The sequence below is a fragment of the Dendropsophus ebraccatus genome, chromosome 4, assembly GCF_027789765.1.
Source record: "Dendropsophus ebraccatus isolate aDenEbr1 chromosome 4, aDenEbr1.pat, whole genome shotgun sequence".
Lineage (NCBI taxonomy): Eukaryota > Metazoa > Chordata > Amphibia > Anura > Hylidae > Dendropsophus > Dendropsophus ebraccatus.
In genome coordinates this window covers 29,608,092-29,752,270 of record NC_091457.1, presented here as the reverse complement: position 1 = coordinate 29,752,270, position 144,179 = coordinate 29,608,092, and the positions used below count along the sequence as shown (strand labels likewise).

Genomic DNA, 144,179 nt, shown 5'->3' with positions numbered 1-144,179 from the left:
ATCTTAATTAGTGAGATGACACATCAAGACGTTGAGTAATTCACATCTGAACAACAACAGAAAGGACGACCAGACTTGTGGCTGATTTCAGAACATGAACTCTGCTTTCTAGAAACTGTTTACCAGAGATTCCAGCCTTAAAGCACAGAGATTAATTAGAGATAAGGAGATCGGTGAATAACAAAGATGGAAAATGTAGATTATTAAATGGTCAAATGACAAATACAGCAGGAAAGGAATGAAGGGTTAGTATCGTGAAGGGGATGAGTCAGTACCCTCAGGGACAACAAAGACCTCAAGAAAAGCAAGAAGATAAATATTATTATTTTATGAAGTTGTTGACAAGTATCTTCTCACGACTCCCGACATCCATCCGAGGTAGAACACACCCAGGTGGATATATATGTAAACCAGTGCAAAAGATTCAACCTGACTGGCACCTGCTAAAATGGCTGTCAAGAAAACGGCATTTTCTTGTATGTAAATAGACTCAAGCCAAACTATAAAAGTTGGAAAGATAGGGGAGATTTATCAAACTGGTGTAAAGTAGAACTGGCTCAGTTGCCCCTAGCAACCTATCAGATTCCACCTTTCATTTTCTAAGCAGTCTGTGAGGAATGAAAGGTGGAATCTGATTGGTTGCTAGGGGCAACTGAGACAGTTTACACTTTACACCGGGTTTTTGTCCATTTTCCCTGTCGTTTTGTTGTTCCGACATATTTACTAAATTTGAAAAACCCATAATTTTTGTCCAAAAACCCACCAAGAGGGTGTGCTATGGGTATGTCATGGGCGTGTCCTTTAAAACCTGCCACAATCAACAGATTTAGGCTGAATTCACACTACGTATATTTCAGTCAGTATTGTGGTCCTCATATTGCAACCAAAACCAGGAGTGGATTAAAAACACAGAAAGGATCTGTTCACACAATGTTGAAATTGTCTTATTTAGTAGCCAGCCCTCCTCATAGTCTCCTATATAGTAGCCAGTCCTCCCCAATATCCTCTTATATAGTAGCCAGCCCTACCTAATATCCTCTTATATAGTAGCCAGCCGTCCCCAATAGTCTCATATAGTAGCCAGCCCTCCCCAGTAATCTCATATAATAGCCAGCCCTCCCCAATAGTCTCATATAGTAGCCAATCCTCCCCCATAGTCTCTTATATAGTAGCCAGCCCTTCCCCATAGTCTTTTATATAGTAGCCAGCCCTCCCCCATAGTCTCTTAAATAGTAGCTATGGCGGGCCAGATGTAATTCAAACTCTGAATTGCCTGGCGGGCCAAAAATATTGGGACCACGGGCCAGATTTGTCCCGCGGGCCAGAGTTTGACATGACTGTCCTAGAATTATTTTTCCAAACTGAAAGATCTTCCACCATACCTTGCAGGCAGTCTATAAAGGTCTCACAGACTTTTGGGTCCCTCCATGGTAAATGTGCCATGGAAACCACCAACCTTTGGAGACATACCATATACGAAGGATTGTGGCCACTCATTGACATGATCAAAAAATGTCATAGAGTCACCGGGTCATTGGTCTGCAGCTATACTCAGTATACCATAGTGTAATTTACCCATGTACCAAGTAAAAATAGATCTGTATTACTTGCTATTAAGAAAGGTAACTATTGCCCAGTGCAGAGTTTTACCCTAAATAGCTTCATGTGAATCAAGGCATACTAAATCACGATTTTTTCTGAACTAAGTGACACAGGAAAATATAGGACTTGAGGTCAGGAGAATGAATACACTCCATGGCAACTCCATGGCAAGATATGAGGGTCACAAGCTGCAAGGTTTTTATATGTCATTACAGAAATGGCCCATTTTATCCAGGGGAGGGGTATAAGGTTATCAGTGGTAAATAAACCCCTATATGTCTTTTTTATAGTCTGGGTGTTTGTGCCTGGGTGGATCTTCTGACCGACTTAGGGAATATAGTGCTATATAGTGGCTCATGTGTGCGTACATGCAGGATTGGCTCTATAAAAAGCACACACATATTGATCCAGTGAAAGAAAATGGATTACAGCACAAGTGGCTGCATATTATGTCACTTCTTGCCACAAGCTGAGAAATGTTCCATAAACCATTGACATTCATTGTTATGCCTCGGGAACATTATGACTGCCTGTATTTTTGTTGTGCAAGAAAAGTTACTATTGTGCTCGGCTTTTCTTGTGTATATGGAAATTACACTTGAAGAACCTCCCATTTAAAATTTTAAAGCTTGTATCAAAGCTATATATTTATAGTACAGGCGATTTTTAAGAAACTTTGTTATTGGATTTATTAGGCAAATATGCCATTATCTGCATTCAAAAAGACTTTCCCTAGGTCCCCCCTCCTCCTCCTCTCTCTCACTTACTGCTCATTATCAGGAAATCACAACTCTTTTACATCAGTTGGGCCCTGTCTGCTCTATGGAGGGAGGAGGGGGGGAGGAAGGAGGGAGGGAGATTAGTCGGCAGCAGAGAGCAGAGAACAAAGGATTACACAGCAGGAACTGTGTGAAAGCGTATTCAGAGGTCAGAGAGGTCAGTGCTGACTTCAGAGGAGATAGCCTAGTGATCTAGCTGTAAATTAATTCTTTGTTGTCCTTTTTGGGGCCTCATCTCCCTCCACCCCTCCCCTCTCCATAGAAAACAATGAAGACAGGGGGGGGGGGAAGCTTCAAACTGCTTTTTCATGATAATAATGCATTTTTCGGCTAATAAATCCAATTACAATGTTTCTTAAAATTGCCTGTACTATTGATTTAAATGACAGTGACACGTTAATACCTGTGTAAATAGGTTCTGAAGATGTTGTGGTTGAACATGATCTGGAGCAAGCCTTCTACTTTATCAGGACCTAAAAGATAAGTATACTTTAGAGGTTTTATTCCATACTGGGAAAAAGAACATGTCTCCCAGGAAAATATCACCAACCTTTCATCACACAGCTAGATAGAAGTCTTAAAACACAAAGAAAAACTAGTAAAAAAAATTCCAGAAGCTATTAGTACTGGAAGCTATTCTTTACCCAGTAATTTACTATGTCTGACATCACTCAAGCTCTACAGCCGTTCATACTGACAAAATAATCCATAATGAAAGACCCTAAAGTTTACACACAATAGGATAGAATGATATAGACAGGAATCACAATAGTTTGTGTCTCTGCCTCCTTCTTCTGATCCTTGCTGCAATGACACCTCTGGCCACTAGGGTGCTCTGGATTTACAGGGCCAGCCTGTCTTCACTTGCTGCTGTCTTCTGCCTATCAAATTCCACCTGCACCTATTTAAAATCTCTCTGCCCAGACCTCCTTGCCTGGGCATTGTTGAATTCCTCCATTCCAATGCAACCATTTCTACTATTCTGCTGACTCTCTGTGAATCCTGAAAAAGAGTCAGAGGAGCCTCAAAACACTGGATTAGCCAGATATTTCTTCAGGGACGGACTTAGCAGAGGTGGCTCTTGCAGGGAGACCACCAAAACCACCATATTAAGTGTCCCTTTAAGTCAATATGTAACTAAATTATGCGTCTAAGGATATGATAAAGGAAATACCAAAGCCGCTATCCATCCACAGACAGCTGTCTCTGTGAATCCTGACTCGTGCTTGTTCTTCAGATTACGCTTTCTGCCTGACCCCTGCCTGTACGGTCAGTGATTGGCTGAGCGGTCTGTCAGCTTAGATGGGCTGCTCCGAAGCTGCTGCTGCTCGCGGGACCGGGAGAAGGAGCGCAGGAGAAGACCTGCAGCCTGGATAGGTAAAGTATGATGTTTAAACAAGGTCTGCAAGGACATCGTTAATGATGTCCCTGCAGCACTCGCTAAACGATTATAATGTTTTTAACTCATTGGTTGCCCGACACGCACCGCTATGCCACATAGCGATGCGTGGTGGATGCCTGATGATTTTAGGTTTGCACCTAAATAAACGATCAGCTAATGACACGATCATCGGCTGATCGTTGTCTCTATTCCAGCGATAATCGGGCGAATCGGTCCGTGGAATAGGCCCCTTAGACTCTGCTTACTGGTGTGGCCCAAAGCCAAACTGGTTGAGGGGCACAGCAGGTCTACACTCACTGTCTGTTATATATATGATGCGTCTAAATAACAATGGGTTAAGTACATTACTTATGTTTTTAAGGTTTTCAGCAATTCTCCATATTCAGTGTTTTCCTGTTTATCTGCAACCAACTTTGACTCTTGGGTAACATCTGTATAAAAAAGGTATAGAAAGGTATACAAGAAAAGAAATATGGATAGCGTTCTCTGTGTTCAATGACAAGTCACACTCTTGCTTTGTAAGCTATGTTTGGTCTGGAAAATATAAATACTGCAAGAAAATAAGTAGAAAAATAGAAAACTTGTGTTTTTACACAAAAATGAGAACCGTCTTTCTGTAAGGATTTATTTTACAGGAAGAAGGGATTATCATAATGTGGGGAGGGGGGGAGGGTTTTTATTAAGACCGGCGGACCGGTAGGCCAGTCTTAAATTAGACCCCACCCCCTTTTCCCGGCTGAATTCACACAAGCCCTGTTAGTGAATCTGGCTGTCCTGGCGACAGCAGGTGTAGATTTGGATCATAAGCGGGCGTTAATCATGATAAATGGTTTACCTTGGCACAATCCCGAGCTCCGCCCACCCATCAGCAGACGTACACCAAGGAAAAGGGGCAAATCTACACCTGTGCAGGCATAAATTGTGATAAATATGGTGCTAGCAGAGGCCACTTTTTCTCCATGTGCGGCCATGGCCATCATCCTGCCCTCTTCTGTCCCCTTTTAAATAGTGCAAAATGGGGAATTGCACAAAAATGTCGCCCACTCCGATTGGCATGCAGCTTTATAATCCCTCTCACCCGCACCTCTGTATGTGCAAAGGGCCAAAACTACTATGTGGGCAATCCTGTTTAAGTTTCTGGTGCTAATTTCTCCACCTTTCTGGATAATCTGTTCAATATATTAATACTTTGGTTACCATGGCAACAATTACTGTATGTTATCATTGTCATAGAAACATAGAAGCATTCTGATCACAACACTGATGTCATTTTATATGACAGTTCTTATGATGTCATAATTTCCATGACAATCATGTCTTTACCATAGCAACAATTATGATGGAATCCCTCCATGATGAACACTGTATCAGTGCTGTCATATTGTGATCTTGAGCTGTTTCATGTCATTTACAGTGATGTCATCATGTCATAACATTTGTCCAATCCAACCGTTATGATGTCAGCATTTTGATTGTGATGTCACATTTTAATAATAAGCTCAAGTCTCATTGAAGTGGTTACAAGAGGAGCATTGTGATGGTCATCAGTCTAATGGTAAGGTTCTTTGCAATGTCATTGTTTCCATAGCAACATTATGATGTAATTATTGGCATGCCAACTGTTGTTATGCAGTGCTTTGTTCTATGACATCATTGTTACATTGACAGTTGCTATGATGTCATCATATCATAGTAACTATTATGATGTTAGGTACGTACTTCCCAATACTTGTATAGAATTACAAGAAGTGATCAGAAGGAAGAGTTAGTTATATGGTTTATCTTATTTTACATTTAGTGATATACCTTGAACTTACATAAACTCTGCCTTAGGGTATGTTCACACTGAGTAAATTAGGCGGAATTCCACTGTGGAATCCCGCCGCGGAATCTCGCCTGGCTCAGGGTGCCATAGCCCATCTATAGGAGAGTGCGCGCTCCTCCGCTGCTCTCCGCTCGAGGAAGTGACATGCTACCTTTTTGATAGGAAAGCGGCGGCAGCGGAGAGCGCGCGCCCTCCCATAGACGGGCTATGGCACACTGAGACAGGTGGGATTCTGTGGCGGAATTGTGCCTAATTTGCTCAGTGTTAACATACCCTTACTCTCATCCCTGGAGGAATATTTACTCATTATCTCTTGAGTGATATTTATTCATACATCAGTGTTACTTTGTTTTTTTTTTTATGAGTGTCTTTTGAACAGTGATAGGTGACCATTATTTAACTTTATTATGGCATCTTTCATCAGATTTCAGCTCTGCAGGTTCCAGCTTTAGTTTCCAGTTGTCCCTTAGCTAGTGGGTTGAAACTAGCCTCTATGGTGTCTCTAATACACCACACACACACACACACACACACACAAGAAACTGCTGTCTGCATTTCCCATGTGCGTCTATCCAGTCCCACTGACTACACTACACTGGACACTGACTAGGTGGGGACGTGGCAAAGCCAGGGCCCAGCTGGACTACAGAATGGACCTTCCTATCTTGCATCTTCTCTCCACCAAGACTTAGGTAAGACTCACTAAGGGTGGGCGGGTACTTCCTCTCCCCATGTGACAACTTCCTTCAGGAGGTGTAATGTCCCCTGTGAGTGGTGAAGAAAGTGCGAAGTAAAATGAACACAGAGATAGGTGAAGAGAAAAGAGGGCTCTCATTGGTGCGCAGATTATAACAAACAGTAACCCCTTAGTTACTACAGCTGTGCAATATACAAGTACAGTTACATACAGTAGCGACATCTAGTGGCAAAACTTAGGTACTACTTCATTACCACTTTTACTTGAAGTACAGACTTTTGCGAGGGGTGTAAAATACTAAAACCACCTATGGTGGGACACCACACAGCATGTAAACTGATCCCTCAGTGAGCTGCTAGTAAGTTTGGTAAAAACATCAAAGACCTGTACTGGTCAGAGTGACTGATACATGGCATGAAAAGAGCCTGATAAATGAAGGATGATGTTTCTGTAAAATATTTTACTTGAAGTACAGACTTTTGCGAGGGGTGTAAAATACTAAAACCACCTATGGTGGGACACCACACAGCATGTAAACTGATCCCTCAGTGAGCTGCTAGTAAGTTTGGTAAAAACATCAAAGACCTGTACTGGTCAGAGTGACTGATACATGGCATGAAAAGAGCCTGATAAATGAAGGATGATGTTTCTGTAAAATATTTTACAAAGTTTACGTGTACATTTGATAAATTAATAATTATGGGACCAACTGTCTTCCATTACTAGATATTTTGGATTTCAGCATTCTTTATTCTTTGTGATATAAGTTACCTCTGGCAGCAGCTTATCTCCCTCTCCCTCAGGAAATAGACATGTATGCCTAGCTAATGCTTATACTTGAGAGGGGAGATATAGCTAGAGGCCAAGTAGGCAATTAGAGGCTCAGACCTATGGAGCATTCATGGTAACCGATAAAGCCGTATTCTCACCACTGAGTGTCACAGTATCTCAAGCTAAAGCTAGCAATATACAGACACAACTGGAATTCGGATGGGTTCACTGGGTCAGGATTTACTCTAGGGAAATCTGCCATGGATTATGAAGATGTTTTTGAAGATGAAACTTGAGTTAGTGCCACATATTGGCATGCAGGTCCATACAAAGATTTGCGCCATTGTAGTTCATTGTAGCTATTTGGTACATAAATCATGCAAATACTGAGCTTGTTGTGGATTATGAAATTTGCAGCAGGTTTATCACTTACCTCAATAGGGGTAAATATAGTCATGGTGTCACAGTGTAGGAGAGGAACTAAAAGCGTCACTGTCACATGTCAAAAGTTTTTGTTGGTCTCGGTGTGGATTGTCAACCCTTATTAGCTAGAACTGCCCAGATGAAACACTGACCTGAGTGCTTCTCCCTTTCTTTCTAAACACTGACATAATCTACAGTACCTATGACCTAAACTCCATACACAGTGGTCAGGCCATGATGGGAGTTGCTTATCTGCAATTTGTAGCTATCTGCAAAACTACCCATCATGGTCTGGTAATTATAGTTATAATTTAAATAATTATATGTAATAATTATATAATATAATAATAGCCAACCACAGTTCCCCATAAAGAGCTGATAGAGAAGTTAGAGAAAATTGGACATAATCCCTGGATAGTTCAGTGAATTTGTGGTTGGCTGAAGGATAGATATCAGAGGGGTCGTTGTTAATGGTGTATATTCCGAGCAGAGACTGGTTAAAAGTGGTGGCCACAAAGGTCTGTCCTATTCTTTTTAATATGTTTGTAAGTGAAATAGGAGAAGGTTTGGTAGGTAAGGTTTGTCTGTTTGCTGATCACACAAAAGTGTGCAATAGGGTCAAGGGCGTAGCTAATGTCTCTTGGGCCCTGGTGCAAGAGGTCAACTTGCCCCCCCCCCTTCCTTGACAAAGTGATGCTATTGGTATACATATATATATAACAAATATAACCACCACATACTGACTAACACCACCGCTGCTACTGACTAATACCACCACATACTGACTAACACCGCCACATACTGACTAACACTGCGGCTGCTACTGAATAACATCAACTGTACACAGATCACTATCACCTCATATACTCATATAGCAGTCACCCCAGCTCTACACAGGTTCTGTACACCATATACATTACAGTGCAGATATATTTAGTGACTCACAGGGGGCGTCTTCTGTGATCAGAGTTCTTCCCTTTTCATTTTCTTCTCCATCTGCCCTGGGCCATTATGAGAACATCTCCGAGCCACGAATCCACAGAATCTGCCAGACAGACCTATTAGGTTCCTCACTTTGGCACCATCCTCATCTCTCTACAAACTGCACATCTGTATTGGCCCTTTTACACCCTCATTTAGTGGGCAGGCTTACTCTATGTGACCCCTTTATAGTATATGCCCCCCTCTGTGTGGTCCACTATAGTACATGCCCTATTGCATACACCCCCTGTGTAGTCCCCCTTATAGATGGCCCCTCAATGTTTCCCCTTTATAGATGCCCCCATGTTATCCCCTTATAAATGGCCCCCCAATGTTTCCCCCCTATAGATGCCCCCAGTGTTGTCCCCCTTATAGATGACCCCCCATGTTATCTCCCTTATAGATGGCCCCCCATCTTATCCCCCTTATGGATGGCCCCCATGTTATCCCCCTTATAGATGGCCCCCCATGTTATCCCCTTTATATATGGTCCTCAGTGTTGCCTCCCTTATAGATGGCCCCCCATGTTATCCACTTTATAGATGTCCCCCAGTGTTGCCTCCCTTATAGATGGCCCCCCTATTATCGTCCTTATAGATGGCCCCATGTTATCCCCCTTTATAGATGGCCCCCATGTATCCCCCTTATAATGGCCCCCATGTAATCCCCTTATAGATGCCCCCCGTGTTGTCCCCCTTATAGATGGCCCCCATGTATCCCTTTATAGATGTCCCCCATGTTATCCCCCCCTTATAGATGGCCCCCCATGTATCCCCCTTATAGATGGCCCCCATGTATCCCCCTTATAGATGACGCCCATGTATCCCCCTTATAGATGTCCCCCATGTTATCCCCCTTATACATGCCCCTCTGTATTATCCCCCTCATAGATGGCCCCCATGTATTCCCCCTTATAGATGCCCCCCTGTATTATCCCCCTCATAGATGGCCCCCATATACTCCCCCCTTATAGATGGCCCCCATATATTCTACCTTATATATGGCCCCCATGTATTACCCTTATAGATGCCCCCATGTCTGTACAAAAAAAAAACTCGCTCCCGCGCCGTGTCCTGTCTTCTCCTGCAGTCTCGGTCTTGTTGTCGGCTGACAACTCTGACTGGTCCCGTCCCCGGCAGCACAAGCATCAGTGAGCTCAGTATACGCTGGGGATGGGATCGGGCAGAGCCGGGGAGCCGCGCGTTGGCCGGGGGCCCGTCCCAGCCTCCCTCTTGTAATTGCAAAACACTTGCGGTCACAAGAGGTAGTTGGAGGGGGGTAGTGCAGTGGCAAGCGGGGGCCTCGCGAGCCCCCCCTTAGTAGCGGCCCAGTCGCAGCGGCGACCGCAGTAGCTGCGCCACTGAATGGGGTTGATATTCCTGGAGATGTCAGTAATATGGAAAATTATTTAGCTTTGCTAGATAAGTGGTCCAAACAATGGAAACTGCAGTTCAATGTTTCCAAATGTAAAATAATGCACTTGGGGAAGAGGAATCCTCTATCTGCGTATCATATCAGTAGTTCTGTGTTGACAAAGACTTCAGAAGAGAAGGATTTAGGGGTTGTTATTTCTGATAGCCTTAAAATGAGTCACCAGTGCAACCAGGCGGTGGGGAAAGCAAATTGTATACTGGGCTGCATAGCTAGAGGTATAACCAGCAGGAAGAGGGAGATTGTAAGCCAGTGTGCGGCATAAAACATATAAGGAAAGACTTAAGGATTTGAATCTGTATAGTCTAGAGCAGTGATTTTCAACCTTTTTTGAGCCGCGGCACACTTTTTATACTTAAAAAATCCCGGGGGACACCACCAACCAAAATGGCACAAAATGACACTAAAACAGTACATATTATACATATAGTTAATAATATAGATTCTAAATGTATTTATACTCACTCAGTGTGAAACCTGGGCCTGTTTTCTTCTCCCCCCTGTGCTTCTCTCCTGTGCTTCTCTCCACCATACTTCTCCCCCCTACTTCTCTCCTGTGCTTCTCTCCACCATACTTCTTCCCCCGCTTCTCTCCTGTGCTTCTCTCCAACATACTTTCTCCCCCCTGCTTCTCTTCTGTGCTTCTCTCCACCATACTTCTCCCCCCTGCTTCTCTCCTGTGCTTCTCTCTACCATACTTCTCTCCCCCCTGCTTCTCTCCTGTGCTTCTCTCCCCCATGTTTCTCTCCCCCGTGCTTCTCTCCTGTGCTTCTCTCCACCATACTTCTCTCCCCCCTGCTTCTCTCCACCAAACTTCTCTTCCCCCTGCTTCTCTCCGCTGTTTCTCTCCCCCATCCCCATGTTTCTCTCCCCCCTGCTTCTCTCCCCTGTTTCTCCCCCATCCCCAGGTTTCTCTCCCCCATTGTTTTCTCCTGTTTCACAGGGGCACCATAGTTTGGGGAACATTCCCCGCGGCACACCCAACCATGTGTCGCGGCACACTGGTTGAAAATCACTGGTCTAGAGGAAAGAAGGGAAAGGGGGGAAATGATCCAAACCTTTAAATATGTTAAAAAACTTAATAAGGTTTAGGAGGTAAATGTTTTTAGAAAAAAAAAAAACTGAATTCAAGAACAATGGGAGACAGTAAGAGGTTAGTTGGGGGAAAGATCAGAAGCAATGTGAGAAAATATAACTTTACTGAAGGAGTAGTAGATGCCTGGAACAAACTTCCAGCAGATGTGGTTGGTAAATCTACAACAACAGAATGTAAACCTGCCTGAGATAAACAAATATCTATCCTAAGATAATAAGACAGAAAATACTAAAAGGGCAGACTAGACGGACTAAGTGGTTTTTTCTGCCATGTTTCCATGTTTCTTTGTATTGCAACAGCTGAATATTTCACCACTGTCGCACCAGTCTATAGCAATGTAACCCAACGTGCAGCTCTCCTGCTGTTGCAAGTCTGCAACTCCTATGATGGGAGTTGTAGTTTTGCGACACCTGGAAAGATACAGGTTGGTGAACACCGGTCTATAGGGAACCGTACAAGGGTGTAGAGCACAGCAAATAGTATGTATTGTACTAGTGTGTGTTCTGAATGCAAGCATGAATAAATGTCAAATGCATGAGTGTATTTCTCTTGTATTAATGTGTGTTAATGTCAGATGTATGAGTGCACATGTTGCATGATAATAAAAGGCTTAATAACCAACTGTTGTAGAAGGAACATAATGAATGTCTTTACAATTGAGCCTATCTTACAGTATGTCATGTATATCGGTATAATTCACATTTGTTGTATTTATACATTTAATTAAATGGAACAAACGAGGGATTATTAGTGTATTGTATATGAATGAATATGACTATACAATATCTTGCACATACACGGCTCTGTTATCAAAATTTGATCAATATCAAATTGTTAGAGAAGCTCTGGAGTCATTTGATGCCGGACACTTTATTTATTTTTACCTTCTATACCCAGCAGTACATCAGTGGTTTTCTAGTCTCAAGAATTTTATTGGAAAGTTAAAAGGTTAACAGTTGGCTATATACTGGTAGACATATCCATAGAACTCCAGTATAATGCTCTTCATGACAGCGCTCTCCATTCCATCTCCAATATCTTTAGCAGCCATCGTTTCTGCCCAGCATGAATCAATTTATTTCAGTGAAGAAGACTGAGGCCCACTGGTCTCTTGTCCAGCGTAGAAGGAGACTGCTGTGCGTCAGCCACTGTTACCTTTGGTGGTGGTGGTGCTACAGTGTGGGCAGGTGTGTCTAGTGGTGGAACTACAGTGTGGGCAGGTGTGTCTAGTGGTGGAACTACAGTGTGGGCAGGTGTGTCTAGTGGTGGAACTACAGTGTGGGCAGGTGTGTCTAGTGGTGGAACTCCAGTGTGGGCAGGTGTGTCTAGTGGCGGAGGTGTTACAGTGTGGGTAGGTGACTCTAGTGGTGGTGGTGTTACAGTATGGGTAGGTGATTTTAGTGGTGGTGTTACAGTGTGGGCAGGTGTCTCTAGTGGTGGTGGTGTTAAAGTGTGGGTAGGTGTGTCTAGTGGTGGTGGTGTTACAGTGTGGGTAGGTGTCTCTAGTGGTATTGGTGTTACAGTGTGGGTAGGTGTGTCTAGTGGTGATGTTATAGTGTGGGCAGGTGTCTCTAGTGGTGTTCGTGTTACAGTGTGGGCAGGTGTCTCTAGTGGTGTTGGTGTTACAGTGTGGGTAGGTGTGTGTAGTGGTGGTGTTACAGTGTGGGCAGGTGTCTCTAGTGGTGGTGGTGTTACAGTGTGGGTAGGTGTGTCTAGTGGTGATGTTACAGTGTGGGCAGGTGTGTCTAGTGGTGGTGTTACAGTGTGGGTAGGTGTTTCTAGTGGTTGTGTTACAGTGTGGGCAGGTCTCTTTAGTGGTGTTGGTGTTACAGTGTGGGTAGGTGTTTCTAGTGGTGGACAGTGTGAATGTACAGTGACAAGCCCATACTACGTGAATACCATCATAAATCCAGTCATTGTTCCTCTGTATGAAACACAACCTTATTTCATCTTCATGGAGGACAATGCTCCAGCTTATCAAGGCCACATTATTAGGGAGCGGCTGCTGGAGACTGGGGGATCTGAAATGGAGTGGCCTGCACTTTCTCCAGACCTGAATCCCATAAAAAAATCTGTGGGATCGACTGAGTTACCGCAGAGATGCTAGTAACTCTGTACCCCACAACCATCCGGCCTTCAAGAAGAGTGAGATGCCATGCCTCAGCAGAAAACAAGTTGACAAGTGAACAGCATGAGACATCATTGTCAAGCTGTATTTGATGCTCAGGGGCACATGACAAGTTATAGAGACAGTGACATTATTTATTGGGGTATACCCACCACTGGTGTTGGCTTTTGTTTTAATAAATTATTTGAGATGAGGAAATCACCATTGCTGCTTCTACTTAAATGCCCTACTTTCATAATGAAATATCACTACAGCATTTTTCATGTATTTCACCTGCAAGCCAACTGTCTATAACTTTTGTAGTATGTGTATGCAGGGACCAGGAGAGATAGCTGTTGGTCAAACAAGTGTTCCTTTATCTGCTACTCTTAATGTAAAATCCGAAGGTGACAGGCTTTTAGAAAACCATCTATGGTGTCAGTACTAGGGATGAGCGAATTTACAGTAGCTGGCTTTGAAGTCAGTGCTGCTCCTCCCAGGGTGCCAGAAAAAGCTGGATCCAGTCCTGGGAAACTTCTCCCAGTAACCAGGACTGGATCCAGCTTTTTCTGGCACCTGGAGCGCAGCAGCATGGATTGTTACAGACTTCAAAGCCAGCAGCCTGATTTCTACTGTAAATTCACTCATCCCTAGTCAGTGCCAATATAGTAACTTTTGTCACAAAGCCTCACATAGGAAACCCCTCTTTCCTCCACAGGTAGATGGAGATTTTCATTGATACAGTATATATACTGTTTACTACATGTATAGCCCTATATGTACTATATGATCCCTATAACCACTGGAATTAGAGCTGCTTACTTTTCTGTCTGTTGACTATTATGTTAATGATGGAAACATAATAAAAGGGTTATCTCATGATTAAAAGTTATCCCCTATCCACAGAATAGGCAATAACTATCTCATCAATATGTAACTGACCACTGGGCCCTTCACTAGAATGAGAATGAGGGTCACATGTAAATTGGGTGGCAGCCCACATGCTTACCAATGTGTCATTCACTGTCTATTGGACTTCCATACGTAACAGAACTCAGCACTCATCATGTTTAAAACTTTGAAGACTGAATGAACTATAGTTGTTCATGCACATTACTGCTCAATTCCCTTGGAGCCCACTTGACCTTCAATCTTGTGATCAATGGCATCCCCAGTGGTCTGGCCTTCACCAATCAGCTAGTTATCCTCTATCCCATGGATTGAAGACAACTTTCAAATGTGGTATAACCCACTTAAAGGGGTTGTCTGGCGTTCAGCATTTTTTTTTTTATATATTGCTGCTGGTGCATATAAAACAATAAACATCCTATGCTTTCCTCTCCATGCTCCCCCATTGTTCTGTTGCTGGTGTATATATTGCTGCTGGTGCATATAAAGCAATAAACATGTCATGCTTACCTGTCTGCGCTCCCTCGCTGTCTTCCTCTGTTGTCGCTGGTGTCCTCGGTGACTGCAGAACTTCTACTTCCGAGATGAACTTGACAGGAGTGACAACCCGCTCAGCCAATCACTGGCCGCTCGGCTGTCCAGCCTTAGTCAGTGATTTGCTGAGCAGACTGTCACCCCCAACACAAGCTTATTTCATACGGCTCTGCAGTCAGCAACAACAGCAACAGGACAACGGGGAAGCTTAGGATGTTTACTGTTTTATATGCACCAGCAGCAATATGTTAGAAAATTATTGTTTTATGACCATCCCACATATACAGTATTTGGTATAGGTGTATACACCTAGAATGTGCAAAAGTGAACCGAATGCTGTTGCATAATCTGATGTATAGGTGTGTAACGGATAGTGGAGGCTGAGTTGGGTCTGGATGTATATTAGAAACCTGACTTAGAAGGTTGAATTCCAGTTTTTGGCAGCTATGCCATTGTGAGACGGGTCCCTATTCCTCTGTAGCACCAGACCATTTTCTTCTGTAGTACCAGACTAGAGATGAGCGAACCTCGAGCATGCTTGAGTCCATCCAAACCCGATCGTTCGGCATTTGATTAGCGGTGGCTGCTGAAGTTGGATAAAGCCCTAAGGCTATGTGGAAATCATGGATATAGTCATTGGCTGTATCCATGTTTTCCAGACAACTTTAGAGCTTTATCCAAGTTCAGCAGCCCCAGCTAATCAAATGCCGAACAATCGGGTTTGGATGGACTCGAACCCGAACCCGGTTTGCTCATCTCTATACCAGACCCTTTGATTTTTCCTCTGTAGTATGGAACCCTTTTCCTCTGTAGAACCGGACCCTTTTCCTCTGTAGCACCGGACCCTTTTCCTCTGTAGTATGGAACCCTTTTCCTCTGTAGAACCGGACCCTTTTCCTCTGTAGCACCGGACCCTTTTCCTCTGTAGTATGGAACCCTTTTCCTCTGTAGAACCGGACAATTTTCCTCTGTAGCACCGGACCCTTTTCCTCTGTAGTATGGAACCCTTTTCCTCTGTAGAACCGGACCCTTTTCCTCTGTAGCACCGGACCCTTTTCCTCTGTAGTATGGAACCCTTTTCCTCTGTAGAACCGGACCCTTTTCCTCTGTAGCACCGGACCCTTTTCCTCTGTAGTATGGAACCCTTTTTCTCTGTAGCACCGGACCCTTTTCCTCTGTAGCACCGGACCCTTTTCCTCTGTAGCACCGGACCCTTTTCCTCTGTAGTATGGAACCCTTTTCCTCTGTAGCACCGAACCCTTTTCCTCTGTAGCACCGAACCCTTTTCCTCTGTAGCACCGGACCCTTTTCCTCTGTAGCACTGGACCCTTTTCCTCTGTAGCACCAGACCCTTTTCTTCTGTAGTACCAGACCCTTTAATTTTGTTTTACCGAACCCTTTTCTTTTGCAGTACAAGACCCCTTTCCTCCGTAGTATGGGACCCTTTTTTTCGACATTCAGTAATATAGTATTTAGTGTATATTGATATGTATATGATTGCCTATAAATCTACATATGTTGCTTATGTTTTTCCTCCCTATTCATGACTCTGAGCTGTATACAATCTACCAGTAAATGAATATGGATTTGCTAAAATTTGCATGCATCCCCCTCACCCTGCTTTATTCACTCCCCTCCCTCCGTTCTGTCCCTCTGTCCCCTTGTCCCCAGCAGTGGACTACAATGCTGCCTAAATCTGTTGCTAAAAATAAGGTAGGTGACTCAGACTGGCAGGCAGTGACTCACCGACATGTGGAGAAGAGAGAGTGAAGGAGAGGGTGGGCTGTAGAGACACAGATAAAGACTGGGAGAGAATTGAGAAAAGCACAGAGTGTGCTAATAAAAAAATAGAACTGAAAAAAAGGACAAGAGGTCTGATAAACAGGGAGATAGTAGGAGACAGTAATGGGGAGAGATGGTGGACTATCTCAGGCTCAATCCTAAGCATCTCTAGTGTCATATCACTGCTGGAATCACCACGAACAATACTAAGTAATCCTGGGCACTAGAAGTTACCAATATTCCTCCAATTACAAGCACTTATAGCCATCTTTATATCATTCATACCATAACATGCTTCAGTAAGGAAGGCCTGATCACCAGTAAGACTTCTGCAAGGGGTTTAGCAACTTAAGATCAGTGAAAAGTGACCCCAACAGGATCACATATAGTCTACACTGCAACCTCTGTAACAATTCTAATGATCATATTATTCTCTGTTCTCTGTGGTATTATTATACTTACAGATATTACAAACCATTAAGGAACAACCATATAAAACAGCTAGAGAAAAGCCCTTCTTTAATGCATACAGAACTGCCTGCTCACATCGGTCCTTTTAACAATAAGGGTATACCTTGTGTTATATGCAACCAGACACAAGAAAGAGCAGGTAAATACATAAAGTATTTAGATATAGATTTCTATTATAATACATATGGATACTCACCCTAAGGTTCTCGGTGAAAAGGGAGCAAGAGATCTTAGCGACAGGTAAATGTAACAGCAATAAAAAAGGATCAAGATAAAATCCTTCATTGTAGCAAGGCTCTACATAAACATTTTATACAATTCTGGACATTGCCAGCATGATAGAACATCTTGTACTAAGTGCACCTTGTCTAGTCTTTTTGTGTCTCACATTGAATGCACACAGTAACAATGATGGATCAGGACCATGGAGAAGGGAGTGGAAAGGCTGTGATCAGCACCATGGACAGGGACTGGGTTCAGTACAATACAAGGATATGATGGCAGCAGTACAGGAATGGGATATAGGAAGAGATTTGTAAAGTAGATGATATAATAGGAAGATGAGAAGAGGGATAACATGCATATAGAGAAGAGTCTGGGAGAGAAAGGATTCTGCTGCAGTGAGCTATGTACTGCAACTGGCACACTGAGAGACAGAATGTAACAGGAGGGAGGGAGGGAGGATGAGGAGGGAGAGAGGGAGGGATGCAGGGGGGAGACGGAGGAGTTTTAATAATCAGTAAAAGCTCTATATTTAGCCCTGATGCTATTTTTAACATACAGGACTAATGTATAGTGAATATAAAAACAAGTGCATTGTATAATGTTATATATAGATAAATATATAGATATGTGTGTGCGTGTTATGTATAAATGATCATTCATATATATATATATATATATATATATATATATATATATATATATATATATGTAGATAATAACATTTCTATATATAGTTTTGCATAGACATATGTGTGGGTATAGATAATGTTAGACAGTGAAACATCTCCAAAAGGCCGCCACCTCTGTGGACCAGACTGACCATGATAGAGTTTTATTTCCACCACATATTATGGATAGTGACCCATTTCTATGAGACCATCCACCTACAAGACCACTTTTGAATTCATTTTTGGGTGGTCACCTCAAAAATGTTTCACTGTATACAGATACACATATACATATGTGTGCGTATAGACAGTATTATGCAGAATATAGATTTATAGAAAATAGTGAATATACATATGTGTGAGTATAGATAGTGCCATGTAGTTTATACATGTGCATTTAAACATATGTGCATATAGACAGTGCCATACAGTATATAAATGTGCATATACATATATGTGCATATAGACAGTATTGTGCAGAATATAGATGTGTATATACATATGTGTGAGTATGGATAGTGTCATGTAGTACATAGATGTGCATATGTGTGTGTGTATATAGATAGTATCGTGCAGAATACTGATGTGTATATACACATATGTGCATATAGACAGTGTCATGCAGCATATAGGTGTGCATTGCACATAGACAGTGTTATGCAGTACGTAGATGTTTATACATATGTGTATTTAGTATTTGATCTTTGATCTTACTGTGTATACTATACTAGTGAGGCTCACCATATACCATGCAATACAATCAGTACAATGTGATAAATAGGATGAGCTTTATACAAAGACTATGTATAGAGAGCTGTCTGGCACCTCTGATGACCATTACCCAACCAACCTGTTGAACAATCTTGTGTATGGTACCTAGCATAGTTGTGAGTGCTTTCAGTTTAACACATCCTACTCCATCTGTACAGTTCATACAGTTAGGTGTCTACCTTATTACTTGGGTAATGCCTTGGGAGATATATGGATGAGGTCTAGTTCCCTGGTTTATTGGATTATTTTGGATACCTTTTGATACTCATCCCAGTATATTCCATGTCTGTGACATCATTGTGACAGTGATATTTGGGGTGGATACTTCTGTATAGAAAAAGAAGAACACATTTATCTGCGTAGAAGAAGAAGTAGTAAATCTGACAGTGGGAAGTAGACACAATACTGAAGTACAGAGAGAGTATAACATTCATTGCAGCAATACACAATATCTTATGATTCCAGGCATGTGCCTGCTGACTCCTTTATAGAGTAATGGGCGACGTTCCTCTGTATTATGCACGGTAGCAGCACCAGCATATTCTGAAGCTGTATGAATATGAAGTCTTATCAACATTCCAACATATTAACTCTGCCGGGGCTAACACTGTCCCTGCCTGCCCTGGTCCAGCACTGTGTATGCCTTCAGTCTGTGACAGGCTCACTGTCAGTAGAGATATTTGTGGTAATATACATTTTGGTGTGTAGCAGTATTTGGAAGGGAAAGCTGGCATTGCCACTGCCAGTTATGCGTTGCTAGCAATAGGTTATAAATAGAAGAGCTAAAATAAGGAATTCATTATAAGGAGGGTGAATAGAGAGAGAGAGAGAGCGTGGGAGAGAATGCGTGGGCGAAAGGGAAGGAGGGAGAGCAAGGACAGGAGCTAGGCAAAAAAGAGAAAGAGAGATCCAGATTCATTGGAAATAGATGGAGGATGATGAATGGATAGAATGATAGATAAGATATAACTACATTGTAAAATACATAGTCACTGTGTAAATATATAAAAGCAATACATAAAACAGACAAATTAAATCATGTTCTTTCTGAAGAATTGAGAGAAAGAGAGAGAGAGAGAGAGAGAGAGAGAGAGAGAGAGAGAGAGAGAGAGAGAGAGAGAATATATGTGAGATGGTGGATAAATATAAGGTAATAATAGAAATTAATAGATATGAATAGATAGATAGATAGATAGATAGATAGATATGATAGGAGATAGATAGTAGATAGATAGATAGATAGATAGATAGATAGATAGATAGATATGATAGGCGATAGATAGATAGATAGATAGATAGATAGATAGATAGATAGACAGACAGGAGATAGATAGACAGATAATAGAAAGGGTCAAAGATGTGGTACCCTATAATTTTACATTGACAATATCCATGACTGTTTTAATCTTATGGACCTTTAGATATTACTATATGAGTCCTTTGTATGGATGGCATCATAAAACAGTAATAATTATATGGAATGCCAAGGTGACATTAGCACCATTTTGCCATACAGCATGTAGGGTCTCCGGCATGTGGCTCCCCAGCTGTTGGAAGCTATACATACTGGTCTTCACCAATGACATCAGGGATAACTTTCTAAATGGGCTGGGAGGTTATTCCTTGACACTAGGCTCTTTGGTCAGTACTATAACAAGTACCTGTCACTACAATCAGCCCCATGGCCCGCACCAAATGGAATTTACTTTTTCTTATTGGAATTTGATTATGTCCATTTGATAAACTGTTTGGTAAGGTTTTATGTGTCTTGACATGTCCTGCTCTATCTCCCAGGAACAAGATCTGGACCTCCACATTGGAGCCAAGAGAAGGATGAACAGTGCTGAAGTTAGTTTGTAGTTCATTTCTATTTATAGCCCCCTTTTCTCATCCATTTTGATGGAAGTTATCTTTCCATTTGCCTGGTATTATGTTACCATTTTTATCATCTCCTTTTCCTCGCTGTCATCCACCTTTCCCTCCCTGCCTTCTCTCTTGCTGCACAATTTTGACAATAAGCCATTTCCGTTTCATGTAGGATATATTTTCTTCCGCTTCCCACGCACACATTGTTGTTCTGACAGCATAACCACCGGCATTTAACCATAAACTGCGCCAGCGATACCAACCCTTTCACAACCGGCAAAGACTGTGCTGTACAATGGTGGATACTATTAGCCTTTCCAAGCAGCTTGGCCAGAAGTGTCCACATGTACCAGTCCACTTTGTATGCCCACACTGGGCTTTTCCATGGTCATATATAGTTTTTACAGGCTCATTTTCACTTATTTCTTTATATGACTTTAGTTGTCGGGACACCAGTTGTTGGACGGGACACGAGGATTGGTTTCCACTCTTTACCTATACAGAACATGTGCACGTCCCCTTCTAATACCATCATAAACTTTATTGCTATCATTGAATTTATGCAGTCCATGAACAAAATCGAATAGGTTAATCAACTTATAAGAAATAAGACTCTAGTGGGAAGTAACGCCAATGACCGCCATTGAGGATGCCTTCTGTGGGAGTTTACCCATGGCACTTTGATGGGACGTTCTGATGGGCGTAATATGGCCACATTATTGCATCTGTATTATGGCTGCAAGTTGCAGCCTTACCGTAGTCCTGATGACTTGAGCAGACAGCTGCCTGTATGGATCATCGGTCCCCCGTTCCGGCCAGATCTGGCTTCCATAACGCAGATGCTAAAATGTATCCAGTATTGGACTGCCCCACCGGAGGACCAGAAGATCCTCCAGTGGGCCCCCAACTCAGAACCTGCAGTAACACTGACTGACATGTTGATTCTCACTGGTTCTTTATCGGTGGGCCCCCAAGATCATTTCCTCTGGTGGGCTTCAGATACCCCAGGTATCCATATTACACTTCATGTACAACCGGCTAATAACTTTAGTATTCAGCGGATGTCACTCAACCAGCACAAATGTTCAGATGAATTCTTCTATATTTTATCCTTCTATAATATCGCCTATATTCTTATATCCTTTATAACAATATCATATTTGTATACACTTCTTCCTTTCTTTTTCTTTTCTTTCTTTTTCTTTCTTTTTCTCTAAACTCTTTTAACACGGTTTTCCTCCCACGCAGCCCTAGCAACAGGAACCTGTCTCCCAGCAACAGCATCTTACGTGAAAGGAGCGTAGGGAGGGAGCGAGAGATGGAGGGAGAAGGGAGGGAGGAGAGAGATGCGCCAGACGACAGCCTTATAAGGACTTTTTCTCGCTCCGAAAATAATACAATCAGGTTTTTTTTTCCCTCTCCTTCACCTCACCAGGGAAGGAAAGTTTCAGAAGAGGGAAATCCCTTTAAACTTTTTTTTAGTGTTGGCAAGGAACAGGGATAGGAAGGCTTTTTGCTCTGTGCTAGAATTTGGGATTTCTGATCTATGCAGATATGCAGGAAGATTTCGGATCTATGCAGATATGCAGGAAGACTCCAACGCATAGACCAGGGATGTTTTTATAGGGAATAATAATCATATTGTATTCTGTTGCTAGAACATCTTCCTATGGCTGACAGCTAAGGGGAAGTGGAACTGCTGTATGTCTACTAACTGCATGTATTGGCATGTCCTTTCCTCTGAATTGATAATATAACATTGGTTAATGTCAAATCAAGTTCCATTATTATTCACTGCATGGCTGCATGGTTACCAGAATAATCATATGGGGGACTCTCGGTTATGGGAGTGAATGGGTTAATAAAGTAAAGCAATCATGTTTTATGTGACAGCTAATAAATGGCAGCTCTGGAAGATGAACGGTTAAATGAAAAGGTAAAAACAATATATTAATAGAGAAGGTCAAGGATAGAAGAGAAGTGATTGCAGCTATTTTTATCAGGGACCAGAACAGGCGTATGTATAGAGATGTGAATAATAGATGGAAAAGGTTATAGGGAGTTGTAATAAAAAAGATACAATGTTTTCTTGGATTCACAGACCGGTTTACACAGTTTACATGTTTTTTTTAATGTTTTTTTTTATTATGGGGATAACTGCAGATGCCAGATGTTACTTGTGATTGAATGGGATGTATTACCCCTGAAATGTTTACATTGTCATCTCAATAGTTTCTCTTTGTGGAAAACATGCAGATCAGACGAAAAGGCAGATAAAAACTGTGATCTGGTTTTAGAGCCATAGTGTCAATACTAATTGATATGCCACACCCTACTGCATGATGTGAACTAAGCCAAGCTGAGAAGGGTATTCCCTTCTCAGCTTGTTATCCCCTATCCATGGGAGATAACAAGCTGATTTCTGGGGAAGAGTCCTGAACCCCCTTGATTGCAACAAGAGGGATGCAATCGTCCCCACAATGAATGAATTGATCAACATGTCTGAACTCCATTCAATCCCTATAGGGACACTAAATGTTTTGGAGTTCTGCACTCTGAAAGAATTGGTGGCCCCATAGAAAATGAATGGAGTGCAGGCTGCGGTGGCCATGCTGGTACAATGAGGGCTCTGTATAACACTACATTTCCCATTTAAATGTAAAGCTAATGGTAAGATCCCTAGCAAAATTAACCAAGGATGTAAGAAGCAACTTTAAAGGAGATGTCTGGCACTAGGCCAAAAAAAAAAATTTCAGGCTGGGAGTGGGGGAACATTAAAAAGAAGTCATATTCACCTGTCCCAGTGCCTTGCCTGGACCCCGCCAGCTGTCTTCTTAACTTCCCACCAGCTACATCATGACCCAGTTGGGTGGGACAGCAGTCACTAATTGGCTGAGCAGGCTAAATCCCACCCATCTGTGATGTTGAACCTAGAACACGTACCCGGCACCCAGGAGAAGACAACAACTGGCGGGATCCAGGAGCTCTGTGATGTAGCGAAGCAGCGGCTCGGGGAGCGCTAAGCATATCGGCTTTTTATTTTCCCTCGACCCCCTGTCCATAGTGATTCTTTGCCCTGCGATGGACTTCTCCTTTAAGAAAGATTCTAGCTGACATTGAGTTATGCAGTGAACATCCCAATAACTATACTGCTATACTGCTATAGTGCCTATAAACTTGCAGCCACACTGCCTTTATAATGCCTGTCATGCTGTCAGTACAACACCAATACCAGAAAAGCTTATTTTATGCCATTAGTTATTGTGTCCACAAGTGAGGCCAGCCATACTACTGGATAGCTCCGAGGTTGACAAGAAACATTTTTGACTTGTGGGATTTTAAACATAATATTCTAGTAAATAATAAAAATATTCAGCTTAATTTATATAGCGCCAACAGGGTCACAGGAGTCGCAGGGTTATAAAAGGGGAAGGTAAGACCTTAGAAGAAAGAGAGAAGACTAGACATGGTGGGAGGAAATGAAATCACTAAAAGGGTATTCGGGCAAGTAGAAGAGAGGAGCATCCTAGAGACTTCTTATATTGGGATGAAGGCTAATAGTCAAGAAGAGGAGTTGCGGGAGGGAAAGGGGGATCCGTACTACTTTAGCACTGGGAAAATTTTTTATTTTTTTTATGACATTAGATTTTTTTACTTTAAAATAAAACAAAGATGCTTGTCATGTGACCTATTGGAGATTAGGTAGAGCCACAGAGTTTCTAACAAATTTGGCATAGAGGGCTACACTAGGGAGCAGACTCTAAGGGCTTGTGAGTTATTCACCCTGAACCCTGAAAAGGAGGTCTGGACTTTCCCAAGCTGGAGAATAGATGGACAAAAGACTCCACTTGTGGTACCAGGTTAGCAGGCAGGAATTTTAGATGTTGGGTCAGGGTGAGTGGAGAATTCTTACAATGGTATATAGTCAGAAGGTCAGGGCAGCCATCAGATAGAGAGACATGATCAAAAAAATACTAAAGTATCCAGAACAGGCAACCACCATTGCACAGTATAGGAACCTAAAAGGACCTCATTGCTCAGAAACTGTGAAAAAGGATTGGCTTCAACAAGTTGTGAGTCAGTGTGCACACTGTCCTAGCAGGATTCTGGTGACAGCGAGTGGGATGGTAACCACACAGCACCCAAATTATAGAGCGATGGGAGGGAGTGGGGGCTGGTCATAGGTAAGAACAGGATGGCAGTGGAACAGACGTCTACAATGTATCATTGAGAATTTCCGTAAAAGAACATTAAGAAACAAGATGTTCATATAACTCTGTGTCACTTTGCTCTTTTTCTGAGAATTTCTGAGACGCTGAATAAATATTGGAGTGTTCTGAGTTTACAGAAATGAAATCTTTGCTACTTTTAGAGGTCTTCAGTATTCTCCTTGTATCTGCCCTCTAACATTGGGAAAGAATGTCCTGAACCTTTTCTTCATGTACCCGGTTTCTTCTTAGTCTGGCTGCCATATTTAATGTTGAACTGCCTATGTGATGGTTAGAAAGTAGATCTTTAGTTGATACGTAAGATCATATGTCAGTCTTCTTGGTTATAGATTGTGTCGTCCTCTGGGTAACCATTTAATTACAAGAAGGAGTAGCTCTGCAATTGCTGGTTAGTTCTGGTTACATAGTAGCCCAAGGCTGGGTTCACACTGTGTTTTTCCAATCCAATTTTAATTGGTTACTTTTAATGTACGGAAAAAACTGGTCAAATGCGTTTTATTGTGCACTCTAAAAAAAAACAAAAAAACGTGTTTCAATGCATTTTTTTAAATAATGTAAGTTAATGCATCCCACAAAACGAATCAGTTAAACGGACTGCAAAAACGCAAATGCTGAATTATGCTGCTATCTCTCAAAGGTCCTGGAGGTAAAGAAGAGCGAAGATAATCTTGATAAGGGTAGAAAAAGTCGGGCTAAAATAGTGAAGTCGGGATAGTTTAGCCTCAGCAATACTCCATATTTACAAGTGCCGTGAAACATGGCTGTGATAAAGTCTATCTAAAAAGTTGGCCAACTTTCTGATTTTTAAACCATAACTATAACTTTTTTTTTTACTGTTTAAAATATTATTATTAGATCAAAAGGCTGGTGATACTTTTATAGTTTGATATGCTAGAGTAGTTAAAGTGACATTACATATGTAAGTTTACAGTCCATAGAGAGAATAGTTAGGCTGCATTCACACATCCCATGTTTGCTTCATAAAGCACAGAAGGCATGGAGTCAAATGCTGAGTGTTTGGGTTTGGAGAATGTTGTCAAATTGTTCAGCAAGTCCACCCAACACTATTTTACTCAAGAAAATGGAATTGTGTAATGTAGATTTTAACATGGTGTAAACTTATTCTCATACTATGGACTCGTATTACATACTCTTCTTGTGTTCTCAAAAAGCAGTTCTCATGAAGAAGCACAAAGCTTGGTTACACAGTTCTGCTGCTGGTTTAAGTGATAAAACTAAAAGGGGAATGTATGAATGTTGTAGTCAAGGGTTTTTGAACAATAGTTGCTCAACCATTTGTGACTTTTGGTTCCAGGTCTGTGTCAAAAATGTGTGCGGGACAATGAAATCTTGTTTCTATGACTAGTCTTATAGGCAAATCTCATTCATTGTGTGTTAATTTTTTCATTTTTGTGCAATCTTTTCCTGCAAATGTACCGTATTATACATACGTAACACGTACAAAGATAAATTTCCTCATAAGTCTCTAACTCTGCTCCCTGGCAGCACAGCACAAAAGCCCTCACTCATTAGGCCCACTGGGAGAGGAACAACAGGGGAGCATGTGGGAGATGAGTTTGTTTTTTGATTTTGTTTTTATCTAGTCATCGTGGAGGCCATCTGCTATAGGAGGACTACTCAGAGGGGGCAACAGCACAGGAGGACATGTATTAAAAAGGCCTTAAGCAAAGGGGGACATCTACTATAGTGGACAGAAGCACTACTATGGGTGGACTACTCACAGGGGCCAAATACTATAGGGGGACCACTAATAGGGGTCATCTTCTATAGGGGGACCACTCACAGGGGGCCATTTATTATATAAGGTCTAGGGGGCTATCCAGTGTCGTAGCTACCAGGGTCGCAGAAGTCACAGCTGTGACCCGGCCCGCCAGCATTGTTTTGCTTGCAGTCACAAGAGGCCAAGCGTGCGCATCAGAAAGCTCCCTGTGCGCCTGTGGCTGTGAGTTTCGCAACAGGGAGTGCTTGTTACAGATGCTAAAGTCCCTGCCCCGGCGCGCAGGAAGCTCTCTGATGCGCGCGCTGCAGGGGATAGGACGGGACACCCCCGGCAGCCGCGCATCATTCGGGGACAGACCAGGAGGAGAGAAGTATATAAGAGGGTATAAGTATGGGGGGGAGGGGGCCATCTATAAGGGAGGGGGGGAGGGGGCCATCTATAAGGGAGGGGGGGAGGGGGCCATCTATAAGGGAGGGGGGAGGGGCCATCTATAAGGGAGGGGGGGAGGGGGCCATCTATAAGGGAGGAAGATGGTCCTCCAGAATAAGGGGGAGAGGGGGCCATCTATAAGGGGACAACATAGGGGAGAGGGGGCCTATAAGGGGACAACATAGTGGGAGAGGGGACCCATAAGGGGACAACATGGGAGGGGGGCCTATAAGGGGAAACATAGGGGGAGAGGGGGCCATCTATAAGGTTATATAAGGGGACAACATGGGGGGAGTGGGGGACATCTATAAGGGGACAATGTAGGGTTGGCCATCCATAAGGGGGCAACATAGAGAGCCATCTATAAGGGGACAACACAGGGGGGCCATCTATAAGGGGACAACATAGGGGTTCATCTATAATGGGACAATGTAGGGGGGCATCTATAAGGGGGACAACATAGGGAGCCATCTATAAGGGGACAACATGGGGGCATCTATAAGGGGACAACACAGGGGAGTCATCTATAAGGGGGACTACAGGGGGACATTTAAAATAGGGCATGCATAGAGGGGGCATCAGAGGGGCCATCTATAAGGTGGGGTTACAGAGAGGAGGGCCATATTCTATAGGGGATACACAGAAGGTGTCATCTACTATAGGGGGACTAAACAGAGGGGGGGCTCTCAAGTAGATGCACATGGGGCCATCTATATGGAAGACTGAACAAGGGGCCATCTATAAGGAGGCTACATAGAGGGGCGCATATACTATAAGGAGGTCACATAGAGTCAGCCTACCCACCAAATGAGGGCATAAAGGGGCTAATACAGATGTGCAGTTTGTAGAGAGATGAGGATGGTTCCAGAGTGAGGAGCCTAATATGTCTGTCTGGCAGATTCTGTGGATTCGTGGCTCAGAGAAGTTCTCATAATGGCCCAGGGCAAATGGAGAAGAAAATGAAAAGGAAAGGCGTCCCCTGTGAGTCACCTGATATAACTGCTATATATATATATATATATATATATATATATATACATACACTTACGTATATATGTATATATATATATATATGTATATGGTGTCCAGAGCCTGTGTAGAGCTGGGGCTACCTCTATATAACTGTATGAGGTGATAGTGATCTGTCTACAGTGGATTTATTCAGTAGCAGTGGTGGTATTAGTCAGAATGTGGTGGTATTATTTGTTACTTGTTATCTTGTACTGTGTTTTATTGGTCTTAGTATACTGGATTTGGTAATTAACAATATGGTGGTGATGGTATTGGTTGTGGTGAGGCGGTAATATTTCCTTCCTATATACTGGTATTATTGGTAATATTGGTCTCAGTATACAGGGTTTGGTCAGTAACAGTATGGCGTTAATATGTATGGTGATAATATTTTCTCTTCCTATATGCTGGTGTTATTGATAATATCTGTCTTGGTACATATATATATATATATATATATATATATATATATATATATATATATATCTCAATTGCATCACTTTGCCATGAAAAGAGGGGGGGCCCAAGTTGACCTCTCGCACCAGGGCCCAGAAGACATTAGCTACACCCCTGGGGCCATCTACTAAAGGGGGAGCAACGCAGGGGATAATCTATTAAAGTAGCACAGGGGGCTATCTACTATAGGGGCAGGGGCATTGCTAGGGTTCTAAATCATCCGGGGCATTGGACCCCTGAGTTGTATCTTGCTCAATAAATTACCACTACATAATAACTACATGTAATACTAAATAAAAAATTATTATACCAAGGGCAATATTACCAATAGCAACACCATACAGGGGACAAATAATACCACCATACACCATGACCACATATTACCTCCACCTAATGTCTAATACTATCATATAAAACACTATATGCAGACCAATGTTACCTCCATACATAGAGCATATTACAGCACAGTTACTGTACAACCAGTGACTCACAAGTAAAGTCTTCTCTAATTGGTGTCTTCCTCTTTTGTTATCTTCCCCATCTGGCCCAGCCGCCATGATGACTTCTGGTCACAACTCTTCTGCAGACAAATATTTTATCTCTATACAAAATCACCAATGTAGTATTTAGTAACTAGGCCCAATTTAGGCCCTCAAACTGTACTTATGCCCCCCTCTATACCCTTACATAGTAGAAAGGCCACCAGCTGTGCCCCCATATAGTAGATTACTATAACGCCTGGAGTAGTGGATCCACTGGACCGTCACCAGCGATGGCACTAACCTCACCAGGGAGCGGAGTCTAAGGGGCCGCTGGTTTTCACCAGAGCCCGCCGCAAGGCGGGACGGACTTGCTGCGGCAGGCGACCCCCAGGTCGCTACCCCTGGCTTGGTTGCTGGTGACGGCAGGCGAGGCGTGGCAGGAGCAGTAGGCAGGAGATCGCGCAGGCAGAGGACAGAAGGCGTGCTCGCAGGTGGCGGACAGGACTCAGGAACAATGGGAAGGCAGCGGGCAAGGATAGGGACAAGGACTAAGGACAGGAACCAGGGACAAGGACTAAGGTCAGGAACAACAGGGAGCTGGGCCAAACGCTATGGGAAGCATGTAGAGGCTCCAACACGAGGGACAGGGCATGCTGGGATTTATAGGGAGTGATTGGGTGCAACTACCAATTAGGGGCGGACTGGCCCTTTAAATCAGAGACAGCCGGCGCGCGCGCGCCCTAGGAGGCGGGGACGCGCGCGCCGGCCGGAACAGACCGAGACAGGAACGGAGGAGAGGTGAGGCGCCCCAGGGGCCGAACTAGTAGCAGCGCCGGGTCCCTACACAAGGACCCTGGCGGCTGCATGGGACAGGAGGCGGTCGCGGCGGCCGTGACAGTACCCCCCCCCCTTTGGCCTCCCCCTCTTTCTTGCCTGCAAATGGCACAGGAAGCCACAAAGTCTTTGACATCTTGGAACAAACTGGGCCACCAGTAGTGGCGGGAGATCCGTTGCCCTGTCTTTCGGACTCCAGGGTGCCCGGCCTCCAATGAGGAATGTCCCCACTTCAAAATCCCTCTACGAAGCGCAGGGTGAACATGAGTCTTTCCGGGGGGTATTCTCTGAAGAGTAGAGGTGACGACTGGTACTAGGCGGTCAGGAGGTATACTGTGGTGAGGGGATGTGGGTTTGTGGATGAGATCCTTCTCGGCAGAGAAGGCATCCGCCAAGTCTTGGTCTTCTGCCGGTAGGCCGGATAGAGGCTTGGCGGGGTCAGGTGACGACACCGAGTACTTGGTCTGAGGTGACTTGAGACACTGGTTGGAACAGTCCTGACCCCAACTGATAATCTCCCCGGTTCTCCAGTCCAGCTTAGGAGCATGTAATTGCAGCCAAGGGAGTCCCAGGAGGATGGCGGGGGAAGAATGGGGCAGGACGTAGAAGGATATCTTTTCCTGATGTAAAGGACCCACCTGGAGGACTAGAGGTGCGGTCTCGTAATATACCTGGTCGGTAAGAATCTCGCCCGTGACCGAGGAGATAGTCAAGGGCCTGGCTAGTTGGGTCACGGGTAGCCGCCATCTTTGGACCAATGTTGCCGCAATAAAACTGCCTGCTGACCCAGAATCAAGAAAGGCAGTAGTCTGGTGATCTTGTCCTGAGGGTGTCTGGATGGAAACCGGCATAGACAAACTTGGAAAGGTAGCGTTCACGCCTAGGGACACCTGTCCCACCGGACCTAGGTGCGAGCATTTCCCGGACGTTTGGGGACGTAGGGGACATCTCAGCCGAAAGTGATCCGAACCACCGCAATAGAGGCAGAGCAGTTTCAGCTGAAGAAGCACGGGCAGGTTCCTCAAAGACGGAGCGAAACTCGAATAAGAAGGTTCGGAGATTGGCAGCAGCAGGGTCATCTCGGTCCCACAGCGGCGTGGCTTTGGCCAGAGCTCTACCCTCTAATAGGCTGATGATGAAAGCCACTTTAGAGCGCTCAGTGGGAAACTGATTGCTTAGAAGTTCGATATACATAGTGCATTGGGTCAGGAATCCTCTGCACAACTTGGAGTCACCAGAGTATTTGCTTGGGAGAGCCAGTAGAAGTCTCGAGGTAGCTGCAGGTGGTGATAGGCGCTGGGCTGTAGTATGCTGCTGTAGGGCGGCAGTCAATTGCTGGATTTGCTGCGACTGTTGCTGGATCTGTTGAGCCTGTTGAGCGACCACTCTGGCGACGTCACGGAGATCAGGCACCTCGCCGGGATCCATGGTTGGAGCCTACTATAACGCCTGGAGTAGTGGATCCACTGGACCGTCACCAGCAATGGCACTAACCTCACCAGGGAGCGGAGTCTAAGGGGCCGCTGGTTTTCACCAGAGCCCGCCGCAAGGTGGGATGGACTTGCTGCGGCAGGCGACCCCCGGTCGCTACCCCTGGCTTGGTTGCTGGTGACGGCAGGCGAGGCGTGGCAGGAGCAGTAGGCAGGAGATCGCGCAGGCAGAGGACAGAAGGCGTGCTCGCAGGTGGCGGACAGGACTCAGGAACAATGGGAAGGCAGCGGGCAAGGATAGGGACAAGGACTAAGGACAGGAACCAGGGACAAGGACTAAGGTCAGGAACAACAGGGAGCTGGGCCAAACGCTATGGGAAGCATGTAGAGGCTCCAACACGAGGGACAGGGCATGCTGGGATTTATAGGCAGTGATTGGGTGCAACTACCAATTAGGGGCGGACTGGCCCTTTAAATCCGAGACAGCCGGCGCGCGCGCGCCCTAGGAGGCGGGGACGCGCGCGCCGGCCGGCACAGACCGAGACAGGAACGGAGGAGAGGTGAGGCGCCCCAGGGGCCGAACTAGCAGCAGCGCCGGGTCCCTACACAAGGACCCCGGCGGCTGCATGGGACAGGAGGCGGTCGCGGCGGCGACCCGGAACGCGGGAAGCCGCCGCGGCCGTGACAATTACCCCCCTTGTTCCTTTATATAGTAGTCAAGTCCCAGCTACTACCGCCCCAGGAAGTTTCCCTGTTAGGTAGCCTGTATGAGTGAGCAGGCGCTGCTGTGAATATGGGCAATTTGGGCTAAGGTCCCGCGTGAGCTGGTGCCCGAACTGCCCATATTATAAACTACCACTATGCACACAAATGTCCAGGGCTAGCCTTTATTCCTCTGGGGCTTAGATCCCAGACATTTATGCTTAGCTACGCCCTTGATAGGGAGAGGGCCATTTGCTATAGGGGGCAGTTTGGGTGGACAGCCTGGTGCCCAGTATACATTTAATATTCCCCCGGATACCACCCCTGCACAGGTACTCTACAGACTGTAAAAGTGACTATAGTGCAGTTACATCTAGTGACTCACAGGTGACATTTTCTCTGATCAAAGTCATTCCCTTATCCTCCCTTTACCATTTGACCCAGACCGCCATGATATTTGAGACTCTTCCCTTTTTCCAGCACCCTCCGCATCTCTGTACAAACTCCTCATCATAGTGCCCCAAACAGTAGGAGGGCGCTAGCAAATATACAGCATGCACAGAGATCACAGCTTGACAAAATCTATTATACTTTAACATGCTTTGAGCAGTGTACAGACAGCATGATAGCAGCTGGGGAGAAGGTACTGTACATGTTATTTTTAAATAACTCTAAATTTTACACCCTCCTTACATATTCTTTATGCTCTCAGTGCTCTCTACCCTCCATTCCCTAACCACCATGAAACAATAAAATAAATATGGTATAAATATCAAACCTTTGGTGTGGTCAGTGAGGGCACTGAACTGAAATAGGATCAATAAGATGTATTAATAGCGTGAAATGTATTACTGACATGGACATTTCTCCATTGGCAATATACAGTATAGAGGTGGGGGGGACTTCACCTTAGGCTGAAGTATGATGAGATGCATCCCTGACTATATTATGGTAGTTTATGACCAAACCCCAGCTCTATCCTGCAAAAGGTCACAATAATTCACTTTCCTAAAGGTCGATAACCAAATAAACTACTCACATAGATTTATACCAAAAAATCTCTCTCCTCGCTGATGACTTAGGTGTTTTCTTCTCTTTCCATAAAATGATCTGCTGTGTACAACTTCCACTTTTTGCTGGTATCTCTAAAGGTCCTAAAGCATACCCATTGCGGGTGCTGATCAATGATTTTTAGGAACATGCGGTAACCAGGCCCCGGGTTGCCACTTGCAAGGTGGTATGGTGACGGTTATGGCACAATGGTACGTGGCTAGTCCACGGGAGCCTGATCACGCAGCCCAATTATTTTCGTTGTCCCTAGTCAAGGCACCAATGATGAGACCAATGCCAGGGTTCGGAAACAATGGTAATTGTATGTTTATTTGAACGGCAACTCTAGTAGCAACAGTCTCTGGATGCAACCAGGAATAATCAGCTTGGCAATAGGCAGAATTAGTTATAACTGAAGAGATAGGTGGTGTTGCAATAGGCCATGATCTATAAGTGTCTCTTTTGTTAGGAAGAATCTTTACTGAGGATGGGAGTAGTAGTTCCCTTGAGGTACTGATGCTGGGTATAGTAGTTTTAAGGAGAATATTTGCAGTCAGCGATGATGAGGAGAATATGGAGAATTGGACGAGGAACCCAGATCTTGGAGTAGACAGGAGTTTTGGAGACTACAGTGGGTCTTGACTGGATCGGAATGAGTATATAGATATATCTAACAGAGGAGTGGTAGTGAAGCGTCCGCACCACAAGACTGGCGGTACTGGACCTTCTCTTCACAGGACAGCAAGGAAGCGACCTTCTCTCTTCAAGACTAGAGAGGAACTGCACTGAACCCCAAGCCAAAAGCTCGATGGCTATTGGATTTGCTATGGCAGCAGTGGATCACGCGACACTAGGTCTCTTGCATCACCACACCACATGACTAACAAATAAGTAAATCAATATACATGAGCAGTAAGATACAATACCATACTTAACCACTGGGGGGCAACATGAGACAGGATTTTACAGTGTCCATTACTCTTTCCAGCACTTAAACTAACAGAATACTCTTATAAAGAAAAGAATCTATGTGCTGGGACACTGCAAACACACAACTGCAGCTCGATCTTTGGCTGATCGCTAGATCTCTTACATGGGGGTGAGGTTTGGTTCATAATTGCCAAGTGAAAAAGACCCTTAAAACTGGGCTACAGTGAGAGAAGAGAGGGGTATATGACTGAGAAAGAACAGCAGTCAGGAGCAGTGTAATGATGGAGCTATGTAAGAAGCAGCAGTACAGTTAGTTATGTACAGGAGTTACACAGATTTTACTGCAGCAAAGTGCTGAATATTGAATATTTAGAAAGTAGGTAGAAGGAAATGATTGTGCTTATATGGTTCCCTCCAGCAACCTATAGAGCTACTGTGCAGCTCGCAGCACATACTGGCCGAGGCTGCAGCCGTAGCTTCAGTAAGCAGAGAAAGAACTTTTATTCTGCAGGGCAAGGACAGGAGAGGGATGGCAATTAGTCATCTAGGCGTAGGGCAGCCCGTGACTAGTCACCACTCTCTCCATGTCAGTGCGCAGTGCGGGGATGATTGATAGGCAGAGAGACCACAAACTGTCAACTGTCCCCACAGATAGCCATGCAGATAGCCATGACTAGTCACAGGCCAGATAACTAGTTGCCACTGCTCTCCCTGCCTTGTGCGGCAGAATAAAACATAACAATAATGTTATGTCTTATTTGTTCGGGCAATTACGTATGCAATATCATATACTGTATGTTTATTTGACTATTTATTTACCATTTTTTATTTTAAAAATGGAGAAAGGGGGGTGAATTTAACTTTTATTATAGGATTTTTTTTATTTAATAAAACTATTGCTGTTGTTTTGTTTTTTTTACACACATTTTTAGTCCAAATAGAAGACTATTATAAAGGAATCCTTTGATTTCTTATACTGATCATAACTATAAGTATATAAGAATAAGTATTCTGTAATTGATTGATAGGTGCTGCAGGAGAAGCCTCTATCAGTTGATCTAAAGCCCGTTCTGTCATGATGCATCCCATGCAAAAAGTGTGTGACCAAAAAAAAGTCAGCTCAAGTCTGAAGAGTGATCAAAGCAGGTTGCCTGGGGTGGAACACGAGAGAGAGTGAATTGCGGCCAATTCCCAGTGTGAACAATCAGCTGTGTAGAGGAGGGGGGGGGGGTTGTGCGGACCGTGGGCGGCCACCATGAGCTGAGTGAGGTGAGGCCGCAGGTGAGCCGCCAGTCGAGCAGGGTGGTTGCTGCGGGAGGGGGGGTGCGGACACCAGGTAAGATGCAAGGTGGGGGGGATGGGGGGTCCGCTGATACAGGCCTGATACAGGGTGCTAGGCGGTTGAGCTTTGGGCAAGAGGGTGCACACAGTGTGTGTGTGTGGGGGGGGGGGGGGGGGAGATGGGCTTACACAGTTGTGGGGCTGCTGTCGGAGAGGGAGTCAGTAAACAGCAGCAACTGTCACTGTCGCAGTGTCCTCCCTCTCTTCAGTGAATTGGGTTAGAAGCGCTAACCCGGCCCATTAAAGAGACGGAGGACACGTGATGCCGACTCTGAGGGTGGGGGCCAGGAGCAGGGAGTGTGTCGGGTTGGACTGAGATTTGATGATTCTATGCATTCAGTGGGGGTGAATGCATCTAGATAACAGCAAAACTGTGCAGAATCCATAATAACTTTATATTTGAAAGATGGAAAGCTATGTGTTAGCACCAGAGAACTGGCAAGATAGGCAGATGAGACAAGAACAGTGAGCCCTAAGCTGAACCCGCCCACTGACCATACCTACTTGCTACAAGTCCCTACACTGAAATAGGTGGATAACACTTAACAGGACAGACAAACACAATGCAATCAAAGTCAACAGTTCGGGTCAGCAACAGCGGGCAGCGAAGTACATAGCAACAGGCAAGAGAAAAGTCCAGATACAGGTACAAGGTTCAGGGCAGGCAGCAAACAAGGATAGTCCAAGCAGAGAAAGCCAAGGGTCAAAAACAGAAAGAGATACCATACAAGCTGAGCAGGAGTTTAGAACTGCAATAACCAGCAAGGAGTGCTGGAGCTGAATACAATTTATGCAGGATCATGGACTCAGTCCAGCAGCAGATTGGACCAGCCCCTGATCCTCTACACAGCTCACCTGCACAGCAGCAGGGTTAACCCTGAAGCTGCCAGGCAGCAGCGAGCAAGACGGGTGGGGCTGAACAAACCTAATATACACCTGTGTTCAGACAGGACTAAGGGTGCGTTTACACAGAAAGATTTATCTGACAGATTTTGGAAGCCAAAGCCAAGAATGGATTTAAAAAGAGGTTAGATCCCAGTCTTTCCTTTATGACCTGATCCCTGTTTATAGTCTGCTCCTGGTTTTGGCTTCAAAGATCTGTCAGATAAATCTGCAAAGAAACCTCAACTCAGCGCCTTCTCGGCCGCACAGCCCGAACCGAGGAGTGGCAAAGCACAGTCCTGACACTATGGGTGGGCAACGTATTAATGCAAAAATAATTTTGGGGGGAATACCCCTTTAAGGGTAAATGTAATGTGTCCATAGCTGAGGATGAAGGTAATTTTCTTACTTTCTTCTCTTATATGCAAGTGAAAATTTAAGGGCCGGACTACTACCTTCAGTGCACCAATCCACCTGGCTGGCCCTCTCTTCCTTATGAATATTGAGGCTGCGCTGTGCTGTGATATCACTGCAGAGCACCAGATCAAGATTTACAAGATGAGGCGGGGCAGCAAGGTGGATGGGTGCATATTGAATAAAGTACAGTGGTCCCTCAACTTACAATGGCCTCAAGATACAATATTTTCAACATACAATGGTCCTTTCTGGACAAGCGTAACTTGAGACCAGACTCAACATACAATGCTACAGACAGTCCAGATATGCGGAACATGTAAAAATACTAGCTGATCGATGAATGAAAGTGGCCATTTTACTGGGAAAACCCCTGTATTAGTGAAGTGCATGAACTGGTTGGCCGTCTGGTATCTCCTCTCTATAGTACAGTGTGATATTACATGTCCTGTCCTGCTGTGTGTGTCTAGTATTTCCTCTCAACAGTAGAGTGTGCTACTACATGTCCTGTCCTGCTGTGTTTGTCTAGTATCTCCTCTCTATAGTACAGTGTGATACTACATGTCCTGTACTGCTGTGTGTGTCTAGTATCTCCTCTCTATAGTACAGTGTGATACTACATGTTCTGTACTCTGTGTATCTAGTATCTCCTCCCTACAGTACAGTGTGATACTACATGTCCTGTACTGCTGTGTGTGTGTGCAGTATCTCCTCCCTACAGTACAGTGTGATACTACATGTCCTGTACTGCTGTGTGTGTCTAGTATCTCCTCTCTATAGTACAGTGGGATACTACATGTCCTGTACTGCTGTGTGTGTCTAGTATCTCCTCTCTATAGTACAGTGGGATACTACATGTCCTGTACTGCTGTGTGTGTCTAGTATCTCCTCTCTACAATACAGTGTGATACTACATGTCCTGTACTGCTGTGTGTGTGTGCAGTATCTCCTCCCTACAGTACAGTGTGATATTACATGTCCTGTCCTGCTGTGTGCGTCTAGTATCTCCTCCCTACAGTACAGTGTGAAACTACATGTCCTGTACTGCTCTGTATCTGTACTATAATGAGTTGGTCCTTTGGTGTACAAATTTAGAGACTCCAGTACCTCTTTCTGACTGTATCTAAGGACTTGCTGTATCCATATTAGTTAGCTGCTTATTTTCCTTTAAATTTTTATTTGTTTCTAATTTGGGGGGATTTAGAACCAATTACTAGTTTTACATTGAGTTTTGGTCTCAACATACAATGGTTGTCCTGGAACCAATTAAAATGGTATGTTGAGGGACCATGATAAAGATTTAACAGAAATGGCGCTTAGGATTAAGGTAAAATTACCTTTATCCTCAGATTAGAGTCTTAAAGGGGTTTTCCGGCACGTACCCTTTAAGGTTAAAAGGTAAAAACATTTTAGAAACACAGAAGTGGGAAAATTCTGAATTAGCATTTTTTTCTTTATAAGCTAAATTACACAAACTATAAGGAACCGAAATTAGTCTGGCTTCACTTTGCCTTAAAACCCTGGAAAAATGCCAATAAAAAGACCATGGTGTCTTATTTTAACTGGAGGCCAGTGGAAGTTTATGTTCTGCCTCGTGGCATTTTTGGGGGCGTCGTTTTGCTCTCCTCTCTGGCGTTTTTGAGACTCTAAGGCAGTTTGGTAAACTGTGGCGTTTTTCTACCATAGACTTCAACAAGATTGTTTTGGTTGTCTCAAAAAATGCACTGCTGTGCACTTGTGTCGTCCAGCAACTAGGCCCTAGCAGGTAATAGCAGAGGAAAAAGGTTCAGCACACAAAAATGCCTAAACAAAAAAAATATCATTTACATAGAGTGAAAAATGTCAAAAAAAAACCTTAAATGCTTGAAAAAAACACATTTCTGGTGTTTTTTTGGAGGCCTGAAAAAATGCCAGACAAAAAGGATGTGTGTGGAGGGCACTCTTACAGAAGAGACTGATACTAGAGGTATCATTTTACCTAAAATAATGACAGTACTACCACCTAGTGGCCAAAAAATCAAAAATGTGGTGTGGGAATAGCCAACAGAAGAGCATGGTTGTATGACAGCCAAAAAAAATCTGTTATGTTTAATACTGTTGTGTCAGAAAGGCAGAGCTCCTGGCTGCTGGGCTGCGTCTGGAGAAAGGTCAGCGTCCAGGGAGAGACAAGTCTGCAGAGGGGCTGAGGTCAGACATGCTGGAAGGGAGAGGGAGTGTGATCCGCCTCCTAAATACATGTGACTTTGGCGCCACCCTGTGGTCACACCAGAGTGAGAATTTCTACTATAATATAAAGTGTATGCATAAGAAGAGAGACATAGGCCCAGATATCAGTGTATAAAATAGAAGCTATAGGTATAAACTGTCCACAGCCACCAATAATAGCCTTAGCTTTTAGCTCTGGTAAAATAAAACCTGAGCTGTATTGGTAGCTATGAGCAGTTTACACTAGTTTAGATGAATCTGGCCCAACTAATCCGCTGTAATGTACCGTAGTAGTATAGTGCTGCAACCAATCAAAACCCACAGCGCAAAGTGACATGTGCTGCAGGTTTTACCCCAGCATGTCAGCTATTCTTTTAATTTTGGCAGACCTGGTGTGACTACAGCTGGTGCCCAGCACTTACAGTTGCACTGAAAAGGGTCACCCAAAGTATACACCCCAATCCCAATTTCTTTAGGACTACATGACTAGCTAATGGGTATGGTCGCTACCAGTGAAACCCTGAAAGATGATGTTGGCAGAGAGAAGGATCAAGCATTTGGATTTCAATGTGCCCAATCCTTATGTTCCAGGGGAGATACACCACCACCAGCAGTGTCCGGCAGTGTATATGCCTCTCTTCCCACTAAAAACACATGCATGCTTGGGAGAGAAAGTCACCGGCCAAACAAGTGTTTGGCTGACATCTAATGTGTACCTAATGGGGTCATCAGTAAATATCTTCCACAATTAACAATACGGTGGATCAGCAAGGTAACGGAAATGAGAAATGATTTCTGACTGACACTGTAAAGCTCATTGGGCCTTTGCATAGAACGAACACTACTCACCACAAGGAGGCTCCTTAGTAGCCAAGGGTGAAGAAGACTCCATAATAGACAGCGGTGTAGCTTCCTCCTTGTGCCTGAGCCCTTTGGCTATCTTCATAACTTTATTTTGACACTGCACATCATGCACGTGCATATGTCTCACAAAGATTCAACAAGATTATTGCTGACCCATATACATTTTATCTGGGGCAATATTCTGGCATAAATCTATTTGGTTATATACTATGGATGTGTAGGACTGAAGAAGAGAACTGAAGAGAAAAAAAGCCACATTCCTCTGCTGCATGGCTGCACTGGTGCTCTCCTCTGACTTCTCCCTCTCCCTTCCGGCTCTGTGAGCGCCAGAGTGATGTCACTCATGTACTGCAGCGTTAGGGGGTATAGAGCGGCCTCTTGTGGCCAGAAGCATAGTGCTGCGTCCCGGCGGGGAGACTGATTAGGAGCACATACAGGTATAGGGCCAGACGCAGCACCCAGCTGTACTACTGTCTACCAGCACATCTGAAATTCTGCTCCCATAGACTTCTTTAGGGTCATCCGTGACAGGGTTCCAAAAATAGCACAAGTTCTATAATTTTCTGACCTATTTTCCAGAACAGACACCCTTCAGGAAAAAGACAGAAAGCTCAGACAGAAAATACAAAACTAAGATCCCCAAAACAAATGGATTTTTGGTGGTTTCAGAAGCAGACAGGTAAACAAGGCTACATACGTCTGCAGATTTTTTCCCCCTGGTGTCAGTTTCCCTTTAGTATTTACAGGGTGCAGAACTGGGGACAGATCTAGCAGCAGCTACTAATCTCCTTTTAACCCCTTCACGACCAAGGACGTAACTGTATGCCCTTGATCAGGTAGGGGAGTTCAGAGCGGGGCCGCACAGCGACTCTGCTCTGAACCGCCCGCGATCCTGAGTGTTCTTAATAGCCTGGGACCGCAGCTATTAGCGGGCGCGGTCTGGTCGCATGGCTGACAGCTGCATCTAAACTGCTATTTATGCCTCATCCCTAGTGTCTAGTAGGCAGATCCACCCCCCATGACGCGATCGTGGAGGGGTGAGCCGTTTAACTTACCCGGCTGGGCCTCAGCGTCGGAATGAAGTTGATCCCGGCTCGGTATTCTGTTGATCTGGTCTGCAGCAGACCAGACCAAAAGAGCACCCATCTAATGGATCAGTGCTCTATTACATTGATCTAACTGGGAGATCAATGCTGTGTATATAGAAGTCCCCAGGGGACTTCTAATTACTGTGTAAAAAAAAACAAAAAACTCCCCTAATAAAAATTTCAAATGACACCTCAACCAGCCCCATAGACCAAAGGATAAAAGCGTTATAAGCATGGTCATAGAGCAATTTTAAGGAGCATTTACCGTATTTTTCGCTTTATAGGACGCGCCTTTTGATAAGACGCACCCCTGATTTTAGGGGGGAAAAATAGAAAAAAAAATATTTTGCTCATTGTCACAGTTTGGAGATAGCAGCAGTGTGATTGGTGCCAATCCCCCCATATAGTGCCCCACATAGTAGCCAATGCCCTCATACAGTGCCCCATATAGTAGCCAGTGCCCCACATAGTAGCCAATGCCCTCATACAGTGCCCCATATAGTAGCCAGTGCCCCCATATAGTGCCCCACATAGTAGCCAATGCCCCCATATAGTGCCCCACATAGTAGCCAATGCCCCCATACAGTGCCCCCATATAGTAGCCAATGCCCCCATATAGTAGCCAATGCCCCCATATAGTGCCCCTATATAGTAGTAGCCAATGCCCCCATACAGTGACCCCATATAGTAGCCAATGCCCCCACATAGTAGCCAATGCCCCCATACAGTGCCCCCATATATTAGCCAATGCCCCCATATAGTAGCCAATGCCCCCATACAGTGCCCCCATATAGTAGCCAATGCCTCCATACAGTGCCCCCATATAGTAGCCAATGCCCCCATACAGTGCCCCCATATAGTAGCCAATGCCCCCATACAGTGCCCCCATATAGTAGCCAATGCCCCCATACAATGCCCCCCATAGTAGCCAATGCCCCCATACAGTGCCCCCATATAGTAGCCAATGCCCCCATACAATGCCCCCCATAGTAGCCAATGCCCCCATACAGTGCCCCCATATAGTAGCCAATGCCCCCATACAATGCCCCCCATAGTAGCCAATCCCCCCTGCGACCAGAAAAACAACAAACAGGCTACTCACCTGTCCGCCGGCCCCAGCAGCTCCTCTCCCGACACTCCAGTCTCCCTACACTCCGGTCACCCGTCATCCTCCGGCACAGGCAGCGGGGGACAGAGAGACTGCAGCTGCAGAACACTTCCGGGACACAGGCAGCTTTTCTGTACCCCGCTGCCTGTGCCCGGAGGATGAGGGGAGGCCGGAGGATGACGGGAGACCGGAGTGTCGGGAGAGGAGCTGCTGGGGCCGGCGGAGAGGTGAGTAGGACATCGATCCCCTCCGCCCGCCAAGCCGGCCCCCTCCATTGCCGCTTAGCCGATCAGGAGCCCAGGAAAGTGCTGCTCATTGCACTTTCCCGGGCTTCTGATCGGCTCAGCTGAGCGGGGATAGAGGGGGCGGGCGGGGCAGGCGGAGGGGATGGCTCAGGGCCGCTCACTATGCATATGTATAGTGAGCGGCAATACAGGGGGCGGGCGTGTCGGCTTCCATGCGGTGCTCGGCACTGCTTGGGAGCCGTCTTCGCTTTATAGGACGCACTTAGTTTTTCCTCCCACTTTGGGAGGAAAAAAAGTGCGTCTTATAAAGCGAAAAATACGGTAATTTTTTAAAAGCAATCAAATAAAATGTGAGGAGGAAAAAACGAAAGCGCAAAAATGAAAATTCGCACGGTCCTGAAGGGGTTCAACCTTCAGGAGCTTTTATGACATCCCCAATCTAAATCCACAGACATTAAAGCAAATGTACCACTAGGTACTTCACTTTGAGTTTTTTACATGAACAGACTGGCACCGGTGGGGGGATGGCGGTTCCACGGTCCTTTTCTTGAACTGCTTACTCGTTCCTGCTCACTGCGCCGGTCTGTTCTCGAGCACCGGCCCAGCATGCGAACGAGGTGGCCGTTCAAAAAAAGGACCGTGGCACGGGCACCAGTCTGTTCCTGTAAAAAAAAAAAAAAGCAATGTACAAGTAGTACATATGCTTTAAGGGTGCGGTCACACGTACAGCATCAGCAGCAGATTTGATTTGCTTTGAATCTGCAACTTCAAATCTGCTGCAATCCTGTATGTGTGAATGCACCCTAGTATGGAATAGAACCTCCCCTTTGCTTCTATAATGGCTTATGCTATAAGATTTTTTACAAGATTTTGGAATTTTGAGAAGCATTTGTGAGGTCAGACACTGATCGTGGATAAAAGGGCCCGGCTCACAATCTAGTTCACCCCATAGGTGTTCAGAGGATTCTGCGGTCGGGTCGTGTGACGCCAGATAAGTTCTTTCACACCAAACTCCCCCCTTCATACTTACATGGACTTTGCTTATCGAGTTGGGACAACCCCTTTAAGTGTTAAAGTGTAGTTTTTACATAGGAACTAAAGAGTAGATTTATGAAACTTTATGTAAGATAAATTCTCTGTTGCCTATTGCAACCAATCATGGCACGGTTTTTATTTTTCAACATAAAATGTTTTCCTTTTCTTAACCTGTCCACCTTTTTTATGAGAAGTACCTACCGGTACTCTGGCCCTCCAGCTGTTACAAAACTACAATTCCCATCATGCCTGGACACACAAAGCTTTAGCTTTGGCTGTCGAGGCATGATGGGAATTGTAGTTTTGTAACAGCTGGAGGGCCAGAATTTGACACCTGTAACTAGAAAACCCAGATTCCAGCGGTTTGGTCCAGTCACTACACATCACAACCAGTCAGACTCAAGCTCTTACGTTCCCAACTTTAAAAAACATTTTTTTAGGGGCAATACTAATACTAAGTCAGATGTTTTGCACACAGTCCCTCCCTCCCTCTCTCTCTTCATCTTTAGTTCACTATGAATAATTAGACTGTATTGATAAACTGCCCAAAACTCCAAGAGCGACTTTACTGAACACAGAGCAATCACATAGGTTACCAAAAGGAAGGAAACCGACACTTGCCCTCAACCAAGATGGCCGCCCGCCGGAAGTACGTCACTGGGATTGACCGGAACTTTTGATTCGCGCAAGGATCCGGCATACGATAGTGAGAGCGAGTGGAGCGGGTAGGTAAGTGTGACAGTTGTAGTTGGTGCAGGGGTGTAAAACCCCACTGACTGTCAGGTGGGCAGCCTGCGATAGTAAAGCGGCAGATACAGAGCCGCAGCTGGTGTGAACTTACATCTATGTAACAGCTGTGGAATTCTTCTATACAACGTGTTTCTGTCGGGTCAGATAACCTGAGGTCACATCCCAGGCTGCCTCATAAACATCAATGGTCCCCAGACTGCAGCTCCCCAGCTGTTACAGCACTACAACCCCTGTCATCTACTGACTAATATATATACTTCTGGCATGTAAAAGTTTTGATTGGTTGGGTTCTGAGTGCTGAAACCCCCAGTGATCACTAGAGACAGAGGGAGAAGCGTTAAGCTGAGCTCTTCTCTCCCTTTCTTGCTGCAGGGCATGGGCTCCATAGACCTACTAGGGTGTTTGTTCCTGCAGCAAGGAGAGAGACAGAGATGCTCTTTCCACTCATTCTAGCAATTGGTGGGGGTCTCAGCGCTGACCCAGATCCCAACCAGTCAACTTTTTAGATGTCTCTATGACAGGTTAAATGTTTTTTGTTTTTTAAGTGACAGTGACACTTCAAAGATAATTTTACTTAACCATTTAATTCCTGTCTCTCTTGTCCTTAGGTGATGATTCTGCAGGACACAGTATATTTCTAGTATTGGAGTCCTCATGATTTCTTCGCAGCCCCAGGGGGTCACTCCCCAGCTCAGGTACTACTGTATTCTATTTTATAAAAAAAAAAAAAAATGTTTTTATTACTTAAAGTGACTGTACCACCATGCCCAAGCTGAAGCACTTGAGGCGGGCTGGCCCACCCTTAGTGGGAAGAAACCCCAGCCCCTCCATGACGTGACTCCATTAGAATCAATGGAACCCTATCATAGAGGGGCTGGGCCTGGTGGTACAGTCACTTTAAACTGGGGATGAGCAATTTTATTGTCATTTGACAACACGTTCAAAACAATGGTTTCTCAAAGGGGTTTTCCCAGAACTGACAATTATTATCCACAGTTTAGGCGATAAGTGTCTGATCACAGGAGAGGTAGTGCTGAGACCCCCACCAGACACAGGACCCCTGTTCTCTTAATGGCACTCGTGGAAATACATGTGGAATCATACTCCCTCCTGGAGATTAAAGGGGAAGTCTTGCAGATTATAAAATCCTGCAGGGGTGAAATTAAAGCGGCACTATCAGCTGGTTCTTCCTATAGAACACGCTGATATGCCGCAGTAGCTGTGTATCTCTGTAATACATAGCCATTAGTTTAACCCCTCTCCTCCCCCGCATTGTTTGTAAAATCACTAAATGCTCTTATGCAAATTACTAGCAAAAGAGCATTTAGGGCGTTGCCCCTGCTCAGCCCACCCCCTCCCGTCCACTATGCATATTCACAACTGCATAGTGGGCTATAGTGTATAGACACTGCCAGGGAAGAAGTCCCGCCGGAGCAGCAGCAGTGTCTATATGCTCTATAGCCCACTATGCAGTTATGAATATGCATAGTGGGCGGGATAGGAGGGGGCGGGGTGCGGCGATGCTCTCCTGCCCCGAGCAACGCCCTAAATGCTCTTAAGCTAGTAATTTGCATAAGAGCCTTTAGCGATTTTACAAACAATGCGGGGGAGGACAGGGGTTAAACTAATATGTATTACGGAGATACACAGCTACTGCGGCATGTCATCAGGTTCTCTGGGAAGAACCTGCTGATAGTGCAGCTTTAATTACAAGTATGGACTTAACTCTCCCCGTGCCAGAGATGAGCGGCGGGACTCCCACCAGAAGGCATTTTCCCTCAAGTTGTGATGAATTCACAACTCGGGGGTGGGGTGGGGGGGGTGACTTGCCACTCAGCCAATCAGTGGCTCGAGGGGCATTGCGCCCTAATCGCTGACTGCCTGAGCGGCCAGTCAATCAGCAGGGTCATGGCGTTCCAGCTTCAGAGATCCCAGAGCCCAGGGATCCCGAGACCTGTCCCACCACTCTCTGCGGGCACAGGGAGGGGTAAGTTAGTAATTGTAATGAATTGCTCCCCTGCCATTGCTGGATTTTATAATCCACCAGACTTCTTTAACAAGTCATTCCATACATTTCCTCTTCTGTCTCCTTCCTCCAGTTCTGAGCCTGTTACTTTCTGCTGAAGACACAAAAAATTGTGTCTGAGCTGTCCACTTCATCTCCCCCTCCCTTCTGGGATAGCTTATGTAAACAGTGTCCCTGGCCTGCTGTTTCTGCACCGTGTAGTGTGGGAGAGTTAATCTAAGGTCAAGTTACTTGTGACCTTACTGTGATTTATCTCTTCCTGTCTCACAGAGTCTGGGAAGGGAGCTGGAGGGGGGGGGAGACGGAGTGAACAGCTCACACAGTTTTCTGTGTTTTCAGCAGAAAGCATCCTGCTCAGAACTGAGGAAAGGAGACAGAAAAGGTAATGACGTGTATGGAATGAATTGTTAGTCTCCATGAGGGGGGATAATATAACATGTATTTTGCCAGAGTGGAATAGCACCTTAAAGAGTCACTGCCATTAAAAATAACTTGACATGTTATCAGGCATGTCTAAAGTTACTGGTCTCAGTGGTCTCACTACTGAGACCTGCTGCAAACAGGAGATATAGCTGAGGAAGAGAGTGTGCGGCAGCAGCGTGATCCACCCCCCTGCCACTTGTTGATAATGTAGTACCATAGACTTACATTGTTGAAACAGCTAAGAAGTGGATCTGGATTTAACATGTCAAAAGTTATTTTTAATGACAATGACTCTTAAATAAGAAAACATTATTGGACCATATTCTTTAAAGCGTTACTGTCATTTGCAGGAACTTTGAACATACTTTATCATCTGACATGTCAGGTTACCGATTGCATCAGGTCTTACTCGAGAGACCAGCTGCACCTCACTTTGGGTGTGTTTTTCCAGCTCAGTTTCATTTAAATAAATGGAGCTGAATTGTAATTCTACACACAACCTGAGCACAGGGGTGGTGCTATTTTTGCAAGAAAGTAGCTGTGTTTTTACTAACCCTAAATAACCCCTTTTAAAAGAAAAATGTTTAGGACATTACTGTTTTACATGTTTGTGCTTATAATGTATTAGCATACATCTGTATACTAAATCATTATGCATTGTCACTATGATCCAGGCTGTTGCCAGACACCACTGTTTGTGCCCTAACAGCATTGCTCTAGAGCCCTGTCTGGGTCCCTAGGGTTGACTGCTCAGAGGTTTTCTACTACCCGGTCGCATCATGAGGAAATCCAGTATAAGGAGGATGATCTGCTAACCAAGTCACTCCTGGCCTCATTATGCTGTTAAACAGCTCCAATCCAGCCACTAGAACAGGGCTTTGCTGTAAGTAGACAGCCGAGCACCCCCTCTAGGACAACACTGGATGCTTATGTAGAGTCTATTTTACAGCCCTGTATAAAACTCGTACAAGGCCTCTTCGTGATTGCTTATTAAAGGGGTTGTCCGGCGATAAAAAATTATTCACAGAATAACACACATTACAAAGTTATACAACTTTGTAATGTATGTTATGTCTGTGAATGGCCCCCTTCCCCGTGTCCCACCACCCCCACCCGTGTACCCGGAAGTGTGGTGCGCTATACATTACCTGTCACGTGCCGACCACGGTCTCCGATCGTCAGCAGTGACGTCTTCTTTGGGAGGCGTCATCAGCCGCTCAGCCGCGATTGGCTGAGCACAGTTATGCTCAGCCAATCGCGGCTGAGCTTCGGATGACGCTGCAGAGGGTGGCCGGCACTCGGGAAGATCCGCCGGCCTCCCGAAGAAGACGTCACTGCTGACGATTGGAGACCGTGGACGACACGAGATGCGGTGAGTATAATGCACCACTTCCGGGTCTAGCGTGGGTGGGGGGAAACACGGGGAAGGGGGCCATTCACAGACATAACATACATTACAAAGTTGTATAACTTTGTAATGTGTGTTATTCTGTGAATAATTTTTTTATCGCCGGACAACCCCTTTAAAGGGAAGTTGTGCTGATTAAGCTCCCAGCAAGGCTGCATAGATGTGGTAAGCAGATCTCTCTTTATGTCTCAGGCTCCTTCATTGGTAGCTTTATATACCTGCAAAACATTATTTATTCTAGCACACAGTGCAGGGGGAGAGCCGTGAACTAGTCATCTGGGAGGTGTCTGGGCTGGGACTAGTCACGGCTCTTTTGCCTGTCAGCATACTCTGCGGTGATGATTTACAAAGAGATTGGCAAAGAGGCCAGTTATCTGGGCCCAGACACCACCCAGATGACAAGTTCATGGCTCTCCCCCTGCACTGCGCTACCAAGGACGGAGCCTGAGATGGAGAGGAGACCTGGTAGAAGACCTGCTTACCTTGTCTCTCTTCACTTCTATGTTAGTTTAGGAAACAGTCATATTACATGTCATAGGATCTGTTTCTATATTGCTACCAAGGGTCATTTTCTAACTCACTGTTTTTCCCCCCTGCATACAGCCCACAGGAGCTCTCCCTACAGATAAAGTCATTTCTAACTGGCTCAGACCCCCAGCACGGCCAGAAACTAAGCCTACGTGACCACGCCAGATGCTCGCTGCTGCTATTACGATGCCTTCCTCCTGCACGCCATGCTGTACTGGAGCATCTGCGATCCGTTTTCCATGACAGTGTCTCATCATTCTTAAATGAGAGGGACTCTCAAGACTGCCTTCCACAGTCGTCATCCTCTCAGCGGAGAGCACCGCCACCTCCACCATCTACCCCAGGTCTGGATGAAGTGACCAAGGAAGTACATAAGGTATTAGAGGAGTTCATAAAGCTGAATCCCCGGGCATGGGCACCTCTCATTTCTGCTTGGTCTATTGAGCTCATGGGACAGTTAAGCAGCAAGCATTCAAATAGACAGGGCATGCCACACTCCACAAGCCTCAATGAACTGTTACAACTCTGGATGTCCTGTGGAGCCACCCGTGTGCTTATGGACATCTACACCCTTTGTCTGTCTACTATGATTGACAGCTGCCCGGATGCGTGTGTAGATGCTCTGTTGGATACCTCCGTACAACACTCTCCACACTTCGACTGGGTGGTAGCTCACATCGGGAATTCTTTTCCAAGCACCATAATAAGTAGAGTGTTGTCATGCGGCCTGAAGGATTTTTGCGCACACAGCTCGATGTCTGAAACTCCTGAGAAGCGAGTGCCAAAGTTGGGGTCTGTGGTTGGCATTCTTGGCCATTTAAGCTCACGTCATGGGAATAGCATCCGCCAGGAGATTCTCAGGATGTTTCACGAAAGCTTGCGGCCCGGGAGCAAGCAGCAGAGGGCAACATTACCTTACCTCTTACAGCTTGTAGCTTTGTCACCATCCTTGTTGGGAACCGTATGCCAGGACTTAGTGGACTCTTTGAAGCCGTCCACGTTGGCCCAGCTACAGCAGCACTGTTCTACACTTCCGCGAGATGAATTGGACAATATGCTGAATCTATGTATCCACCTGGCGTGTCAGACATCCACTGGTGCCCCACGGCTGCTGCGTTTTCTTTTGGATACAGCAATGCCAGCCTCCGTTATAACAACACCAGGGCTTGCAGTGCACGACTCTGTGCGAGAAGCTTGTGATCGTATTGTCAGGCTTCTGCTACTCAGCCTTCAGAAACAAGTCTATGGAAGGACCGGAGGAAGAGCATCGTCTGATGCTCCGCCAAAAGCTGTGCCGTTCCTGGATGCAATGAGGGGATATTTGCCAGAACTGTGTGCTGAAATGCTTCGCTTAGAAAGGAAACGCCATCTATGGCTTCATCAGCTCCTGGGTCTACTGTGTATATACAGTAGTCCCCCATGTGCTCCAGAAGCGCTGTGCCTGTTACTAACCCTGGCCCACAGTTCAGAGGAGTTGGGCCTGGCAGTCCAGCTTCATGCTGTGCTGTCCTCTTCTATGCAGGGTTTGGCTCAAGCTGCAGTTACACGTTGTGTGGCTCAGGTCCATGCCGGTGCCCTGACAGATAAGAGAGCGCTTCAGCTGCTGCAGAATCTGGCACTGATTGTTCAGAGTGAAGAAGGTGGCATGGGTAGGGAGATAGGTGCGGCACTTTCAGAGTACTTGTCTGACTTTGGTCAACTTCTATTGCACAGCACTCCTGGAGTGTGTGAAGCTGCCTGCCTGCTACTGTGCTGCTGCCCTTTGCCTTCATCTCTGCCTCCTGCCCAGCTCCATCTTCTTATTCGCTCATCTTCCTACCTCTTGTTCCACTCCATGCATATACGCAGTAGCACTGGGATAAGCAGTGCTTCCCGTCTGCTCCTAAGACTCTGTAAAGTGTATCATGCTGGTAAGAAAGCAGTATTACACCAGCTAGTAGAGGGGGCTCTGCACCAGGGAAATTCTGGCCTCTTTGGGGGTCACAGCTCCAAGCAAGCCGCTCCAAAGTTAGAAGGAGCATCTGCCTCTCTGTTGGAGAACAACAGCCATCTTGGCTCCACTGTTGACTTCTCGGGAAGTGTGTGGTCTGTCTTTCATGCTGGAGTCATTGGCTCAGGGCTGAAACCAGAAGAAAAATCTAGACAAAGTGGGCAGGTAGAATGCACAGAAAATACTCAGAGCTTGCTCTCCCTCCTATGCTCGTGCTGCGCCAAAAATGGAGAAGAAAATGGTCAGCTGATCACGCTGGATCCAGAGGCTGCCAAGACGCTGGCAGTAACAATAACTGAATGTGCTTGCCCTGACGTGACAAACAGCGAGTTGTCTTGGCCTTCTGAAGAGCATGCCCGAACAACGGTGCAAAGAGACTTGCTGATATATACTTGCTTCCGGAATAACCCATTACTTTTCCAGCTCCTCCATCTAGTTGCACAGGGTCGCCCTGCTCTTTGCTATTGCTCAGTTCTGCTTAGAGGTCTTCTAGCAACGCTATTGGCGCACTGGGAGGCATCGCGTGAGCTGACCTCTGCGGGCTCACCTTGGCACCTCATGGCATCTAGTGAGTTAGTGTCTTGCATGGGCGAAGGACAGTTACTCCCTCCTGCACTTGCAAACATGCAAGAGATGTTCTCCCTGCTTGCTCCATATGAGGTCCGTCTGCTTCTTCTCAGCGTCTGGGACTTTGTTCGGGAAAATGGGCCATTCCCCCAGAGGTTTGTGTTTCAGGCAGGCAAAGGAATATTCAGCAGAGACTTCACTCGAGAAGGTGATCCTGCCAAATACATGGGGATTGTACACAGCGTTTTACACCGCAACATTGACCGCCTTGGGCTGTTATCTGGAAGGTTCCAGTTGTGACATAACACAGTGGCGACTGACTATTATGTACAAATAAATTGTCCACTGGATATGTCTACTTTGAATAAATTTCTTTGTTTTTTTATAGTATTTTAGTAAGTATCTTGTGACAATGCAATGAAAATACACAGATAAGAGCAAAAACACCTGTAAAAATCACCACTGAAGGTCATGGCGTCACCTTTTGTTATATATCATTACACTTAAAGGGGAACTATCAGCAGGTTATACTAATCTAACCGACTGATGGCCCCCTAGTGCGCACGGGGCGCCGAGAAGGAAGGTATGACTTCCTCCTCCGTGCCGTTCCTGTGCAGTTAGTAGTTAAATCCACAGCCCGGATCACCATTAGGACCAGTGCCCTGCCCCCAGAGGGCTGATCCTGGCCCGCTCCATGGATTATGATTAGAAGGAGCAAGCCAGCTCGGCGTGATGGGGGCGAGGCAGTGCTCCTAACGGTGCTCCGGGCTGTGGATTTAACTACTAACTGCACAGGAATGGCACCAAGAAGGAAGGTAAAACACATACCTTCCCTCACGTCACTCCTTGCACATTATGGGGATATGATCTACTGATAGTTCCCCTTAAATCTGTAATGTCTTTATAACTGGACATATCGGAGAAGCCAAATAGACAATGGGGGAGATTTATCAAACATGGTGTAAAGTGAAACTGGCTCAGTTGCCCCTAGCAACCAATCAGATTCCACTTTTCATTTTCCAAAGAGTCTGTGAGGAATGAAAGGTGGAATCTGATTGGTTGCTAGGGGCAACTGAGCAAGTTTCACTTTACACCATGTTTGATAAATCTCCCCCTAAATTCTTATAACATTGTTACGCCTGGACAACACTAAAAGGTGAGCAGTATATCTGCTTCCTCAATGAACAGAGACACTGCAAACTTTTAAATTATTATTTTTTGGGGCATGCTCACAAAATCCATCTTGTAAATTTTAAATTCGAAAATGATGTTCACACACTAGCTCTCTTTGGCTTTTTTGTCCTTTTAGGACAGCAATCATTTCGAGGCCAAATAACGTCCATAATTGGGAAATAATGTCTGTTATTTGGCCTCAAAATGATGGCTGTCAAATGGCCAAAAAAGGACACTGTGGGGGAGATTTATCAAACATGGTGTAAAGTAAAATTGGCTTAGTTGCCCCTAGCAACCAATCAGATTCCACATTTCATTTTTCAAAGACTGATGAATGAAAGATGGAATCTGCACCATTCTATTCAGCATTCTACACCAGTTTGATAAATCTCCCCCTTTGTATGGGTGGGTTCACACTACGGAATTCTCGTGGATAATATCCACAGAATTCCGCAGTATGGCCGCGCGCCTTTCCGCCGGCTCCATAGACACCATTCTATGGGCCGGCGTATTCCGCTATCCGCCGAAAGAAGTGACATGTCTCTTCTTTCGGCGGATAGCGGAATACGCCAGCCCATAGAATGGTGTCCATGAGGCTGGCGCGCCTGTGCGCGCGGACACACGACGGAATTCCGCGGACATTGTCCGCTAGAATTCCATAGTGTGAACCCACCCTATCAGTGTAAAGAGAAGAGAACCCAGATCAAACTCTAGAGGGGGAATCATAAACTTCCTGGCATTAGTATCTGTGCAACAGAGTAGCTTCCCCTTGGGCAAATCCATCCAAGGGGTTGTCCAGCGAAAATGTCATTTTCATTCAAATGAACAGGTTTCAGAAAGTTTTTTAGATTTGTAATTTACTTCTATTTAAAAATCTCAAGTCTTCCCATACTTATCACCTGCTGTATGTCATGCAGGAAATGTTTTCTTTTCAGTCTGACACAGTGTTCTCTGCTGCCACAGGAACTGTCCAGAGCAGCAGCAAATCCCCACAGAAAACATCTGCTCCGGACAGTTCCTGTCTCGGACAGAGATGTCAGCAAAGAGCACTGTGTCAGACTGGAAAGAAAAAAAAACATTTCCTGCAGGACATACAGCAGATGAGAAGTATGGGAAGACTCAAGATTTTTAAAAAGAAGTAAATTACAAATCTATATAAGGATAGGTTCACACTGAGTAAATGTGGTGAAATTCTTTTTTCTCTTTTCAAATCCATTTTTGGCTTTGGCTTCAAATCTTTGGCAGATAATCTTTCACGGAACACGGACGTGGAATGCATGTAACTGACATCTCCCCCGCCCGGGCAGCATCTGTGATAAGATGCTAGGAGCGGGGGAACTGTATTCATATGCATTGCGCTGGCTGATTCATTACAGTGCGGTGCATATCTGTACAGTTCCCCCGCTCTCAGCATCTAATACCAAATGCTGCCCGGGCGGGGGAGACTCCGTTACAGGCATTCCACGTCCATGTTCCGTGAGGAACACGGAACGTAGGATTGCAGCCTTAGGCTGCATTCCCACGTTCCGTGATCCTGACGGATCACGGACATGGAATGCATGTACTGGACCCCCCCCGCGCCCGGACAGCATCTGTAATGAGATGCTGGGAGCGGGGGAGACTGTATTCATAAGCGCCGTGCTGTAGTAACAGCACTGCGCGGCTGATTCATTACAGCGCGGCGCTTATGAATACAGTCTCCCCCGCTCCCAGCATCTCATTACAGATGCTGTCCGGGCGCGGGGGGGCTCCAGTACATGCATTCCATGTCCATGATCCGTCAGGATCACGGAACGTGGGAATGCAGCCTAAGGCTGCTCAAAAGATGCAATGAGCAAACGCTTTCCCCTTCCTTGGCTGCTCGCTGACGTTTTGTCAAAGTCCTCAGATGGTCCATGTTACCCATTGAAGAGACCAGCGGTCTGTTGCTGCCGCTCCTATCACACGGAGCAATGGGCAGCAGACCGTTGCTGTCGTGATCGTTTTAATTTATGTTGAAAGACCACGATCACCTGACATTGTGCATGTCAGCTGATCGTTGCCTTTTAGGGTCCATTTACACAGAAAGATTATCTGACACATTATCTGCCAAAGATTTGAAGCCAAAGCCAGGAATGGATTTAAAAAGAGGAAAAATCTCAGGCTTCCCTTTATGACCTGATCTCTGTTTATAGTCTGTTTCTGGCTTTGACTTCAAATCTTTAGCAGATAATCCATCAGATAATCTTTCTGTGTCCCTTAGTATGGTCTAATATGGTGCGTTTACACAGGCAGATTTATCTGACAGATTTTTGAAGCCAAAGCCAGGAACAGACCATAAACAGGGATCAGGTCATAAAGGAAAGACTAAGATTGCTCCTCTTTTCAAATCCATTCCTGGCTTTGGCTTCCAAAATCTGTCAGATAAATCTGCCTGTGTAAACGCACCATTAGGGTCCATTTACACAGAAAGATTATTTGACAGATTATCTGCCAAAGATTTGAAGCCAAAGCTAGAAACCGACTACAAACAGATCAGGTCATAAAGATTTTTCCTCTTGAAATCCATTCCTGCCTTTGGCTTCAAATCTTTGGCAGATAATCGGTCAGATAATCTTTCTGTGTAAAAGGACTTTTACATCGAGCAAATTTCGGCTGGAGCGGACAGTAATTGGTTAAACGCGGCTGATAATTGCTTGGTGTAATCGGACCCAGAGGCTGGATGTCCTAATCCCTTTATCACTAGAAGGCGGAGATAAATCCCGGATGAGGCTTCTGTTCTTTTGGCCCAGCTGATACGAGGAACATAGAGCTAGAAAATGAGATTATTTAACCCCTTCATGTCTCGGATTTTCGTCAGTGCTTTGCATAGTCACACGGGAGCTTGCGGTGTGAGGGACAAGCTGTATAAGTGTACCGTACATTGAGATTTACATTGACCTAAATGATTATTAGAAGAAGCCAGGAGAGAAGCGCACAGTTAAGCTCTTCACTCTCTGGCACTAGATGCTGGTTCTATTGTGCATCTATGGAGCTTGTGCAGCCAGTCAGGGAGTGAGGTGCCATTAGTCTGAACGTGCAGACCTGGACCAATCAAAACCTTTGACGTCAAAAATTGGGTGAAATCAAGGTCCTGCCCCTTTATCTTGGCTCAGTTGGGTCTTTTTAAATGTCACTAAACGTCACGTGGTCATCAGCCGTTAGGCTCCATTCATTTCAATGGAACTTCAAATACCACACACAAACTGAACTGCGGCGCTGTTTCCGGGGAAAAAAAGTAGCCATGTTTCTTAATTTTTTTGTATGCAGGATAAACCTCAGGACATATAACAATGAAGCACACTGTCGCGGCCCTCAGCTCCGCCCTCCTTTGTCTCGCTCGTCTTCCCTGACACGTGACCTGATTTCTTTCCTTCCTTCTCGCTCATTGGTTGTAGACTCTGCCGGGCAGTGACGTCATGGGCAGCCATTGTGGGCGGGGCGTTTCCCGCTGAACATTAACTGGCCAATTGCAGGTGCTGACGTGTCCCGGACGAAGCCATACAGCTCGCGGTGACGTTGTGACGCTGGGCGTGGCTTCTGTCACAGAGCCGGCTACCGGTGGGGTCGGAGGTGAGAGCGGATCCAAGATGGCGGTGGCGCGGAGGTGAGAGCGGGCCGTGATAGAGGGAGATGGCGATACGTGTGCGGTACCGGGTGTCTGGCCCTTGCTCTTTGCAGGGTTATTACACAATGGAGGCTGCAGCGCGGTGATGTGGCCGCTCGGTCCGCAGAAGTTCAGGCTCCGGTCCATAGAGTAGTGACCCCAGCAGTAGTATAGAAGCCGCGACTACCGAGCCCTCCCCGGTGCCGCTGTATCCAGGAGCAGTGACATCCCCAGGCTGTTATCACAGTTAAAGGGGCACTCCCACCCCATCCCCAGGTGTCTATGGTAGGATCCCCCTGTACTCCATACAGGCGCGGACACTGCTGCATACTGGATAACACAAACAAAGAGTTGCAATTTGGCTGCGGTTTTTTGACAGCCTGATCATAAGTGTGAACAGAGACTAAAGCTCTGTTCTTACTGGAGTGTCAGGATGACTGGAGAGAAGAGACCCCCTAATCTCTCTGTAGTGAGGGCCTGGGGCCCGGCAGTGTCTTCTATGGGGCCCGGCAGTGTCTTCTATGGGGCCCGGCAGTGTCTTCTATGGGGCCCGCCCTCCCTGATGAGGCAGGTGACGGGGTCCGGGGATGTCACCTGCTCTCCATAGTACTTGGCAGGTTGCTGTGGGTCTATTACAGTCAGATACTTATTAGTTATGAGCCTGTCAGGCGTTAGGGCAGCATTGTAAGGACAGGGTTACAGGTTATGCCTTTCAGTCTGAAGACGTAGTGTAAAATTGTCAGTGTATGTGGTAACTAGTCATATGGGCGGTCCTGGGTGGGCTTGATTGACAAGAGGAGCAGGGAGTGGGGTCCGGTTATCCAGGACCACCCATTTGACTAGTTACCCCATTCCTGGATAGGTTTGTATTATGGTTTCTCACTGAATCATAGACCAGTGTAATACAGTAACCGGACAGGAAGTCCAGTGGAAATTTTTATTAAAGTATTGTACTGTCCCTCAAAAGTTATACAAATCCCCAATATACAATTATTATGGGAAATGCTTATAAAGTGATTTTTTTTTTTTCTTGCACTTACTACTGCATGAAGGCTTCACTTCATGGTGATGTCACTTCCTGGATAAAATGGTGATGTCACGACCCGATTCCCACAGCTGTGCGGTCTGTGGCTGCTGGAGAGGATGATGGCAGGGGGACACTGAGGGACACAGGGCACTGGAGGGACACTGAGCATCCATCTGCCATCATTCTCTCCAGCAGCCACAGCCCACACAGCTCTGGGAGTCGGGTCGTGACATCACCATTTTATCCAGGAAGTGACATCACCATGTTATCCAGGAAGTGAAGCCTTGATGCAGTAGTAAGTGCAGGGAAAAAAGCACTTCATAAGCATTTCCCATAATAAGTGTATATTAAGCATTTGTATAACTTTTGGGGGCAATACAGTACTTTAATAAAAATTTTCGCAAGACTTCTTTAAGTATGAAGTGTAAATCCTTGTGCTCCTCTTGGGATATATTCACACAGAGCAAATTTGTTCTAGAAATTTCTGACAGAGTCCCGAGCCACAGATTTTGTGGCCATCATAGAGCAGGAATAAAGTGGGGACACACTTGCTAAACTCTAACAGGGGACTTGGATCCATTTTCACAAGATTGTGTGTGTGTCTGTCCCTTAGCCTGTGGGGAAGCAACCTGTCATATTAGTTAGGAAGTCCAGCATGTCAGAATGAGCTGTGCAAATTGATTAGAAGTAAAGATTGTGTCTCACCATGCTTTAACATCCATGCTAATTTTGAACTTAGTTTCCAGTGGGTGGTCCTAATCAATGATGGACAGCCTTTCCTCTAGAAGAGTGTATATACAGTTGTCAATCACTGTTTAGGACCACCCACTGGACTCTTAAGCACAGAATTAGGAAGGATTTCAATGAATGGTTTTAAGAAACTCTGTATTCAGAGGTCAGTGCTGACTTCAGAGATGGCCTGGTGATGTAGCTGTAAATTAACTCTTTTTTTGTCCTGTTTTGGTGCCTCATCTCCCTCTACCCCTCCCCTCTCCATAGAAAACCATAAAGACGGAAGAGGAGAGCTTCAAACTGCTTTTTCATGATAAAAATGCATTTTTTGGCTAATAAACCCATTTACAAAGTTTCTTAAAATCACCTGTACTATTGATTTCTGCAAAAAAAAAAAAAAATTAAACTTTTACATTTTTCTGTAGTCTGAAAATAGTTCTAGAGTCTGTGAGGTGATGCTCTTTTGGGTAGGCTGAAGCATTGCTGTGTGACTAACCGCTAGAGAATCACAAATGGAACAAGTGTTATCAGAGCTTTTATAGTTATGGGCTTTCTATGTCTCCTGCTCCCTCTCTCTGTCACAGTGTGTTGGGCAAGGGTGACGTGTTCCTCTGTATTCCGCCACCATAGCGCATAATCCTGTGCTAATATGACTTCCTTCATGCTGCTTTTACTGTTCTGTAACTTTTTTTTTTCAGATCCAGAACAATCAATGTTAACCACTTGTTGTTGCTGTTATTTTTTTTTTCCCTGTCTTCTAAGCCATGAATTTTTTTTTCCAGAATTTTATGAGGGCTTATCTTCTGCAGGCCAAGTTGTACTTTTTATTGGCTCCTTTCATTTTACCATATTATGTATTGCAAAGATAGAAATAAAAAAAATATTTGTAGGATGAAATTGTAGAGGGCAAAAATATAATTGCACAATTATGTGATTTAAAGGACATATAGAAATATGACTTTGGAATCTGACTACAGCTTCTGCTGTCTGTTACCATGGAGATGCATAGGTCTGCCAGACAGCTGGTAAAACAAACTGTCAAGAAGTTTTCAGTTAGAACTAAAGCTGACTTCATGTAAGGGTGGTAGCATTAGCGTATGAAGGAAACTAATATTGCAAAAATGGCGCCTAGGATGAAGGTAAGAAAATGACCTCCTTCCTCAGTGCCCTGTACATAATAGGGACGTATCAGCAGGTTAGATGCATATAACTTGCTGAGTTTCCCTTTAAAAAAGCCGTACCCAGCCTCCTTGTCCAGCTACCAGACAATCTCACTTCTCCCCTTTGCCTTGAAACTCCTTGAACAACATGCCTTTAAAGAGGACCTGTCACCCCCTGCAATCTGGCATCTGCCCCCACCACTCCTTATAAACTGCTCTCGCCAAAGTGACAAATGACCTGTTAACTCCCCAAACCTCACACTAATACTCTTTGCTCCTTCTCCATGACCTATCTTCTGCCTTTGACAAAGTCAACTATTCCCTCCTCTAACAAACTTTCATCCTTTGGTGTCACTGGCTCGGTTTTTCCCATAGACCTCTCCAACCACACAACCAGGGTCTCCCGCTCGTACATCACCACCTCACCTCGTCCCCTCACTGTTGGTGTTCCCCAAGGCTCTGTCCTCGGGCCTCTTCTCCATCTACACTTTTGGCCTTGGACATGTTATAGAATCCTACGGCTTCAAGTACCACCTCTATGCTGATGACTCAAATCTTTCTCTCTGGTCCAGGTCTCAACTCTGCTATCCAGGACTATCGAAGCCGCCTTGTCCCACTAAGACTCAACATGGACACAGAATTAACAATTTTTCCCCTATTTCTCTCCGCCTTCTATCTAATCTGTCCCACAAGTCTGCTGCCTTGGGGTCACCTTTGATTCTGCTCTGTCATTCAAACTGCACATCCATGTCCTGACCTCCTGCTGCCTCCATCTCAAAAAAATGTCCCGAATCTGCTCTTTTCTCACCCCTGACCCAGAACTGCTGGTAAATGCCCCCATTATCTTCTGCTTGGACTGCTGTAACATTCTCCTCTTTGGCCTTCCATCTCTGTTCCCTTCCAGTTTGTCCTCAACTCTGCTGCCTTACTAATCCCCCTCTCCCCTCTACCAGTCACATCACTGGCTCCCTAATGTCCAACAAATTCATTTTAAGGATGTGTTCACATGTACAGAGCTTGCAGTGGATTTCACAGCGAAATCCACTGTAATCCTTTGTACTGTTGTGGCCTATGGATTTTCATTACTCTGAGTATAGCAGCGGACTCTGCTGCAGAAATCACAGCGTAAACTCTGCAAACTTGGTACGCATCCCAATTTTTTTTTAAATTTTTTAGTTATATCTTTATTTGGTTTTCAATACCAATAAAAACAAGGATAGACTAGCATTGATCCACAAAAACAGGGCAGACAGAAGTAACACTGCATTTCCTGCCAATTCTGTTACATTTACTCCCAATCCTCCGATCCCTTGATTGACATGCATTATATCTGTTTACCTTATGTTGACCATGTCGTACAAGGCCGTCCACAACCCTTCCATATGTCTCTGACCTCATATCCCACTACTGTCCCTCACGCAACCTCTGATGCTCCATGACCTCCGTCTGGAACCCACTACCCCGACACATCCTGCTCTCACCCACTATCAACTCCTTAAAGTGTACCTGTTATACCTTTCAAAATCTAAATCAACAGTGGATGTGATATAAAGCAAGCTAGCAATTTGCATAAATTTTTTTAGTTATAATGGGAAAACACAGCACTTCCTGTGTTTTAGACCCTTTAGAGGTAAAAAAAAAAAAGTCTAAACACATTAAGTCCAATGTTTCCCAGGTCATCTGAGCTCACAGAAAAGGCAGTCATGTGATTGAAGGACACATTGAGCTTTGATTCTTTGTAATAGCATAGATGAGTATATGCAATCTAATGATTGCATAGTTAACTGTTAAAAAAAAATAATATATAAACCTTTATGAAATAAACCCCCCAAAAAAATTTAAATTACCTCTTTGCCCATTATAAAAAAAAATATATACAGTATATGCAAAATACATATATACAAATCTGAACATATTATATATGGTAGCATGCAGAATTGTCCGATCTATTAAAATATCACTCACTATTTTTCCTGCATGGTCAATGGCATAAATGAAGAGAGGGGAAAAAATACCACTGTGTTTTTTTTATTATATATTTATTATTATTAATTTTTATTTTTATTTTTTATTTATTATTTATTTTTATTATTGCTGTAAAGAAATTTTTACTGCTTTTTAATTTTTTTTTTCTAACAAAAAGTCAACGTTTTTCTTTTACACCAATATTATAACAATAAAAACTAGAGATCGTGGCACAAAAAAATAGTCCCCAACCAGAGCTATAGGTGGAAAAATAAAAGCGCTATGGCTTATAGAAGGCGAGGAGAAATATTTCTGTCACCTGGCCATCCCTGCATCAATGACCTTGGTCATCAAGCGGTTAAAGAGCATCACATTATATTTAGACCAGGCTACCACCTACCATAACTTCCCCCTTACTTACTGTCTCCTCCCCTCACCCTATAGATTGTTAGCCCTCACTGGCAGGGTCCTCTCCCTATGTACCAGTCTGCCATTTTACTTTATTCATGTATTCATGTACCGTTCTGTATGTTAACCCTTTCAGAACTCTGGAATCAATGGGGCTTTAAAAATAAATAATAATGAAATAATGGCTCTAAAGCTGCAAATAGATGTAATAAGTCTCCGCACCTAATCTTGTCAGCTACCCTCCCTTTAGCTATGAGAATTACCTGTCCGGAATGTGCTGACAGGGTGACACCATTTCACAGTTTACATAATGTTTGCATAAACCGATGAGAGACTCTGTAAAACGTGTACTGAACGCTAGTGTCACGCATTTCAGAGCTTCTATCTCCCAGCATTCCTTGCTCCTTAGGACTCGCACAGTGGGGTGGGTGGGGTTCTGGGAAGTGTCCACTTTACATAGGGCAGTAAACAGGAACCTCATGCAGAATGAACTGGCTTTCTTATAAAACTTTGAGAACTGTGCTTATTAACAGTTTCCAATACCACACGCAGCCACTGTCATTTTATTTATTTATTTTTTTTTTTGCAGAAATCAATAGTACAGGCGATTTTAGGAAACTTTTTAATTAGGTTTATTAGCCAAAAAATGCTTTTTTGTTATAATGAAAAAGCAGTTTGAAGCTCCCCCCCCCCCCCCCCCCTGTCTTCATTGTTCTCTATGGAGAGGTGAGGGATGGAGGGAGATAAGGCACCAAAACAGGACAACAAAGAGTTAATTTACAGCTACATCACTGCGCTATGTCCTCTGAAGTCAGCACTGACCTCTGAATAGAAGCTTTCACACAGCTCCCGCTGTGTAATCCTTTGTTCTCTGCTCTTTGCTTCCGATTAATCTATCTCCTCCCCCCTGCCCTCTCCATAGGTTACACAGGGCTCGACTGATGTAAAAGTCAAGATTTCCTGATAATGAGCAGTGGATGAGAGAGAGGAGGGAGGACCTGGGGAAATGCTTTTTGAATGCAGATAATGGCATATTTGCCTAATAAACCCAATTACAAAGTTTCCTACAATCACCTGGGCTATTGATTTCTGCAAAAAACAAAAACAAACATATGACAGTGACACTTTAACAATTTTTGGTGATTTGGTGGTATTACAGATCGTCCTCATTCACTTCAGTGGAACTGGGCTGCAATACCACACGCAATGTGAGGACAAGGGTGGTGCTGATTTTTCAAATCTTTCGCAATGCAACTTACATTCACCTCAATGAGAATTACGCAAACTGTGTAGAACACAGTTGTCAAACTCAGATCCTCCAGTAGGTACAAAACTACAACTCCCATCATGCCTGGACAGCCAGGCATGATGGGCGTTGTAGTTTTGCAATAGCTGGAGAACCTTAGTTTGACATCCCTGGTGTGAAACGACCTGCTAGGCTGTCTTTGACTGCCAGTGATTGCACTTAGGCTGGAGGAGCCCTATATCTCGAGACCTGCAGCACATGACATAGGCATCCACATAGGACTACCCCTTCAATGTCACAATTAACCTGAGCTATCTGCACTCTCCTGGATTTGTTGCTGATATATATTTTTTTCTCCCATTCTCTCCTCTAGGCTTCTTGGGCTTGCTCTCGTGTTCTCGGTCTGTCTTACTCCTGGCATGAGTGTTGATAGGAGCAACTTCAAGACATGTGAACAGAGCTCCTTCTGCAGGTCAGTGACCCCACTAATCCAGCCTAGAGATCCTCAGGTATCTGGGTTTCCTGTGTAACTGAAATATGTAATGTTACAATTGCCTAATGGCAAACTGAGGAAAAGTAGCCAAACCACAGAAGGAAACCGCATCGGAGGGATAGCGTCCGGTGATACTATTATCCGCTGATGGGAAAACAAGTATTAAACACTTAATTAAGGACTGTGTGCAGACATGGCCATATCCAGAGCATGTGCTGCCCTGGAAGGTCTGCCTATAGTATTACCAGTGAAGTATAAAGATCTTATAGAACTTCTGAGTTATTTTTTTCTGTGTAGTGCATAATCGCTCTACAAGTTGTAGACTGATGACATAGAACTGTAGGGACTCATCTACTATATCACTGCTCTCCTGGCTTTATATAGGGCATCGATGATCTCTTCAGCAGCATGGAGACACATTGGGAAATGTCACAGCTTTTTGTAGGTAGTGATTCTGTAGTCAGCCATACAGGTCAGGCTAGTCTCAAGCATGTAATATACTGGGGTTCTGCCTGGTGATTACATGACCCAGCTGCAGTAATGAAATGTCTTATGGTGCGTTTACACAGAGATTTATCTGACAGATCTTTCAAGCCAAAGACAGGAACAGGAGTATAAGCAGAGAACAGGTCATAAAGGAAAGACTGAGATTTCTCTTCTTTTCAAATCCATTCCTGGCTTTGGCTTAAAAAATCTGTCAGATAAATCTCTGTGTAAACGCACCATTAATGTGTATGGTTGTAGCCGTGTATGGTTGTAGCCAATCTGGGACAAAACAAGTATTGCATGTGTTGTGGGATTAAAGTTTATATAAAGACACATGGCTGAGCGGAACAGTTATACCACTTTATTAAAGGGGTATTCCAGTGTCTTGTCAATAGCCAATAAAGAGGTACTCTTGACAAAAAAATTCAAATTGACTGGTGTCTGAAAGTTATACAACATTGTAAATTGCTTCTATTAACTACTTAAAGGATTAAAGTGTTTTACCAGCTGCTGTATGTTCTGCAGGAAGTGGTATATTCTTTCCAGTTGGCACAGTTCTCTCTGCTGCCACCTCGGTCAGTGACAGGAACTTTCCAGAGCAGAAGCAAAAGCCATAAAAATTTGTCACAGACAGGGGTGGCAGCAGAGAGCGCAGTGTCAGACTGGAAAGAAAACACCACTTCCTGTAGGGCATACTGCAGCAGATAAGTACTGGAAGACTTGTAAAGTAAATAGAAGTAGTTTACAAATAAGAGCTTTGCAAACTTGTATAACTATGACGCTTGTTAATTTGAATATATATATTTTTTTTGTTGTTGCTGGAGTACCCCTTTAAATTACTTTGTCTAATAAAGTCCTCCCGCAATGTTTGCTTGGCTTTCATTCATGAGATGTTTGATCTCCTTATCCTAATGTCAGTAATTGTAACTTGCTTCTAGACGTCAGCGCAAGTTTGAGCCAGGGTCCTCTCCATATCGTGCTTTGCTGGGAAGCGCAAAACTGACTGCGGACAAACTAGAAATCCAGCTTATCAATGACAAGACCCAGGTTAGCTGTTGGGATGTTTCATCTCCATGAGTGTTCCTATTTGGATGGAATCTGAGGGCGGGACCACAGATCTTCGCACACAACATGGTTTTGAAGGTTTTTTTTTTTTTTTTTTTTTGGGGTGGGGGCACAAACCATTAATGGCCTCAAACACCCCCTTCTGATCAGCTTTTTATTGCCTGCTCTATCCAGTGAACAGAGAGGGGAGCCGTTGGCTCTAGTCACTGTGTAGTGACCAAACCTGATTCCTGCGGTTTGACTCCCATTCACTTATATGGGAACTGAGCTGAAGCTATGTGTCATCACCACTATACACTTAGTACCTTCTAGGAAAAAGGACTATTTTTCTGCAATACATTTTATAGCAGCAGAGGTGCAAACTACTGGAAGCTTTGTGCCATTCAGGTGAATGCTGCAGTACTGTTCACTGCTGTATCTGGCCCCTTCAGCCAGTTTATCAGCAGAGGTGTCACAAGTCGGACCAGCGCTCCTCCATGTCAGCCATCTTATGGATGGACTCTCCACAAAGCAGGGCAGTACAGTCTATAGGAGGGGAGTCTAGTTTAAGCTCTATAAGGTACACAGAGAGCTGCTGTCAGTATAAACAGTGAGTACACTTACTAATACTGTTTGCTAAACAATCTTACCATTAGGTGCCCAACCCCTTTTAAACGAAATGTTATCACCTGACCATCACTTATTATGAATGGTGGATGCTGTATAATTGAATTGTTACCTTCCATACTGTATAGCATGGCTGCAATAGTTACCAGAGAATCCATTCCTTTCTTGTCCTTCTAGGTGTCCCTCCTTCTGGAAGTTTTTGGGCTCCATGGGAACATGACTCGTATTAAGATCAATGAGATCAAACCTCTAAAACCTCGATATGAGGTTCCTGATGTGCTGGTGGGGACACCCACCCCTGAAAAGTAAGTGAACCCCCAGTAGTTTACCATATGCGGGTACCTTTCTCATGCCACAAGGCTTCACGTGTATTGATGACTATTGTAACAGTCTGCAGGTAACTGGGCAGGACGATAACACTCTGGAGTTATCCTTGGGAAGCGATGAGCACAAGCTGTTAGTGACCGGATCACCTTTTCGGTTGGATATCCTGGCAGGGCGAGACTTGGTCCTGAGTGTAAACTCTCGTGGGTTGCTTTACTTCGAGCACTTTAGAGAAAGGACAGACACGTGAGTAATGTGGGGTATTGGGAAGCGGCCAGCGCCCATTAGTGATTGGGTTGTAATTTTGGGTTTAGCACTTAGTATAAATCTTGGCACATAATGGAACATTGAGTTAATGGGGTGCTGGGTTGACTTTTTTTTTTACCCTGGGAATTGACACTGAAATGTGTTTTTCTTTCTTTTTTGCTCTATGCCCCATCCCTTTTTCTTTCTGCCCTCTCCTCTCCTGCCCCATCATCTCCCAGTCTGTCGGCTAAAGTTAGTAGCGCTGTCCGTAACATGTGGCATAAAGTGAAGAATCTTTTCTCTAGGTAATCATTGATCCCGCTTGCAAACTGACTTTTTTTTTTTTTTTTTTTTTTTTAATATATGCACGACTGACTTATTTAAGCTTAACACAGACAATGACGTATAGGAACACACAACGTAGAGGCTTTTAAGCCCTGGAACACAGGCCTGTAGAAATCATGTAGAGGAACAAGTGCTGTCTTTTTTGCATTTTCATCTGGCAGACTAAAGAGCAGTGGTTTATCATGTTTTTCAGAAGTGGGGGGGGGATGCTCTTAAAGCAGTGAGTTCCCTTACAGTTAAAGGAGAAGTCCATCAACATTTTTATTAAAGTGTTGTATTGCCCCCCCAAAAGTTATACAAATCACCAATATATACTTATTACTGGAATGCTTAGAAAGTGCTTTTTTCCCTGCACTTACTACTGCATCAAGGCTTCACTTCCTGGATAACATGATGATGTCACAATGCGACTCCCAGAGCTGTGCGGGCTGTGGCTGCTGGAGAGAATGATGGAGGGGGACACTGAGGGACACTGAGCATGCCTCTGCCATCCTCCTCTCCAGCTGCCACAGCCCGCACAGCTCTGGGAATCGTGACATCACCATTTTATCCAGGAAGTGAAGCCTTGATGCAGTAAGTGCAGAGAAAAAAGCACTTTATAAGCCTTTCCCATAATAAGTGTATATTGGTAATTTGTATAACTTTTGGGGAGCAATACAATACTCTTAATACATTTTTTGCTGGACTTATGCTTAAAAGCAAACTTGCTATCTAATATGTATATGTATCACAGAGATCAGTTGCTTGCGGGGCTGATTGAGCAGTACAAATTGCCGGACAGGTAAAAGTGCCCATACACGTTGGCTAAATGTCTGCCAAGTGCTTGTATTTTGGGGGAATTGGTCAACTGTCTGTGTATCGAGATTCCCCTCTCCCAATGGGGACAAAGGTGTAGGCACGTTGGTTTTAACAAAAGGGAAGCAGGACTTGGCTGATTTGTGGCTGCTTGTCTCATCTTGGAGACCCTTGCAAGCATAAAGTCTTTAAAGGGAATCTGTCAGCTGTAATTCATGTTCCAAACTACTGACTCTGTTAGGAGGAGGAGATATACGGTACCTTTCATATATCCAACTGTGCTTCCAGGATGTACAGAAATGTTTTTGTTCTCTGGTACAAAGAGTCAGTCACTTTATGGGGGCTATGTAGGTGTAGATTACTTGGTTGTTTGGCGTTAATAGGAAACGTAGTATTGATGTATTTGTTGCAATCCCTTGTTGCTGTGGCCTTTTAGACTTTAACAGAGTTGTGGATGATTTTACGCTGCAGCTTAACGTTAACTCTTTTTGACTAAGATTTTTTCTCCTGCAACTCTTTGCTGATTTAAAGCTTTACCAGTCTAGACTACATTGTAGAATGAAAGTTACTGATTTGCTTGGTGACCGAAAGAGCAGCAGAGTGACAGTATTGTAGACGTCTCAGGATGACAGCAGTAGTGATATTAGTTACCTGTACAGTCACAGCTATACATAGTATTAGATGTCATATCCCTTCATCATCACATGCCCTTTTCATCTTCTAATCCTTTCCCTCCTCTCTACCTTGCCTCTTTCTCTATATCCCATCCTCCTGGAAGCGTCACTCCTCACCCCTCGTCTTTGTTCGGCTTGTAGTGACTCTGAGAAGACGGACGAATCCACTGGAAGTGATAATGAAAACCAAGGAGAGGAGGAAGCGGCAAAGGAAGAAGAAAGCAAGAAGGTAAGAGGAGATGGGAGGGGGCATATGTGTAAATAGTGGGGAAAACGGACAGAGTATTGATATTCTATGGGACTTTAGGATTCCTTGAATAAATAGGTCCACATGCAAAGACTGTGAAAAAAGTGAATGGCTGTAGTTTAGCAGTTAAAGGCAAAGTAAAAGGTACAATATTAAGCCAAAAAGCCAAATTATCCATTAGACAAGCAAGATAAACATTAGACCTACATAGAAGATCTATAATGAACCGAACATATATATGCACGCTATTTTTCATACACGTCTGTGGTAACTGTCGTGTGTGCATCTGCCCAGGTTATGATGTAAAAAAAAAAAATTACTGTCGTGAAAGGATCCTTTTAAGGTGCTACAACTATAACAGTTTACTATAAAGATATCTATTAGTTTTTGTCTGTTTTTCCATATATTTCCATACTTATTGTACATAATTGTCTTTTCCACCAGGAAGAAGATGAACCAGGAATGTGGGAAGAAACATTTAAAACTCACACAGATAGCAAACCAAATGGTAAGGCCTGTCATGTCTACAAATTCAGTCCTTCAAGCAAGCAAGTCAGTTAAGTCACCTCTGGCCCATACACTGCCATACCTCAAAGATTTGTTCATATGACTTAAATGTCACGTCTAAAATCCATACCAGTTTTGACAGTGATTTTACAGGAGGAGAAGGCTGTACTGTTGACATTCCCGTGGTAGTCAATAGGAGATGTTGTCTTTGTTGTTTTTGGGGTTTTTTTTTCCTTTTTTGGACAGTAAAATCAGATTGGATCAAATGGATTTTAGCAATGTGAAGAGATCCTTGAATGTGTTAAGAACCACTTGCTAAGCCATCCCTGAGAAGGTGCAGGCAAGCGTAGTAGGTGACACCATGGCAGCTCCATAACTCCAGGAGTAAGTCAAGAGCCAGGAAATCCATTTTTAAGATAAATTACATCCTAAAAAGAAAAATACAAATACAGACTGCGAGAATCGGTCGGCAAGAAAAGAAACAAAAAGGAGGTCCAATAGTCTAATGGATACATAACTCTGCATAAGCCTCCTCAATAACAAATAAACCCTCAACAGGTTAGCCCCCTTAAAAGAAACTAATTCTCAAGAAACCAGTAGAACTATACAGAGAACGCAGACAAAGGGCAAAGAACAAAAGGGTAGGTGGGGCAGGCAGGGGAAAGCTGGCATAGCAGAAAAATCAGGTCAGCAAGCCATTACCAGATCGGGTGCAATATGCATCCCATGGGGCCCACGCTTTGTCAAAAAGACCTAGTTTGTTAAGAGATGCCGTAAGGTGCTCTAGCGTCCTCATCTCTTTGATCCTGGAGACTAGTTCCACCTGCATGGGGGGCACAGGTGTCTTCCAACCACGTGCTATCAGCGTCTTAGCTGCAGTCAGAATCTGGAGCAGCAGCTTTGTAGGTTTCTTACCCAAGGTGTCAAATTAAGTAGGTACACTAAAGGGTCCAGGCCTATCTGCGTGTCCAAGTCCTCTCGCTTACCCGTGACCACACTTCTGCCTTTCATGCAGGTCCTTCGTCAGTAGGTCTGGATTTCTCTCTACCGGGATTTGAACATGTCTATGGGATTCCAGAACATGCTGACAACCTAAGACTACGTACCACAGAGTGAGATCCTCTATACAAGCTATTCTTATGTTTTTTTTTTAAATTTTCATCACTTTTTAATATTTCTAAACCGCCCTTCTATCTTCGTAGAAACACAGATCCTTATCGGCTCTATAACCTGGACGTCTTCCAGTATGAACTATATAACACCATGGCTTTATATGGCGCTGTCCCCCTATTGCTAGCTCACAACGTTCAGCGCACATTAGGTATTTTTTGGCTCAACGCAGCAGAGACGTGGGTAGACATCAGCTCTAACACAGCCGGCAAGGTAGGCACATTGGTTTGGGGGGTAACATGTGGCGTGTTAGAGGACTGGCTAGTTGCTGATATCCATGTTCCCTTGTAAACCCATCGCAGACTCTTCTTGGTAAGATGTTGCAGTACATGCAGGGAGGTGATGAGACGCCGCAGACAGATGTACGTTGGATGTCAGAGAGTGGAATCATTGACGTGTTCATTCTTCTCGGGCCTACAGCAAGCGATGTCTTTAAGCAGTATGCCAGCCTCACAGGTATTTTATTATTCATCTAAGAACTTCTTGACACGTTATTTCAGAAAAATGTTGTTAATAACGTATGTAGTTACAGGGAAGGAAAGGAGTCTAAGTGTTCTCATCTAGGTCAGCAATTTCTCCTCCTTACCTATGGCAAATCAGGTTTCTTCTTTCTTTGCTAAATCAGTCTGTTCCACTCTTGTGCAGGAACCCAGGCTCTGCCACCATACTTCTCCCTGGGATACCACCAGTGCCGATGGAACTACAACGATGAGGAGGATGTACGTAATGTGGACGCCGGCTTTGATGAGAATGATCTGCCTTATGATGTCATCTGGTTGGATATTGAACATGCTGACGGAAAGAGATATTTCACCTGGGACCCTCACAAGTTCCCCACTCCCAAGAACATGCTGGCTGGATTGAAAGAGAAGAGGAGAAAGGTGAGCCAGTCTGTTACCTGGCCTCAGTCAATTTTACTTTCCCTCAGTCCATAAAAAAACATGATAAAGGGGATGTGCAGCCACTTTTTAATGTATAAAAGTGGGCAAAAAGAAATCCTTCTGGGCTAAAAGTGCGAGTCTATTGCTACTCCACTGTTCACCACTTCTGAGTCTCTCTCAGTACTAGGAAGTGCCCACTCAGCCTGTCACTGCCAATTTTATTTATAATATCTTATTTTCCTTTTTTTAACTGCAATCTGAGCCCCTTTTAGACATATACGTTTATATCCCAGACAGCCCCTCTAACTAGAAAGAGTTTTTTTTTTGTTTTGTTTCCTGTGCTATAAGACCATGGTGGAGTGGTACTTTAATTGGCATACTTGTATGCAATGTTGTAGCAGTGTGACCTTTTTAAATAAAATACTCAATTTTAACTCTATTGCAGATGGTGGCCATCGTTGACCCTCACATAAAAATAGACAGCGTTTATCGGATTCACAATGAGATTAGATCTCGTAACTTCTATGTTAAAACCAAGGATGGGAGTGACTACGAGGGGTGGTGCTGGCCAGGTAGGTTGGATCTTTGGCACACTACAGGTCATATGGCTGCATTTGGCTTCTCAAATATGAAAAAGAAACATTTTATTCTGGTTCTTTTGCAAGATGTGTGACGCTGGAATCTGGGTAGAACCAAACTGGACATATTGTCATATGTGTATATAATCGCCTTCAGAAAACCAAGGAAAAGAAGGGGGAGGTATAGATAGTACTTGCTTCCAATCCAACAAAAAGTACATTGTATAGAAGCACATGCAAGAAGAAAATACCAAGAGTTATCAAATCCCCCCCCCCCCCCCCCCCAATGTGTCATGCTGGCAAAAACCTACTCCAGCTCTAAAACTGTATAGACTTTCGCCATTGTTAACGCCAGTTTGAAGGCATAAATCATGGTCAATCAGGTGCAGGAGGGGGCCACTAACCCACCCCTTCTTGATGTGACACCCTGCCCATTCATCAGGCGATCAGGGTGTACAAACAGGCAGCAGCGCTGGGCAGGCCAGTACACATAACCGCAGCACCTTAAATTTTCAGTAAGGACTGGACAACCTCTAATAGAATCCGCACCAGCCTGTCAAGACAACATTAGGAAGAGGATTTGCTATTGGAGCACCTGCAATACAAAGTTTGTGAAAAACTGTGGTTTTCCTATCTGTCTGGTGTCTACCAAAACAACCTCTGATGTGCTGTGTAGATAGGACATGACTGCTCAGCATAGACGGAATAGATCTTTCTATGATGTCTATGCTGAGCGGGCTTTACCTGTATGTGGGCTGCATGAGGCTTTTTAAAGAAGAGGATAGGGGCAGACACCAGGCGGCCCGGAAACCAGCATTAGTGGTTGAGCAGGACAGGCACAAGTAAGTTCCCTGTAGCGCCAGAATTTTCTTTAATTTTCAGTAAGGACCAGATCCTTTTAGATCTAGAGGATTAGGTTTTGTTTCCCACATGAGAACTTGTATATATGTCATGTCCTCTTCTCTTACAGGCTCCGCTGCTTATCCAGACTTTACTAATCCAGAGATGCGAGCCTGGTGGTCCAGTATGTTCTCATATGACCAATATGAGGTGAAATACTTCACTTTGTTTGTTCCACTTTTTTTTTTTTTTTTTTTTTTATATCTTCTGTATTTGCTTATGTTTGCGGTTTCCTTAACAGGGTTCTACAGATAACCTGTTTGTCTGGAACGATATGAATGAACCATCTGTATTCAATGGCCCTGAAGTGTCTATGCACAAAGATGCTGTACACTGGGGTGGCTGGGAACATCGGGAGGTTCACAATATTTATGGGCTGTATGTGGTGAGTATAATTTTTGTACCTATTTCATGCAGACTCTTGGCATGTGTATATGTGCAACCTCCTGTTAAGTGTCCTTGCTGATTCACTGAATATTTTACAGCATAGGGCCACTGCTGAGGGGCTGATCCATCGTTCTGGTGGGAAGGAGAGACCATTTGTCTTGACTCGAGCCTTCTTTGCAGGATCACAGCGTTATGGTAAGTTTTATGGTGAGATGTGGTAACCGATTCTACAGTAAGGTTCACAGAACTCTAATCCACTGAGTCTGATCACTAAATTCATTTAGTCTTGGAAAAGTCAAGATTTTGTTCTAATGTTCTAATTCCCTGGAGAAGTCTGGAATGATTCTCTCTCCTATCAGACTAAATAAATCAATGTCCAATTCATTAGGTTCAGATTCTGCAAATCTTATTGCATACATCTTATTATACCGTTATAAGATAACCTTTATTTTGTCACCCAGGCGCTGTTTGGACGGGTGATAATGCAGCTGAATGGGAACACTTAAAAATATCCGTGCCCATGTGCCTGAGTCTGGCTCTAGTTGGCATCTCGTTCTGTGGAGGTTTGTACCAACTCATTAAGTCTATACCATTTGCTAGTATGTCACTAATTTTAATTTTGGCATGGATCCAACCACTGTGACTTAGAGTCAATGGGGTCAAAGGAGGTAGGACCCTTGACAGTTGCACATTGCTGGGATATCTCAGCCTTATGTTAGCAGTCTCTTTGATGTCTCTCTTTTCTGGTTTGTTATAGCTGATGTTGGAGGATTCTTTAAGAACCCAGACGCAGAACTGTTTGTCCGCTGGTATCAAGCTGGAGCCTATCAGCCTTTTTTCCGTGCTCATGCTCACTTGGACACCCCCCGACGTGAACCGTGGTTACATGGAGAAGCTAATACAGATCTTATACGTGAGGCTCTCCTGCAAAGATATGCTCTCCTCCCATACTGGTATACTCTGTTCTACAATGCACATCGTGACGCAGAGCCTGTAATGAGGTGAGAAGAAAGCTCAAGGAAAACTGGAACCATTTAGTTCTTAGCGGCATAGGTGATGGTTCTCTGAGAGGGGAAGTTCCTTTTAAGGAACGTGGTGGTGTCTGTTGTGTGGTGAATTATTTGAAGGGGTCTTCCAGAGACAGCATTCTACTTTCAAAACTGCTCGGGGTGTCAAGAAAATCGTGTGTGTGTGTATATAGATATATAATTTTTTATATATTATGTATGTACGTACATTTTGGTTAATAACAGTTGTGGCAAGAAGGAAGCCTTTCATTTCTATTCTCTTCATATGGCATATTTGTAGCAGTTGTAAGGCTTGCATCAGGGTAGTTGACTGACTGAATCTTTGGTTCAGGGGCATCTGTTTAGTAGAAGGGCACGTGAGGTGTGCAAGATGGCAATTGTAGTGTTGCACAAGATTGAGAGCCACAGGTTGGGAAATTAGAACAGTGTTAGATAAATGGAGTCTTAATACTTGTTATGCTTTTTATATATTTTAGGCCTCTGTGGATTGACTATCCATCCGATGTCTCCACATTTGCTATAGATGACCAATATTTGTTGGGTGAGCATCTTATACATTTCTGTGTTCTGTGTCATTCCTATGTGATGTCAGTCTGTTTTCAGTCCAGCTATGGTTTTGCGTTTTTGAGAACATATAGCATATTTAACTATACCCATCATGCACGGCTGTGTTTCTCAATCTTGTGTAGGTCCTGCTCTTCTGGTGCACCCTGTAACAGAGAGCAATGCTCGCGGAGTACAGATCTATCTTCCGGGAACTGGAGAAGTAAGTACACCGATCATTTATGGTTGTGCTGCCCTGTGCGTTATATGGTCCTATCTGTTGCTGACCCCTTTGTGGTTGTTGGTAGGTCTGGTATGATGTACACACACATCAGAAGTACGTGGCTCCTCAGAGGTTCTACCACCCAGTCACCATGAGTACAGTGAGTATGGTTTTAAAATGACGTAAAGAGATTCTTATAACCTTGTAATTTTTGTTTTCTTGGCTACTACTTTTATGTGTTTATAACTATTGTGACTGCTTCCAGATACCAGTGTTTCAGCGTGGTGGATCTATAATTCCTCGGAAGAATCGACCAAGACGTTCCTCAGACTGTATGCGAGATGATCCCTTCACACTCTATGTGGCGCTGGATCTGCAGGTCAGTGAATGTGGATTGACTGGCTGTCGATCTTCCTGGTGTACTTGCCTAGATCTTTACACAAGAGCTTTACCTTCACTTGTAGGGAGAGGCTGAAGGTGAGTTGTACTTGGATGATGGTCATAGCTTCAATTACCAGCAAAATGAGTTCTTGTACAGAAAATTCAGCTACAGCAATGGAAAGCTGACCTCAAGGTGAGCTGACATCTGAAAGATACATGATGAGAAGAATGCGAAAATAGAAGGATTTACGTGAAATATCTTATTTCTTAGTTCCCTGGATTCTAATGGAAAATTTGAGACACCCAGTTGGTTAGAGAGAGTCGTGATAATTGGAGCTTCAAAGCCAAACAGCGTAACCCTACATCAGCCTGGTAAGCACATCAAAATCATTGTGGAGGTTTTTCTGAAACATCTCCCTGCCTCAGGTGTGACACATCCTTGGTAGTAAAGGCTCTAGCTCAGGCTAGTACGTGGCTCGATATTATGATTATAAAGCCCATCGTCTTCTCTATACCTGAACTTCAAACAAACTTAAGACATACCGTAGAGCAGTGCTTCCCAACCTTTTCCACCTCGGGGCACACCTTGGAAAAAAAATTTCCTCGGGGCACCCCTACTAAATGTTCTACAAAATAAGAAAACAGTCATTCAGTGACTCACAGGTGACGTCTTCTTTGATCTGAGGAGTCACTTTCCCTTTTCCTCTCCATCCTCCATGATGATTTCTTTCAGCTACTTTTCATCTCTTCAAAACCTGCGAGACAAACAATTTAGGCTCCGCACATTTCTAGCAACTTCCTTCCCTTTCTCCCTCCTGTTGGCTCCCAAAGTAACTGCGCTGTTTGGTGTTAAGAGCAGTAAAGCGACTAGGAATGTGGGATGCCTCCTGTATGTAGGATCCCCCGCTGTGCCCCCATGAGCTAATAATGCCCCCAGAGGTGCCCCCTATGAACTAAGAATGCCCCCGGAGGTGCCCCCTATGAACTAAGAATGCCCCCGGAGGTGCCCCCTATGAACTAAGAATGCCCCCGGAGGTGCCCCCTATGAACTAAGAATGCCCCCGGAGGTGCCCCCTATGAACTAAGAATGCCCCCGGAGGTGCCCCCTATGAACTAAGAATGCCCCCGGAGGTGCCCCCTATGAACTAAGAATGCCCCCGGAGGTGCCCCCTATGAACTAAGAATGCCCCCGGAGGTGCCCCCTATGAACTAAGAATGCCCCCGGAGGTGCCCCCTATGAACTAAGAATGCCCCCGGAGGTGCCCCCTATGAACTAAGAATGCCCCCGGAGGTGCCCCCATGTCCCTAGAGGTGCCCCCCATGAACTAATAATGCCTCCTGCTCTGCCCCTTAAAAAAAAAAACAAAAACATCCTACTCACCTAATCTGCGCTGTGGCTGCAGGAAGCAGCTCTCCTCTTCGGGATCCATCTTGCGAGCCGCGGGGACGGGACTTCCGGCAGGCGTGATGACGTCACATCATCACGCCTGCCGGAGAGGTCACGTCCCGGCCTCCCATAGGTTGCTGGCATGAAGTGCCGGCGGCCTATGGGAGTGAATATAGGAGCAGGACGCTGACACTTCCTGCTCCTATATTCTGCTTACTTTAATGTTCCGCCCGCTCATAGTGCGGGCGGAACATGAAAGTGCTCCGTGCATCCTGAGAAGCTGTGTGGCCGCAGCTTCTCGGGATGCTTAACCCCTTAAGGTCCAAGCCAATTTTCGTTTTTGCGCTTTTGCTTTTTCCATTTTATGTTTAAAAGTCCATAGCGCTTGCATTTTTTCACCTAGAGACGTATATGAGCGCTTATTTTTTGCGAAACCAATTGTACTTTGCAATTACAGGCATTATTTTTCCATAAAATATGTTGTGAAACCGGAAAAAAATCATTTGCGCTGTCAAATTGAAAAAAAAAACGAATTTGTTTTGATTTCGGGGAGTTTTGCATTTACGCCGTTCGCCCTATGGTAAAACTGACTTGTTATGCATGTTCCTCAAGTCGTTACGATTACTATGATATATAACATGTATAACTTATATTGTATATAACATGTATAACTTATATTGTATCGGATGGCCTGTAAAAAATTAAAACCATTGTTAACAAATATATGTCACTTAAAATCGCTCCATTCCCAGGCTTATAGCGCTTTTATCCCTTGGTCTATGGGGCTGTGTGAGGTGTCAGTTTTTGCGCCATGATGCGTTCTGTCTACCGGTACCTTGATTGCGCATATACGACTTTTTGATCGCTTTTTATAAAAATTTTTCTGGATTTGATGCGACCAAAAATGCGCAATTTTGCACTTTGGGATTTTTTTGCGCTTACGCCGTTTACCGTGCGAGATCAGGAATGTGATTAATAGTTCGGGCGATTACGCACGCGGCGATACTAAATATGTTTATTTATTAATTTATATTTATAAAATGGGAAAAGGGGGGTGATTTGGACTTTTATTAGGGGAGGGGATTTTTTATTAATAAAAACACTTTTTTACTTTTTTTTTTTACATGGACTAGAAGCCCCCCTGGGGGGCTTGTATATAGACAGCACTGATCTCTCATAGAGATCAATGCTGTGTATATACACAGCAAAGATCCATGAGATCGGTCATAGATTGCTATGGCCTGCTGCAGGCCATAGCAATCTACTGCCGAGCCGGGATCAGCGTCATTCCGACGCTGAGGCCCGGCACGGCCAGAAGAACGGATCTCCCCCCCGCGATCGCATCGCGGAGGGGAGATCCGACCCACTAGACACCAGGGATGTTGTGCATAAAGCACTTCAATGCAGCTGTCAGGTTTGACAGCTGCATTGAAGTGCTTAATTAGCCGGCGCGGCAACGGGACCCGCGCCGGCTAACAGAGGCGCTGCACGTGTCAGCCGGGATCAGCGCCGTTCAGAGCGGGGTCCCGGCGACCCCCCGCTCTGAACACCCCCCGCGGCGCCATGACGTATCAGATATGTCATGGGTCGCTAAGGGGTTAAAGAGACAGCGCTTATTTCCCACCGTGATCCCGCTGCACCCCTGGCGGGTTCTCCCGGCACACAAGTGTGCCGCGGCACCCCGGTTGGGAAACTCTGCCGTAGAGACACATCTGAGGTTTGGCCAGTTGTGGTCCAAGCGATCGTTGGTCTCAGACTTCTACTGAGTCTGTACACTGTCGAGAAGAGCTGAGCAGAAACAGAAGGGGCATGGTGCTAAGCTGAGTGCTTCTTTCTCTTCTAACAATTGGTAGGTCAGCACTCTGGCTCCCACTAATCTAAGCTTCTAACATGTCACTATGACCTATCCAAAGTTTGTTAGAAGTTCACGGACTCTGATTTTAGTTCTGAGTGAAGCATATTTTAGAGGCTCGGGTCCCCGTAAAGGGGTGTGCTTTCCTCCTGGGCTGAATTTACTATTTATACCTGCATGAAGGCGCCGATTGTAGTTTAAATTTGTACTAGCTCCAAACTGGTGCAGATTTCAGTAAGGGGGCCCGGATTAATGTAGAGATGTGTGCTGGCAGGGGCTTGTGAGGTGCCAATCTTCATAAACCAAAAACTTTTGATATGTCTTAGACCTATTTTATCGGTTGTGGTCAAAGTGTTCAGACTCAGGCCATCTAGAACAAGCCAGAAGAACATGACCGAGAGAGCCGCATAATGTGAGTCTGCTGTCTTCCTGCCACTGTGACACTTTCTTTTCTTCTTCCCTAGGTGGTTCAGACGTGCCGCTGGAATACGACTACAATGCACAAACCTCAGTGATAACTGTGCGAAAACCAGGTGTTAACATTGCGTCAGATTTCAGCATCTCTCTACGATAACACCACTGTTCTATCAAGTCTTTAGGGAAAAGGGGGAAGAAGGGGCAGTGGGTCCCCCACATTAGAGGTGTTGTAAGGTGGACTCCATTCATGGACCAAATTTGAGAATCCTGAGACTAGAGGAAGCGTCAGAGCGTTGAGAGTATGTGTGAATGTATGTCTGACAAAACTTATGGGTACTGCCCTCCTGCACTTATGGTGTGTATGTGTTTGTGTGTATATATGGATCATGCACAGTGAACAATAAGGAATGGGACCACCTCTTCTCAAATTTGAGATTTTTATTCTCTATCTGCCCCTTAATCCAACCTTTTTACCTGATTACAGACCCTCCCCACTATCCACATCTCTATAGTGTGGGAGGGGGGCAACTAGATTTACATGTGATACATATGATGACTAGTAACAAAACAATTCTCAGGGCTGCAGCCGTTGTAAGGAATGTATGAATCAGGAATTAAGTTAATAGAAAGTACCGGTAGTTTGACAGGCGACACCTCCCCCGCTTTTTCTTTCCCCTTTCCCCTGCCCTGTACCTGAGGAGGTGCATGGCCAGCCCACTAATGTGACACCCTGTGTAGCTATGTTCAGGGAGCCTTCAGTCTACATCTCTCCACCTTTTTCGGTCTGCTAGTGAGTACGTAAGAAAGAGAACAACCTGTCAAGGCTTTTCTATTCTTGGGGATGTGGATATATGTCTCGATCGAAAAATGTTTTGATAAAATGAGAAATAAAAATCTGAACTAACTTGTCTCTGGGTTTTTCTATCAGAAGTTATGTGAAGATTACAATGTAGATGTACAATGTAGCCACTTTTGTCCTTAGTTTGCGTGTGGTATAGCAATTCCATTAAAGAGAATGGAGTGATACCACAAACAACCTGAGGACAGGAGTGGTGCTGTGTTAAGAAAACAGCTATGTTCTTCCAATCCTGGATAAACCCTTTACAATTTTTGAGTAGGTGTATGGTTAAGTCACACTTGTATCTGATGTAACACTGCAGCCATTTCTTTGTTATACATGGTGAATATGTGCAACTGGAAATACTAAAAAAAACATACCTGAAATTTTTCTCCAGTGCATGTCCTGTGGTATATTCTTTCCAGTCTTACAGTGCTCTCTGCTGCCACCTCTGTCTGAGGCAGGAACTGTCCAAATCAGCAGTAAATCCCCATAATAAACCTTTTGTGCTCTGGGCAGTTCCCGTCAGGGACAGAGGTGGCAGCAGGGAGCACAGTGTCACCATTTCCTGCAAGGCATTCAGCTGATTAAGTACTGGAGGGATTGAGATTTTTAAATAGAACTAATTTACAAATCTATATAATTGATTAGTTATCACAGTGCCTCTGGCTGCTTCCCATGGTGCATTCTGGTGTCTTCAGATAAGTGATGCATCAGTCAATCATATGATGTAATTTTTATTTTTTTATTAACCAGAGCAGGCTATCTCTTTCCAGTACTCCATTTGCTGCCCATGTGCCTGTTGCAGGTGATATGTGGACAGGGATCAGCATAGACTGGCTATGCTGTGATGCCCTTTGTGTTCTGACACCTATCACAGCCAGCAGTAACTTTTCAGCTACTTGTGCTACAGTAGTTCTTCTGTGGGATCAGACTTGACGGTGAAAAATTTACTCCCAACACATATGTTAAAGGGGTATTTCCATCTGGGATGGTTATGCTCCATCCACAGCATGTACAGGATAGGACATAACTAAGAAATTTTAGGATTTGACTGCTGGGCCCCTCGTGATCCAGAGACTATAAAATGCCTGCTGCTGGGACCACAATCTGTGCCTGTGCACTGCCGAAAGCTGCATTAAGCTCTTCAGTGGCTCAATAGAGAATGAGTGGAGCACATGCATGGCAAGTGGTTCCATTCAGCAGGGGTTTTGGGGTCCCTGTGATGATTTGTGTCCTGTGTGTTCTGTGGATGGGGCAAAACAAAAACCCAGATGGAAATACTACTTTAGGGTAAATTCACGCGGATGGATCTGCAGCAGATTTTACGCTGCGAAATCCACTGCGGATCCTATGCCGATGACTTTCAATGAGAATACATACTCGCAGCGAGATTTACATCCCACTGGGAGTATGTACGTGACAGCGCCATTACCCCCTGCCGACCGGAGTGTACTGTACCTCCTCCACGCTCTGGCTTTCTTCGGGGGCTCCCGGCGTCTTCACGTCCCATTCAGCGGGGCAGCACACTGATTGGCTGAGTTGGACGTCAAACCGAGAATCCCCGAAGCAAACCGGAGTGCGGAGCAGGTAAAGTATACTCCGGCCGGCGGGGGGGGGGGTTTAGTATGTATCCTCATTGCAATAGGATCCACAGTGGATTTCACGTGTGAATTTACCCTTAGAGAGGAATCTAACTTGCTAATAGGGCAGGGGATATAGAATAACAATGTACCCTTATTATTTTTCTATGCACCCTTCTATGTCCCCTTCCACCTGCTGTCTCCTCATAAATATTCATATGATACTCTGCAGTGATGATCAGCACTGAGCTACATCACTGCAGAGTGCCAGATGAGTATTTGAGGGGGCAGGGGATAGCAGGGCTGTGGAGTTGGAGCTAGTTTTGGATGGAGTCTGAAAAAAATGTATCGACTCCAGCTTTAAAAAAAAAAAAAAAAAAAAAGCTTTAAAAAATGTAGAATTGAATTTTACAAGTTTTGCTCATAAATATATGTTTTGAGCAACATTCTATGGCCCTGTTCCCACTGAGCAAAGGTAGCAGAATTCCGCGACGGAATTGTCCGCCGCGGAATGCCGTTAGCCTCCCGCTCATAATGGGAGTCTTTGGGAGGCGCGCGCTCCTGCTCTGTACGCGCTGAAGAATGAACATGTTCATTCTTCAGCGCGTACAGAGCAGGAGCGCGTGCCTCCTATAGACTCCCATTATGAGCCTCCCTATGAGCGGGAGGCTAACTGCATTCCGCGGCGGACAATTCCGTTGCGGAATTCCGCTACCTTTGCTCAGTGGGAACGGGGCCTAATAGGACACTGGCTCGATTACATAAGGGTGGTCATGGAAAAGTTGTCAGTCACTATTTGGCAATTTCTGAGCCGGAAGAGTCCATTGTGTGGGGGGAGATCTGTGCTGTTCTCTTCCTGGATGCTGGATGACTGTATATGAGCAGCAGTGTAATATGAAGATATCCTGTGTAATATAGAGGAGGAGGAGAAGACATAAGTAGTGTAGCAGTAACCTCTGTCCTCAGTGTGGTGTTATCACTATGTGTGACCCCTCTCTATATCACTATGGCTGACCTCTATATTACAGGTATCTGGCATTGTTAGCAGTGTTTAAGTATGGTGAATATTTAGTTAGAAACATAGACTGTCAGCAGGAAAAGACCACCTGCTCCATCTAGTCGAGTTCTGAGTTGTTCAGGACATGGAGGCTTTGTATGTTTCAGAAGTCGCCCCAGGATCCTGTAATACATTAGGGAGAAGCTGCAGAGCCAGTGTGATAAATAACTCCCCTGGTATATGACCGGCCCTTTATGAAGGAGCAGGAGTTGGAGTCGGTCCTGATAAAATTCAGGAGTCTGAGCTGCAGCTTACTGACTCCACAGCCCTGGGGGATAGGCAGGTTGATCACTGCACCAAGGTGTAATGTTATACCCACCGCTTCAGTTAGCTTACAAATAAAAACATGTTTGGTAACAGGGCATAAAACGGGTGTAATAAAAGTACATTGTCCATTCCCTTATTAGCAGGTTAGATGCTAATAGTTTTGCTTTTATTACTACTGGTTGTCTTGGGACTCCTCTGGTAGGTACTATCCACTGCATAGCTGTAGCACCTAGGCTTTTTTGCAGATGCATTGACCCAGTCCTTATGCCATCCCAATTGGCCACCATATGCTTTGCCAACATTTTGCAGCCATTGGCCACTACGTGCAGTAGCCACAGCTTTCCAATCTACCCTTAGGCTTGTTTCAAACATGGCTTTTTTTTGTTTGTTTTTTTGAAAACGGCCACTGCAGTTTTTGCACCAGAACCAAAAGAGAATCCAACAGAAGAGAAGTCCTACCTTATGTTTTACATCCCATTTTAATCTACTTCTGGCTTTGGCACAAAAACTGTGGTGTGTGAAACCATCATTAACATAGAAACATAAGAGTGTCGGAAGAAAAAGACCACTGGGTCCATTTAGCCTGCCCTTTTAGTATTTCCCTTCTTATCTTAGGATAGATATATGTTTATCTCAGGCAGGTTTACATTCAGTTATGATTCACCAACCACATCTGCTGGAGTTTTGTTCTAAGTATCTACTACTCTTTTAGTAAAATAATATTTTCTCACGTTGCTTCTGATCTTTCCCACAGATAACCTCCCACTGTGTCCTCTTGTTATTGAGCTCAGATTTTTTTTTAACTAAAAACACTTCCCTCCTGAACCTTATTTAGTCCTTTAACATACTTAAAGGTTTCAATCATGCCCCCATTTCCCTTCTTTCCTCCAGACTATACCGATTCAAATCCTTAAAGGGGATCCTCGGATAAGAAAAACTTGTTTTCTATTAAAAGTACATTAAAAGTTATATAGATGTGTCTATACAATGTATTACCATATCTGTACGGTTGTGCCACACTGGTAGTTGATAGAGATCCAGGAAGTGAAAAAAAAAAATGGCCTCTGTGCCAATTCACATTGTCTCCTGCTTCTTCTGCTATCTTCCATGCCTCTGTCTCACATTGTGTGTGTTTGCTGAGGACAGGTTGATGATGCAGACAGGGGGCAGGGTGTGATTTCAAGAGAGGCTTGGCTGGATCCCCCAATTTCCTGAGTGGTCCACCATCTTTGAGTGGCCAGAAGCAGGTACAGCACTAATTTTACTGATTGTAATGGGTGGGGGACTGTGATGATAAGCTGAGGGAAAGCATTGCATTCTGGGAACTGCTCAACCAGGAAGGACAGAACAAACCCCCCCCCCCCCCCCCCCCCCCCAAACAAATGGATTTTTTGTAGTTTCACAACTGGGATAGACCGGTAAGTAATGCTATATGCTTCTGCAGAAGTTTTTTTGTTTCTTTTAACCTCTACCTGAAGTTCCCCTTTAAGTCTTTCCTGATATGGTTTATGGCTCCCACCCTCCACCATTTTTGTAGCCCGTCTTTGCACCTGTTCTATTTTATCAATGTCTTTTTTTTTTTTTTTTAGGTGAGGTCTCCAGAACTGGACACAGTATTCAAGTTGAGGTCTCACCAGAGCTCTATACAGCAGGATCACAGTCTCCCTCTGGTGACTCATTTTAAGGCTATGGCATTCTAATAGACAACTCACAGCGGATTCCATAATTCAGGCAGACGGCGGAATCCGTCTGACTATAGAATGGAGCCTATAGGACCAGCCCAAATTCAAGTGGGAGCCCGGGGGGTGGGGCAAGCGGTGGAATCCGCAGGGTGTTCTCTGCGAGAATTTCGTAGTGTACACATACCCTAAGGGGGTTTCTCGTTGTAGTAGCACCTTTTTATGCTTTTTACAAATAGGCTCCGTTTCTGGAGAACATGGCTCACATTGAATGCAATGCATTTCTTGATCTCCCCCTGGTGTGGCCACAAAGTAGGTTGTGTAGTCAAAGATCAGTGTGTTGCATGAAGGAGAGAGTGCTGCATGGCACATAATGTAAGGATGGGGGTTGTGCTGTGACAGACACAAAAAATCCATGAAAGCCTCTTTTCCACTACTTTGTGTGTAGCATGCAGAACATGATGTTTCATCTATAACCATTAGAGGCTGCTAGAGAACTGCACTAGTAAAAGCCAATCCCAAGTCACAACGTTTACTGCCATAAACCTTTCAGCTGCCCGGATGAAGTCACTGATAAAAGGAACCTTCTCCTCCAATCTAATCCAAACAACAAGTCAAGACTCAAAGGGGAATTTTAGAGGAGAAGGGTGTGTGTGCGCAGAGGAAGCGGCTATGTTCAATTGACGTAACTCTCATTGTTTGGTTCGTGTCTCAAAGGATACAAGGTGGTTTCTGGAGGGTGATGGGCGCAGAATGAGGGGCGGTCTAATGATACGACTTCCCTAAAACAAGTTGAAGTTTCATCATTCCTCAAGATCTAGACTAAAGATAGTCTCAGTAATGTTATCCTCTTATGAAGTGTCTTTCCTCTGTCCTGAGCTACAGTTTGTTACAAGTAACCAGAGGCACAAGGTGCAAAACCTGCTTAGCTTTGTGGTAAACTTTCAAAGTTTCTTCTAAAAACAGCCCCCCACTTGTCTAGGGCCTATGTTCTCTTAGAGGAAAAATACACCATGCGAACATGGCTTAAAGGGGTTATCCAGCTACAAAAACATGGACACTTTCTTCCAAAGACAGCATGACTCTTTGACTCTTGTCTCTAGTTCAGGTGTGGTTTGCAATTAACCCCTTAACGACATAGGGCGTATATTTACACCCTATTGCCGGTAAGGGCGTTTAGAGCGGGGCCGCGCGGCTACCCCGCTCTGAACCGCGGCGGTCCCGGGTGCTGCTTGTAGTCCGGGACCGCAGATATTAGCAGGCACTGTCCAATCGCCGTGCCCGCTAATACAGTAATCAGATGCAGCTGTCCAACATGACAGCTGCATCCGATTACCGGATTCAGCTTATCCCTGGTGTCTAGTGGCGGAGATCGCTACTCCGGGACGTTATCCCGGAGGAGTGATCTCCGTTTCTGAAGCCGGCCGGGGACCGCTCCAAGATGGCGCCGTCCCCGACTCGGCACTCGTTTACTTCCGGCTGCAGCAGCCGGAAGTAAACGAGTGCCTATCTCATGGATCTCTGCAGCATATCTATGCTGCAGAGATCTCTATGAGAGATCAAAGCACTTATACTAGAAGTCCCCCAGGGGGGCTTCTAGTATAAGTGTAAAAGTAAACAAATAAATAAACAAACATGTTTGCTATCGCCGCATGCGTAATCGCCCGAACTATTAATTAATCACATTCCTGATCTCGCACGGTAAATGGCGTCAGCACAAAAAAATCCCTTAAGTGCAAAATTGCACATTTTTGGTTGCATCAAATCCAGAAAAATTTTAATAAAAAGCGATCAAAAAGTCGCATATGCGCAATCAAGGTACCTATAGAAAGAACACATCATGGCGCAAAAAATGACACCTCACACAGCCCCATAGACCAAAGGATAACAGCGATATAAGCCTGGGAATGGAGCGATTTTAAGTGACATATATTTGTTGACAATGGTTTGAATTTTTTACAGGCCATCAGATACAATATAAGTTATACATGTTATATATCGTTGTAATCGTAACGACTTGAGGAACATATATAACAAGTCAGTTTTACCCCAGGGCGAATGGCGTAAAAACACATTTCCCCCAAATAAACAAAATGCGTTTTTTATTTTTCAATTTCACCACACATTTAATTTTTTCCTGGTTTTCCAGTGTACTTTATGCAAAAATTCAGCCTGTCATTGCAAAGTACAATTAGTGGGGCAAAAAATAAGGGCTCATGTGGGTTTCTAGGTGGAAAAATGCAAGTGCTATGGCCTTTTAAGCACAAGGAGGAAAAAACGAAAACGCAAAAATTTCGAAATTGGCTCTGTCTTTAAGGGGTTAAACTCCATTCACTTAAATAGAACTAAGTTGAAAAACCTGCACCCAAACTGGAGACAAGAGTGGTGCTATTTCTGGAAGAAAGTGGGCATGTTTTTGCAGCGCTGGATAACCCCTTTAAATTTCTGCCATGTCCTGTGACTGTGTGGCCTGCATTTCAGATCATGGAAACCGATTAGTCTCATTCAATGACATCCATTTCTACAGAACACACTTAAAGTGAATGTACCATCAGGCCTGACCTGAAGCACTGGAGGCAGGCTGACCCACTCCCAGTGGGAGGAAACCCCTGCCCCTCTATGACACAGCTCCATTAGAATCAATGGAGCTGGATCATAGAGGGGCGGGGGTTTCCTCCCACTGGGGGTGGGTCAGCCTGCCTCCAGTGCTTCAGGTCAGGTCTGATGTTACATTCCCTTTAAAAAGAGTAAAATGTCACTCATTTCAGCTGATATGAAATGCAAACTCCAAAAATATGGTGAGCCCGCTCATGGTGTAATATAGTTCTTCCACTTTAATAGGACACATGTATGGAACTAAGTGCAGTGTGGGACGTTTCTATGCTGTACAGTGCTGTGGAATAAGTTGGTGCTAAAGTAAATAAATAAAAGAACTGTTGTTCTCTGGATTGGCATGAGTTGGACCACCACACAAAGTGCCCAGGGGGCAGGCTCTTCTTTTAAAGGGGTATTTCACCCAAGAGCCAAAAAATGAAATGCCTAGCTGGTCTTACTCAACAAGTGCTTTACATTGTAATCAAATATCTATCTATCTACATAGAGTAAAAAGAGAGAGATGAAACAACTGTGTTTCCTTAACTCTATATTGCTCAGGAGGCTGTTACTGTTCTGTTGTTTCTGTTGTGTTACAGTTTGCCTGGCAACATAAGAGACGGAGATCATGTGACCTCCGTCTCAGAAGGGAGGGGGAGGACAGGAGCCGAGACAAAGTGGACAAGGAAGTGCGGATCTTCTGCAGCTTCAGGGTGTGAAGACAAACGGCCCAATTCATGTAATAGAAGCCTATTACAAACAAACTTAGATTATGGGCAGGGATTGAACAGGGAGTGGAATACCCCTTTAAGACTAATGGAGCTCCCTATATTGACAGGTTTAGTGGCCCCTCCCCTCAAATATGAGGGGTGTCAATCATAGCTGAGGGGCAAGACCAGGAAAACTCTCAATATAGAGCACTCTGTGTAATTTTCTAAGTCATACATATTGGGGGACATTTATGGCCTCCTCCTGTGCCTCATTTATCATGATTTATGCCTGTTCACAAGAGTAAATCATGATCCAAATCTACACCTGCTGGAATCAGGTGTAGATTTAGTACGCCGGGCGCAGGTTTGGGCACCCGGCTGGCCAGATTCACTAAGAGGTGTGCACCTCTTACTGAATACTGCCAGGGAAAAGGGGGCAGGGCCTAATTTAAGATCGGGTATAGGGTATAGGTAGACTTCCTGAGGTCTGTATGGGACTTCTGATGGCTCCAAACTACTGAATGACTCTATAGGAGGCTTGGAACATGACTGTGAATTATCAGTCCAGTATCAGATCCAGTAGGAAGAGAATCCATCTGTTGCATCGGGGTTGTTGTCCCTAACTAGCAGAGAGGGCTTTGTTAGGGGACTGAAGGGGTAATGTTTCACTTTCAGGTGCATCCAAGTTCCAAAACTCTTCAGGTATGTGCACACAAATTCTAGCGGAATTTCGCTGCAAAAAGCAGGCGGAATCCGCCCGTAAATGCAACATTGCTCCTTTCCATAGAGAACAATAGGATTTCCGACTACCCGTGCACACAGAGTAAATTTCCGTCCGGAATTCCGCACGGATTCCGCGTTCCGCCCAAAGAATTGACATGTCAATTCTTTGGGCGGATTCCGCTATAGGAATCCTATTGAAGTCAATGGGGCTTGAATTCTGCTTGAAATCCGCTTGCATTCCGCTCCTATTCTGCCAGAGCAGAATAGGCAAAGAATTTCAAGCAGAAATCTTTCAGCTACAATTCCTCGAGAATTGCTCAGTGTGCACATACCCTCAGGGTGCGTGCACACTACGGAATTCCCGCGTATGGCCTGCGGCGGATTCCGTCACACGCACGCGGTGGCGCACATCTCCGCCCGTGCCATAGACACTATTGTATGCACAGGCGGATTCCGCATTCCGTCGAAAGAAGTGACCTGTCAATTCTTTCTGTGGAATGCGGAATCCGCCCCTTGCATAGAATAGTGTCTATGGAACGGGCGGAGATGCGCGCCACCACGTGCGGGTACGAGCGACTGAATCCGACGCAGGTCATATGCGGGAACTCCATAGTGTGCACGCACCCTAAAAAGGTAAAACATCATTCCTTTCATACAGCCCGAACCATGTCTCATCAGGACGGTCTCTAGTAGCTCCTCCCCAGCCTTGATTTATCTATCCCTAAAGAAGCCACCGACAGATGGCTCAGATTCTGGGAGGAGCAATGACACATCCTATTTACAGGCGTACAGAACTGCAGCTTCCAGTAGATGGCGCCAGAGACCAAGCTCTTCCTTCTGGAGCACAGCTTGGTGTGAAACGTACTTTTACATTTATTTTCTATGTTGCTGTAGTCTCCCGGTACAATGGTGAGGTCTCTGCACCTCAGTCACCTTTCTTCAGCCCAAATGAACCTAACTTCCCCACAATATCCCCCCATTCATCCTCTCGTATACAGCGTTCCCTTCCATTCATCTCGCGGTGTCTCACAGAACAGCAGACATCTTCCAGCGCCTACTTCCCCAGCCACGTGACCCCCAGTATCTCCGTACACAAAATATGTACCACGTGGCGCTCCTTGATCCAGCGGTGACGTCATCAAGCTGCGCCCTCCTCTATTCATTGCTACTAGTGCAGGGATTGAGGGGCAGATGGGGCACCGGGACTGGTCAGCACCCCATGCCCAGCTCTGGATGTGATGGCACGGAGTATAATGTGGATGAGACGAGCTGTTTGTGGTAAATATGTTTTCTATTGTTTATAATATAAGGGAGTCCTCCCTGTTATACACCAGTGGCTGTTGTGTGAACTACAATTCCCATCATACCTTCACACCCGCAGTGGAACTTCATTTGGTAATTTCAGGGATGGTGAACCTTTGGCCCTCCGGCTACAAAACTACAATTCCCATCATGCCTGGAGAGCCAAATTGAAGCTTTGGCTGTCCAGGCATGATGGGAATTGTAGTTTTGCAACAGTTGGAGGGAGGATGGTTCCCCATCCCTGGGTTATATAATGAGTGACATATAATTGTTTTCACTGGTTGTTATAGTTACCTATTCACGTAGAGTGTTTCAGTAGGACTCTGTTGAGAGTTGTAGTTCCTGAAGAGTCGGTGAGCCCCATGCTGCATATCACTGCTGTATAGTGACTGTGTCCCTCGCTGCCTGTGAATCACTGTATAGATTGTGTTATATGTCTTATAATACTGATCAATCTTGACTGTTCTCCTTGTAGATGTCTGACCTGATGCCTGACGTCTCTTCACAATGAGGCTGAAACTGAGAAACATCTTTCTTGTGTATTTTGTGGTGTCCAGCGCTGGTCTCCTGTATGCGTTACTACAGCTAGGTGCGTTATGACCTAAACTACGTACTATATGCTCCACACTTGTGGTCTCCAACCATGGGAAGCTACATCTCCCAGCAGCAGATAAGTACTGGAGACTTATTATCTATATAACTGTCTGAAACCAGTTGATTAGAAAACATTTTCTTGCTGGACTACCCCTTTAAGGCATGCTAGGAGTTGTAGTATCACAACCATTAGAAAGCCACAGGCAATCTCTGGCTAGGACTTTATTTGTAGCTTTCTCAGGGTTGGGAATGTATACCTTGACACCTGCTAGTGGTTGAGGGATTGTTGCAATAGCTTAAAGGGGTACTCCGGCGCTGATTAAAAAAAAAAAAATCAATCAATCATAAACATAGTTTTCACACTTACCATCCCTCCTGAGTCTGTCTCCGCTTGAATTTCTCTGTCCCTGAAGCTCCAATTGGTGTCTTCATTTTTTCTTCACTTCCTGGTTTGGGCTTTCCCATGATGCACTTTGTCTTCTGTGATGTCTAACTGACTCTGTAAAACTGTTAGATGGCTTACAGCTTGCTCTGCCAATCAGAGCTGAGAAACCTGAGTCATCTGACAAAGGGAGGCTGGCCTAACAGGGCTTAGACCCACCTCCCTCTTGATGATGTCATTGTCACATAATGGCTTCCACAGAGCAGCCTGGGGTCAACAGTCATTAGGTAAGAATGAGTTTACTTCCCTTCCTGGTGGGAGATTTAGGGGGGAAAAGATAGAGAAGGGGAGCAGATAGGTGATTGAAGCATATTACAAAGTTATCTAACTTTGTCATGTGTTTCAATTACTGGGAAAAAGCTTTTTGCTGGAGTACCCCTTTAAAGTGTAACTATCATTTGTAAAAACTTCTGGCATCTCATAGCGACATGTCAGAAGTGTGTATTGGTGGGGGTTCGGGTGATGAGACCCCCGCCAATCACTAGAATGAAGGGGAAGAAGTGCTCAACAGCACATTCTCTGCCCCTTGTTCTATTCTATATGGAGATGAATGCCGTAGACTGCTAATACAAGCAGTTAACGGATGTATAATGGGAGCCTATGCAACTTATAATTGCGTAGACTGCAATGAGAGCTGAGCGCTTCTCTGCCCCTTCATTCTACTGATCGGCAGGGGTCTCAACGTCCCCACTATGACAACCCAGAAGTTTATACAAATGATAGTTGGGGTACTATTACACGGAACGATAATTGGCCCTATCCGGCCGATTATTGTTCTGTGTAATCAAGACAATGATCAGCCATGTCCCCAAACCCCCCACCCCCACACACCCCAATTTCAGCTGTTGTATAACTACCAGTACCAGCATGTCCTCATTGTCATATTGCAGTTTAATTAATTTAAACCTGAACTACATACTATGCCCTAGTCTAGTGGTCTCCAGCCACTGTCACTCTCAAGGCCTGCTGGGAGTTGTATATTCACAACAGCACAACACAAAGCCAATAGATTGCAACCTGTAAGTCTCCAACCGTTCCAAAACTATAACTCCTAGGTTGTATTGACACTTGAAGATATCCCGACAATATACTTTCCATTTGCTGCATAACTACTAGCCACAGCTTGTCCTTATTGTGGTTTTTCTGCAGCTAGAAAGCCACAGGATGGGGAACCTCATGTAATCTACACCAGAAAAATAAACTATATGCGATATGAACTATGATAGATAGATGTTCCATGTTTAAGTATTATTTTGGGTCGCCCTTTGAATCTGACAATAATATATATTTTAGTCATGTATTCTCCTACTGTAAATGCCAAAATGAAGTTGCCTTCACGTGTGGTGATCTTTACTGTCATTGTTTGCAGGTCAGCAATGTGACTGTACCCATCATATGAACCCCGCTAATGATGTTCGCAGAAGGGTATCCCCACACCATCGTGATGAGGAGAATTTACCAGTTATATATGTGGTAACACCAACACATACAAGGTAAGCTGTTTATTAGTGCAGTAGCCAACAGGATTGAGAATCATAGTCCAGGTCCGAGTGCCTCTTCATCTCTGCTGTAACTGCTAATACTAGCAGTCTATGGAATTATAATGGGAGCCTGTGGAACTTTTAGCATTTTCGTCTACAGGAAGTTCCATAGGCTCCCATTATAACAGATCGCTAGTATATAAGTAAGTTTATAGCAAAGATAAAGGGGCAGAGTGCACAATGCTGAGCGTGTCTGCTCCTTCGTTCTAGTGATCGGCAGGGGTCTCAGCACCCCGACCCTGACCGATACAAACTTCTAACAAGTCGCTATGACAACGTTATTTTAAAATCATAGTTATACTTTAAAGGAGATCTGTTATGTGTCCTGTAGTGATTACTACTTTGTTTGTTTTTTTCCGGTAAGATCTCACCAGCGGGCTGAACTTACACGCTTGTCCCAGACGTTACGTCTTGTCCCTGCTCTGCACTGGATTCTGGTGGAGGACTCTGCGGAGCGCACTTCTTTAGTGGCTGATCTGTTGGCGCAGAGTGAATTGCAGTATACCCACCTAAATGTGCAGACCCCACCAGCAATGAAACTCAAGGACTCTGACCCCAACTGGTTAAAGCCACGTGGGGTAGAGCAAAGAAACGAAGCTTTGCGTTGGCTTCGGGAGAACAGATCACCCATGGAACATGGTGTTGTATACTTTGCTGATGATGACAACACATACAGTATTAGGATCTTTCAGGAGGTAAGCTGTGCCTTGTTTCTTCTAAGTTTTCTTGAAATGTTCAATAGCAAAGATCCTCTGATCTCTCAAGTATTAGGTTTTAAAATAGAATTTAGCCAATGTTGATAGGGGTGTTTCATAAAGGGAAACTGACAGCAGGATATGCATGTAGAGTCCTTCCTTCCCACTCCAGACTACAGCCATCCCTGTGCCTTATCCTAGACCCCTTATTCCCCCCTCCAGACTACAGCCATCCCTGTGCCTGATACTAGACCCCTTATTCCCCCCTCCAGACTACAGCCATCCCTGTGCCTGATACTAGACCCCTTATTCCCCCCTCCAGACTACAGCCATCCCTGTGCCTTATCCTAGACCCCTTCCTCCCCCCTCCAGACTACAGCCATCCCTGTGCCTGATACTAGACCCCTTACTCCATACACCGTATGCAGGGCTATTCACTTTACATTCGCTGCGCTGGGTATTCTGGGACATAGACTAGTGAATGTACTGTGCTATAAAGGTGATTGATGACACATAAAATGTCGGCAGCTACTCCATAGGAAAAGGATTCCCTAACAGCTCTCAGTCTGCTATTACCTGGCCCTGACATAAATTTATGATGGAAAGGTGTCAGTAGACATCACAGCATGCTGCACAGACAGATTGTCCAAACTGAACCTTCTTGGTTAATATGTGTTTAAGGTCAGAACTCTCAAAATGAGCCAAAATATCGTCTGTCTGCATAAAATACATGAAAAACTCCTAGGACAATATCACCTTATTCCACCTTAATAAATATCATACAGGGCTGGGTATATGCTGCATTTCTAAGCTAGAAGTGTACGACACTTATCTCCTGTCTTAGGAATCATAAGGTGTGTGTGTGTGTTAGCACAACCAGCACCGATGTACTAAGTCTGTATGTATCAGTCTGTGAGTTGACAAAACTTTACTCACTCAATGTGGCATTCCTGCTAAATTAAAGGGGCATCTGATCAGAAACCCTTATCCCACCCCACAAGGTGCATACCATGGTGGGACAGATTGCAGGGGTCCTTTGGTCTTTCATCTGACTTGGATAGCGGTCACATGTGTTCAATGCTTCATATGTCTATGGAAGCTGCTGGAAATGGCTGTCTCTGGCAGATCCTATAGACCGTTAATGAAGCAGCAGTGCAGACTCCTGACCACTGCTCTATTCTGAACATGTCTGTTTTCTGCGGCCGCTGTTAAGTGAATAGCGGCTGTAGAAAGCCCTGTCAGTGCACACTATGGAGCGAGCGGCTCCGGACGCTTGCTTCATAGTGTGTTATGGGGAGTTTTGATGCGGGGGCGCGCTGATGCTCCCGCATCAGAACTCTGCGGCAGGAAAGATCATCCGGCCGATACTGCAGTACCAGCTGGGATGATCTTTGCAGAGACCAAGTGAACATGGCCTAAGAAAGCGGACTATCTTTTTCTAAGCCCCTTTAAGCAGTTTTATTAGAGGCCTTGATGAGCTGGTTGTCTGGAATAACCACAGTTTATACATTTTACATACCATTGAGGGTCCTGGTATTTTTCTTAATAGAGGCGATGTACTTTACCATACATTTGTGTCTTACATGGTGGTGTATCAAATATTTTATTGTGTTTCCATTGCCATACAGTCATGTGAACTTTCATGTCTCCTTTTCAGATGCGTAACACACAAAAAGTATCTGTCTGGCCAGTTGGGCTAGTTGGTGGGCTCCGATATGAAGGTCCCATAGTCACTGGAGGCAAAGTAGTCGGCTTTCACACAGCCTGGAAGACACACAGACCGTTCCCCATAGACATGGCTGGATTTGCAGTGTCTTTGTCACTACTTCTGAGTCATCCAAAGGCACAATTTGATCCAAATGCAGAGAGAGGTTTTCTGGAGAGCAGCCTTCTAGGGCCCATGGTCACCATTGGGGAATTGGAGCCCAAAGCAGACAATTGCACTAAGGTTTGTATGTACACGTACATTCCTGCCATGTGATTGCTAACACTTGTAAAGGCAGCGCTAAAGTCTTGGCCACTAGGTTTTTCCCTTTTCTGCAATCTGCTGTCCACTGCCTCGTAACAGTAAGAAGAATTACTGGTAGTGAGTATGAAGCTTAGCATGTGCTTGGTGGAGAAGAGAGAAAGAGTGTTTAGAGAACGTAAGGTAAATCAAGGCTTCTCTCTCAGCAGCAGCATAAGTGTTTAGAGTAACCTTTCCTTTCTACTACTACTACTGTGTATTTCTTTTGTGCTCATAGAACCTTGCAAAGCCGGAGCATCAAAAACCTCTTGTTCCTCTCCACTCCATCTATAGTAGTGTAATATACACAGCAAATGAAACTATGTGAGAGCTGGCAATGGCACAGCAATATACATATCTCCGAACTTGTAGAAGAGACTTGTGTTACACGGCATTAGTAATATATTGCTGCACAAATAAGTGTCCATTTTTTTTGTCCATTTGCTTTTTACAATTATAACTCGTGTTCAGTTGTAGTTACAAACAAAGAACTAATTGATATATATTCACTGTACAACACCCACTGCCTTGCTGCTATATGGTCAATGAATAGGATAACTCATAAAGGCTTTTTTGATTAAAATTTTTCATCTATTTTTGTACAAGATGTTATGTCTGTCCTTGCCCTATCTACATAAACGAGATATCATAAGGATGACATGTCACAATGCCGTACTTACAGCATTTCGGTAGCGAGAGGGTCCACTGACCTTCAGTAATTGGACGTTTTCCATTAACCTCCATGGACAGGAACCTGGCACAGCTGTTACAGCATAGTGCATCTGATGTATGACATGCCTGGTATGCCTGACCGGTATAGCTGCATTACTGTATCACATATGTATGTACCCAGATCACCAGCACAGTATACGTGCAGTAGCAATCTTTGGGGTGTATTGCTATAAACCAGATTACTACCTAGCAGCTGTTATTCTTGATATGGTGTATGTAACGTATACATAACATTTTTGCCTTCACAGATCTGGGTGTGGCACACAAGAACGGAGAAACCTAAACTCAAGCAAGAAGACTTACTGGAGAAACAGGGGAAAGGGTCGGACCCTAGAATCCTAGTGTAAAGGAAGCACAGATATGTGACTGTATTTTATACAAGATGTCAGATCCAAGTCCTTTCAGGACGGTTATGTGATATCCTCTAAACAATAAGTCGTATGTGAGTGGACATCTTCTCGCCATTATCGTTTTTAATAGAAGACTGGAAAAGGTCTGTACATGGACTGTAGGTAAACTAAATGCAAGTTGACGTATAAAATGATATGATAAAATAATATTGAGTGGTCTCACTACTCTATACTAGCATATACTATTAGTGTCTGTCTGGTGGTATCCAACAATTGTTACCAGGTTATTGCTAAAACAACAGGGCATCACCTCTGCTTGGCTTGCTAGCCATACAGCTATGGCCCACAGAAGAAAATTTGTATGGCTGAAACTGGAGGCCTAGAGGGGTGCAGTAGTCCATGTGTACCCCTGTTACAGCCCTGTTAAAGCTCAATGCAAAATTAAGCTATAATAACCATAAAAGGCATATTCCTGACAACTTAATCTGTTATATTTTGCTGGGGCCACATTGGAAAAAAAACAAAAAACATACTTGCCTATCTTGCTCAGCCAATCACCAGCTGCAGCAGTGCCCCCAGAAGTTGCAGCGGGGCTCTTTTTGTATCCAGAATGTCCTTTAAAGCGGTATTGTGCGTGTGTTTTTTTTTTTTGTTTTTTTTTTAATGACCTATCCTCAGGATACACCATCAATTTTAGACCAGAAGGGGTTTCACACGCAGTACCACCACTGATCATTTGTTAGCCAGAGCTACAGTGTCTTTATATGCAATAAAATCAGCAGGAAGCCGACAGCCGCATATATTGTAGTGGCTGGACTGGGTTACTGCAGCTCAGCTCCCATTGACATGTATAATAGCTGAGCTGCAGCCTCTATACACTGTATGGTGCTGTCTATTTCTGGCTTCATTCACTATGTGCGGAGGCACCACAGCTCTGAAACAGTTGATAGGCCATTGATCAGATATGGACTATCCTAAGGATCGGACATTAATCAGAAAGTCCCAGAAACCCCTATAAGCTGAACATTGAGATGCATTGGTACATGGGATGGACATCTCTTTGTGAGACCGCTCCCTGTGCTGCCATTTACAGAATACAAGTAGTCAACCTCTAATTCATTTAAAAGGGTAGTGCGGTGTAAAGCATTATTTCACTAAATAACACACATTACAAAGTTATACAACTTTGTAATGTGTGTTATTAAAGTCAATGCCCCCCATCCCCATGTTTCCCCCTCCCCCACGCTAGACCCGGAAGTGTGATACACTATACTTAAGGTATCTGTATAAGCTGTCGACGATCACGTAATGTGTGTTATTTAGTGAAATAATGTTTTATACCGCACTACCCCTTTAAGCCTTTCACAGACTGGAAGATTGTGGAAAATCCAAAAAACAACTTCCATTAAAGACTTTACAGCTTGCAAAAGCATTTTATATAGTATTAACGTCCATTACTCCTATGATGGAGGGGCAGTGTGACAGTGAACATGTGTCACTCCATGTAATGTGAAGATGCTGCAGCCATCCGTCACATTTAGCTGAGCACATTTGTGGCCGCTTGGGGAAATTCTTTATTTACCGAGTGCTAGAGGAGAGCAAATCTCCAGTAAGAATCACTGAATCTAAGAATTGGCCATCAACTTGTTTAGTCTTCAACAAAACATTCCGCATTCCGCATGTTCCGATTCCCTTAGATGTCTGGTGTCAGAGTCTGTATCATACCAGACGTCTTCAGGAAATCAACACTTGGAAAGAAGAATTACTTTTTCAAGACTAAACAAGTTAGACGATCTGTTAGATTTAATTCCTCTTACTGGAGATTTGCCTATCTCTACAAAAGAATAGTTATTTTTTTATTATTGAGTTTTATCATTGTAAAGATTTTATTGTTTTAGTAGGTGTTCTCTCCTGGTCTCTTGTCCTATAATGCCAGCAATGTAATGTCACATCCCAGAAGCTGCTTACCAAAGCAGATGGATATAGACTCCCATGTTACTACATAGATCCCCTGTAGGGCATCTTCAGACACCATGATCTGCTTGAAAGTCATGCATTAAAGGGAACATGTGAATATGAAAATGCAGTCCAGTATGAATGGTAGAGCATTTAATCATGTACACCTCTGCTCTGGTCCAGTACAGCTCTCTATATACACTGGTAGCTGTCTTGTCCACTTGACTGATAAATAAATGACAAGTTATCCTGAAACTTTTCCCAAGAAACTATATATAATTCTACTGGGCTCCTCCTGCAGAATGGACTGCCACTTTAATGTCAGTACCTCTTTAAAGGTAATGTGTCATCAGAAATTGACTTCTTTAAATAATGTTTTTATGGTAAACATTTTTTTAGAATTGTGACCTTTTTCCTAATTTTCCATTTTTCTCTCTATATTATAAAATAATATTGTAGTTTTCACTCTCACCAGTGAGGCTAAAACTAAGCTGAGACTTAATGCCCTATTACACTAAAAGATTATCGGCCAGATTTGGCCAATATTGCGGCCGATAATTGTCTGGTGTAATAGAAGACATGAGCGTTGTCGACTGATCGATGCTGTTGTTTGTCTTTCAACATGTTGAAAGACAAACGACCAGGATAGCAACGATCTGCTGCCGTCGCTCTGTAGAATAGGAGCGGGGGCTGCAGACCTCTGCTATGGGCTGCCCGGATCTAGTGATCACCCGGCAGCTACCTGCTCCCCCACCTCCTGTCTCTCACCCGCTCGCTACCACCGCATGTAATAGCGGTGGCAGCCAGCGGGGAACGAGGAGCAAACAAATGCTAACAGCACTCGTTTGCTCCTCAATATTGCCCAGTGTAATAGGGGCTTTACTGTTCTGTCTGTAGTGATAAGATAAGCTGCTGTAAAGTTATCTGTACAGTGTTACAGCGACATGTGACACCAGTAGATATAGGGGACAATAGCACATTCAGTAGATAGAGGGTACAATTTCACATTCATCCAAAAGGGACAGAGTCTGTCTATTGTCATCTTTATCCATGAGAACAGCCCAGCCAATATATCGGCCCCCATAACAATGTACAAAAAGTATAAAAAAAATAGAAACAGATTAGAATGAAAGAACAAGTTTTGGTATCTAATTCTAATTAGTAAAAGAAAATTTAGGTGACACATTCCCTTTAAATTATATTTATTACTTGATCCCCCGATTGAGTGTGGCTGAGAAAGTTGGTATGTTCACACTGAGGAACAGGTGAGGAAAGTTGCCTATTCAGCTCTGGGGGAATTCGAGCCCCATTGACTTCTATAGGATTTCTCTGGCGGAATCTGCCCAAAGATTATACATGTCATACATGTCCGGAAAGCGGATCCACTGCGGAAAATTCTGTGTGAAGTTCCGCTTTGTGAACAACAGAGCAGAAATCCAATTGAATACAATGGAACATTGCGCTTTTCATATTTTATGGGCGGAATTTCAGGTGGAATCCACAGGAAATTAAGCACGGATTCAGCTTTAAATTTCCTGCCAATTCCTCAGTGTGAACATACCCTGTGGGTGGAATATGTAGCAATGCTGCTTCTCAGCCAGTCATTTCCCTGCTCTCTCCGGCAGAAAAGGGTCTAAGCCTAAGCTTTACCACTTTGGAGGGAATCATTGAAGTTCCCACATAGGTGGTGTTCAGTTCCGTCCACCATTAGCCCACCAGGGTGCGATATGTCAGCAGGGCAGCATACAGATAATGTTGCGGGTCAGTATTGGTGTCTCCCTAAGCCATATTAGGATAAAGCAAATGAGGACATCTGTATTGCATGTAATATTATTCCGACACGTACGTCCAACACGACTTGTTCCTCCATGTTCCATTTGTATAAGTGTGTCCTTCTTATTTATTAAGAGTCTCTATGGTTTACACCGTTTATGTGATGTCTTTTTGTATTTAACATTTCGGTGGGATTTGTGGGATGACCCAGCAAATAAAGATGTTACAACATAACTTCTGGTGGCTTTTATTGATTTCCAGCATGCATGCTATCATGTGCACTGCAGATTTGCTTCATGCGTTGTACGGTCAGGTTCACACATCACAGTTTACGTGCGTTACAGTTATCACTTTGTATTCTTTTTTAAATACTACATGAATAGTTCCTATAGAGGGGAGAAGGATAAAGTTTTGCATGAAAACCTTCATCGCTCTTTCTCTCTCCTCAGGGATCCATTTCTACTACTACTGTCATGGGAGGAATAGTTTGCACCCCATTTGTGGTTGTCACAGCCCCCCTCACCCACAGCACAAGACACTGTATTGCAGTCTTTTTTTATTTTTGCCTCTGCTAAATATACATGTTGGCAGCTACAGCTGGGTGGATGTCCCCTCCAAAAATTTCCCCATATCCTTATGCCACATATTGGTGCATACATAAGGGGGGGAGGGGAACCTTGGGTCTTCTGTACATAGGGTAAGTAAATATACAAGCAGCCTCTCTACAGTCTATACAATCTCTGCCCCCTGTCTACACCTCAATACTCCATTTAGCTGGCTGCGGCCTCTCCGCCCCCTGCCTCCTCCCCAGTACTGGCCTTAAAGAGGGCCTTGGTTTTCTCCAGGCCGCTATTGAAGGTCTCCCCTACACCTTTCTCCAGAATAAATCCTTCCGAATCTGTCTCCACATCCTCCACACCAGTAATCTTATCCATGGATGTCTGGAGGAGACGCAGGCTTGCTAGCACAGATGCCTGAAAAGAGAGAGGATTCATAGGTCTGTTACACAAGGTACAATGGCTCCGATTTACTAATGCAAATTAAATTTTTGAAGAAAAAAAATAAATTGGCTTATGTGACTTTACGCTGTCTCAGAATTAGACCATTTTAGTAAATATGGTCCTTTCTATACGATAATGCTTAAAGGGGTATTCCACTCAAACCTAACTTTTGATATGTTGCTGCCCATGGTGAGACTAACAATTATTACAGTTATCTGTTCAGTCTCCTTCCCCCAGTTCTGAGCTGCTGCTTGCTGCTGAAGACACAAAAATCTGTGTGTGAGCAGCTTTTCTCTCTCTCTCCCCCCCCCCCCCCCTTCTGAGACGACTGAAGTAAATAAGTCCCTGGCAAGCTTTCTCTGCAACATTGTAGCTTCCTTGTAATGCTGGGGGGGGGGGGGGGGGGTAATATGAGAGCAATTTGCTAATGAACTCCATCCCAGCATTAGAACTAAGCTTCAGCGTTGCAGATATAGCCAATCAGCTGTCTCAGAAGGGAGGAGGGGGAGACAGAGAGAAATGCTCACAAACAGTTTTTTGTGTTTTTAGCAGGCAGCAGCAGCACAGAACTGGGGGAAGGAGACAGAATAGATAATAAGTATGGAATGAATTGTTGTTCTCACCATGGGCAGCAACATATCAAAATTTATATTTGAATATGAGCCAAATTACAACATCCCAATCATACAGTTGTAAGAGCAATAATAAGTAATAAGCAAAAAGTCCTATTTCCAACTTTCAGGGTTGGAACACACCAGCATTTGACTTAAGTATCTCTGTACTATCTTCTTATAACCAATAAAGCTAAAGTGTTGCAACTTGTATGGCTGCATATGTAAGAGAACGGCCAAATGGAGAAATTCTCCTATCATTCATTAGATCTTAACAACACGTACTCACAATGCTGCTTGGTGAAAATATGTGTAGTCTGGATGATTGCCACGTATTGTTTTATAAAGTAGAAGCAGAGCTAATACCTAGTTGCGGAAGTCTCCAGGTCACAGGGAGGCTAAGCAGCCTAGGCTTCATTATGGATCCTTTCCTAGATTAAAGCAACACTTCCAATGTACTGTGCAGGGAATGAGGAGCAGAGAACACCAATAAGAGAAGCCCTGTGTCATCATCTGCCCCTTAGGTCCTGTACTAAGCTTAATTCCAGGAAATAATTTTTTTTTCTATCAAATCAACTGGTATCAGAAAGTTATAAATTTGTAATTTACTTCTATTTAAAAATCTCAAGTCTTCCAGTACTTATCAGCTGCTGTATGTCCTGCAGGAAGTGGCAGCTGCCGTTCTCTCTGCTGCCACCTCTGTTTAAGACAGGAACTGTCCAGAGCAGCAGAGGTTTTCTATGGGGATTGCTCTGGACAGTTTCTGTCACGGAAAGAGGTGGCAGCATAGAGCACTGTTACTGGAAAGAATATACCATTTCCTGCAGGGCATACAGCAGATGATAAGTACTGAAAGCTGGAGATTTTTAAATAGAAATAAATTCTATATAGCTTTCTCAAACCAGTTTTATTTGAAAGAAAACAAAATCGCTGGAGTACCCCTTTAAGGCAGTGTAAAATGTTTGCTTAGGGTATTACTTTCATGTGCCTCTCTTCCAGGTTTTGCTGACTTTGCCACAATTGACAATTTCTCTGTGCCATATTATTTAATAAACCCCCACAGTCAAGTGTAATGTTTTAGAGAAACCAGAGCAAGGAGACCCCCCTGTGATCGCTATTGCATAGGATACTAGAAGTGAGTGGGAGCTGAGTTGCAGTAACACAGTCTGGCCACTACACAATGTATGGAGCTGTCCGCTTCCGTTTCTACTTACTGTGTATGCTGCGCCTCTGGCCGCCTGATAGACCCTCGCCAATCCGATATTAATGGCTTATTCCTTAGCCATCAATAACAATAAAAAGTCCCAGAAAACTTTTTCTGCTCTGATTTACACACTATACCTGATAAGTTTTGTTTTGCAGTCAGTTTTTTTTTTTCTCTATCAGATAGAGAAATGTCTCGGACAAAGTCCTAAATAAGCAGGATGTGGTTTGTGTAGACGTTACAATAGGGGGGAGTGATTGCTCAATCCAAGTAAACGTTCTAGCTGCTGAGTATGATCAGAACAATGCACTTCACATGTAACTTCATGTATGATCTCTGTGGTAATTATTATCTAATGCCATCAAAAGCTGAACAATTCTGCTCACAGAGGTTGACATATGGGGAGTTGTTTGGCAGGAACATAACACTAGACAGCTGGTGATCTTTTATAGCTTTCCCTCCCTGTGTAACAAAGCAGTGGCTCTGCACGTTTAAAGGGGTTGTCCAGGATTTAGAAAAAAAAAACATGGCCGCTTTCTTGTCCTTTGTTTGGGTTGGGGTGTGGTATTGCAGCTCATTTCCATTGAAGTGAATAGTTCAGGTGCTGAGATCCCCACTGATCCTTAGAACCAGTGGGGGTCTCAGCGTCTGAACCCGCACCGATGAAAACTTTTGACATGTCAGAAGTTTTCTAAAATAACTGTTAAACTTTAAAGGGGTTGTTCACAAAAAAAAATTCTTTCAAATCAACTGGTGGCAGAAAGTGCCAGAGATTTGTAATTTACTTCTATTTAATCTCAAGTTTTTCAGTACTTATTAGCTGCTGTATGTCCTGCAGAAAGGGGTATTCTTTCCTGTGGGGAGAGCAGGAGAGGTTTTCTATGAGGATTTGCTACCGCTCTAGAAAGTTCCTGACATGGACAGAGGTGGCAGCAGAGAGTACTGTGTCAGGCTTGACAGAATATGCCACTTCCTGCAGGCCATACAGCAGCTGATAAATACTAGAAGACTTAAAGGGGTAGTCCACCAAAAAAAATTTTCTTTCAAATCAACTGCTGCCATGAAGTGCCAGAGATTTGTAATTTACTTCTATTAAAAAATCTCAAGCCTTCCAGTACTTATCAGCTGCTGTATGCCCAACAGGAAGTTGTATTATTTCCAGTCTAGAGAGCAGGAGAGGTTTTCTATGGGGATTTGCTACTGCTCTGGACAGTTCCTGACATGGACAGAGGTGGCAGCAGAGAGCACTGTGTCAGACTGGAAAGAAAACACCACTTCCTGCTGGACACACAGCAGCTGATAAGTACTGGAAGACTTATGATTTTTTAATAGAAGTGAATTACAAATCTCTGGCACTTTATGGCACCAGTTGATTTGAAAGAAAATTTTTTTGGGTGGACTACCCCTTTAAGATTTTTTAATAGAAGTAAATCTCTAGGACTTTTTGACACTAGTTGATTTGAAAGAAAAAATGTTTTGGTAAACTACCCCTTTAAAGTGCTGTTCACAGCTGTATGATGGTTTACAATGCAGTGCTGTATGCTACCAGGACCTGGCCCATAGCATGTGGGCTTCTAGTCAAATCAGCACAGTTTAGGAAGTCACTCTTTTTTTTGTCTTTCAGTATGCTCCTTTGTTAGGGTCCTTTTACACACACAGATATCTGACAGATTTTTTTGAGCCAAAGCCAGGAATAGGTTTGAAAAGAAGAGAAATCTCAGTCTTTCCTTTATGACCTTATCTCTGTTTATAGTCTGTTTCTGGCTTTGGCTTCAAAAACCTGTCAGATAAATCTCTGTGTATATATCCAGTATTTAGTAAAAGAAAATGCCGTAGATATTTCAGTGCAGAACTGACAGCTGACAGGCCGCTCAGTCAACCACAGGCTGGGACCACCGCGGCCAGTGATTGGCTAAGCGGCCTGTCAGCTGAGACAGGCCACTTTAAAACTGGAGCGCGCGGGACCCGGGAAGAAGAAGACCACAAGAGGAGCCCTGCAGCCTGGATAGGTAATGTATATCGTCAGCCGCTGGCCACGTACTGCTATTACATGTAGCGATGCACGGTCGGCGCCTGACAATTATGGGTTCAAACCTATCAACGATCAGCCGCTGGTCATTGTCATCAGCTGATCATTGTATTTATTACACAGAGCGATAAACTGCCAAATCGGGCCGATTATCATTCCGTGAAATAGCACCCTTACAGTGTACCCATCAGCGCAGCGGCAAATTCGTCTCTTCATACGGTCCAGAAGTCCATGGATACGAACACTCCCATTCTGATCTATTATGTATTACAGTCTCATTGTATATTCGTATCTATGACCCAAACTTCCGGATGATAAGAGGAATTGGATGCTGCTCTGGCAGCAGCCGTGCTGACCGGTACACTTAGAAAGATTTGTCCAGGCAAAATGAAAAAATGCTGAGCAGCAGGGGGTGCTGTAAATATAGCAAACAAGTGACACTCGATTGCCCCTGCCCAGCGTTTTTTTCTTTTATTTATTTATTTTGCCTGGACAACCCCTTTTAAGGAGGATTCGTACTTGTTATCGATCCTCTAATGGTGTGTTTACACAGAGAGGTTTATCTGCAGATTTTTGTAGCCAAAGCCAGGAATGGATTAGAAAAGAAGACAAATCTCAGTCTTTCCTTTATGACCTATTCCCTGTTTACAGTCTGTTTCTGGCTTTGGCTTCAATAATCAGATCTCTCTGTGAAACTGCACCCTAATTCATCTGTTTTTTGTTAATCTCTTCACCCTTACTCTCTAACTTTCAGGACTTACAGTTTCAAAGCCCAATATGCTCAGTTCTCAATGGGTAGGGTGCTCAGGTGCACGGCCCATGGACAGTCGTTGCACTGAAGTGGTGTCCATAGAAAGTCAAAGGGTTGCATAATTGCATAATTAAAAAGGTTGAAAAAAGACAAGAGTCCATCAAGTTCAACCTACAGCAACCCTACTGTGCTGCCCCAGAGGAAGGCAAAAACTCTTCTGAGGCAGATGCCAATTGCCCCATCACCGGGAGAAAATTGCTTCCCAACTCCAATGGCAATCACAACAAACCCTGGATTAACATCCTATTACGTGAAAATTACATTATCTGATTTTCTATATATATATTAGATTGATACCTGGTTTACTTTATCATGTGATCTTTTATATAATCAGATACAGTAGCGGATCATAATAGGTCCGTTTCGGGCGGTAGCCACCCAAAAAGATTTATACTTTCAGTGGTGTACTGTCTCCTGGCTACAGTTCTGCCATGATTTGCAAAAAATCGCTGTTTTACCACAATTTTGCACAAATTACAGCATCATGAAAATATCTATCCTGTGCTATGAACACCACACTGGTGCTGCCATAGTTACAGTGGGGTTGGGGGGCCAAGGCTTAGTGAACAGCCAGGGGCCTATGCTAAAGTTAATCCGCCCCTGATCAGATAGCACCACCTTGTTTACGTTATCATCTGATATTGTATATATTCATAGTGACACCTAATTTACTTTATAATGTGATCTTGCATATATTCACATAGCGCCACCTAGTGTACATTATAATGTGATCTTGTATATATTCATATAGCGCCACCTAGTGTACATTATGTGATCTTGTATATATTCATATAGCACCACCTAGTGTACATTATGTGATCTTGTATATATTCATATAGCACCACCTAGTGTACATTATGTGATCTTGTATATATTCATATAGCACCACCTAGTGTACATTATGTGATCTTGTATATATTCATACAGCACCACCTAGTGTACATTATGTGATCTTGTATATATTCATATAGCCCCACCTAGTGTACATTATAATGTGATCTTGTATATATTTATATAGCGCCACCTAGTGTACATTATGTGATCTTGTATATATTCATATAGCGCCACCTAGTGTACATTATAATGTGATCTTGTATATATTTATATAGCGCCACCTCGTGTACATTATGTGATCTTGTATATATTCATATAGCGCCACCTAGTGTACATTATGTGATCTTGTATATATTTATATAGCGCCACCTAGTGTACATTATAATGTGATCTTGTATATATTTATATAGCGCCACCTCGTGTACATTATGTGATCTTGTATATATTCATATAGCACCACCTAGTGTACATTATAATGTGATCTTGTATATATTTATATAGCGCCACCTAGTGTACATTATGTGATCTTGTATATATTCATATAGCACCACCTAGTGTACATTATAATGTGATCTTGTATATATTTATATAGCGCCACCTAGTGTACATTATAATGTGATCTTGTATATATTTATATAGCGCCACCTCGTGTACATTATGTGATCTTGTATATATTCATATAGCACCACCTAGTGTACATTATAATGTGATCTTGTATATATTTATATAGCGCCACCTAGTGTACATTATGTGATCTTGTATATATTCATATAGCACCACCTAGTGTACATTATAATGTGATCTTGTATATATTCATATAGCGCCACCTAGTGTACATTATGTGATCTTGTATATATTCATATAGCGACACCTAGTGTACATTATGTGATCTTGTATATATTCATATAGCGCCACCTCGTGTACATTATGTGATCTTGTATATATTCATATAGTGCCACCTAGTGTACATTATCATGTGATCTTGTATATATTTATATAGCGCCACCTAGTGTACATTATGTGATCTTGTATATATTCATATAGCACCACCTAGTGTACATTATAATGTGATCTTGTATATATTTATATAGCGCCACCTAGTGTACATTATGTGATCTTGTATATATTCATATAGCACCACCTAGTGTACATTATAATGTGATCTTGTATATATTTATATAGCGCCACCTAGTGTACATTATAATGTGATCTTGTATATATTTATATAGCGCCACCTCGTGTACATTATGTGATCTTGTATATATTCATATAGCGCCACCTAGTGTACATTATAATGTGATCTTGTATATATTTATATAGCGCCACCTAGTGTACATTATAATGTGATCTTGTATATATTTATATAGCGCCACCTCGTGTACATTATGTGATCTTGTATATATTCATATAGCACCACCTAGTGTACATTATAATGTGATCTTGTATATATTTATATAGCGCCACCTAGTGTACATTATGTGATCTTGTATATATTCATATAGCACCACCTAGTGTACATTATAATGTGATCTTGTACATATTTATATAGCGCCACCTAGTGTACATTATAATGTGATCTTGTATATATTTATATAGCGCCACCTCGTGTACATTATGTGATCTTGTATATATTTATATAGCGCCACCTAGTGTACATTATGTGATCTTGTATATATTCATATAGCACCACCTAGTGTACATTATAATGTGATCTTGTATATATTCATATAGCGCCACCTAGTGTACATTATGTGATCTTGTATATATTCATATAGCACCACCTAGTGTACATTATAATGTGATCTTGTATATATTTATATAGCGCCACCTAGTGTACATTATAATGTGATCTTGTATATATTTATATAGCGCCACCTCGTGTACATTATGTGATCTTGTATATATTCATATAGCACCACCTAGTGTACATTATGTGATCTTGTATATATTCATATAGCACCACCTAGTGTACATTATAATGTGATCTTGTATATATTTATATAGCGCCACCTAGTGTACATTATGTGATCTTGTATATATTCATATAGCACCACCTAGTGTACATTATAATGTGATCTTGTATATATTTATATAGCGCCACCTAGTGTACATTATAATGTGATCTTGTATATATTTATATAGCGCCACCTCGTGTACATTATGTGATCTTGTATATATTCATATAGCACCACCTAGTGTACATTATAATGTGATCTTGTATATATTTATATAGCGCCACCTAGTGTACATTATGTGATCTTGTATATATTCATATAGCACCACCTAGTGTACATTATAATGTGATCTTGTATATATTCATATAGCGCCACCTAGTGTACATTATGTGATCTTGTATATATTCATATAGCGACACCTAGTGTACATTATGTGATCTTGTATATATTCATATAGCGCCACCTCGTGTACATTATGTGATCTTGTATATATTCATATAGTGCCACCTAGTGTACATTATCATGTGATCTTGTATATATTTATATAGCGCCACCTAGTGTACATTATGTGATCTTGTATATATTCATATAGCACCACCTAGTGTACATTATAATGTGATCTTGTATATATTTATATAGCGCCACCTAGTGTACATTATGTGATCTTGTATATATTCATATAGCACCACCTAGTGTACATTATAATGTGATCTTGTATATATTCATATAGCGCCACCTAGTGTACATTATGTGATCTTGTATATATTCATATAGCGACACCTAGTGTACATTATGTGATCTTGTATATATTCATATAGCGCCACCTCGTGTACATTATGTGATCTTGTATATATTCATATAGTGCCACCTAGTGTACATTATCATGTGATCTTGTATATATTTATATAGCGCCACCTAGTGTACATTATGTGATCTTGTATATATTCATATAGCACCACCTAGTGTACATTATAATGTGATCTTGTATATATTTATATAGCGCCACCTAGTGTACATTATGTGATCTTGTATATATTCATATAGCACCACCTAGTGTACATTATAATGTGATCTTGTATATATTTATATAGCGCCACCTAGTGTACATTATAATGTGATCTTGTATATATTTATATAGCGCCACCTCGTGTACATTATGTGATCTTGTATATATTCATATAGCGCCACCTAGTGTACATTATAATGTGATCTTGTATATATTTATATAGCGCCACCTAGTGTACATTATAATGTGATCTTGTATATATTTATATAGCGCCACCTCGTGTACATTATGTGATCTTGTATATATTCATATAGCACCACCTAGTGTACATTATAATGTGATCTTGTATATATTTATATAGCGCCACCTAGTGTACATTATGTGATCTTGTATATATTCATATAGCACCACCTAGTGTACATTATAATGTGATCTTGTATATATTTATATAGCGCCACCTAGTGTACATTATAATGTGATCTTGTATATATTTATATAGCGCCACCTCGTGTACATTATGTGATCTTGTATATATTCATATAGCACCACCTAGTGTACATTATAATGTGATCTTGTATATATTTATATAGCGCCACCTAGTGTACATTATGTGATCTTGTATATATTCATATAGCACCACCTAGTGTACATTATAATGTGATCTTGTATATATTCATATAGCGCCACCTAGTGTACATTATGTGATCTTGTATATATTCATATAGCGACACCTAGTGTACATTATGTAATCTTGTATATATTCATATAGCGCCACCTCGTGTACATTATGTGATCTTGTTTATATTCATATAGTGTTACCTAGTTTACATTATCAAGTGATCTTGTACATATTCATATAGTGCCACCTAGTGTACATTATCATGTGATCTTGTATATATTCATATAGTGCCACCTAGTGTACATTATAATGTGATCTTGTATATATTTATTGGTTCTGTCTTATGTTGGTCCTCACAAGTTTCTCCTTACCTGGATAAGGAAAAATAAAGTTACTGCCGCCCCATTTGTGGCCATGATTCCCGAATAGTAGCTTAACAAGACTTCCCGGCAGCCCTTCACCCAAATGTTTAGTTCGTCCGTCTGGTAGTTGTAGCTGTAATGGGCTGAGTTATTGGTGATCTGCATTTGGATACAAGGTCTGGGAGAGTTGGGGTTACAGCAGCTAAATGGGACACTGTCCATCAGGTATCGGCCGTCCACGTTGCTCTTAATGCGGCTGCACAATGAAGAAGAGAATGAGGCATTTTATTGGGGAAGAAAAGCATAAAATGAAGCAAATGATGTAAGCGTGTTCAGTTTCTGCTTTGGTTGCTATAGTCTACAAATATTGACCGGTTGCACAATAGGGCCTCTCTGCCAGCATGGTCAGCCATTTTTCCACTTCCTCATTTGCAGACATGGTTAGCGTATTGACATATGTGCATTTCACCTCTAACTTATATTGAAAAAACAGCACTGACTTACATCCCTAATGCTGCCAGACAAAGCAGACCTGGTGTTCCTGGCAACCCGCCCGCCTAATGGAATTAACAGGAAAATGAGGAACCTGAAAATTAGTGTGGTTAGATGTTTCCCAAAAGAGTCAAATATACAGATAACAGATACAGCTACTAAATAGATGGGGGCACTGGGTAAGATGTTTATTGTAGGACTACTTAAAAGGGAATCTGTCGGCTGATAAAAGCTGCAGACACCTTTGAATAGTTGTTATAGTACAAAAGTAAATTGTACCCCTCCAGGAGCTGATGGTTTCGCTGATAAAATTAACTTTTTCTTTCTTAAAGGGGTAGTCCACCCAAATTTTTTTTCTTTCAAATCAACTGGTGCCATAAAGTGCCAGAGATTTGTAATTCACTTCTATTAAAAAATCTTAAGTCTTCCAGTACTTATCAGCTGCTGTGTGTCCAGCAGGAAGTGGTGTTTTCTTTCCTGTCTGACCCAGTGCTCTCTGTTGCCTCCTGTGTCCATGTCAGGAACTGTCCAAAGCAGGAGCAAATCCCCATAGAAAACCTCTCCTGCTCTCCAGACTGGAAATAATACAACTTCCTGTTGGGCATACAGCAGCTGATAAGTACTGGAAGGCTTGAGATTTTTTAATAGAAGTAAATTACAAATCTCTGGCACTTCATGGTAGCAGTTGATTTGAAAGAAAAATTTTTTGGGTGGACTACCCCTTTAATGAAGTGTCAAGAAGGCAGGGCCAAGCAGCTCAAGTGCCACAGACTGACACACCTCCTCACTTCCCCTTTATTGACATATTCTGCCCTGTGCATCGGTCAAAGAGGGGCAGGGAGGTATGGACAAGCAAGAGTTGTACAAAAAAATAAAGTTTTTACCGCTGCTACTCCAACCATTCTTACTTGGAATGATGATTAGGACTGTTCACTTCACCAGAATGGAAATGCAGAGGACTCACCCATGGGCAGTCGGGAGTTGCAACATGGATAAAACAAGACGTATTCCAGCAATCCAATAAAATCCAGTATTTATTGTAGAAAATTCATGTAAAAATTGTTACATACAGAAACGCAGATTCCCTGATAATGCTAGCATTTAGAATTATCAGGGAACCTGCGTTTCTGTATGTAACAATTTTTTACATGAATTTGCTACAGTAAATACTGGATTTTATTGGATTGCTGGAATACATCTTGTTTTATCCAAGCCATAGTTGTGCCAGAGTGTGACACTTAAGCAGCTCAGTCCCGCCTCCTTGACACTGGACTGAGAAATAAATAGGGGATTTTTTTTTACGTTTTGCAACCACCTTCAGATTGTCAGTCCTGTATACAATATACAGTATAGATTGTGAACATTTTCTTTGAGAAGACTACAGGGGAGATTTATTAAACATGGTGTAAAGTGAAAATGGCTCAGTTGCCCCTAGCAACCAATCAGATTCCACCTTTCATTCCTCACAGACTCTTTAGAAAATGAAAGGTGGAATCTGATTGGTTACTAGGGGCAACTGAGCCAGTTTCACTTTACACCATGTTTGATAAATCTCCCCCTATATTCCTAAAAGACCCCTTTTCAATGCAACTTTAGGTGCAGAGACTTGTCATTGTTTTATGTTAAATGGGCTTTATGAACTAAGGATTAGTATGATTTTTTTTAACCAAACAATTAAAAAGACCACTTAAAATTACATTGAAAAGTGGCCTTCTATGGAGGTGGTCCACTAATGTATAATGCATGGAGGACTGAAAACCCATCACCAAAACTATATTTTCCTATATAGGTCCTCCATAGCCTTTGCCCATAGAAATAAGTTGATACGTAAACCCTAAATTCTAGCTTTGATCACTTTTTTATCACCAGAAAAATAAAAAATTTGATTTACTTTTTATAATTTATTCTAATGAAGAATATTCATAATATTCTATAGTCAACGACTCTGCGTATAAGTATAAGCCAAAAAGAATTCTAAAAATACTATATTCAAGGTTCCAGTGGAAAAAAAGTCAGTCATTTTTAGGGAACTTGTAGCCTTAAGACACCACATCATCATATATCTCGCTTTTCTATTGCTGAAAATAGTAAAGGATAATTTTATTGAATTTGTGACTCACTCTTTGACTTCTTTGGAGGAGAAGTCCAGGTAGCGATTACTGATCCACTGCACCTCGAACCAGTCTTTATAGTGGTTGTTCCCGCAGCACTGGAAGTCCATCTGTAACTTGTCCATTGTCCTCTTCTGGTAGCAGCGGCCTGGAGTGTCCGTGTCCTTGTAGAACCTAATCCCATTTCTCAGACCTATCTTCAGAGATTCCTCCAGGCTTCCTCTCAGTATGACACTGAGAAGCAAAGCAGCCACACAAAGCAAACAGCTCAGGAGAGCTACGAAAAAATAAGGTAACAAGAATGGTTTCCAGCGTGGATATTTGGTCATGTCCAGCGAATCTTGACTGATTTTCCCTGCCAACAGACCAAGAATGGCTCCCACAAGTCCAGCTGTTATAACCGTGTTGGGAACAGCATGGGCCACAGTGTTGTCCATCACCTCGTTGTGTATCCATAGTTGCACCTTTAGGAAGACCCCCAATCCAAAGGTCACACACCCTATAAGAACACTGATCCATGAGAGTAGCCATAGAGTTTGAGCTAGTTTTACCCGCTTCTGGAAGGTAAATTTGGTCTTAAAGAGGGCCATCCCGAAAATAGGATCAGGGAAAAGGGGTCAAGGGCCCCTCTGTATTACCCCAAGAGGGGTTGGAATTGGGGGGCTAAGAGAGACAGAGACCCGCAGGTTCCAGTGTCAGACAAGGGAGCAGGGAGAGTCCGAGGTGGAAAGAGAATCGGATTAACTAGTCCATAATCCAGCACTCAGCTGTTTCTACTGACAATCACTTATTAGAGCTCTCCCCTCCTGCCCTGCTGTCTCTTAGTCAACCTTTCACATCTCTTGTCCAGTCAGCGGCCTCTGTATGTTACATATGTCTGTAGGTAATACATTTTCTTAGATTACCAGGTTACCAAGTATGTTTCTTCAGGCTGGGTTCACACTACGTATATTTCAGGCTGTATTTGGTCCTCAAGTCAGGTCCTCATAGCAACCAAAACCAGGAGTGGATTGAAAACACAGAAAGGATCTGATCACACAATGGTGAAATTGAGTGGATGGCCGTCATATAACGGTAAATAACTGCCATTATTTCAATATAACAGCCGTTGTTTTAAAATAACAGCAAAAATTTGCCATTAAATGACAGCCATCCACTCAATTACAACATTATGTGAACAGATCCTTTCTGTGTTTTCAATCCACTCCTGGTTTTGGTTGCTATACAGCCTCACAAATACAGCCTCAAATATACTGTGTGTGAACCCAGCCTTAGGGTGCGTTCACACGTACAGGATCCACAGCAGATTTGATGCTGTTTTCAGTCATTTAGTTACATTGATATCTGCAGCATCAAATCTGTGCCATCAAATCTGCTGCAGTCCCTTAAAGGGAAACAGTTTTTTTAAAGGGGTACTCCGGCGGGGGGGCTATTTTGGGATCTGGCCGGGGAGGAGGTGGCTGAGGGCAGCGACGTCCACTCACCTCCCCAGTTCCATCGGCGGGTCCTGTATCGCGGCGCTCTGGTCCCTGGTGCTCGGCCGCTTCCTGGTGTCTGACGCAGGATCGAGACGTGACGTCTCAAGTCCGCTCAGCCAGTCAGTGACCGAGGCAGGATTCGTTTTAACGCCACGTCTCGAGCCCGCGTCAGACACCAGGAAGCAGCCGGGCACCTGGGACCAGAGCACCGCGATACAGGACCCGCCGCTGGAACCGGGGAGATGAGTGGACGTCGTTTCCCTCAGCCACCTCCTCTCCGGCCAGATCCCAAAATAGCCCCCCCGCCGGAGTACCCCTTTAAGGTGACAACTACAATAAAGCTATAATCCCCCTACTTACATAGCTATGCAGCCATCTTTAATAGCTGTCAGTTTCAAATTAGAAGGAGACATTATTTTAAAGTAGTTGCAGAACACCTATAAAACATGGCTACTTTCTTCAAAAAAACTGTGCCACACCTGGCCTAAGGTTATATGTGGTATTGCTGCTTAACCCTATTTAGTTTAAGGGCACAAAATTGCAATACAAGACACAAAAACACTTGGATAATCAAAAGCAAGTATGTTTTTGTTATCCTATACTATTCCTTTAAGGCCCAGATCTTTTTAGGTGACTGTAAAGCTGGCTGTACAGATGAGCTGGAGGAGTCAGAGAGTTGTAGCATAAACTTCAACCTATGGCTGATTAATCTGACCAATCATATCTTGAGATTGTATGTTGGTTAATGGATGCCATAAAATAACTTATTCAGTCACTAGAAGTGAATAGGAATATGATGAAAATATCCATTTGGCTGGCTGACATTTGCTTCATGTCTGTCCTATTGTGCCGTGAGCAATGATAACTTCTGTAATTGTCAGTAAACTGTTCTAATGAGACACAATGAAGTAAGATGTAGTATTTGCATTGGGTTTTACTGTGCATACATGCAGTTATTAGGCCTTTCATCTCCCAGTCATCCTATTATAAGTATCCTGCGCTTGTCTCCTCCCCGATTACTGCAGACACAATCTTGTTAACAGATGCCAGCTCTCTAATACCATAATGACCCTGTTAGCAGCTTGCTTATTTCACACCCATCATCTCCACACCCTATGGTTGCCACTTTCTTTCTTTACTTTCACCCCACACTTTTATAAGTGTGTCACACTGTATTACACTGTACCTGACTATCAGCGATGTGTATACAGTCTAAATTTCTGCAGTGGAATATAGTAGAAAATCCAGACCAGTAAACTGGTATCCTTGTAAAAATAAAAGTGTTCCACAATTTCCTTGGACATGTAAATTTGGTTACTTTAACGGACCCCCCCCCCCCCTCCCCCATTACCGTTTTCATAGTTCTGAATGATGAGGCAGTTCACCATGTTGCAACACTGAGCAGGGAGAGAGGCATATTGTAGTCTTCCCACTCCTGAACACTCAGAATCTGACTGATAAAAAGTTTTGACATGTGTCTTTGTCACATTTCTTTTTGTGACAGGCATGTTTTAAAGGGGTATTCCCCTCAAAGGTAACTTTTTATATGTAGCTGCCCATGTTAAGTCTAAGGCCCCGTTCCCACTAAGCAAAACTAGCGGAATTCCGCGACGGAATTGTCCGCCGCGGAATGCCGTTAGCCTCCCGCTCATAATGGGAGTCTATGGGAGGCGCACGCTCATGCTCTATCCGCGCTGAAGAATGAACATGTTCATTCTTCAGCGCGGGGAGAGCACGCGCGCGCGCCTCCCATAGACTCCCATTATGAGCGGGAGGCTAAAGGCATTCCGCGGTGGACAATTCCGCTAGTTTTGCTCAGTGGGAACGGGGCCTAACAATTCGTTCTATACTTCAGTGTCCTTCCCCCAGTTTTGAGCTGCTGCTTTCTGCTGAAGACACAAATACAAAGACGGCTGATGTAAACAAGTCTCTGGCAGGCTTTATCTGCAAATTGTAGCTTCTACGTAATGCTGGGAGGGTTAATCTGAGGTCAAGTTGCTGATGAACTCACTGTGATTAACCTGTGATTTACAAGAGACTTGTTTACATCAGACGTCTCAGAAGGGAGGGGGTAGGAGGGGGTTGAGAGCAGAGACAGGCTCAACAGCTCAGACACAGTTTTTTTGTGTCTTCAGCAGAAAGCAGCAGCAGAGACTGAATGTATAATAAGTATGGAAGCAATTGTTAGTCTCACCATGGGCAGCAACATATGTTTTGTTTGAGTGGAATACCCCTTTAAAGCGACTCTGTACCCACAATCTGACCCCCCCAAACCGCCTGTACCTTCAGATAGCTGCTTTTAATCCAAGATCTGTCCTGGGGTCCGTTTGGCAGGTAATGCAGTTATTGTCCTAAAAAACAACTTTTAAACTTGCAGCCCTGTGCCCAATGGGCGTGGCCTAGATTGTGTATGCATTAGACTGGAACACCCTCTCTGTCCCTCCTCCCCACCCTCCTCATCATTAGGAATGCTCCAGGCAGATTGCCTCCTATTCCCCACCTGTGTCAGCCCGACATATGGGCTGGATCGTTAAGGCAATGTTCAGACAGGAGAAAATGTTCCAGTGGCATTCCTTATGATGAAGAGGGTGGGGAGGAGGGACGGAGGGGAGGTGCAAAGTTAGGGCACAGATATTCTAAGCCACGCCCGTTGGGCACGGGCTGCAAGTTCAAAAGTTGTTTTTTAGGACAATAACTGCATCACCTGCCGAACGGACCACAGGACAGATGTTGGATTAAAAGCAGCTATCCGAAGGTACAAGTGCTTTGGGGGGGGGCAGATTGTGGGTACAGAGTCACTTTAAGCACTGATGGAACGTAGAGAAGAGGTGATCCTTCCATTTAACCCAGATATGAAAGGGACTATTTCCCATTTGAAGCCACATTAAAGTGTCACTGTCGTGAATTTTTTTTTTGCAGAAATCAATAGTCCAGGCGATTTTAAGAAACTTTGTAATTGGGTTTATTATCCGAAAAATGCATTTTTATCATGAAAAAGCAGTTTGAAGCTCTCCCCCCTGTCTTCATTGTTCTCCTATGGAGAGAGCTAAAGAAAAGACCAAAACAGGACAACAAAGAGTTAATCTACAAATCCCTCACCCGTTATCTGTTCTGACCATCACCAGTGACCTGTCTGAGCTCAGATTACAGCTGTCACCCAGCTCCGTGCCTGTAATCCTCTGTTATCTGCTTTCTGCTGCCGGCTAACTCCCTCCTTCCTCCTCCCCCCTCCCCTCTCCCTAGAGCAGACAGGGGACGTCTCCTGCAACAAGTCACAATTTTCTGATTTTTCAGAGTGGATGAAAAAGAGGAAGGAGGGGGGGACCTGGGAAAAGGCTTTTTACATGCAGATAATGGCAGATTTGGCTAATAAACCCAATTACAAAGTTTCTTAAAATCGCCTGGACTATTGATTTCTGCAAAAAAAAAAAAAAAATACGACAGTGACTCTTTAAGGGCCTTATTACATGGGGTGCAAAACAGGCAGAATTGGGCTGATATCTTTCTAAGTAGGGGCTCATGCACACTGAGCAAAAGACGAGGAATTTCTGCTTGAAGAGTTCTGCTTGAATTTGAGCGGAATTCGAGTGGAATTCAAGCGGGATGCAAGCAGAATTCAAGCAAAATTTAAAGCGGCTCTGTACCCACAATCTGACCCCCCCCCCCCCCCAAACCACTTGTACCTTTGGATAGCTGCTTTTAATCCAAGATCTGTCCTCGGGTCCGTTCGCCAGGTGATGCAGTTATTGTCCTAAAAAACAACTTTTAAACTTGCAGCCCGTGTCAAACTGGATTTTAATCTGAAAAATAATCTTTCTGTGTAAACGGACCCTAATGATGAAGAGGGTGGGGAGGAGGGACGGAGGGGTGGTGCAAAGTTAGGGCACAGATACTCCCGTTTGGCACGGGCTGCAAGTTTAAAAATTGTTTTTTAGGACAATAACTACATCAACTGCCGAACAGACCCCAGGACAGATTTTGCATAGACATTGCTAATGATGTCTGTGCAGACCCATATGCACGGTTATCGAGCCATGTACAGGGGTTGGTTTGTCTAATATGGTCCTTACTACATGTAGGCAGGGACAAGGGCGTGGTTAATATGGTCCTTACTACATGTAGGCAGGGACAAGGGAGTGGTTTCAGATCAAAGCTGTGCATTCCTATCCTGATCCTCACGACAATCTCAGACAATATCATCAGCATGAACCCCTTTACGGTATACTTACACATTTAGGTCTTTAATTGTAATTAATGAGAATTTATAAATATTTAGAGGAGAATCTCAGCCTTTCCTTTATGACCTGTCCTCCATGTATAATCTGTTCCTGGATTTAGCTTGAACAACTGCAAATAAAAACCTGACTGTGTGAACACACCCTTAGGAGGAAGTGAACTGTGTACTTCATGTGGACACGCATATACTGTACTTTAACACCCTTATAGGTGTAAAAGAAGATAAGTGCAGTGGAGGAAAACATGCTAAAAGGTCCAAATAGCCAGGTGAGACCAGTGTCCAATGGAAAGGGTTGTTACTGATGTTATTGGACAAAGACAGAGGTAAAGTCAGATTTTTGCTGGACTGTAATTATAATGTTTTTTACATTCTGCTTCAGAAAGATCATGATAAATAATGTGCTGTGTTGTTCCTGGCAAAAAGTGAAGGGTATCTGGAAGAAAGAGAAAGAAGAAGAAGAGGGAGGAAGAAGAATAATAAAAAAGAAAATACACCATTTCTTCTCCCCTTTTGTGTCAACAGCTTAAAGCGAATGTACTATAAGGTGCTTTTTTTTTTCAGCAGGTGGATGGGTTCTTTTTTGAAACAACACTATATACTGTATGTATACTCTCCGACTGCGATCCCATAGAAGATAAGGCAGCGTGTCCCTTCGTACAAAGTACGGCCGTTGTTGCCGATTGCAACAACGACCGTACGTTTACGAAAGACACAGAAAGATTTAGAGCCAAAGATTTGAAACCAAAGCCAGAAACAGACTATAAACAGAGATCAGATCAAAAAGGAAGGACTGAGATTTCTCCTCTTTTTAAATCCATTCCTGGCTTTGGCTTCAAATCTTTGGCAGATAATCTGTCAGATAATCTTTCTGTGTAAATGGACTCTTAAGCTCCTATTAAACAGGGCAACTGGAGAAGCAAACAAGCTCCTCGTTCTGCGCTCGCTGCAGCCCATAGCAGATAGCAGCGGCACAGAGCAACGGCAGCAGATCGCTGCTATCATACTCGTTTGCCAGACAAACGACTGCAGCCAGTGGCGTAGCCACCGTGGTCGCGGGGGTCGCCGCCGCGACCGGGCCCGCCACAAGGGGGGCCCGCGGGGCCCCCCGATCAATCACTCTTGTGACCGCAAGCATTGTTTTGCTTGCGGTCACAAGAGTTTGGCTCCGTCTTTCCCCGGCTGCTGCGCGGCTGCCGGGGGTGTCGCGTCTTACCCCCGGCAGCGCGCGCATCCCAGAACTCCCTGCGCGCCTTGGGCCCTGACTTCCGGTTTCCGGCGCGCAGGGAGTTCTGGGATGCGCGCGCTGCCGGGGATAAGACGCGACACCCCCGGCAGCCGCGCAGCAGCCGGGGACAGACCAGGAGGAGTGAGAATCAACGTGGGAGCGTGTTGTCAGGTGAGTTAAGTTTTGTTTTGTTTTTATCAGCCTGTACGGGTGGGGGGAAAGGAGGGGGCCATCTATGAGGGTGGGGGGAAAGGAGGGGGGCATCTATGAGGGTGGGGGGAAAGGAGGGGGGCATCTATGAGGGTGGGGGGAAAGGAGGGGGCCATCTATGAGGGTGGGGGGAAAGAGGGGGCCATCTATGAGGGTGGGGGGGGGAGGAGGGGGCCATCTATGAGGGTGGGGGGAAAGAGGGGGCCATCTATGAGGGTGGGGGGGAAGGAGGGGGGCATCTATGAGGGTGGGGGGAAGAGGGGGCCATTTATGAGGGTGGGGGGAAAGAGGGGGGCCATTTATGAGGGTGGGGGAAAAGAGGGGGGCCATCTATGAGGGTGGGGGGAAGGAGGGGGCCATCTATGAGGGTGGGGGGAAGGAGGGGGCCATCTATGAGGGTGGGGGGAAAGAGGAGCAATCTATGAGGGTGGGGGGAAGGAGGGGGCCATCTATGAGGGTGGGGGGAAAGAGGGGCCATCTATGAGGGTGGGGGGAAAGAGGGGGGCCATCTATGAGGGTGGGGGGGGGGAAGGGGACCATCTATAAGGGAGGGGGGAAAGAGGGGGGCCATCTATGAGGGTGGGGGGGGGAAGGGGACCATCTATAAGGGAGGGAGGAAGGGGACCATCTATAAAGGGGGGGAAAGGGGACCATCTATAAGGGAGGGGGGGAAGGGGACCATCTATAAGGGAGGGGGGAAGGGGACCATCTATAAGGGAGGGGGGGAAGGGGACCATCTATAAGGGAGGGGGGGGAGGGGACCATCTATAAGGGAGGGGGGGGGGAAGGGGACCATCTATAAGGGAGGGGGGGGGGAAGGGGACCATCTATAAGGGAGGGTGGGGGGAGAGGGGGCCATCTATAAGGGAGGGTGGGGGGAGAGGGGACCATCCATAAGGGAGGGTGAGGAGAGAGGGGGCCATCTATAAGGGAGGGGGTATAGGGGGCCATCTATAAGGGAGGGGGTAGAGGGGGCCATCTATAAGGGAGGGGGTAGAGGGGGCCATCTATAAGGGAGGGGGCCATCTATTTGGGGGGGCAACATAGGGGGAGAGGGAATACACAGAGGGGGGCATATATTATTAGGAGGTCACAGAGTCAGGGCTACCCACTAAATGAGGGTGTAAAGGGGACAGTACAGATGTGCAGTGTGTAGAGAGATGGAGATGGTGTCAGAGTGTGGAGCCTAATATGTCTGTCTGGCAGATTCTGTGGATTCGTGGCTCGGAGAAGTTCTCATAACGGCCCAGGACAGATGGAGAAGATGATGAAAAGGAAAGAACTCCGATCAGAAAAGACGTCTCCTGTGAGTCACCTGATATAACTGCACTGTAATGTATATGGTGTATAGAGCCTGTGTAGAGCTGGGGCCACCTCTATATGACTGGATGAGGTGATTTAGTGTACTGGATTTGGTCAGTAACAATATGGTGGTGATGGTAGTGGTTGTGGTGTGGCGGTAATGTTTCCTCCCTATATACTGGTATTACTGGTAATATTGGTCTCAGTATACAGGATTTGGTCGGTAACAGTATGGCGGTAATAGGTAATATCTGTCTTGGTGTGTGTGTGTGTATATATATATATATATATATATATATATATATATATATATATACATACAGTGGTACCTTGGTTTAAGAGTAACTTCGTTTAAGAGCGTTTTGGTTTAAGAGCTCACAGTTTTTCAAAATTGTGACTTGGTTTAAGAACATTGCTTTGGTTTAAGAACTTCCTGTATTGGGTGGGAGCGCGAGTGGAGAAGGGGCATGGCCTGCATAGCGGGGTCTACAGCACTGTACTCTAAACACCTTCCAAATCATAGCAGATCCCCTTCAGGCTGGGGCTTACATCAGGGGACAGGACTGTGGGGGGGGGGGGGTAATCTCTCCATAGCTGTAACCCCTCTCTCCCCGGACAGAGAGTGCTGCATGTATGTGCCCACATCTGTACTGCTCATTCCTTCATGCTCCCTGCAGTCTCTGTCAGCCCTTGTGTTTCCCATCCTCTCCATTACTGTACAGTACAGAATAATAAATATATTTGGGGTGCGGAACCAATTGTCTGCATTTACATGATTTCTTATAGGAAAATTTGCTTTGGTTTAAGAGTGGATTTGGATTACAAGCACGGTCCTGGAACGAATTATGCTCATAATCCAAGGCACCACTGTGTGTGTATATATATATATATATATATATATATATATATATATATATATACACACACACACACAACAATAGCATCACTTGGTCGTGAAAGGAGGGGGGGGGGGGCCCAAGTTGGCCTCTCGCACCAGGGCCCAGGAGACATTAGCTACGCCCCTGACTGCAGCGATCAGCCGACATCGTTCATGTCGGCTGATCGTTGCCTTCTTTACACAAGACGATTATCGGCCATAACGCCTGATATCAGCCGAATACAGCCGATATAATGGTTGGGGGCACATTGGGGGGGGGGGGGGGGGGGGGTTTGAATCACTGGAAACATTTTCTTTAGATAAGGCTTGGATTTATTTATTGGGATTACAAGGGTTCCATTCTCTGAGTCACTGCACGTTAGTGTTCTACTGCTTATATTGCATAGACTGAATAAATCATACTTCTCTGCAAAGTGCTTGATTATCGAGTCTTTCTACAGTGTTTCATTCTCTGAGACCACTGAATCCTAGCATACTATGCTTAAAAAGAAGACTAGTACAGTGGTGTCTTGGATTACGAGCATAATTCGTTCCGGGACCGTGCTTGTAATCCGAATCCACTCTTAAACCAAAGCAAATTTTCCCATAAGAAATTATAGAAATGCAGACAATTGGTTCCGCACCCCAAATATAATGATTTATTATTCTGAATAACATGTAAAACAAATGAAACAAACATGCAGAAACAGCAGAATATGTGATATTAAAGGTTACTGTAGGGGGGGCGTGTCTAGCCGCTGGAGAAGATGGCCGCCTGAGAGAGGAGCTCCGCTCACATACCGCCTGCTACATCTGCAAACCACCGTTCCCAGACAACCCACTCACCCGCTGCCTTCACCCTCAGACATCGGAGACCCCCCGGAGTGGAAACAGATCACCCCCGGAGCTCCCAGCTATAACAGAGGAGTGAATATCGGCTGGTGCCCTGTCCCTGAGGAGTATCCGGCGCCATCTTGGACGGGACAGACGGGAAGCTGCATCCACGGCTCTCCTCACCGGTAGGCTTAGTGCACCTTAGCCAAGCACAGGAGAGGGCTCACGCCACCTATGCGCTCGCCCGCTGCAGCGGCGGCAACTCCCTGGCAGCCGACCTCTCACCTGCCCCACGTGGCCGCCGCCATCTTGCCCAACCTGGGAGCGTCCTGCACTGCTACCGGGGGCTGAGTGTGCTAGGGACCTTGCGGTTCCCCCCTACTGCCGTCTAGTTGTCCCGAGCCTCCATAAAGCCTACTAAGAGCCCTTACTGTGATTGGACACAGCCTCTCCCCTTGCAAGCCACCTAATCCCCGCCATCTTACCCCTTACAGTACAGTTTGCAAAGCACAGCCTGGTTAGGCTTACTATAGTGCCGCAGAGTGCTGCCACAGTCCTTATTTACATAAAGGGGACACAAGCGAAGGGCTGGAGTCATCAGACCCCCACACTATACCCCCTCTCAAGGACAGGGAGGCTGTGGAACGCTCTTTAACTATAAGTACTGCTGCTGCCCACCATCTCACACAGAGGACTCTGCACCAATTCTTTCCTATTGTTCAGTCTTCTCAGCCCTCACAGGGACTGTGTGCAGTTTCACCTCCCAATAACCGAGAACATAACTGTGATTTACCGGCAACTTCTACAGAGGACATTCTTCTTCACCCTTCTACAGCTGTCCCTGACACCCAGGAGACCACCATGCCTTCTAAAGGCACTCGCTCTATCTCCTCCACAAAGAAAGGACCAGCAGGATCCTCACAGAGGTTAGCTCAATGGCATTCCTCTAGGGATGAAGACTATGGCGCCACCCCGACACTACTTGCGCAACGCAAAGACTGGCGCTCTTCTGCAGAATCCATAGTGGAGGACACAGCAGACCAAACACAGGTGGCCCCAGATTCGGCAGACTGGCATAAACTTCTCCAAACACTACCTACTAAAGCTGATTTCCAGGCGCTTGTATCAGAAGTGAAAGAAACCTGCCGAGCGGAAATTGCCCACCTCCGCAAGGATCTCAAACAAGTGACTGATCGAGTGGACACATTGGAGCACGACCACACTGATACTAGAAAACATCTCTTTATTCTACAAAAACATGCCGTGCTGACTACCAAACACCTCCAAGAGACTACCAGACATTTGGAAGACCTTGATAATAGAGGCCGGAGGCATAATATTAGAATAAGGGGCTTACCTGAGGACGACTCAGAAAACCTTAAAGTAGTCCTTCAGTCTCTGTTTAACTCCGTTCTGGAGCGCCCAGTTGACACTCCACTTCAGTTAGACAGAGCTCACCGAGCCTTGAGGCCCAGAGGTACTAATACGCAACCTCGAGACGTAATTTGCTGCGTAACGGACTACACTACCAAAGAACTTGTGATGTCCAAAGCAAGGCAATTAAGGGAAATAGCTCACAACGGAGTCCCGGTCCAGCTCTTTGCAGATCTCTCCTGGCTGACTTTGCAAAAACGCCGACACCTGAAACCATTACTAACCATCTTGAAAGATCAGAATATTCCTTATAGGTGGGGCTTCCCATTCGCTCTCATAGCTAGACGGAATGGACAATCTGCTACATTGTCTACCTATGCTGATATGGAAGATTTTTGTGCGGTTCTTGACATCCCGTATCCGGATCTCACTGACTGGGAATTACCTCTTCCACCGAGGATCTCCCCTCCTGACAGACTCCGCGGGGACCCCCAGAAACGGAAACATACCCCATCCAGGGGCTCTACTGGGTCATGCCCGACTTGAACCAAAGAGATTATATTCCACTGCCTCTGAATAACTAATGGAAGGGGGTGATTTCATGTCTATTGCATCTGCCTGACGCCCTCTCCTCTCTCCCTATCCTTTCCTCATATATCCCCCCCCCTTTTTTCCCTTCCTCTTCTCCCTTTCCCTCCTCTTTCCCCTCCCCATCCCCCCCTCCCCTTTCCCCGTACTCCCGCCTTCTTCTTCCTCTGACCCGAACCCTTAAATAACCTTCTCACCTCTTTCACCTCCAGGTGACCGGTCCGCTGGACTATGTTTATAGTTAGGATCCATTGAAACTGAGTTATGTATCACAAATTGGTTGAAATTAGATGGGAATAGTTTAAGACTTAAGCCTGGCACAGCTTCGCTCTGCCATGATTAGATTCTATGCTTAGTGGCGGTTGAGCATACTGAGCTCTCCAGTTGGTTACATACCTACCTTTAGTCATACTTGGTTGCCTTGTTCTCCGGGGGCTGGTACATACCCTCACTATTTGGGGTTAATATCGGACTTCCCTGATTATCCCTCCCTTGGGTTTCCCGAGTGGACGGAGTCTCAGGGTCTCCCCTAAACGAAAACTTAATTATCTATCATTATACTGTTGCCCCGACCCAAGGTTTTCTGGGGCGCCATTACGACGTCCTAGGTGTCTCTTGGTATTGTCTATTCAGATATTGTTTTGACTGTTTTATTGACTTGTTCCAATTCTCTTTTCTATTGTAGCGGTCTTTGTTTTTGTTACCCTTTGTGTATCCCTCCCTTTTGTGTGACCTGCCCCCCCTATTGGACCACTCGCTCGGCTTGGGGTTGGTGAGTAGATCTACATTCCATCACTAGGATACGCTGACTACTGCGCTGGTACAAGATGGTGAGATTACTATCATTGAATGTCCATGGCCTCCATTCTAACACTAAACGCAGGCTCGCCCTGACAGAGTGCACTAAAGAGGGTGCAGAGATAGTGTTTCTTCAAGAAACACACTTTGATGTCACTGGTAATTTTAACTTCGCTAAACACAAATATCCCACCGCATACTCTGCCCCTTGTGATCGCAGACGGGCTGGAGTGGCAATCCTTATATCCCGTACTTGCCCCATCCAGGTTCATACTTCGACGCTAGACCCCGGAGGTAGATATATTATTCTCCAAGGTACCTACAGGGGCCTTCCCATCACTCTCTGTAACACATACGTCCCCAACTCCCGCCAAATTCGTTTCCTAAATAGATTGCTACTTAAACTCTCAAAACTACCCACCTCCACCTTGATTGTAGGAGGGGACTTTAATGCCATCTTCTCGGAACGCGCTGACCGCTTCTCCCCAAATATTGTACAACCACCACACTCCATAGTTACGCTGGCTAGGGAGTTTCGCAGAGTGATTCGTAAACACTCCTTATATGACCTTTGGCGGATTAACCATCCATCTGACAGGTCCTTTTCCTTCTACTCCCCACCGCATGGGACCTTCACCCGTATAGACTACTTTTTTGGGAATGTTCCAGCTGTGCGGATGATGAAGGACGCCCACATGGGCCTCATTACTTGGTCTGATCACGCGCCAGTGGTGTTGGATCTTAAAGACTCAGCTATATTCACAAGGACTTGTCATTGGCGTCTTAACGAGTCACTCTTGAAAACTCCTCATCTGAAGGACAGCCTAGCCACTTCTTTATCGGAATACTTCACTGTTAATGTGGGTTCGGTGGGGTCTCCGGTGGTGCTTTGGGAGGCGCACAAGGCGGTGATGAGAGGCCATTGTATATCTCTCAGTGCAAAATTAAAAAAGGACAGGAGTCATATGATTGACAAGTTTTCTGCTCAGCTGCGGTCCTTGGAAACTAGACTGATTGCTTCTCCTTCGGTTGCGTTGCTACGGAAGGTTATAGATGTTAGAGCTAAAGTAAAAAACTTAACCCTACATAAGGTAGAAAAACTCCTGTTGTATACTAAACAGAGATATTACGAGCGTGGCAACAAGGCACACACCATGTTGGCCACACAATTAAGGGATCGGGCAGAGCAGCAAACGCCACATATTATTAGAGGGAAGAATGGCACTCTGATACATGACCCCACTGCTATCACAGAAGCCTTCAGGGAATACTTTGACCGCCTGTATAATCTCCCGGACGCATTACCGAGGACCCCGGCAGACCGCACGCAATTGTTTGATACCTTCCTCTCTACATGTCAACTTCCTAAATTACCTACAGAAGCTCGTGAGGCATTAAATGCAGAGATCACAGCTGAGGAATTGGGAGATGTTTTGAAAGAACTGCCTAATGGCAAGTCCCCAGGTCCGGACGGGCTAACCTACTTGTATTATAAATCTTTTGCCCCCCTCCTTATGACCCACCTTCTCAAGGTGTTTAATGCGTTTCTACAGGGGGAACCTGTTCCCACAACTATGTCGCATGCTTATATAACATTAATCCCCAAGCCTGGGAAAGACCCCCTAGAACGTGGAAACTACCGCCCCATTGCGCTTCTTAATGCTGACTTGAAACTATTCACTAAAATTCTTGCCACCCGACTGTCCCTATGGCTCCCTCAACTAATTGACAAAGATCAAGTGGGCTTCGTCTCCTGCCGCCAGGGGGGAGATAACACAAGACGTGTGATCAATTTGGTTGATGCAGTCAACAAGGAAAGAGGGTCAGCATTGTTGTTGAGTCTCGATGCGGAGAAGGCCTTCGATCGCCTGGGATGGCCGTTCATGCTTAGAGTACTGGAAACGTTTGGCATTGGAGGAGCTTTTCTCACAGCGATCGGAGGCCTCTACTCCTCCCCGTCTGCAGCTATCAAATTTCCCCACACATTATCCAACCCTATCTCTATACACAATGGCACAAGGCAAGGATGCCTGCTGTCACCCCTCATATTTGTCTTGTGCATTGAGCCCTTGGCGGCAGCGATACGACAGCACCCAGACATCCATGGCATTCAAATTAGGGGGGTTGACTTCAAACTTTCCTTATTCGCAGATGACGTCTTGCTAACGCTCACGCAACCTCATATTTCCCTGCCTAACTTACACGATCTCCTAAACCGCTTTAGTCATCTCTCGGGGTATAAAGTTAACACACTCAAAACAGAGGCCCTGGCAATTAACCTGCCGGAATCCCAACTGGCCAGCCTGAAATCAAACTATAATTATAATTGGAAGGATCACTCCCTCAAATATCTGGGGATACAGATATCTAACACATACTCCTCCCTGTATTCCCATAACTACCCCAAACTTTTTGCGGAACTACGGACCTTAATGGACAAATGGCATACATTACCCTTATCCCTCTTGGGGAGAATAGCAGCAGTCAAGATGACACTGCTCCCGAAATTGGTTTATTACTTTGAGACATTGCAGATCCAGGTCCCTCTTAGTGCGCTTAAATCGATACAAGCCGCCATCCTCCGTTTTGTATGGGCTCGTAGACGTCACAGAGTAGCCAAAACCATCCTACAGGCACCTAAATGTTGTGGGGGTCTTGCCCTCCCAGACGTGTCCTGTTATTATTGGGCTGCACACTTGCGCCATATCCCGGCTTGGTCGGCGTTGCGGGCCTATTCGAAATGGATGATTATCGAGAAGCTCTGGATTGCCCCTATACATCCTAATTCCCTACTGTGGTCCACCTCTGACACTACCCTTTCAGGCCCTATCCTGGGCCCTATAGCCCACACTAGACGGATCTGGCATACATGTATGCGTAAATTCCCCCTTGCATCCAAACACTCCCCAATGACTTCATTCTTATTCCACCCGACATTGCCTGATAGTCTCACCAGTGGAATGACGAAACATTGGTATGCAAATGAATTATTCCGCTTCGCAGATATTGTGAACTCAGCGGATCGCACTTTGAAACCCTTCACGAGCCTGGCCTCTGACTTTCATCTCCCTCTGGCAGCGCAGTACCAGTACTTTCAGATTAAGCATTATATGATATCGCTCTTCTCCTCCACTACGGTATCGATCCCAACGGAATTTGAGCGACTTTGCAGGGCAGGAGTGTCCACCAAGGGCCTTATTTCAGACATATACAGAATTCTGAAACAGCCTCTGGTGGACGCAGATGTTAGGTACCCATATATGACTAAATGGGAAAATCTTTTTGGGAGGCAGCTACCGATAAGTGTCTGGAAGATAATTTGGGACAGAGCGGCCAAAACTTCTATATGCGTGACATACAAAGAGAACCAATATAAAATAATGCTCTTCTGGTACTACACTCCAGAGATCCTACACGCTATGAACCCGACGATCTCTAATATCTGTTGGAGGTGTCAACGAGATCGAGGGGACCTACCGCATGTTTACTGGACGTGCCCGTCCATCACACCTTATTGGCATATGGTCAAAGATTTGCTTAAAGAGATTACGGGTCTGGAAATCCCGCTAGATCCGGTATTTTATCTATTTAATGTCACCTCGCTTAAGGCAGGACGTACTGTCCTGAAATTGCTGCTCCATGTCCTCACGGCTGCTAGATGTCTGGTTGCTAAGTATTGGAAGCGCATTGCTCCTCCGACGAAGGAGGACCTCTGCGCCCGAATCCTAGACGTGAGAAACATGGAACAACTGACGGCTATGCTCGACAATAAAATGGATCACTTTAAAAAGGTTTGGCGGCTGTGGGAAGTATATTGGGAGGAGAAAAATGTTAACAACCACCCACCACCTTTACGACACCAGCCCTAAGAGCTGAAATACTGACTTACTAACCCTTTTTTCCCCCTTGCCCCCCTCCCCCCCCCCTACCCCGTGTCCCCTGTTTGTTGTGTCTGGTCTTGTCGCGTCCTCTCCCCCCTCATCTTTGTCTGCTAGCGTTTACATCATTAAACAATATCTTCACTGAATCTACTAACACCATTTAAACAGTGAGCCTGTAAATCTTGCTGCCCACATGTGGGGCTAATGTATGATATTATCACATGCGGTTCGACTTAATTGTTGTAACTTGTTCACTATGACTTTTTGTGTTGTATACCTTATATGAAAAACCTAATAAAAACACAATTATAAAAAAAAAAAAAAAGGTTACTGTACAGTAATGGCAAGGATGGGAAACACAGGGGCTGACAGAGACTGCAGGGAGCATGAAGGAATGAGCAGAACAGATGTGCACACATACATGCAGCGCTCTCTGTCCAGGGAGAGAGGGGTTACAGCTATATAGAGATTATCCCCTCAGTCCTGTCCCCTGATGTGAGCCCCAGCCTGAAGTGGATCTGCTTTGATTTGGAAGGTGAGAGAGACCTCCTGGGTCACAATACAGTGCTCAAGACCACCCAATGCAGACCATGCACCTCCTCCACTCCTGCTTCCACCCAGGTCAGGGAGCTCTTAAACCAAAGCAATGCTCTTAAACCAAGTGACAATTTTGAAAAACTGTGAGCTCTTAAACAAAAACTCTCTTAAACCAAGTTACTCTTAAACCAAGGTACCACTGTAATTCACAAGTCATCTGGTCTCAGAAAATCAAAATAAAGTGCAATTCAGAAGCCTGTGACCTGCAATGTGTGTACTTACTGCAATATATTTTCCACAACCTTTTAAGCAATATATGTTGCATAAATTATATGAATTTAAGGGATGGATACATAAAAGAGAGAATATTTAGTCACACTGAGGGACTTCAATGGTTACCAGTTTTGGGTTTTACACGGTACAGAACCTGGGGAGTTCTTGTGTTAAATTGACTCTGTACCCACAATCTGACCCCCCCAAAACCGCTTGTACCGTGAGATAGCTGCTTTTAATCCAAGATCTGTCCTGCGGTACGTTCGGCAGGTGATGCAGTTATTATCCTAAAAAACAACTTTTAAACTTGCAGCCCTGTGTCAAATTGGTGTGGCCTAGAGTGTCTAAACCCTAGGCCAACACCGCCTCTCCATACCTCCTTACCACTCTCCTCATGATTAGGAATAACCCTAGAAAGAATTTTTCTAGTCATCACTTTTCTGAACACTGCACAGGTACCTTAACGATCCAGCACAAGTGATGACTAGGAAAAATCCTGCCTGGAGCATTCCTAATGGTGAAGAGGGTGGGGAGGAGGGACGGAGAGGCGGTGCAGGCCTAGGGCACAGACACTCTAGGCCACGCCAATTTGACACAGGGCTACAAGTTTAAAAGTAGTTTTTTAGGATAATAACTACATCACCTGCTGAATGATGGTTTAAGCGGTTGGGGGCGGGGGTAGCAATTGTGGATACAGAGTCGCTTTAAGGCATCAACTTATGTTGATATATGGAGAGTGATTTCCTTGAGGTGTTTTCATGTATATTGAAGTCTCATGGTACCATAAATAGATCTGATGTGATATCAGGGGGTAAATTATTGTTTTCCAAAACCGAAGACATAAAATATACATTTTGACCTTTTATCTATTAGTTTTTAGCCATTTTGGATATTCAGTTTGTTTTTGTTAGAAAAAAAACAGGACCTTTTCAGGTTTGAGTATTTACTGGAGGCTTCTTCTGATGAGACATAATGGGCCACTTTTAGAGGCTTTTACTTTGTAAAATAACTTTATTAAAATAAATATATATTTTGTGGTTGCATATCAACTTCTGTTGAGTTTCGACAGTAAGCAGCGGCCACCAAGGTTCATGTCAGGAACTGCAGAGTTGTGTGGCAGCGCTGGATCAGAGCAGAGGAGCAAGGACCAGGACTTAGAAAGCCCTGCAGTTCCCAACACGAATATTGGTGGCAGCAGAGAGGCCCCTGTCATTTGGTGTATAAATATAAAAGACGTTTATTTTAATATAGTTGTATTGCAAAGTAACCAGAGTATTCCTTTAACACACCATTCTATTTATGCATTATGTGGGGTTTTCATTATCAACACGACATATGATTCAGGTGTGTATCTATCTATTCTATATCTATATCTGCTTTACCATAATAACCTTGTTACACAGTTACTAGCCGCCCCCAGGAGAAGCAGTTCCTGATGAGTTACTGAGGTGCTATAGGTTTCTCTTTCTTATTGCATTGCCATGGTTTCTTATGTTTGTACCTTGAAGACACTGGTTTCTTTGACTGGTTGAGGAAGGAAAGTTCTTGCTTTACCTGTTACCTTTCCTTCAATTCAATAGGAGCTGAATTGCAGAAGCCCACGTCTCCCCTACACAGGGGTCCACTGTGTAGTGGTGTTGCCCCCTTGTGTACATAGCACTATGTATATCCTATATACCTTTTACACTGTGTGCCACTAAATAAGGTTCAAGAGGGAAGTGTTTTTAGAAAGAAATGAACTCAAGAACATCTATCATTTATCAGGTGATCCAGCAATTCTGACTTGCTTAAATATCATAGAGGCGGCCAATGGCTGATTGAAGCATAGGGCCACATGCATATGATTTGTCGATCATTCGTACAGATCTGGTCGCACGATTACCGAGCTATGTAACAGGCTCAGTAAGTGAGCACCAACCAGTGACATCAGCGCTGGTTTACTAGTCAGCTCGGGCCATGTGGTAAGGAATTTATCCCCTTACCAGGATTACACCTGGCATTGGGGTCTGAGGAGATGTTGGGGCCACTCTGACACCCAACTACGGAATGAGTTCGTTAAAGGGAACCAATCACGCTAAAATTGGCCATAAAGCTAAGGAAACGTACTGGTACATCAGCCAGCACGCTTCCCAAACATCCCCCTGTACCCTCCGTCCCCTGTACATACAGACTGCAAAGTTAGTTTAATAACCTCCCGCGCTCTATGTAAATTACCAGCCAAGTAGTCACTGTGGGCGGGTGGCTGGTTATCTAGTTATCAGCATAGTATAGGCGTGCAATGCCCCCCCCCCCCCCCCCGAGTGACGAAAGCATGGGGCGTGATTACAGCGCCGGAACCTGCCCAGGACCGTGACTAGATAACCAGCCACCGGCCCACAGTGACTACTTGGCTGGTAATTTACATAGAGCGCGGGAGGTTATTAAACTAACTTTGCGGTCTGTATGTACAGGGGACGGAGGGTACAGGGGGATGTTTGGGTAGCGTGCTGGCTGATGTACCAGCACGTTTCCTTAGCTTTATGGCAAATTTTAGCGTGACTGGTTCCCTTTAAGTAGTAGATCAGCTAAGTAATAAATGCAACATATGGGAAAACCCCTGTAATAATCTCCTAAATGGCAGGTGTCCTTCCTCAATGATGCTTCTGCACATATATGGCCCATCCTTTGTTTATTGCATACATGTATACATGGTGGAGCTGAGAAGTGGCAGTAATCTTGATTTATTGATCTCTGAAGAAGCCGCAGCCAGTTTATCATGTTTGTCACTGTTTATAACATGTGAAGGTCCCTGAGGTGAACAATACCTTTCTTGTTTGACAACAGCTTGGTAAGGAGGAAAAATATGTGTCACTTGCATTTCCTTTGCGTGTGCCAACCTGAAAAACTGACAGGTATTGAAATGTATTAGTCATATACGGGAGGAATAAGGTGGGGGGGGGGGGGCAACTGGCAGCATAAAAGACAGAATCATGTAAGCTTGTCTGCTAGCTGCTAGCACAGTGACCTAGTGCTGAGACTGCTCTGATGGCAGCTTACCTTTGTGAGAACAAAAGGATCAGACTTTTTGTAGGGGTTGTTCATAAAAAAAAAAAATCTTTCAAATCAGCTGGTCACAGAAAATGTCAAAGATTTGTTATTTACTTCTATTAAAAAAATCTCCAGTCTTCTTCTTATGTCCTGCAGGAAGTGGTGTATTCTTTCCAGTCTGATACAGTTCTCTCGGCTGCCACCTCTGTCCATGTCAGGAACTGTTTAGAACAGCAGCAAATGCTGCACCAGTTGGTTTAAAGTAGAACATTTTTTTGTGATCTACCCCTTTAAGTAAAACATGCCCAATTCTTCTCCTCCAACAAGTGCTTTCTGGGGAGAGTCTGGCGGTAAACATACATGCAACAACAAAATCAGCCAAACTTGGTGACTTCAGCAGGAATGGCCATCTATCTTGGTAGAAAAAAAAATCCACGTTTGGAATTAAAAGGGGTTATCCCAAGATCAACAGTTATAGGAAAGGAGACAACTAGCTGATCGGTGCAGATCGGTGTTCCCTGAATAAATGTAGCGCAGAGCGTGTGCATTGGCAGCTTTCCATTTATTCTCTAGGGGGCTTCTGATCATTGCCGTATAGAGATGGGGATAAGGGTCCTTTTACACAGTCTGATATGCGTCCGTGCAAGCATGCAAGTGAGTGCCAAACATCTAGATCGGTGCTCGTTTGCAATGCCTTCAGAAGACGTGATTAATCGCATGGTCGGCCTATATAAACGATCACTGTATCATTCAAGTGGCCTTTTATGTATATTGCTATCTGCCGCACATCTCCTTTTTATACAGGGAGATATCCGGCCGACAGCCATAAATTTTGAAGCCAAACAAAAGATGCGATTAGTCGATGAGCAGGGGCTCGGTTGATCCCTGACTGTTTTACACAGCCTGATTATCGGCTAAAGGTGCATTTTATGGTTAAATCTTATTTATTGAACCAGGTATCAAAGATAAAATAGTCAATACAAATGGCAGTTACATATAGGCACTTTCGGATGACAAGGAGCCAAGAAAGTAACAGGAACACTTAGATCAGCGTATAAAAATGCAGAATAAAACAGTAGGCCATGAATCAGTATAAGGCTAACAGGATGATGAACAGAAATATGTGCAACATCAAAGTTACTGCATTTCCCAAAAACATAAGAGAGTCTCAGAACAAAATAGCCTGAACGGTCGGTGTCCTTGTCGCCACGACTTGGTAGGAAACTATTTAAGATTTGCCATAAACATCAATATATCTGGTTTAAATAACATAAGTGTCCAGAAGAAGAAATATAAAGGTCAGTAATCATGAGGAAAGAAGAAGGGAAAGGGAGAGAAAGAAAAAGAAAGAGAAAGAAGAAAAAAAAAAAAAAAAACAGGAAGGGGAGAATGGAGGGTAAGGGTGGCAAGGGAAGCAAGAGGGAAAAGGGTAGGGTGTAGGGGAAAAATGACCGCCTATGGAAGAGAACAAAAGAGACATTAGGTAACAATATCCAAACTACTGTTGAAGCCATGCCCTAAACGCCACTGTGTCCCTGTACATATCCCATTGCAGCCAGGGCCGCTTAAATGGAACCTGCTTATCAGTGTCATCAGAAACCATCTCCTCCATTCTACGAACATTATTCAGGGTTTCTACAAATTCCACCCTAGAGGGCGGGCGAGTTTGCCTCCAAAGCCGAGGGATGACAGCTCTGGCAGCACCCACAAAATGTCGGAACAGTCCCTTCCGTGCCAGGCGAGAAGGCCCAGGTAGCAAGGAGAGGAGTGCCATTTTAGGGCTCGGTGTCAGAGGAGGAACTGACCTCATTATACAACTGGAATATTGCGGCCCAGAACGGAGCAATCTTAGGGCAACTCCACCAAATGTGGAGGTAGGTTCCCACCGCTCCCCCACATCTCTAGCATGTAGAAGGCACAGAAGGGAATATTGAGTGCAACCGGTCAGGACATCTATACCATCTACTGAGCAATTTGTAATTCCTTTCCTGGATCCTAGAAGAAATGGAGGCCTTATGGGTCAACAGGAAAATCTTGGTCAGCTCCTCCTCTGTAAAAGAGCAGTTAAGGTCCCGTTCCCAGGAAAGAATAAACCCAGGTTTAGCATCTTCCTCCTTTCGACTGTGCCTCTGAGCGCGACCTAGACTGAGGAAATCGTGTGAGTAGGGGGATCAGATTGTGTACATAATGATTCAAAGAAGGTAAGATCCCTATGTATTTGGGTTTGAGGTGAAAGGGAATTCAGATAGTGAACCAAACGGCCACGGAGCAGCCAGGCCCCAGGAGGAGGCGGTGGATCCCCGGGAGGAGAATGCACCCGTCCACCCGAGACTACCTGTCGTAAGTGTGGTCTGCTACGAAGTGGTATATCCAAAATGGAATGCGTATCTGAATCTATTGGGAATTGGGGGTTGCTAAATAAGGGAGTGAGGGGGCCCGGTCTAGAGGAAAGGCCTGTCTTCTGAAAGAAGCCATCCCAGATTGGGAGGATCACCCTCGTCACGTAAGGAACAGAGGTACCCACCGGGCGGTCAGAAGGTGGAAGCCAAGGAAGGGCAGAGGGGTGGGCCCGGGAAAGTGCCGTCTCCAAGGCCACCCATCTCTTGGTGGGTCCATGATGGCATAAGTCCAAAATCCGGGTGCAGACAGACGCCCGGTAATAAAATGTAAAGTCCGGTAGGCCCACACCCCCTCTCTCCCTCGACCTAATGAGGATTTTATGAGAGATGCGCGGATTACCAGGGTGCCATAAAAAACGGGACGTCAGAGTTGTAAGTTTAGATAAGTATGTCCCCGGAATGGAACATGGCAAGGCCTGCATCAGATAAAGAATTTTAGGCAGTATGTCCATTTTTAGGGCCGCCATCTTACCAAACCACGACAAGGTGAGGGAGGACCAAATTCTCAGGTCTGTCTCTAAAGGAGCATTTTATAGCAACGCTCCTTGCTGACAATCCGTCCATTTAAAAGACTGTTTACTTTTGCTCTTGAGATATTTCCTTTAACCCTTTGAGGACCAGGCCCAAAATGACCCAGTGGACCGCGCAAATTTTGATCTTAGTGCTTTCGTTTTTCCCTCCTCCCCTTCTAAGAGCTCTAGCACTCTCAGTTTTCTATCTACAAGCCATGTAAGTGCTTGTTTTTTACAGGAATAGTTGTACTTTGTAATGGCGTCATTCATTTTACCATAACATGTATGATGGAATCCCAAATATATTATTTATGAAGATATAAATAGGTGAAATCGTAAGAAAGAATGCAATATGGTAACGTTTGGGGAGTTCCTGTGTCTACGTAATGCACTATATGGTAACAGCGACATGATACTATTATTCTATAGGTCAGTCCGAACACAACCATATGCAGGTTACACAGATTCTCTAATGTTATATATATATTTTTTTTATGAAATCCTTTTTTTTGGCAATTAAATATTAATAAAATGGGCCTATTGTGACGCTTATAACGGTTTTATTTTTTCACCTACGGGGCTGTATGGGGTGTAATTTTTTCCGCCATGATCTCTAGTTTTTATTAATACCATATTTGTGAAGATCGGACGTTTTGATCACTTTTTATTGATTTTTTTTAATATATAATGTAACATAAAATCGGTAATCTGCGCACTTTTTCCCCTCTTTTCGTGTACGCCGTTTACCGGTCGCAATGACGCTTGTTATATTTTAATAGATCGGACAATTACGCACGCTATGATATATTATATGTTTATCTATTTATTCATTTTTATATGTTTTATTTATATAATGGGAAAGGGGGGTGATTTAGACTTTTATTGGGGGAGGGGTTTTGGGGTAGTGTGTTAGTGTTTTGAACTTTTTTTTTTTACACTTTTGAAGTCCCTTTGGGGGACTTGTACATAGATTAGTCTGATTTCTACACTGATGAATGCTATGCCATAGGCATAGCATTGATCAGTGTTATCGGCGATCTGCTCATTGAGCCTGCCTGTGCAGGCTTAGTGCAGCAGATCGCCGATCGGACCGCATGGAGGCAGGTAAGAGACCTCCAGCAGTCCGTTTCAACGATCGGGACCCCCGCAGTCACACTGCGGGGGTCCCGATCGGTAAGTGACAGGGGACGCCCCCTGTCACTTACACTTAAACGCCGCGGTCGCGCCGCGATCGCGGCGTTTAAGGGGTTAATGACACGCGGCAGCGCGATCGCTGCAGCGTGTCATTGCCGGTGAGGTCCCGGCTGCTCACTGCAGCCGGCCCCCACCTCCTATGAAGCGCGCTCCGCTCCGGAGCGCGCTTCATAGCGGGAATAACACCCATGACGTAAGGTTACGTCATGGGTCGTCTGGGGACAGACTTCCATGACGTAACCCTACGTCCAGGGTCGTCTAGGGGTTAAAGCAACTCTGTACCCACAATCGCATGGCTGCAGGTTGCATGGCTGCAGGTGATGCAGTTATTGTCCTAAAAAACAACTTTTTAACTTGCAGCCCTGTGTCAAATTGGCGTGACCTAGAGCATCTATGTCCTAGGCCCTCCATCCCTCCTCACCATTGGGAATGCCCCTGGGCAGGATTCCTCCTATTTATTACTTGTCTGAACAATGCACATGTGGTGATTAGAAAAATTTTGCCTGGGGCATTCCTAATGGTGAAGAGGGTGGGGAGAAGGGACAGAGCGGTGGTGCAAGCCTAGGGCACAGACAATTTAGGCCACGACACAGGGCTGCAAGTTTAAAAGTTGTTTTTTAGGACAATAACTATATCACTTGCCGAACGGACCGCAGGAAAGATCTTGGATTAAAAGAACCTGAGCATTCAGCTGACAGCTATCGGACACTTATGGGCACCTTCAGGTTTCCAGATGTTTTTGACATGTGTCTTGGAAACTAATTCAGGAGTAAAAGGCAGAAAAACAAGAGTCAAGCATTGTAAGGGCAATGTGTTGGTTGCATTTCTGGGTGAGGGCCATCTGGGTGGAGGTGTCACGCTTAATGGGTATGACAGACTCTGAATAGCCAAGTGGTGGGGCAGGTGTGCCCGTGCCAGGCAGGATGAGATGAGTAAGTGGTATTTGTCCGTTTACGTCATGTAGACTTAATGCATATGACAGCCAGGAAACCCTCTATGCAGTGATCATCCAGAGTGGTCAGAAGGAACCGTGCTGAATTGTTTTGTGCCTCACATTATCTTGTGACAGGAAAACACTAGTTATCAGATGGCAGAGCAGCTTGCGGACGTTCTGTTATTCATCAGTACACGCTAAATGTGACTCCAAGAAAAATGTTAGAAATGCCAATAAATACACAGCCATAAAGATCTGCCTTGTGTCACTCTGATCTCTTCACTGTGGGAACACACGTTCAAAGAGAATGTGACATCACAAATTACCTATTGTCTAAATCAAGCTTTGATGTTAAACACGGTTTTGTGATTTTTTTTTTCTGTGTCACTATATTAAAAATGCTGAATTCTTGCAGTTTTTACTCTGACCATTGAGCCTTACAATAGGCTGACACTTCCGGTTCTGTAGAGATCGATTCTCAGCAGTCATAAGGTTGTCATCATAGTCAGGGATAGAATGACCTGGACAGTTCCTGAAACAGACAGAGGTGGCAGCAGGGAGTACTACACTCAACGGCCACTTTATTAGGTACACCATGCTAGTAACGGGTTGGACCCCCTTTTGCCTTCAGAACTGCCTCAATTCTTCGTGGCATAGATACAACAAGGTGCTGGAAGCATTCCTCAGAGATTTTGGTCCATATTGACATGATGGCATCACACAGTTGCCGCAGATTTGTCGGCTGCACATCCATGATGTGAATCTCCCGTTCCACCACATCCCAAAGATGCTCTATTGGATTGAGATCTGGTGACTGTGGAGGCCATTGGAGTACAGTGAACTCATTGTCATGTTCAAGAAACCAGTCTGAGATGATTCTAGCTTTATGACATGGCGCATTATCCTGCTGAAAGTAGCCATCAGATGTTGGGTACATTGTGGTCATAAAGGGATGGACATGGTCAGCAACAATACTCAGGTAGGCTGTGGCGTTGCAACGATGCTCAATTGGTACCAAGGGGCCCAAAGAGTGCCAAGAAAATATTCCCCACACCATGACACCACCACCACCAGCCTGAACCGTTGATACAAGGCAGGATGGATCCATGCTTTCATGTTGTTGACGCCAAATTCTGACCCTACCATCCGAATGTCGCAGCAGAAATCGAGACTCATCAGACCAGGCAACATTTTTCCAATCTTCTACTGTCCAATTTCGATGAGCTTGTGCAAATTGTAGCCTCAGTTTCCTGTTCTTAGCCGAAAGGAGTGGCACCCGGTGTGGTCTTCTGCTGCTGTAGCCCATCTGCCTCAAAGTTGGACGCACTGTGCGTTCAGAGATGCTCTTCTGCCTACCTTGGTTGTAACGGTTGGCTATTTGAGTCACTGTTGCCTTTCTGTCAGCTCGAACTAGTCTGCCCATTCTCCTCTGACCACTGGCATCAACAAGGCATTTCCGCCCACAGAACTGCCGCTCACTGGATGTTTTTTCTTTTTCGAACCATTCTCTGTAAACCCTAGAGATGGTTGTGCGTGAAAATCCCAGTAGATTAGCAGTTTCTGAAATACTCAGACCAGCCCTTTTGGCACCAACAACCATGCCACGTTCAAAGGCACTCAAATCACCTTTCTTCCCCATACTGATGCTCGGTTTGAACTGCAGGAGATTGTCTTGACCATGTCTACATGCCTAAATGCACTGAGTTGCCGCCATGTGATTGGCTGATTAGAAATTAAGCGGTAACGTGCAGTTGGACAGGTGTACCTAATAAAGTGGCCGGTGAGTGTATGTATACATGATATCCTTTGGGGAATGCAGCAGCTGATATGCACTGGAAGCCATCTTGCCTGTACTGTCTAAGGCTATGTCCCCACGCTGGATAAACAACGGCCATTTGTTTAACACTATCTATAGCTGGAACTAATGATTATGATCATTAATTCCGGCCATAGCGAGCATTAAACACCGGCTGTTGTTTCAACAGCGTGGGAACATAGTGACACTGTCACCCCCTTTGTGCATTCTGACATCTCTACACAGGTGTAAAGGGTAAATTTAGCGTTTTTCATACCTTATTTTATATCATATGTCATGGTGTTTGTTCAAGTAAAAAGTGTCTTTTTATCAACTGCAGATTGTATTAAGTGCCGTTGGCCCCGCCCCCTTGACGCCCATTGGTTGGCCGACGTAAAGGGGGTGGGGTCTAGACCTTTCGGCCAGCCTGTTCCAATGGCCAGCGAGGGGGTGGGGCCAACTGTGGCATTGTGGGCGGGGCTAAGTGGTGCTAATGCATTGAGGCCCCACCCACTTAACACAACCTGCAGTTGATAAAATATGACTTTTTACTTGAACAAGCACCATGACGTATGATATAAAATAAGGTATGAAAACCGCAAAATTTACCCTTTACACCTGTGTAGAGATGTCAGAATGCAAAAAGGACAGTGTCACTTTAAGGCCCTATTCCACGGGCCAACTGACAGGAGCAAAGGAGCACTATTAGCGCTCGTTTGCTCCTCGTTCCCCGCTCACTGCTATCGCTATTCCACGTGGCAACAGCGTGCGGGTGAGTCCGGGGGGGGGGAATTAGTTAGGGCTGCCCGGGTGATTTCTAGATCGTCCGGGCAGCCCATAGCATACAGCAGCGGTCTGCCGCCGCCGCACCTATTCCACGGAGCGACGCAACGATCAGCCGATATAAACGATGTCGGCTGATCGTTGCCTTCTATTTCGCAGGACGATTATCGGCCGAATAAGGACGATAATCGTTCCGTGGAATAGGGCCTTTAGACAGCATTTAAAGTGTAGTGATCCTTTCTTGTTGGCGGCAGGATACGCTGTTAAGATCCTGCTGCCGGGATGTCTGTTCTGGTGCGCCTAGAGGATGGAATTTACCTGGCAGCGATGTTGACTGTATACACTCACAATGCAGTCAGCAGCTTTGCCGGATGAATTCCGTCCTCGGCGCGTGCCTTAACACACATGCCGGCAGCAGGATTTTAACCCCAAATTTTAACCCCAAATTGGCAGGACAGAGCCAATTTCCATTTTTGCTCTTTGGTTTTTTCCTCCTTGTGCTTAAAGGAGAAGTCCGGTTTATTAAAGTATTGTACTGCCCTCCAAAAGTTATACAAATCCCCAATATACACTTATTACGGGAAATGCACATAGAGTGCAAAAAAGCTATGGGAAAAAACCCTGCACTTACTATTGCATCAAGGCTTCACTCCCTGGATAACATGGTGATGTCACGACCCGACTCCCAGAGCTGTGCGGGCTGTGGCAGCTGATAAGGATGATGGCATGATGATGGTTGGTTGAACTTGATGGACATGTGTCTTTTTTCAACCGTATTAACTATGTAACTATGTAACTATGTAACTATGTAAGAGGGACACTGAGGGACACAGGGCACTGGAAAGACACTGAGCATCCCTCTGCCATCATCCTCTCCAGCAGCCACAGCCCGCACAGCTCTGGGAGTCGGGTCGTGACATCACCATGTTATCCAGGAAGTGACATCGCCATGTTATCCAGGAAGTGACATCACCAGGTTATCCAGGAAGTGAAGCCTTGATGCAATAGTAAGTGCATGGAAAAAAGCACTTTATATGCATTTCCTGTAATAAGTGTATATTGGTAATTTGTATAACTTTTGGGGGGCAATACAATACTTTAAAAAAATTTTCACCGGACTTTTCCTTTTTTTACCTAGAGACCCACATGAGCCGTTATTTTTTGCACCACTAATTGTACTTTGCAATGACAGGCTGAATTCTTGCATAAATTACGCGGCGCAACCAGAGAAAAATTATATGTGTGTTTTTTTTTATTCGGGGGGGGGGGGGGGGGGGGGGGGGGGGGGGGGGGGGGGGGGGGGGTTGAGTTTACGCCGTTCGCCCTGGGGTAAAACTGACTTGTGATACATGTTCCTCAAATTGTTACGATTACAATGATATGTAACTTGTGTAAATTTTATTTTATTTGATGGCTTTAAAAAAATTAGAAAGCTTTTTTTAAAAAATAATGTTCCTTAAAATTGCTCTATTACCATGCCTATAATGCTTTTATCCTTTGTTCTATGGGGCTGTGTTTGCGCCATGATGTGTTCTTTCTATCGGTACCTTGATTGCGCATATACGACTTTTTGATCACTTTTTATCACAATTTTTCTGCATTTGATGAGACCACAAATGCGCAATTTAGCATTTTGGAATTTTTTTCGGGCTTACGCCATTTACCGTGCAAGATCAGGAATGTGATAATTTAGTAGTTCGGGCGATTACACACGTGGAAATACCAAATATCTTTATTTATTTATTTTTATTTATAAAATGTGAAATGGGGGGGGGGGGGGGGTTGATTCAGACTCTTATTAGGGGAGGGGATTTTTCATTAATAAAATTTTTTTTTTACACACTATCTAGAAGTCCCCCTGGGGTTAGGGTTATTCCCCTGGGGGACTTCTAGTATAACTACACTGATCTCTCATTGAGATCTATGCAGTATATATATATTGATATATCAATGAGATTGATGCTCTATTGCACTTGGCTGCTGCAGCCAGGAACAATAGATCGCTGAGTCGGGATCAATGCCATTACGGCGCAGACCCCAAGCTAGCTCAGATGGAGGGACCGCGCAGGGGGTTGGGTTGTTGAGGCGATCTCCCCCACTAGACCACTAGGTATGGGGAAAACAGCTGCATCTAAATGCCTAATTAGCGGGCATGGCAATCGGACCGTGCCCGCTATGTGCAGCGGTCCTGGGGTGCAGATAGCAGCCGGGATGCGCGCCCCCTCTCTTAAAGCCCCTAGCGACGCCATGGCGTACATGTACGCCCTGTGTCGTTAAGGGGTTAACAGCATGTCCTGTCACCGGCAAGAAATTATACTTACACTTTAAAATATGATTTATACCAAGAGCTATGGACAATAGTTTGGAGCAGATCCAGGGAAAACTAAAGGGAAACTAACAGCAGGTAAGAAGACTATAACCTGCTGTAATGTTCCCATGGCGCTGGGGAAGCTGAGGATGAAGGTCTTTTTCTTACCTTTATCTTCAGCTTTGTTTTTGTGAAACCTTAATTTTATTAAATATGCAAATAAGGTGGTTTGGTGCACTGGGGGAGGGGTCTATTGCACCTATTCACCCTGCTTCCCCCCCCTCTTTATTAATATAGAGGCAGCATGCTGCAGTTATGTCACTCCCCCTCCCATCCCTATCCCTGTTTGACTGACAATCAGCTGGAGTCCTGGCTGACAGGGATGGGAGGGGGAGTAAAGACATCTTACAGCCCTTAGCACTTGCACTTCAGGAGTGCAGGAAAGCCTCTTTGACACTTTGCACTGGAGAAAAAAAACTGTTTTTCTGCAGAGATGGTTATATCAAAGGTACCATGTTCCTCCTTGACCCTAAGGGTCCTATTCCACGGGCCGATGGGGGCCCGATCAACGATGTAAACGAGCACCGATCTGCTAGATTGGCGCTCGTTTACTGGGCCTATTCCACGGGCCGATGATCGTTGAGCGAGGGCTGCAGGGACATCGTTACCGATGTCCTTGCAGCCCTTGCAGCAATACATTACCTGGTAGGACTTCTCCTCCGCTCCATCTTGCTCCCCGGGTCCCGCAGTGCATCAGCAGCTCCGGAGCGGCCTGACTGAGCTGTCAGACAGCTCAGCCAATCACTGGCCGCGGCGGTCCTGGCCTGTGATTGGCTGAGCGGTCTGACTGCTCAGTCAGGTCGCTCCGGAGCTGCTGATGCTGTGCCGTGGGACCCGGGGAGGAAGATGGAGCGGAGGAGAAGTCCTACGAGGTAATGTATGCTGCTTCTCAAATCGTCGGTAGCCCGCAGCGCACCGCTATTCCACTGTAGCAATGTGTGGTGGGGGACCGATGATTTTAGGTCTGGCCCTAAATAAACGATTAGCCAATGACACGATCATCAGCTGATCGTTTCCTCTATTCCACCGAGCGATAATCGGCCGAATCAGCCCGATTCGTCCGATTATCGCTCTCGTGGAATAGGCCCCTAACAGCATCTAACAGTGTCAGCAGTTTGGAATGTGGATTTTATCTGACAGATTCCCTTTAACTTCTCAAAGGGGAAAATCCTCATTAAATCTATAGAATATTCCAAGTGACCAGCTACAGGCTGCACCACAAATCAGTTTCTGCAAGGATTTTATGCAGCTTGTGGATGGGATTTGCTAAACCGGCTATTCCCATCTGGGACAATTATGACTAATCCTGGTGTGACACTTTCCAGTAAAAATTATTTCTACTAATATGCTGTGGACGTTAGTTTACCCAGTGGTGCACCTATTTTCCTGTAACAGCGCCTCCTCTTGCATATTCATCCCCCGTCTGCTGTTATTCAAACCTGCTGAGAGGTGCGGATGAATATGCATGAGGAGGCGCTGTTATAGGAACAGTACACCCTGCGTGGGGGCATGTCATGAAGCAGCTGCGTGGCTGTGTCAATACAGTGCCGTAAAGATTCCAACACTCTCCCTGTTAATACATCATGCCTGGTGGGGACAGAGTCCACTACACTGTCTACATGTCCGTAGGTTCTGTGTTTTACGGACTGTGGGAATAAGCCCTAGGACCAGATGCAGTCAGTTTCTTACAACACTCAGGTATAATTGAATCTCTTCTCCCTAATGTGTAGGAGCTGTGATCTAGGGGTAACTCACCTGTCTAGAGACCTGCCAGCAGTTCATTCTCTAGTTTGAATCCCCTGATGGAAATTAAATAAATGTCTATTTTTCCCTCATTATTGTATCATTTTTAAGGCTATGTTCACACACAGTATTTTTGCTCAGTATTTTGCAACCAAAACCAGGAGTGGATTGAAAACACAGAAAGGCTATGTTTTCACACTGTTGAAATTGAGTGGATGGCCATCATTTAATGGCAAATATTGGACTTTGTTTTAAAAAAAAACAGTAATTATTTGCTATTTAATGGCGGCCATCCACTCAATTTAAAAAAATACTGAGCAAAAATACTGTGTGTGAACCTAGCCTTAAAAATGATACAATAATGATTAAAACATAAATAAAGACCTTTATTTCATTTCCATCAGGAGATTTGAACCAGAGAATGAATTGCTGGCAGGTCTCTAGACAGATAAGTTACCCCTAGACCACAGCTTCAACTATAGATGAGCGTTTCTTTCAGACATAAAGTGCCTACAGAGGACTGATCTGCAATCAGAGACACTGGCTGACAGCTGAGG

The 144,179-nt window shown here is 44.4% G+C and overlaps 5 protein-coding genes across 8 annotated transcripts in view; 4 read left to right on the top strand and 1 right to left on the bottom strand.

Moving 5' to 3' along the window:
* The first annotated feature begins 43,483 nt into the window (after nt 1-43,483).
* INTS5 (integrator complex subunit 5) lies at nt 43,484-50,895 on the top strand. Of its 3 annotated transcripts, none has more exons than XM_069965395.1 (3): nt 43,484-43,545; nt 44,175-44,261; nt 48,027-50,895. In XM_069965395.1, the coding sequence occupies exons 2-3, from the start codon at nt 44,221-44,223 to the stop codon at nt 50,806-50,808; spliced, it is 2,823 nt and encodes a 940-aa protein (XP_069821496.1). In that variant the 5' UTR covers nt 43,484-43,545; nt 44,175-44,220; the 3' UTR covers nt 50,809-50,895. The 3 variants fall into 3 exon arrangements, with proteins under 3 accessions (XP_069821496.1, XP_069821498.1, XP_069821497.1); XM_069965397.1 differs by having other exon boundaries at nt 43,495-43,541; XM_069965396.1 differs by lacking the exon at nt 43,484-43,545 and adding an exon at nt 43,558-43,599.
* Nucleotides 50,896-55,198: 4,303 nt separating this feature from the next.
* On the top strand, nt 55,199-78,283 carry GANAB (glucosidase II alpha subunit). Of its 2 annotated transcripts, XM_069965392.1 has the most exons (25): nt 55,199-55,306; nt 62,218-62,316; nt 63,762-63,870; nt 64,672-64,799; nt 64,885-65,064; nt 65,304-65,369; nt 67,020-67,107; nt 67,570-67,633; nt 68,648-68,744; nt 68,835-69,015; nt 69,105-69,258; nt 69,448-69,683; nt 70,129-70,255; nt 71,232-71,311; nt 71,403-71,546; nt 71,647-71,743; nt 72,010-72,111; nt 72,306-72,549; nt 73,053-73,117; nt 73,266-73,342; nt 73,428-73,502; nt 73,608-73,721; nt 73,807-73,916; nt 73,995-74,095; nt 77,427-78,283. In XM_069965392.1, exons 1-25 carry the CDS (start codon nt 55,290-55,292, stop codon nt 77,534-77,536), a joined length of 2,865 nt encoding a protein of 954 aa, XP_069821493.1. In that variant the 5' UTR covers nt 55,199-55,289; the 3' UTR covers nt 77,537-78,283. The 2 variants fall into 2 exon arrangements, with proteins under 2 accessions (XP_069821493.1, XP_069821494.1); XM_069965393.1 differs by lacking the exon at nt 65,304-65,369 and having other exon boundaries at nt 55,200-55,306.
* A 9,684-nt stretch (nt 78,284-87,967) lies between these two features.
* B3GAT3 (beta-1,3-glucuronyltransferase 3) lies at nt 87,968-97,196 on the top strand. Its single transcript, XM_069968226.1, has 6 exons — nt 87,968-88,106; nt 88,606-88,719; nt 90,536-90,659; nt 91,072-91,402; nt 93,060-93,350; nt 94,388-97,196. Exons 2-6 carry the CDS (start codon nt 88,638-88,640, stop codon nt 94,484-94,486), a joined length of 927 nt encoding a protein of 308 aa, XP_069824327.1. The 5' UTR covers nt 87,968-88,106; nt 88,606-88,637; the 3' UTR covers nt 94,487-97,196.
* A 1,338-nt stretch (nt 97,197-98,534) lies between these two features.
* On the bottom strand, nt 98,535-112,277 carry ROM1 (retinal outer segment membrane protein 1). Its single transcript, XM_069968225.1, has 3 exons — nt 111,263-112,277; nt 108,660-108,906; nt 98,535-99,192 (listed from the first exon to the last, which is right to left on the bottom strand). Exons 1-3 carry the CDS (start codon nt 111,841-111,843, stop codon nt 98,989-98,991), a joined length of 1,032 nt encoding a protein of 343 aa, XP_069824326.1. The 5' UTR covers nt 111,844-112,277; the 3' UTR covers nt 98,535-98,988.
* A 31,203-nt stretch (nt 112,278-143,480) lies between these two features.
* EML3 (EMAP like 3) overlaps nt 143,481-144,179 on the top strand; it is a 69,929-nt gene continuing 69,230 nt past the window's right edge. Inside the window, exon 1 of the mRNA XM_069965391.1 lies at nt 143,481-143,577. The gene's annotated coding sequence lies outside the window, so the exon portion shown is untranslated. The remainder of the gene's footprint in view (nt 143,578-144,179) is intronic.

Excerpts from the sequence above, each read along its gene's own strand:
- INTS5 (XM_069965395.1), top strand. The coding sequence starts at position 44,221 with ATGATTTCTTCGCAGCCCCAGGGGGTCACTCCCCAGCTCAG. Across the intron at positions 44,262-48,026 it reads GGGGTCACTCCCCAGCTCAG|CCCACAGGAGCTCTCCCTAC; the intron begins GTACTACTGTAT and ends CCCTGCATACAG.
- GANAB (XM_069965392.1), top strand. Across the intron at positions 72,112-72,305 it reads TGGCATCTCGTTCTGTGGAG|CTGATGTTGGAGGATTCTTT; the intron begins GTTTGTACCAAC and ends GGTTTGTTATAG. Across the intron at positions 73,503-73,607 it reads ACCCAGTCACCATGAGTACA|ATACCAGTGTTTCAGCGTGG; the intron begins GTGAGTATGGTT and ends GACTGCTTCCAG.
- B3GAT3 (XM_069968226.1), top strand. The coding sequence starts at position 88,638 with ATGAGGCTGAAACTGAGAAACATCTTTCTTGTGTATTTTGTGGTGTCC. Across the intron at positions 91,403-93,059 it reads GTATTAGGATCTTTCAGGAG|ATGCGTAACACACAAAAAGT; the intron begins GTAAGCTGTGCC and ends TCTCCTTTTCAG. Across the intron at positions 93,351-94,387 it reads AAGCAGACAATTGCACTAAG|ATCTGGGTGTGGCACACAAG; the intron begins GTTTGTATGTAC and ends TTGCCTTCACAG.
- ROM1 (XM_069968225.1), bottom strand. The coding sequence starts at position 111,843 with ATGGCCCTCTTTAAGACCAAATTTACCTTCCAGAAGCGGGTAAAACTA. Across the intron at positions 108,907-111,262 it reads TCCTCCAAAGAAGTCAAAGA|CCGCATTAAGAGCAACGTGG; the intron begins GTGAGTCACAAA and ends TTCATTGTGCAG. Across the intron at positions 99,193-108,659 it reads CTTTATTTTTCCTTATCCAG|GCATCTGTGCTAGCAAGCCT; the intron begins GTAAGGAGAAAC and ends CTCTCTTTTCAG.